Here is a 144,179-nt window from a genome sequence, read left to right as displayed (position 1 = left end):
TGTGGATTGTTTATTACCTATGTGATGGATGGTGATTTATGATACATATGTGATGGATTACATATTTATGATGACACATATGTGATGCTAATTGTGTTGCCCAATTACATATATGATGACACATCATGTGATGCTTATGATGCTTATGATACGTATGTATTTATTGTTTATCAACTTACAAATGTAGTAATGCTTATGATGCTCAATTGATGGTGTTGATTTTAGGTATAGTCCCTATGTGATGTTGTCACCCTTGGTCAGAATAGGTCATTGACTACAGACATCATCAACCATTTAGTTGAGGATCCTGCATAGTCTACATAAAGTAAAGGTAAGGAATTAAAAAATTTACAATGATTTTGATGACAACATCTTTTTATTATTTAATACTCTTTTTGTCTACAAAGTTCATGTTGTTCATGTTGTGTACTATGCAATTTTTAGCTAACATAAGATAATTGAATTACATTGTACAGGACCCTGAACCCCTTTGATGAGATCCTGCACAGTCTCAAGGATAAATAGGTACAACTAGTCAATACACCTTATAGAAACAATTTTTTTTTTTAAATTACTTGGAAAACAAACTTCCTTAGTTTTTCAAACCTTGACATTAACAACAAATCTAATACAGTTATCAACACTTGAGGCCCCGGTTGGACTTATTCCAATTTTAATCCCAAAATCAACTTTAGGGCTGACTTCTTCATCAACATTACCCTCATTTGAAAAATTTCTCTCTCATTACTAATTAACTCTCTCACTTCATGGAGTGCAGGTACCCCCAAATAGGTATTTGTCAGATCTGTTTTCGTCGAGTGAGGAAAATGCAGGAATAGAAAATGAAAGTGACACATGTAGTAGGTCTAAAATAGGGAGATCAACAAGAGGTCAAAAGATTAGAAGAAAACTCAATAAATGCATGAAATTTTTCCTTGCTCAAGTGGGGTCATGTTCTTATGACGATGAGACCAAAGACAACATTGAGGTGCCACTGAGGTATAGACATCTATAGAAACAATGGATGCCCAAGGAACTTCCTCCAATAAACACCAATTTTTGTGTTAATGATAGGATATATCACATAGCACCTTCATCGTTACATGGTTTAGGCTTATTTTCCATGGACGACATAAAGGTCTGCTACAATAGAGTTGCTGAATTGATGGAGTTTGTTGGACCTTGTTACAATTACAATAATTGGATGCAAATTATTAAATATAAAAAAAGTATGCGTAGGTATGCACTGTCAACAAATTATATACAACATAAAGATAATGATCAAAGTAAATGAGTGGTTGTATACATTGATGGTCAGCCAAAAGCAACAAGGAATATTACAGGTTTTATAAATAGTACGCGACCTGGGTCAACTAATAAACAACCCAATTGCATACTTGAGGTGCATGAGGGAAATCGTGTATTTGTATGTGCAATAAAATCAATAAGTGCAGGTGAAGAGCTTCTAATCGATTACAGTTTGAATTGTATAGATACAAGAAAAGTTGATATCATGGGGGTGGTACGTTCTATATACCATTTGTTGGCATTTTGATGATTAGGTTGTGATTGTCATTAATGGACACACACTTGCTATGAGATCACTTTGAGAATGTATGAATTATGCTCAACCGGTAATTGTTCCAAACCGGTATCATGTTGTAGTCTTTATACTACTGTTGTTATGCAAAAAGTGTTTACCAATCTCAAGCGGTATAAAGACCCAAGCGACATAGAGAGATCAAGTGGTTTAAGGATCTCAAGTGGAGGGATGTAAAGGAGTGACAAGCGGCAGTTATCTTTTTCTAGTCTCAAGTTTTGTCAATCGGAAATCTATTTGAACCGGTATTACTCCGAGTCACCAACCGGTAACCAAAAAGTTGGACAAACTGGTAATACTCTGTGATGAGTTACCAACCATATATTGTTGTGATGAGTTACCATCCACCGACACTTTGTCGGTGATTTTGTGCCATGTTATCAAATGTGTCTAGATACAATGAACCTAGGAACTTGTAATGAAATCCTATTGGATCGACATGAAATCAGATTCCTTTTAAGGACATCATGTCTAGGGTTTTGAAAAAGAGAGAGTATGCGAGCATAGCTGTTAGGTTTTGTGAAACCTCTTGAACGTGCGATCTTAACTAAGAAGATCAAGTCTGTGATTTGTAATAGTGTAAGGAGTTACTGAAGACTGAAGTAATGCTGAAATGCATTAGCTATGAGCTACAATGGATCTAATCAAGAAGACTATGCTATTTGCTAGATCATTCACTTGTTGATTACTCACATCTTTGACAAGTTAGAAACCTTTAACCGGGTAGGCCCAGAAAAGCCTTTGTAAATCCTCTAACAAGGTGGTTCACATCTATGGATCTGAAATCCTCTCACAAGGTAGTCTTTAATTGGACTTATCTCGTAATAGAGATTGAGATTCCTAACAGGATTTTCTCTAGTGAAGAACATTGTATGGCCTTAACTGGCCTGATTACTATTCTGCAGATAGTTACTTACGAGTTTCATCTCACCGTGGTTTTTCCCATTTGGGTTTCCACATCAAAATCTCTTGTGTTATGGTGGTTGGGCTTCTGTGGGTGAATGCATTATTTTCTATTTGGTTTGGATGTGTGTTAACCGGTTTGTTTGCTAAACTATTTTACTGGTTTACTGCTAGACTATTAAAGTGTTTAAGTACAGTATTTTTTGGTATACTAATTCACCCCCCTCTTAGTATTCATCAATTGGTATAGGAGCCAACCTTTGTACAAGTATAAACACTTGGAAAGAGATATGGGGGAATACACTATGAGGGAACTTACTCATCGACTCACTTAGTCTGAGCAAGCCTATGATGAACTTATGGTGAAATATAAGGCCTCTCAGGCAAAAAGGAGAAAACATGCTGAAAAATAGATGGAGCTAACTGAAAACAGTTCTTTTGATGAAGCGGACATGGAAGCCCTAATTCAAGAAGCAGAAAAAATGAATGAATCCAATTACAACCTGAGAAAGGAGTTGGAAGGACTAACTATCCAAATGTGTCATGAGCTTGAGAACTGGAGGAAAGTTGAAGATCTGGTATAAGACAAAGACTATGAGATCTCAAAGCTGAAGCAAGAGACCAGTGCACTTACTGCTCGTCTTCATGAAAGAAAAATGGAAAAAGAAGAAGTACAAGGTGAACTAAACATGGCTATCTCTGAGAAAGCAACCTTGAAGGAATCCAATGCTGCTATTTCCAAAGAACTCACCGAGTCAAAGGAAATACTTGCCAAATTCAATAAGAGCTCTGTCAAGCTAGAGCATAAGCTTGAATCAGCTAAATTGGTAAAGAATACCAATGGACTTGGTTTCTTTGATTATGAGGAAGGTGAGACCTCTGGAACAAAAGATGGAGCATCAAAGAAACAACCGGCATCAAAGGATAAAGGTAAGCAAAATTTCAAACCTGTTTGCTTTAACTGTCTCAAGAAAGGACACACTGCAATGTATGTAGAAATAAGGCTTACAATAATTTTCCTTATTTTCTAAATGATAAGCATAGATCCAATAGATTCAATGGTAATTGTTATGCATGTAACAAGTTTGGGCATAGAGAATTTGAATGCAGGGCTATCTTGCACAATACGGAAAGGTATCCTCAAAGGAATCAAGGAGTTTTTCCTGAACCCTCTGGGAACTGTAACCCAAATCGGTTTAATACCTATAGTCATCAGTTAGGTAGCAGTGGCTATCAAGTGGCAACTAGATGAAGAGTAATCTGTTGGATTTTCCATGGTCATGGTCACACTGCTGCAACATGCAGAAGGAATAATGGACCTTGGACAGCACCTGTAATGGTTTGATATCACTGCAACAAACCGGGTCATTCTGCAAGATTCTGCAGAAGTAGAAAGAGTATATCAGATGATATACTGGTCACTCCGGAAGGAAAAATTGATGTTGAAATCGTTCAAGAAGATATGAAGAAAACCTGGAAGAAGAAGCCAGAAGAAGTGATTCAAGAAGAACCGGTTTTCTGCACCTAGTGTGGAAGTCGCTGAACCGACAAACTAAGCATCAAAAAAGCTTAGGGGGAGCAAAACAGTGAAATATCTCGAACCCCTGATTGACACTAGTAAAAGACCTTAACTGGTATGAGATACTTGTCAGATTGGCAGAAGACCAGAAATGGTATAAGGCAAAATTATGGTTTACGCCCTAATAGTGGAGCATTTATTATGGTAGGTGGAGAATCTGTTTAAAAGGAATTTTCAAATCATTTCTCACTATCATTTTTCGAGTAAAGAAGTTTTCAAGTGCAGAGCGAAGGAAAGCAATTTACATTGTGACTCAAAGAATTTATCAAAATCCTGAAGAAGAATCTGAAGCAAACATCTATTGGAGAAGTGTAGAATGCAAAGAGGTACTTCAGTAACCGAAGGAGTGTGTAGCAAAGTTCAAATTGTGAAGCCCTAAATTTTGATCTACGAAGGTATTTTTCAAAATTCCCTATTTATCATGGCTTCAACATCACATGATAGCTCTACTACACATATTGATTATGTAGACTTCATTCAACGAAAGGCAAAATAAAATGCCCTATCTCAAATACCCGCTGGTGTCATAGTGGAAGAAAGCATTTTAAATTTCATTGACTAGAAGATTGAAGACCTAGGATCTTTGATGATCCATTCCTAGTTGAGTCTGTTATGTGGAAAGGATAAGAAGATTAAACTAGAATTCAACATTTTGGAAAAGAAGAGACTTCACAATGCAACCTATTTTCTTGAAGAATTTTCGGATGATCACATTTAAATTATTCTGAGCAGAGTACATGGTGATAAGATGTACTTAGAGAGGATGCATGATATCACATTAGAAGCGATTCATGTCATCATCGGTTTTTGCAACGTCGGTGAAGTACTAGCCCTAAGAAAGATTAGCATGATAGTAATGACTAAGCTCACTAGTTCTGTGAGCAATTCACGGGGAATGACTGTCAATTCCATCAAGGACAATCTGGTCAAATATGCATGTATGGTGATAGGATATCGGATGTTCCATGCCAACAGAACCAACTCTGTAAATGCCACCTATAGGATGATCAAGGAAGATGCATCATTTGATCTGTGCACTTGTATGCAAAGACAACTTCTATTGAATCTCAAGTCAATCAAATAGGACAATGCACTGAGATTTAAGTTTAGACAACTACTGGTTGGGTTGTTCTTTTACTTCCAAGGCTGCTTTCTAGGAGTAGGTGATATTCAATGGTTTGCTGACCAACCAGTGACAAAGCAAATCAAGGAAAGCCTACAAGTGGTTGGAACTGGCTATCTGGAAGTGCTGAACAAATATTTTGATGAGTTCAGATGCAAAATGAACCAAAGGGTAAGAATATCTGGTGATATAGTCAAAGAGTATGAGGAAGACATCTATTTCACCATCAAAGTTGATGAGTGCATAATGGAGGTGGTTGAGCCTAGATAGGAAGAAGTGGAAGCAATGGGATATGAGGTAATGTATGACATGTTAGATGGGTATGCCTCTACCCTAATCGCCTCACCCCTTGATCCAAAGGAAAAGAGAACCAACACCTATCTAGAAAGGGTTACACCAGTTGAAGAACCCTCAGCAAAGAAGGGAAAGGTAGTGCCTTCAACATCGACACCGGTTACTCCAGCAAGTCCCAAAGTGACCAAGCGGTCACCAGTAAAGAAGAAACTGGAAGCGGCACCTACCAAAGTCTTTGAGAGGAAGCGAAAGACAAAAAGAAATTCACTAGACTCAGAGGACACTGTCTTTGAAGAATAGCCTAAAAAGACTAGGCAAACGAGGAAAAAGACAAAGAATTTACCGGCAACATCTGCACCGGTAAATATTGATATTTCCTCTTACAAACCTTTGACACATTGTTAAAGAACAATTAAGAATATTAGAAGGAAAGTACTTGGTGATTTGAAAGAGTGCTTTGATGATTTTAATGATGATGAAAAGAAAGAAGTTGAACATGAAGTTGTCAATTATTTATGTATTAATGACCAGTGGCCATCAAAATTAAGTCTGAGACAAATGGCGCATTGCCATATAAAAAGAGCAGGAAATAAGAGAGGAAGTATTTGCACAATACTTTCCTGATGTGCCTAAAACAAAATTGTATGAAGTGGTGGAGAGATATAAGGGCCTCTTCTTCATGAGAAGAAGAATACTCCTATTATTGGAAGGAAAAGTTCTGGAAGTGGTCAAAGATACCCACTCCCTTGCTAAATCAGCTTTAAGACTGCATGAAGTGGCTAAAGCCAACAGGAAAGCTGAGCAAGAACCGGAAATCACTCAACCAGATTAAGTATATGACAATGAAGGAGAACGGGTCACTACTCAAATGGAACCGATTGATGTTGATGCCTTAAAGGGTGACAATGTTACTCCAGATGCACCAGTAGAAATAGAAGGTCAGGAGAAACATGAGGAAGACAAGAGAAAATAGGCAAAGGAAGAGAAGAAGAAACAAGAGATAGAAAAGACAAATCAGGCAGAACAGGAAAAGAAGAAAGAGGACGAGAAGAAAAAGAAAGAGGAAAAGAAAAGAAAGGAAGAGGAGAAGAAGAAACAAGAGGAAGAAAAGAAGAAGAAGGAAGAGGAGAAGAGAAAGGAAGAGGAGAAGAGAAGGAAGAGGAGAAGAGAAAGGAGCAAGAGAAGAAAAAGTAGGAAGAAGAGAAGAAGAAGAAGTATGAAGAGGAAGAGAAGCAGAAAGAAGTAGAGAAAAAGAAGGCAAAAGAGGACAAGAAAAGAGCTAAAGAAAAAGAAGAAGCAACACAGAGCACTCAGATGGAGACTCCAAAGGCAACTGGTAGTAAAGTCAAACCGGCTGACATTACTAGTCCTATTGACCTCAAGTCTGCAAACAAATCGGAGCTGTTGTAGAGCATTAATCTTGCTCAAGAGTGATTTGATGCTCTAAGGAGGAAAAAGGAGGAAGATGTTACCCAAATTGTGGTGGAAACACTCACCAATTTGATACCCGGTACAAACCTCCCCAGTACTGATTCCTCACTTGCCCAATTAAAGCTTCTATGTACAGTTGTGGAAGACCAGGTCCAAAGCCTAGAAGAAGTTGCAGAAATAAATGCCAAAAAGGAGCATGAAAAGGCTCTGAATATTGCCTTGGTGAAGAAGTTGAATGAGCTTTGGTCAAAACTTTAGAAGGCACAAAAGGACATTAGAGATGCACTGGATGAGGGCAATCTACTACTCAGCAAGATTTGTCAACCTCATTTATTTTATGATGACGTGCTCACTCAGAAGGACAAACTGCTATCTGATATGCAGTCATTTATTAGCACCTTCAAGATGCCATATGATTCCTTCTCCACATATGGACAAACTGCTCACCGGTTTCAACTTCAGTCTGCAAGAATAGAGGCAGAGATAAGCAACCAGACACATAATTTACAAGAGCTTCAACTAATCCTATTGCCAAGACTGCAAATTTTCCAGAAATGCTACCTCAATATAGATGCCCTAACGGTTACTCAAGAGATAAGTACTATGGATGCCATGGAGGAGTAGGTTTATCATATGCAAATAGAGAATGAGGTTGCTACCTCATTGCTTGAATCATGGTCTTTATCCATGAAGACATTTATGTAAGACTTTAAATCCATTTTTGACAAATTTCACTCTCTATTGTCATAAAATCTTATTTTGTTAATGCTAATAGAACATGGGTTATTCAGTTGTACTTTGTCATTGTTGGCAAAGGGGGAGTAGTATGAATTAAAATTTTGATGGGGAGTAGTATCTCTATTTAAATTTTGATACATGCTATGCATACTTTCATGTTTATCTCAGTAAGGAAGTAGTATACATTGTATTGTCTGCAAAAGGGATAGTGTATATGCTTAGGGGGAGTAATTTTACTTATGGCATAATTTTGTTGTAAAACACTTAGATGTCAAAATTTTTCCTAAGTGTTGCCATCAATGACAAAGGGGGAGATTGTTGGCATTTTGATGATTATGTTGTGATTGTCATTGATGGACACACACTTGCTATGAGATCACTTTGAGAATGTATGAATTATGCTCAACCGGTAATTGTTCCAAACCGGTATCATGTTGTAGTCTTTAGACTACTGTTGTTATGCAGAAAGTGTTTACCAATCTCAAGCGATATAAAGACCCAAGTGGCATAGAGAGATCAAGTGGTTTAAGGATCTCAAGTGGAGCGATGCAAAGGAGCCACAAGCAACAGTTATCTTTTTCTAGTCTTCAAGTTTTGTCAACCAGAAATCTGTTTGAACCAGTATTACTCTAAGTCACCAACCGGTAATCGGAAAGTTGGACAAACCGGTAATACTCTGTGATGAGTTACCAACTGGTATATTTTTGTGATGAGATACCATCCATCGACACTTTGATGGTGGTTTTGTGTCATGTTATCGAATGTGTCTAGATACAATGAACCTAGGAACTTGTAATGAAATTCTATTGGACCGACATGAAATCAGATTCCTTTTCAGGACATCATGTCTAGGGTTTTGAAAAAAAGAGAGTATGCGAGCATAGCTGTTAGGTTTTGTGAAACCTCTTGAATGTGTGATCTTAACTGAGAAGATCAAGTCTGTGATTTGTAATAGTGTAAGGAGTTACTTAAGACTGAAGTAATGCTAAAATGCATTAGCTATGAGCTATAATGGATCTAATCAAGAAGATTGTGCCATTTGCTAGATCATTCACTTATTGATTACTCACATCTTTGACAAGTTAGAAACCCTTAATCGGGTAGGCCCAGAAAAGCCTTTGTAAATCCTCTAACAAGGTGGTTCACATCTGTGGATTTGAAATCCTCTCACAAGGCAGTCTTTAATCAGACTTATCTCCTAATAGAGATTGAGATTCCTAATAGGATCTGTTCTGGTAAAGAACATTGTATGACCTTAACCGGTCTGACCTTAACTAGTCTGGTTACTATTCTGTAGATAGTTACTTGTGAGTTTCATCTCACCGTGGTTTTTCCCATTTGGGTTTCCACGTCAAAATCTCTTGTGTTATGGTGGTTGTGCTTCTATGGGTGAATGCATTATTTTCTATTTGGTTTGGATGTGTGTTAACCAGTTTGTTTGCTAAACTGTTTTATCGGTTTACTGCTAGACTATTAAAGTGTTTAAGTACAATATTTTTTGGTACACCCCCCTCTTAATATTCATCAACATTTAAATTAACCAACCTCCAATTAATGAATCCAACATACCATTTTATTATGAAGTTTTTTTGCTAAGTCTATTGGTTTAATTTCGCAAATGTTTTTTATATTTTTTCTTTGTCACAGGGTGACATGGATCCATCACATATTGTAGACAGGGATTTAGCTTGTGACACTTCTACCAAGCAGGTAAACCTCATTGTAATTGTACAAATTAGATAGAAGCAAACTATTACATTATTATGTTCTTTTTTTAGTGATTCATACTAAGTTTGTAATTGTTAATGATATTCTTGACATAGACAGATGTTCGGGGAAAGGGAAAGGGAGTTGTGATTGTTGGCATTATGACAGACAATAAGAGATTGTTGGCATTTCAATTAGGATATTGAGAAGGTTGTTGATAATTATGGATATAACTGATTAAGGATGTTTACTGTCTTCACAATATTATTTTGTCATTGATGTCAAGAATTGATTTTCTGATTTAGTAGGATGTTGCCATATCTTAAGAAGTATGTTTGTGATGAATAAGGGGAGGAATAAGTTATTCAATGGGAAACTATTACCAAGTTAGACAATGATGAGATCATGTTGTTTAGATTGTTTTGATATCCTACATATGCTATTGTTTGTAAGGTTAATAATATAATATGTTATCGAGCAAGGAACCTAGTCAGTAAAACCTAAGGAACCTAGTCGGTAAAACCTAAGGAACCTAGTCGGTAAACCCTAAGGTTATCACTATTGGTTAATGAAGGCAGAATGTCTACCGAGTGAAGTTTAGTATTTACCAAGTTGCAACCGAGTAATAACAAAATGCATTGGATGTATACATGCGTTATTTAATGATGGAAACTAATGAGTTGGTTATGATTAAATGATTGATAGAACGTGTATGAAGTTTGTTAAGGATCTATGGCAATGGAAGATCGGCAGGAAGATCTACAACTCAGATTAAAGCGCAATACCCTAGCACAATTTTCAAGAAATATATGCAAGTTCCAGGTGAGGTAAAACGTTTTCCGATAGAAGGATACATTGAACCTGATCAAGATTGAAGATTTGATGGCTATGATTGATCATGGGAAATGTGATCAAAGAGATTAAGTGGTTAGCAAATTGTTTATAAATAAGGAACTGTTGATAAACAATGTATGCAGACAAGTGTAAGCACAGGGATGCTACATAGTGATTACCGAGCACAGAAGCTTGAAGACCTATTTGAATAACATAGTAAGGAGCCCAGCAGAGGGACAAGATAAGTCCTATGACTAGATTGTATTGAGCAAATAAGAATCTGCTTTAGTATTTTAGATGTAAAGTTGCAGACATACTCATTACTGTTGTTTATCTGTAAGTGACATAAAATCTCTTAACCGAGTGGACTTAACAATCTTATTTGTAAATCCTCTAGCGAGGTGACATTCTAATTGAGTGTTTGAAACCCTTTAACAAGGTGAAGATCCTAACAGATCTGAGGGAAATCCCTTAACTGGGTCACATCTAACAATGTGTTTGTAATCTTTAATGGGATTTGCTTTTAACCGAGCATAATCTAGAAGAGTATATTTCTTAGTGGGTCCGAAATCCCACAACGGTTTTTCCTTATTTAGGTTTCCACGTTAAATCTAGTGTTATTAGTGTTGTTATGATTATGTGTTCTTAAGGTTGCATGTTTTACAGTTTTGATTACATATAATTGTTTAAGCTACCAAGGTTGAATCTGTTGAATATATTGAAGATTAAGTTTGTATGATTCACCCCCCCTCTCATCTTGTTAGCTTGGCATCTATACTTAACAATTAGTATCAGAACTATCAATTGGTATCAGAGCTTTGGAATCCAGAAGAAAAACTTTAAAGGTAATTGAGGAAAAGATCCAAAGATGTATAAGAGGGATGTACCAAAGCTGAACAAGTCAAGCTTCTCTAAATGGAAGAAAAGGATGAAGCTGCACCTATCAGGAGTTGGAGAATATGTTGTATATTATTTGGAGAATGATTTCATTACACCTAGCACCTATCCATTGACAATGGAAGAGATAAAGGCAAAGAAAGAACATATTCAAGCAATGATTGAAATAACATCTACATTGGCTGACTCAGACTTTAATGATCTAGAAGGCTGCAATGATGCCAAGGCAATGTGGGACAAGATCATATCTGTGTATGGTGGTGATGAACACGTTCAAAGAGCAAAAGTGGATAGTCTAAGAGGACAACTTGAATCCATGAGAATGAATGAAGGTGAGAACATAACCCAGTATAGTACAAGGTTAAAGGAGATTGTCAATCCAATCAAAGGAGCAGGAGGAACCATTAAAGAGAAGGATGTCACAAGTAAGTTATTAAGAACCCTTCTACCAGCTTATGCAATCCGAGTTTCTGCAATCAATGAATTGAGGTTTGTACCCAATATGCCAGTTTCTTTGGATGCTACTATTGGTAAGCTACATGCATTTGAGTTAAGTAACTTTGATAACAGTGGGTCTTTGGTAAACAAAATTGAGTCTGCATTTAGTTCTTTTCATCTTGATGAATTTGATGATTACAATGATAGAAAGTATAAGTACTTTGAAGGGAATCACAGTGGAGCAAGTGAAAGATTTTGCAAAAACATGGAGGAGGTACACAAACTTTATGAAGAAATTAGAAAGCAAGAAGAGTTTGAAGCACTATTAGCAAGAAGGCTACTAAGAGGAAAAGGTAAGTACAAAGGAAAGTTGCCTTTGAAATGTTTTAACTGTGATAGAATAGGACATATGGCTTCTAATTGCCCTGACAAAGAATCCAGTGAAAAGGGAGATTACCGAGATGACAGACAGAAAGATAATCATTACAGAGGACACCGAGACTTCAGAAGAAGAGATAAAAGGACATGTCTAATAGTTGATGAGGAATCTAATGATGATAAACTAGATGAAACTGATACATAGGAAGTTGTTTATGTGGCTATCAAATATGGATTAGATGAAGAAAGGTACGAAGAAAAAGCTTTAATATCTCACATAAATACTAATGATTCTTGGATCATAGATAGTGGATGCTCACATCACATGACAGGTGATAAACACAAGTTTGTTATGTTAGAAGATTATGATGGAGGTTATGTAAGATTTGGTAATGATGCACCATGTCTAGTGAGAGGTAAAGGATCTATAACACTTCTTGACAATGCTAAATGTAATGATGTTTATTGGGTTGAAGGTTTGAAATATAATTTGTTGAGTGTAGCACAACTAAACAATACAGGATACCGAATATAGTTTTAGAAAGGAATCATCAAAGTTCATGACAAGCATGGGAAGTTAGCAACTACCGGGACACAAACAAAAGGTAACACATTTCACCTTGACTCAAATCGGAATAAGTGTCTATATGCAAAGATAGATGATACCTGGTTATGGCATAAAATATTTTGTCATGTAAATTTTGATAATCCAATCAAAATAAGAAAGAAGCACTGAGTAAGAGGTCTACCGAGTCTTGAGAAACCTGAGAATGCTATATGCCAAGGATGCTAGATGGGCAAGATGACAAGATCAAGCTTTACAAGTAAGTCCTACACTTCTAAGGGTATTTTAGATCTTGTGCACACTGATCTTTGTGGTCCTATGAAAGTTCAGAGTTATTATGGTGATAAGTATTTCATATTATTTGTGGATGATTACTCAAGGATGATGTCAGCAATGTTTTTAAAAAAAAATCAGAAGCTTTTCAAATGTTTAAATGGTACAAGGCAAGAGTTGAAAATGAAACAGCAAGACAACTGAAATGTCTTCGATCTAATAGAGGAGGAGAGTTCACCTTTGATGAATTTAACTTATACTACAATGATCATGGTATAAAGAGGCAAGTATCTGCACCGAGAACACCCTAGAAAAATGGGATAGCCGAGAGAAGAAACAGATCAATTATGGATTGTGCAAGAACCTTGATGATAGAAAAGAAGGTACCTCAAACATTTTGGAGAGAAGTAATCAGCACTACAGTTTACACCTTGAACCAAGTACAACTGAAGAAAGGAACCTTGAAGACACCATATGAAATCTGGTATGACAAGAAACCTAATGTAAGTTATTTTAAAATCTTTGGAAGTAGATGCTATGTTCAAAAAGATGATAGAAATGGTAAGTTTGATCAGAAAAGTGAAGAAGGAACATTTATTGGTTATTCTTCTAGAAGCAAAGCATTTAAATGTCTAATCAAATCATCTAACAAAATAGTAGAAAGTGCAAATGTGAAAATTGATGAATTTGCAGAAAGAAATGATGAAGGAAACTCCAAAGAACCAGAAGATTATGAAGGATTTGTATATGTTCAATCGAGAAGTCCTACCGAGAAAACTGTTGAAGGAAATGAAGAGAATGTCCAGTTATCGAGTGATGAAGAAGATCATACAGAGCCTACTGAGCTTGTATTAGCTAAGTATGTTAGAAGGAATCATGCATCAAGTCAGATTATAGGAGATAAGGATGATCCAGTGATGACAAGAAACAAACTGAGATAGATCACATGTCTGATATCTGAATTTGAACCAAGGATAGTGAAAGAGGCATTTAAGAGTGAAGATTGGATAAATGCTATGATAGAAGAGATTGATCAAATCAAGAAGATTGACACATGGACACTAGTCCCAAGACTGAAGGACAAAAATGTAATCGGTACAAAGTGGATTTTCAGAAACAAGCTGAATGAAAAAGGTGAGGTCATTCGAAATAAAGCAAGACTTGTTTGCAAAGGTTATGCTCAAGAAGAGGGAATTGATTATGGTGAGACTTTTGTACCTATGGCAAGACTTGAAGGAGTAAGAACATTGTTGGCATACACTTCTTACAAGAATTTCAAAGTATATCAAATGGATGTCAAATCTGCATTTTTGAATGGTATATTAGAAGAAGAAGTTTTTATTGAATAACCTGAAGGATTTGTTGAAGGAGAGAATAAATATCAGGTATGTAAATTGAACAAAGCTTTATATGGTCTGAAACAGCACCTAGAGCATGGTATGAAATATTGCACTCTTATTTAATCAAGATTGGTTTTATAAGGACAAGTGAAAACAACAATATGTACATGAAGAATGATGAAAATGGAATACTGATCTCAACCATATTTGTTGATGATATTATCTTTTGTGGAAATGACTCTTTATGCAAGAACTTTGGAAATGAAATGAGCAAAGAATTTGAGATGTCATTAATCGGTGAGATAAAGTATTTTATAGGTCTACAGATACTACAAATGAAAGATGAGATTTTCATTACTCAATCCAAGTACATAAAGGAAATCTTGAAGAAATTTGGAATGGAGGATTCAAAACCAGTAAGTACTCCTATGACTACCAATTGTAAACTATCAAAGAATGATGAATCTACATCTGTTGATGAGACACTTTACCTATCTATGATTGGAAAGTTGCAATATATTGTTCACAATAGGCCAGACATAGCACATGCAGTAGGTATAGTTGCAAGATTTTTTGTAGATCCCAAGGAAACACACATGACAACAATCAAGAGAATTTTTAGATACTTGAAAGGTACCGAGGATTATGGCTTTGTATATCAGAAAGGAAATGACTTTGATTTAAAAGTTTATACTGATGTTGATTGGGCAGACAACATAGATGATAGGAAAAGCACAAGTGATGGAGCTTTCTTTTTAGGAGAAAGACTAGTGAGTTGGCTTAGCAAGAAACAAGGATGTATTTCAGAGTCTACAACAGAAGCTGAATATGTTGTTACAGCATTAAATTGTACCAATATAGCATGGATCAAACAACTGTTGGAAGGCATAAATGAAATAGTTACCGAACCAGTAACTATATTATGTGATAATACTAGTGCCATTAACATTTAAAAGAATCCTGTTATGCACTCTGAGACAAAGCACATCTCTATCAAATATCATTATCTTAGAGAAGAAGCTCAAGAGAAGAAAGTGGTGTTGGAGTATGTTAGTTCAAAGGAACAAATAGTAGATATTTTCACCAAGCCACTGCCAAGGGACACTTTTGAGTATCTCAGAAGTAAGTTAGGGGTCCTACCCCTATCTTCTACTCACTGACCGAGTTCGGTGAAAGCATCAATTTGATGACTCTAAAGAACATCTTTTAGGAGTTGATGCCGATTTACACACTTTAGGATGTTTTCTAAAGGTGTGCAGGAAAAAAAAACAAGGAACAGGAATTGAAGATAAAATGCTCTAACCGAGACTGAGTTGATACTGAACAACAAAGGAATTACTTCACACAGGAAGAAATTATGTATTAGTTTTATTTTGGCATTGTTGTCAAAGGGGGAGAAGACTAATGTATGGGGGAGAAGACTAATGACAGGGGGAGAGAATTTCAACAATCTAAGCAATCACAATCACAACAATCTGAATTCAATTTTTTTAGGTCAAATCAATTGGTTTTGCCATCAATGCCAAAGGGGGAGATTGTTGGCATTATGACAGACAATAAGAGATTGTTGGCATTTCAATTAGGATATTGAGAAGGTTGTTGATAATTATGGATATAACTGATTAAGGATGTTTACTGTCCTCACAATATTATTTTGTCATTGATGTCAAGAAATTGATTTTCTGATTTAGTAGGATGTTGCCATATCTTAAGAAGTATGTTTGTGATGAATAAGGGGAGGAATAAGTTATTCAATGGGAAACTATTACCAAGTTAGAAAATGATGAGATCATGTTGTTTAGATTGTTTTGATATCCTACATATGCTATTGTTTGTAAGGTTAATACTATACTATGTTACTGAGAAAGGAACCTAGTCGGTAAAACCTAAGGAACCTAGTCAGTAAACCCTAAGGTTATCACTATCGGTTAATGAAGGCGGAATGTCTACCGAGTGAAGTTTAGTATTTATCGAGTTGCAACCAAGTAATAATAGAATGCATTGGATGTATACATGTGTTATTTAATGATGGAAGTTGATGAGCTGGTTATGATTAAATGATTGATACAACGTGTATGAAGTTTGTTAAGGATCTATGGCAATGGAAGATCGGCAGGAAGATCTACAACTTAGATTAAACCGCAATACCCTAGCATAGTTCCAAGAAATATATGCAATTTCTAAGGCGAGGTAAAACATTTTCGGATCGAAGGATACGTTGAACCTGGTCAAGATTGAAGATCTGATGGCTATGATTGATCATGGGAAATGTGATCAAAAAGATTAAGTGGTTAGCAAATTATTTATAAATAAGGAACTATTGATAAACAATGTATGCGGGCAAGTGTAAGCACATAGATGCTACATAGTGATTACCGAGCACAAAAGCTTGAAGACCTGTTTGAATAATAGAGTAAGGAGCCTAGCAGAGGGACAAGATAAGTCCTATGACTAGATTGTATTGAGCAAATAAGAATCTGCTTTAGCATTTTAGATGCAAAGTCCCAGACATACTCATTACTGTTGTTTATCTGTAAGTGACAGGAAATCTCTTAACCAGGTGGACTTAATAGTCTTATTTGTAAATCCTCTAGCAAGGTGACATTGTGATTGAGTGTTTGAAACCCTTTAACAAGTTCACCTCTAACAAGGTGATGATCCTAACAGATCTGAGGGAAATCCCTTAACCGGGTCACATCTAGCAATGTGTTTGTAATCTTTAATAGGATTTTATTTTAACCGAGCATACTCTAGAAGAGTATATTTCTTAGTGGGTCCGAAATCCCATAGTGGTTTTTCCCTATTTGGGTTTCCACGTTAAATCTAGTGTTATGAGTGTTGTTATGATTATGTGTTCTTAAGGTTGCATGTTTTACAATTTTTATTACATATATCTATTTAAGCTATCGAGGTTGAATCTGGTGAATATATTCGAGATTAAGTTTGTATGATTCACCCCCCCCTCTCATCTTGTTAGCTTGGCATCTGTACTTAACAATTAGTATCATAACTATCAGCAGTACCTGAGCACTTTTCTAGGGAAGTGGAATCATTAGGGTTAAGTGATGATGACCCTGAAGATTCCACACACCTTATGAATTTCTTTAAAATGCCTCTTATAAAAATTAGAAAAGAGATTGTTGCTTTGGTAGCCGTGAATCCTATTACTAATGAGATACAAGAGAGGGTGGAATTATTGCTTCAGACAACAAAAAACTTGCAAGTAAGCAGTAATGAAAGCTTTAATTATAAAAAAAGTTCAATAATGGTTTATATTTTATTCTCTTTTATGTCATTAACTAAAATATGTATGTATTGTTTTTACAACAATTTATCCGCCCTCATGAAAGTTGTTCCCACGATCAAGGTGTTGTAGGATCTTCAGGTGATGATGACTTTGTTGTATTATTACTTGCTTGGCTTATCATTCTGAGTATCCAAAACACATCATACTTGATACTATGAATTTTCAAAATAAAGGTTCATCCTTGTTTACAATTCTTGCACTTTTCATATTGTTAATGTTTGATATATTTAATGTATTATTCTCTAGGTGCTGTCAATGTTCCTGTGCAAATGTCACTGCCGCCTCATCAGAGGTTACCCTCACCTGTATTTTCAACTGCAATGTCGGCAACACGTAGCATGCATACATTCTCTACTGCATGTCATATTGGCCCGCCCACTATTGGTAGATCCCTCTTTTGCTCTATCTTCTATCATGTGTTTATTTTCCTTCAAGTGTTCTTTCTTGAATTATAATGTCAATACATAGTGGATTCATTTTTTGCAGGAGGAGATGCACATGAAGATGTGCCAGAGGCGACTACTGCTGATAACATACCATTATTTCCTGGATCTTCTTGTATTGCTAGTACGGGAATGTTGCAGGCCACATTGGTGGTGAGCGACGAAGAAATGATTCCCTTAAAGATAGAAAAGGTTCCAGGTACTTTAAAATTATTATTATATATACTCTAATTGTAATTTACTTTAAGATCACTCATTTTGGACTACCGATCCCATGAATTTTTTGCAGGCAATGATATTTTCTATAAACATCTTAGTGACATTGCATTGTAGATATTTGGGCCCACCATACGTAAAAGGCGTTACATCATATGTGAACTAACCCTAATCCACTATTTTGATTTCATATCATTGCTAGAATAGTTTTCCTTTGATCCATTTCTTGAAGTGTAATAAATGTAGCTTTAGTTCATTTCTGAATCTAACAGGTTTGTTCTTGCTTTAAAAGGTGGAATGAGCAAGAAAAAAGGTTAAAAGATGAATTGACAAACCAAATGGTTGACCAGTTTGGAAATGACGACTTTGACAAAACCAAGCTCCTTGAAAAAGCTGGAACATATCTAAAGTATGTGAGGGACCAATACAGGACCCATTTAGAGAGGAACCTAAAGTACGAGCGTCCCCCATGATTCCAAAGAGGGAGTGGAAGGACTTGATTTTGGATGCCAAGGAGAGAATTGAAAGGAAAAAAGGAAATACACCACCAGATGCCAGAAGAAGGTATGGGATACTATTAAGAATGTAATTATGTACTAATTAATTACTCTTTATATTTATATAATCTAACATATTTCACACTGTTTATAGACTGAGTGACACGTCAAAGGCAACCAAGGCAAGACAAGAAAAGCACAGGCAAAACAAACTCGGCTTTGGTGGTTACATGAAACTTGCTGCGTGAATTGTAAGTATCTCATGTAAACAAAATATTGTATCAAAATATTAATAAATTGCAAATGTTTTTTTTTTATCAAACAATGCAAGAAAAATTCACGGTACCAAGTAAAAATGCAGGGCTCTGAATTCAATAGAGTGCCCATAGAACATGACAAGAGAATTGCCTACCAGCAAGGCTATTCAACTGTGGTTGATCGGCTATGAGAATTGAGTGGGCATACACAACATTCAAGTGCATCCATCACATAGGTAAATATGCTAAATGGAAATTGTTTCAAATTGAATACTTTACCAATAATCTAATTGATGTTGAGTTCCAACATAAAGTGACTATATTTGTCTTAAATAAGCAAGCAATGATAACAATGTGCATGACAATGGAATGCAACCTGCTAATCGTGAAACACCACCTGCACATGAAGGTCTGGATGTGCATCCCAGTAGTGGAGGTATTCATTTGCTATTCAAATTTATTTATTTAGCTATTAATACAATTAAACATTTGAATTTGTAATTAGAGTAGTAATTAATGTAACCTTTTTTGTTAATATTTTAGAGCATGTAGTTGGTGGTGACCAAGTGGAGCATGATCTAGGTACACAACATTAGGAACATGATGTTCCCCACTTAGGTAAAGAGGACCACTGTTATTCCTTTAAACAAATATAATTGTAATTGGTGTTCAACATTAATGTAACCTTTAGTATTTCAACTCCAGATGATCTAGAGGGTGTTCAACATTTTGAGGTTGAGGCTACACAAAATGATGTGGCTCCATTAGGTAAAGAGCGCAACAATTATGTTCTCTAAATTAATGAAATACTTGTAACAATAATAATTTTTTTTTTGAATTTAACCCATTTCTTTGTTATTGCAGAGGACCCCCCTTCACTTTAGTGTCCTTGTCCTCAGTATAGGACTAGGCATACATCAAGATCACAAGCAGTTGGTGGAACATCTGCAGAGGGGGGAAATGATGAAGAAACCAATGTTCCACTTAGTCTATTCATAGCTTTAAAGAAAAAACAAAAAAACAAATGATTGTAATCTAACTTATTTGATAATGACTGTTTTTTATGTGTTAGTGAATGCAATTATGTGCTAATTAATGGTTATGGATGATATGTGTTAATTAATATTGCGTGTTAATTAATGTTAATCAATGTTATGTGTTAATGAACGTTATGTGATATTAATGAATGAATGCTATATTTTATTAATGGTAGAAAGAAAGAAAGAAAGAATGAATGAATGTTATAAGATGTTAACGGGGAATTTAGAGTGATGTTAGGGGGGGGTGGAGGGGCCAAATGAGCTTCCACCTTCATGTGGTTGGCCATGTTAAGTAGAGAATATTAAACTATTCTCGAAACCAAGTGAAGCTCAACAAGATAACACACTTTTCAATATTTCATTATGTTGCACAGTTAATCTTATTGAATAATGTATATTGAATCTTAAATGCAGGGTCCAATAGAGCCAACACGAACAACAACACCACAAGTTGCTGGGTATAATGAACTCCCATATTGTCTTGTTTGTACATGAACAATATGAGTTTCTTCTAGTGTTGATATCCAAGGCGAGACTGCAAAAGTTATGAATATGCCTCGTCCTTGTAAGTTTTTTTATTACTTGTAAGTCATGAATATGCTTCATCCTTGTAAGGTTTTTTATTACTTGTAAGTCATGAATATTTCTCTTTAGTAGATTAAAATAATTTCAGTGAATGCAAATCTTGATTATTATAAAGTGATATCTGCACTCTCAATATCAATTCCAAATTGAAACCCTTTCAGTGCATGCATGCTGTTTGCCAAAATGCCATCTCAAAAGTATTAGCAAACAAACATTGGCATTCACAAAATCAAGAAAGACAAACTAAAAATTAGTAGTAGAGCATTCAAGTAAACTGTTTGTCAAGAAGCATAGTTGAAAATGTGCAAAAGAAATTGGTTTCAAAACAGGGGTAGACCATTATAAATTGTCAACTTGGCATCACTTCTCTTCTTACTTCTCCTCAACCCTCTTGCTCTGCACTTTCACTTTTTCACCTGGCACCTACAACTCTCACTCTCACATTCGCAGTTGTCAGCTTCTTGCTCTTTGTTTTGTGAGTTGAAAAAAAATAGGAGGTAGTTTTATAAAGTTGGTGGGGTTTGGGTGGGGCCCATAGGCTGTGAGGGTTTGACCTTGGGCATGGAGTTTGAAAAAAAGTTCTAATTTTTTTAAAATCACTTATGGGCAGTTTGGCCATGGGAGATGCTTGGATGCCCCTGAGATGGTCAGGAGGCTTTTGGGAGTCCCTCAAACCTCTCAAGGATGTCCTAGAGATGTCTCAAAGATGATGGAATTGGATTGAACTAGGGCGGCAAGGGGACGTCCCATCCAAGTCCCTGTATTTTGAAGGTGTCCCCATTTCAAAAGCAAATATTTTTGGGGGAGGAAATGTCCTTGTGGAACACTGGCTCCAATACATACGTCTTGGTATGATTTTTTAAATAAGACACCAGAATTCATAAAAGAATATCTTTAGAATATATATTAATCAATAAAAGATGTTTCTAATTCAATGTAAGTACCAAACCCTATTACCAACAATATAATAGCCCTAGCCTACAAAATGGACTGGTTAATTTCTCCAATCAAACAAACATGTAATCACTCCATAAACTAGGTACATTAAGAACACATCAAATTATAAAAGAACTAACTATGATACATCAATATGTGAAAGTTTAATGATCTAGATATTAGGACTGTAAAATACTATATCATATCCTAATTCCTAAAATAACCCTTTTTGTGTGATGTGTGAAGTACAATACACGACTAGGAATTATGTTGAGTCAAATGCAAAATCGGTACTAACCATGGAAGCTGAGGATAAATCATGAACAACATATCTGAAGCAACACAGGAGTGACTCAAGTGCAGATGAATGCTAGGAAATAAAGTAGAAAACAATGCAAAATTAGGTAAGATACTAGGTGACAATAAACCATGAACAACTTGAAATAATCTATAATTAATGATCTATGTGATCCATCAACCTGTGACTATGAAACGTAATTTGCAAATAGTAAACTTGTGGACCATTAAGAATAAGAAGAAACTTGTTAGTAGATTTGCTATTTCTTGTCAATCAATCATCAAAGAACTTGTGATCTGCCATGCACCATGTATGTCATATACCATATCTATATACAAACATTTTGTATCGAGTAAACTACATTTATTGATTCATTGAACTTGTTTTGCTTGGATCCAAACACCATGGAAACATAACCATTAATCCTAATAACTCGTGAACCATGGAGTGCAAACTAAATGGATTCATGTCCAAAATTTTGGTTAAAACAATCTAGGGAAAATAGTGGGATTCCAATTATCCATCTCAAAACACCATCATTGAAACTTCCATGTTCAATATACAGAGAAAACTCTATTTTTTTAACCATTTTACTCATCAATATATTTTTTTGCTAAATAAAACTTGGATTTATATTAAAAGAGATAAATATTACAAAACCATTTCAGCACAGTTTATATCCCTATCATTTATCACTATTTCTTTTTGATAGGTTGTTGCCTTTTTCCAGTGGCAATGTTGTAGTATTGATTAATGTGATACATCATAATGTGATCAACTTAAAAGAAGTACTAAATTTTACCTGATATTTCTTTTAAATTGAGGGGTGAATTAGCTATATCCTCTAAACCAAGCATTATTTTATCATATTTATTGTCAGTATTCCTTCAATACTTGTTTGTGAATATTTAGGGTTACATGATTAGCATCCTCCCCTTTGTACAAAATTATTGATTACATGAAATTGATTTTTTATGTCATTTTGCAATATACCATGGTTGTATATATTTATATGTAAAGTTATGAAACCAAAATTGTCAAATAGATGTTACATAGATAACAATCTTTCCTTCTTGCTATCTATTACAGACAATGGAAAAGTCCTTTAATTCTCGTATACATTAATTGAACCCAGTCTATGTGTCTTTATGGTCGAAGTCATGGAATTTCAGTAGTTTAATTCTTTGTATATAGCGATAGCCTATTAGCAAGCTCACTCTAGCGAAGTCAAATTTGAAAGAATTCATAAAAAAGGAGTTGTCAATGACATATACTGACACTTGAGTTTTATGTTTCTTTTGTTATAGGCTAATTTGATGTAAGGGATAAAGAGGATTGATGGATACGAAGATGGGTTAAGAAGGGGGATATGATTATCCTCCCAGGAGGAATCTATCATCAATTTACCCTTGACACAAACAACTACATTAATGTAAATGCTCTTTTATCTCAAGGACACTTACTATAAATCATTTCTTATATGAACTAGAGGATATTATTATTATTTCTTTGACTTTTATCATAGATCCCGAGGCTTTTCCAGGGTGAGCCAGTCTGGACAACATACAATTGTCCTTGTACATATTTTTGTGATGGCATGTTCCAATATGTATTTTCTTTTGATAGATTGATTGTAGGTTCTAGAGAGGACCCACTTCCAAACAGATAAAGTTGTTATAAATAGGCTATTGGTGAAGAATAACTGAAGAAAATCAATGAAAAACCACATCAACAATAACCAACACAGTCAGAAACATTAATCTAAAGTTTCTTTTTAGCCCTCACCTTTCTTGACAACTTATTTATCTTTTGACAACACCAAACTGCTTGAGAAGGATCTTCTTACTCAAAGAAAAAATGTGACAGAAAAAAATTGTCCAATCACTCGCATCAACATCAACCATGCCAGAATTTGATGTTGCAAGATCCAAGATGGATATTGCGTAACATAGAGAAGCCATCATTTGAAGGAAACAAGAACCCAGTGAAGACATTAAGAGGGCATGAAGGCACAACCAAGGGCCATTGAGTAGAAGGCAAAGGAAAAATCTTGGAAACAAGAGGAGCACTTGGAGAAGAAGGTAGGGAAAATAGAAGTCTGACCAATAGAGAAGCTAAACTCTGAGGGTAAACTACCATAGATAGCAAGAAACTCTCTTGCCAAAGCAGGGGAGACAAAACCAATAATCTTTGCTTAGGGAGGAGCTCTAGACCCCAAATATGAAGAAAGAAATAGAGCTAAAGTAAGTGAATTGGATAACAACAAGAATGTAAAGTGCACCCCTGATTTGCTAACCAATTTTTTTTTCACTTTTTCGCGATTTAGGTTTCAGACATTATAAAAAACACTTGACATGTAAATTACTCAAATAGTATGCTTTGCAAAATTTTGCAGCCAACCCTTTTTTCCAAAATACAAACAAAAGGCATTACATTAAATAGTTTGCTTGCAATTCAGATCACAGTGTTTCTGATTTGAAACAAGTTTATTGATGTCTGAGTTCTAATGATATTGCATGTACTGAATTTGAGACTGTAAACCCAAATATCATTCATGGATAAAAATTGTTAGGAAATATATTATTAGTGTGCATTTTGTTACAATGGTTATGAGTTGTTTTAAACAATTGACTAATTCTAGAGTCAGGTAAAACTACATGGAGAAATTTGTCAACCTTTCCTTCATTTAAACCAAGCAGTAAACCTTTCTGTATATGTATATGCATATGCATATGGATATGTATTTTGAAAAGTACTCGCTTAATTTAAAAATTATTAACAATCAAATGGTTGTACTTAAATCAGTTGAGCATAATTGGTGAGGGTGATGATATGTTTCTTGATTATACCATCCACAAAATGCTCAAAATTAAATGAAAATCTTTAATGAATACACAAAACTATATACATATGCAGGCGCACCATGGTTGAGATGGTCCAACTCCCTAGTCTCACTCTAGGACTAAGCTCATGCCATATCTAAATGAAAGACATCTCAAATACATCGTCGGTGGAAAGTTGCAAAATGCCATTTTCATACATAAGCAAGACATACACAATTGGGCACAATCACCAAGAGAATGGTAAAAAGTGTGTTTGAGATCATTGTCCTAATTGTGGTGTGGTCACGAAGAGATCACCATAAATTTGTCAACCTTTCCTTCATTTGAACCAAGTCATGGGTATAAAAGGCTAATGAATTAATTAATTAAATAAATATTTATTTAATTAATAAAGAAAGTGGGATCAATTAAATAAAATGAAATATTTATTTAATTTAGGAGAAGGATAATTTAAATAAATAAAAGCATTTATTTAAATGAGAAAAAAGGCTAGAAGAGGACAAATGAATTAATTAAATAAATAATAGTAGAATTAGGCTTAAATAATTAAATAAATAAAAATATTTATATAATTAGATAGGACAATTTTAGGTGTCTACACTAGGTACAAGTTCCCATGTCTTATTCTTTTCAATCTGATCTAATTCCTCTTCCATTGTTTTTATCCATTTTTCATCCTCACTTGCTTCAATAAAAGATTCTAGTTCAATTTGAGAAATTAAACACACCTCTTCAACAACTAACCTTCTCCTAGTCATCACACCTTTCCTTTTATCTCTAATAATTTGATCTTCAGAATGATTTATCTTTACATACCTGGGAGTCTTTGAATTTTCTTGATTTGATGACTCATTGTACTGTTCCTTTGTTAGTGTTGAATTTTTTGATGCTACTGATGTCACAGGTTCACTGTTCTGAACTGATTCTTGCATTACCGATTCAACTTTGATAAATTCATCTTCTGGTCCATAATCATATACTCTGATCTAGTTACAGTCATGCTCATCCACCTTGACATTTATGCTTTCCAATATCCTATTCAATCTTTTGTAATAACATCTCTATTGCTTTTCTCTTAGTAGAATAGCTCAAAAATATTCCTTCATCACTTCTAGGATCAAACTTTCCTAATGCAACATCTCTTCTAATGTAACATTTGCTTCCAAATTTTTTGAAATATCTGATAGTAGGAGTATGACCAAACCAAAATTCATAAGGAGTTTTACTGGTATCACCTTTTATGTATATTTTGTTTAAAGTGTATACATTGGTATTGACAGCCTCTCTCCAATAGATATTAGGTAATTTAGCTTCAGTCATCATAGTCCTTGTAGCATCCAAAATTGTTCTGTTCTTTCTTTCCACTAATTTATTCCGTTGTGGGGTCCTAAGTGCAAAAAGTTGTCTCCTAATACCATTTGTTTCACAAAAGTTGTTGAATTCATCGGTTGTAAACTCACCGCCATGATCTGATCTTGAGCACTTTATCTTCAATCCCATCTCAGTCTCAACCATAGCCTTAAATATTTTGAATTTCTTAAAAGCTTCAGATTTCTCTTTCAAAATTCCACCCACATCATTCAAGAATAGTCATCAATAAATAACATAAAATATCTATCACCTTGAAAAAATTTAGTCCTTATCGATCCACACAAAGATTTATCATGTATACTTCTGAAAGAAGTTTTAACTTGCTTACCCATTTGACATTCTCTACATATCAGATTATGAGGTATAACAATCTTGGGTAAATCTCTGATAGCCGGTATTGAATTGATCTTTACTATGCAATCAAAATTTACATGACACATCCTCTTATGCCATAGCCAACTTTCATCAATCTGAGCAATCAAGCAATCCTTCTCACCAGAGTTCAAATGAAAGATATTACCATTGGTCTGAGTTCTGGAAGCAATCTCCAATCCATATTTATTAATGATGCATTTTCCATCCTTGAATTGCAAATGAAATCCTCTATCCACCATTTGACCTACACTTAAAAGATTATGCTTTAAGTCCTGAACATAATAAACATTATTAGTATTAGTCTTACCATCCAATGATATTTTTTTTTGCCTTTGATCCTACATGCCTTGTTGTCTCCAAATCTAATCAATCCACCATCAAATTCTTGCATTGATAAGAACTTTCTATTGTCGCCAATCATGTGATGTGAACATCCACTATCTATAACACATTCATCCTTCTCTTCAATTTTAGCAGCCAAGGCCTTTTCCTCAGTATGTGTTGTTTCAATGACAAATTATGGAGAATCATCCTTGATAGCAATAAAGACCCAATCTTTGCTAGATGAAGCACCATTACCAGATCCACTCACAGGTTCATCGTCATCATTAGAAATACCATCATCATCATCAACATAATAACATGATTTATCCTTATTTCTTCTAAATCTAGGTCTTCTCTGATACTCAGGATTAGGCTTATAATTCCTCACAAATCTTTCATGATTCCTAGCAGCTCTTTTAGGACATCTAGATGCAAAATTACCAATCTTATTGCATGAAAAACATTTAAAAGGGACTTTTCCTTCATACTTACTTCCAACTAGTCGTTTAGGAATTCCTCTAGCATCAGAGCTTCCAACTCTTCAAGCTCTCTTTCTTATTTCTCAATTTCTTCCATATCCTTAGCATACATCTCTTTCCAATCTATCTTCTGTTTACTGGAGGCAAATGCTTTAAATGCAGTCTCAATTTTAGAACCACTCTGATCTCCAAGTTCTTCAAGTTCAAAAACATCAATTTCCAAAGCACTGTATCTCTGGTCATAGGGGTACTTGACATTGTTTGGAGTTCATTGCTAGCAATAGCCTTCATCTTGTAAGCCAAAGGTAGAAATCTTAGAACTTTTGACTCTATCTCATCTTCATTGACAGATCCAGCACAACATTTGATACCCATGATAATCTCATTGACTCTATCCATAAAATAACTTATCTTCTCATCTTCTTCCATCTTCAAAGTTTCATACCTTACCCAAAAACCTTCAAGTTTAGCAATCTTCACAACCTGGTCACCTTCATAAAGAGTTTCAAGCTTTGTCCAGATTGGTTTAGCATTCTCCAACTCTATGACATTCAATATTTTTTCATCAATTAAGGCGCTCAACAATGCTTCTTTTTCTCTCACATCATTTTCAGCTCTCTTTTGTTCATCAATAGGTACCGGTGTTCTAGAATTAGGATCATGAGGTATATACCCTTTCTCCACTATCTCCCAAACTTTAGCTCCAAGACATCTAAGATGAATCTTCATTCGCTCCTTCCATATCTTGTAATTTGTACCATCAAATCTAGGACTCTCATTCCGGTAAGGATTGAATGTAGAACTATATACAATTGCCATAAGATATCCTCAAGCAGTTAAGCTTATGTAGAGAGGACCTCATTCTGATACCAATTGTTAGAATGCACTGATACCAATAGTAAACTGAGAGGGGGGGTGAATCAATTTACTAACAACAACAACAATCAATTCAATTATAAACCTTATATTGGATCACAACACAATGAAAGATATATCATGAAAGAACAACAAACATAACACCAATATTTTGACGTGGAAAACCCAGAAAGGGAAAAACCACGGTGGGAAACCCTACCCACAATCAGATGAATACTTTGTTGTAGTATTATGAATAATTACAATGGGGTTTGCACATGCAAAAAGGCCAACATCCTAGAGCGCATTGCTCATCATAAATGGAAGTCTCACTGACTTACATAAACATCGGACTACAATCCAAAAAGAAATGAACTATGAAAGTAGCACCTACTAATGCCTAATACAGTTCTAGTTAAGCACTAATGTCTTGTTTGCAGTACAAAACCTTTCCAACCTTCACCTGAATGATATGAATTTATTCACACATAATCCTTTCTCTAATAATGTAAACTTAACCATCCATCACCATCACATACCAAATTATATGAACAAGTCACCTATAAATAGAGATCATCAACCTTATTGACAAGGTCAGCTAAACCGTAAACCCATAAACCCATAATTACAAAAATTACATCACATGATACCACTAGACCAATATTATGATTATATTACATAGCATGGACCTAAATCAAGTAACCAAATAATTATATCCGTCAGGGATTCCGTTAAGACCAAAATCCAACATGCTTCACTTGCTGGTAGAAACCCTTGGTGAAAGTTTAATTGGATCCAAATAGGACCACCATAATAGCACACCATCCAATGCAAATTCACCAAACACTTCAGATATGATCAAGAAGCACCAACACCATGATAGAAACTGATTCCATAAGCCAGACCCAAAATCCACGGACCAAGTCACCAAAACAGCATACCAGGAATGCTAGAAGCTGGTAAAGCCAAAAGCTAGCTAGTATAGGCATAAACCAACTGGTAATTGGAAATACCACAATTGATAACCAAATCATGAAACCACTAGAATATAGCGAGCATATAATCATCAGAATAAACATCCAAAACTAATTCCATAGATGTGATCATACCGGATCAGAATCACAACCAAAACCAAAATGATCACCAAGAGTAACCGGGATAGATCCAACTGGGATAGTCTCCAACTGGGATACAGTGTTAACATCAATGAAAACACTTAACCAAATCCAACATATTGCCAATAGATATAACCATTAAAGTTTTAAAAATTGTCATGATTTTGTTCCGTTCATTGCAAATCATTTGATTCTGTATCACATTTGTAGAACAATGACATGGTTGAGTTGGGCATGTCTTCAATACATTTTGGCATGGTCAGATGAGATAGTTATAATAATCTTGGCCCTATAATCAATTTCTTAATCACTCTAGTCTAATTAGGGTTTCCATATTTACATGACTCTTAAACCATAATTTGTTGGTGTGGGCACATGCACTTTTCTTATATTTGTTCATTGACTTGGTATTATACATTACTAGTTGCTTAAGTTGTCACTTAAGCCTTTCAAATCATGTAATTCATTGACTCCTTTTCTTAAAAATTATCAGCCCAATCAAAAGAACAAAGAAATTAATATTTCCTTAAGTATGAGGATTAATTTTTGCTTAGAAAAAATAAACAACTTTGATTTAATCTTGGTGATCAAACCACTTTCATACATTTGCAAGGTCTACATGGGATCCATCTCTTAAGGCTATGAAGATGTCGAATGAAGCCATGCCATCTCTATGTTAGTGGATTGAACAATTATATACATATGCAAGATGTTCATGAGACCCATCTCTCAAGGCCGTGGAAACACAAAATGAAGGGACATCAACAAGAAAGTATATTTTGATGAGGATTAGTGGTATCTCTATCAACCATAATTCTGCATGATCATGCCTACTTGGGAAGAATAATTGTTTTAATTGTGATTTTGCATCGTTATTATTCATTCTACCACAAAAAGGAGAGATCAAAACTCAACATTCAAACATGCACAATGACTAGTCTTTAATTTAAATTGAATCTTTTGAAGTTGACCATGTAGTGATGGGTTTGATCTGTTACAAGCCGACATGGGAGATTGTTTTTGATGCTTTTATTACACCTTGGAGTGTTAATTTTAAGATCAAATTGATAACAGTAAGCAGAAAATAACAAAGGAAACACACATAATACAACAGTACCCTGGGAAAACCTCCCCCTTGGAGGTGAAAAACCTAGCAACAAAGTCTAAATTTGTATTAACTCAGACATCATTATAAGTCTTACAACTTCACTTCACACATGAAGTGGTATAATCAGTAGATAATCTAAATTAGGGCACACAACAAAATGAAAAACACTTATTTGAGAAATTCACAATCTGATGTAGAATATTCACTAGGTCTAAAGGTGACACACAACCCTTAGAACAAGTTTACAGCCCTGTGTGTGGATTCACCAGCCCTAGTAGCAGTTCACTGATCTCAGAGATGTATTCGCTAGCCCTAGATGAAACCTTGAATGAGCTCACTGATTAGAAGAACAAATTCATTGTGGATGAGCAGAAGTAATTTGCCAATCATGAGAGGATGATTTAATGACTATGTGTTTGATTTTTGTAAATGACTTTGTATATATATGTGACAAACTGACCTAGAAGCCTTAGGTCGGCCTTGCTAATTGAATTCATAATAATCTAAGGTTGGCACCCAATATAGGGTCAAACCAATAATAATTTACAAGTTACATTTATATATAGGGCCTTTCCTATCCACCAGTTACATTATATATAGGTCTTGTCCAATATTCATAGCAAGATATAAGTACAAGTTACATGTATTTGATTTGCAAGGTAATCCAAACTAGCTATTATTTCAACATGGGTGACATTTAAAGTGCATATAATCATGCAAATAAATATATATAAAAGATAATTTCATGGAAGTTGGGTTTTTATTCACACACAAGGAATACACCACCAAATGTACATCATTATTTGGTCTAGAGGTGGAGTCTCTAGGTTTAATCGATGCAATCGATGGTTCTTTCAATGTTCGTTGCATTGTGCATTATTTCAATGCTATAATCTAAGATTACATTTTTGACACTTTCCCAAAACTTACCTCTTTGTCTTAATTAAATGTCCAATTTCCACTTCTATTGGATTACATAAAAAGAAATCTTGAAAGCATAGGAGCTCATGTCTATTTTGGAAAATTTAGAAGAAGAGTCAAGTGTTGCAAAGGAGGAGATAAGATAGTCAATAAATTTTTCTGTGACTTTATATCCTAGTTCTATTTTAGTACCTTCTATAATCTTACAACAAATAAAATTTATGGCTTCTCATTAGCAATTTTATCTATTACCATGATCCTACATGTACTTATTCCTTGACTGTCTAGTATTTGTTTATCTATTAGTCTTGAACCATGATTGTGCTTCACAATGCTCACTTGTTTTTCCTTTCATTGATTTGTAACAAATTATCAAACAACTTCAAAACAAAGTATAAATATTTGAATCCACGTTGCAAATAGGGAATAACAAATTCACATCTAGGAGACATGGCAATCCCTTTCCATTTTAGAATCCTTCTATGCCAATCATAACCACTCAAAGATTGTTTACAATATTTACAAATCATATTAATAAAAAACTCTTGTGTTCTTCCATTTCCTTACTTTGCTCATAATTTCAAGATTTTCATTTTTTTAACACTATTACAAGTTGCATTCTCATCAAGGTCTTTCATGCTACTCTTGAGCACTAAGTAATTTCAATACAGATATCCTCCTCATCCCTTGCCCAATTTTATGTATTCCTTGCCGCTGGCTATTAACAATCACTTCAATTCATTTTATAAGTAGCCCTTAATCCTTGTTTGGGATTGTTGCATATTTTCTTTGACTATGTTCTTTCATGTCATAATATTTCAGAATATTCTCATTGTAAATATATAATTTCTTCTATTTTCTTATGCTAAATTTGACACCATTGTTTGACACCAAATCAATAGTATAAATATTATTTTATTGCAACTCAAATAATTAGATGATTAAATTTATTCAAAGAAGCCATTTCAAACATGTGAATAGAGCTCAAGCTCATCTTTGTTTATTTCATAGGCAATTACCATTAGGTTATCACATCTTGGCGACATCAAATGTGGCAAGATATAACACAAATTATTAATTTGATTCAATTTTAAAATCAATTCAAGGACATGTCTCATTGATGTTAGTAAAATCTCCAATACCAAATATCCATGCATACCTTTGAATTTTTGTACTAATTTATTTCTTATATTTAGTGATCTTTTAGAATGTAGAATGAGATTGTTTTTATATCCATGTTAATCTCCCTTCTTCTTATATTTCCTCTATCTTACTTGAAAGGACTTATGCTTCTTATTGTTGAATGCAAATTGAATTGAAGGTGAATTTATTTCCTTGTATCTAAATTTAAGGCTATGAGGCACTTGATAAAAACTTGCATTGATAATATTAAACTTAGCTTCCCTGACCCACTCTCCTAAGGAAACGACCGCCCCTATAAGAGAACCCAAGAAAAATTGCAAAAATTATGATCATAAAACCAAAATAGCACAATTTTTTAATGACTTAATTATTGAATTATAGCTTACATTTACGCTTCAATGTGTGAATCTATCACACAATGTTTTCAAACATAATTATTTAATTTTGAGATTCTGTCTCAAATTAACAATCCAAATTCCAAATCTTTTTCTAAGACCTTCAACAAAATTATAGAGTTCTACATAGACCCAATACTAATTTAAAAGACATTTAATATAAATTTCAATAAATGTAACCATTTCACATCCATTGGAGTAGTCACTTCTCTTCCTTCCAATACAAGTGCTATCACAAAAATGCACCAATATACTCCCCAATAGTTATGTATTTGACATCTGGATACAACTTACTGGCCTCCACCCCATCATGTCCAATTTCAAAATTGGTTTTATCACCCTTCACATAAATGAGATGGTAAATTGACACCATATAGTTTCCTGGAAAAGGTGTATCTAGATCACCAAATGTAGTTTTAAAAGTGTTAATATCACCATACCTGATAAGATTATAAGGACAAGGTTCAAAATCCTTCAAAATAAGATAACTTTTATGCTTTGGGTCTATCTCTGCTTCTGATGGATCTAAGATTTAACAGCCTTTATTTCTAATCTTGGTGTGATCCACAAATTATGTTGTTGTGAAACAATCTGAACAAAATGCTAATGAAAAGTTGGTCTTTCTAAAGCATTCCCCTATATAATGTGTTTTACTAAGTTCTTAAATTCCGAAATAAGCAATACCCATATTTCTTGCTGCTATTTTGCATTTTATTGTGTTTTTATTTTTTTATCAATGTTTTGAATCTGTGATTCATCATGATGATGATAGAAAGCACAAGGAATAACATCATTCTACTCCTTGAGCTCTCTGTCATCCTGATGATGGATCAGAGAGTGTGATATATAAAAATACAAACACAATCAAATCCAGAAATAACAACAAGAAACATAATAGATTGTGAAAAACTAATATCATTAATAAATGGTATATTCCCTAGCGTAATGTTCCCTCCACTACTTTTAACAATAAACCATTTAATTGGGGTTGCAAATCCTTACCTTGGACTAGTTTAGGAACCCGCTCCTCAGATAGATAGACCTTCTCTAAAGTCTTCCCCATCTTTGCCTCCCAAAGCGCTACAAGATCATTAGTGGAGATAATACTGGCAGGAGGCCTCAAGTAAAGAATCTTGTTCAAGTCCTTGTATCATCTACTGCCTTGATTGTGAATGTCCCAACATCTTCTTGCTTTGAATATACAGTTGCATTCCCATTTAAATATATTTTAGACAAAAGATCAAGTAAAATTCCAGTAACGGGGACCCTTGATCTGTTGTTGCTTTCTTTGAAACTCATGTCAAACATTATGATTGAAATAATAAATCTAATAATATAGATCATGAAATAACTCTAATAACATAGATCATGAATCAACAAGAGATCTTAATTGTAGTATAGTAATGTAACAAAGACCAGAGTTTGCGAAAGGGAATCCTATAAAACCCTAAGAAATGCATATCTAAAACAACATTGTCAGCTCATACATTTGATATTCATTAATCAACAATAAAAATGAAAATGACACATACATTTGGCAGTTCCATCTCCATAAATAACTATTTTGTCTCTTGGAGGAGCTGACAGGCCATGCTGGGCAAAATTAACAAGAAATTAGCTTGCAAAACTATTGGCAAAAATATATGTGTACGTGTTGATGTGTGTTTTATGCACATAACATTCATAATAAAATACCAAAGTAATTTACCCTCTCTTGAACAAAATCACCTCAGATGCTAAGGTTAAGATCAACTAAAATGATTCCAAGGTTTCTATAGTCAGGTCTTACGAGTGGGTAACTCAATGGTTGATGTGAATTGTTGTTTTCACTTGGGGACTTACACAATTGTTCAAATCAATTTCTCTTATCATGATATGGAATGGGTGTGCTAATAACTTAGGATATGGCAATGTAGTTCTGGACTCAAGACTTACTAAAAAAATGGCAAAAGGGAATAGGGTTCAGGAAATCTATTCTAAGCCTTGGAATGTAGAAAATGTCTTATGTCAAACCTCCAATAAATCCACATTCCCGTCTCATCTCTAGCTATGTGTGACAAAATCTTAGCTCTCTTAGGCTCTTTCTCCTTATTGATTCTAGCTAAGTAGTCATCAATGTCATCAATAGGCCACACCTCTATCATTTTCTTACTTTTTTAAATACTCCTCATCAACCAATCAGGAATAGTGACCATCTCCATACCATCATCGAGACACATCTCTCGATCAAGCCCTCTCAATGCCAAGATAACATCATAATCATCATCAGGATTATCCTTGGTCAAATCATATACATTCTGTTGGCATTTTTTATGTTTATGATGTGATTGTCACTGATTGACACACACTTGCATTGAGATCTTCTTTATATGTATGAGCCTAATCTCAACTAGAATATGTTGTAACTGGTATGTTGTATTATAGTTGTTAGACTATTGGTGTTTTGCAGAATGTGTTTACCGGTCTAAAGCGACATGTTAACCCCAAGCAGTTTGAGGATCTCAAGCGGTACGAAGGATCAAAGTGACAGAACACATACTTCCCACTCTTCATTTTGTCAAACCGGCAACCGACATTTTGCTTGAATCGGCATTTTGTATGAACCGGTAATACTCTGTGATGAGTTACCATCCACCGATTGTTTGATGGTGCTGACACTTTAATGGTGCTTTTTGTGTCATGTTACCAAGTATGTCCAGGTTCATTGAACCTAGGGAATTGGATTGTAATCCTATTGGACCGACATGAAATCAGATTCCTTTATAAGGACATCATGTCTAGGGTTTTAGGTTGTTATTGTAAAAAGTTAATGTTGTTGCTAGGGTTTAAGGTGGTTGAGGAGTTGAAGAGAATATGAATGTGTAGAAGACTGAAGTAATGCTCGAATGCATTAGGAATGAGCTATCAAGGATCTAATCAAGCAATCTGTGCTATCAGCTAGATCAATCACTTGTTGATTACTCACATCTTTGACAAGTCTGTAGCCCTTAACTGGGTAGGCCCAAAAGCCTTTTGTAAATCCTCTAACAAGGTGGTTCACATCTATGGATCTAAAATCCTCTAGCAAGGTAGTCTTTAATCGGACTTATCTCCTAACAGAGATTGAGATTCCTAACAGGATCCATTCTGGTAAAGAACATTGTAAGACCTTAACCGGTCTGGTTCCTATTCTGCAGATAGTTACTTGTGAGTTCCATCTCACTGTGGTTTTTTTTTCCCATTTGGGTTTCCACATCAAAATCTCTTGTGTTATGGTGTTTATGCTTCTGTGGGTGAATGCATTATTATCTATTTGGTTTGCATGTGTGTTAACTGGTTTGGCTGCCAAACTGTTTTGCTGGTTTACTGTTAGTCTTGCAAAGTGTTTAAGTGCAAAGATTTTTGGCATACTAATTCACCCCCCCTCTTAGTATTCATCACATTCTTTCCCAAATTAACCTCCAAAAGTACACTAGGGGATCCCGTCTGATCATCATCCTCATTCAGTGGAGCAAATGTCATTGTGGAATGTATATCTTGAATATTCTTTGGTAGTATCATAGTATTGGAATGTTGCTTAGTCCCCTTGTTTTGTTCCAGGGCACTTCAACTTCCTTGATTGATGATACACTAAGGAGTGGTGAAGGAATGATAGTCTTTTGCTTCTTCTTCTTAAACCTCCTCAATCTTCTTCCCTCTATCCTTGCCTTCTCTTGGTGTGGTCTTCCTTCTCCTAGGAGCTTGACTCTCCTCATCCGCATGAATCCTAATATCACTGATAGTCCTCTCATCATCTTCAGAAGAGGATTCCTCCAGTTTCATCTTTTCATAAGTGAAGGTAACACCCATATTAACTAATCTATTCATTTGAATATCCACCCATGCTTGGGAGAAACTTCAAGACCTCTCTCATCAATATATTCAAATCTATTTCTTCTAGCTCTGACCAATTAGGCAATAAAATTGCCTCCTTTATTTCATTTTCATATTGTGGATGCGTATGATCCCTATCATCTAACACTTGGTTATGAATGAGGAAAAGTCCACACTTCCTCATGAAATCCACTGACATTCTAGACCATATTCTTCTCTTTACTGCCCGCTCTTCCATCAGGTTGGCCCAATAAAATTCTATATCTACCTTATGGATGAACTTTTCTCCCTCGATCCTTCCAAATTTCTTATCTAGATCTAACCTTTCTCTTCTCTTGTATGTTGTAATCAATAGAATGCAAATTCTTCGCTTGATGTGTTGGCTGCTAAGGCGGATTGGCAAACCTCCAATGTCTTCCCAACTAAAATAGGAAATGGCATGCATGTTCTGTGCTTTCCCTTCTAGATTAAATCAAACTCTGGAAGTTGTCTCACCACTTCCAACAAGATCACTCTATCAAAAGGATACCTAGGAAGCCTGTAGGGTTTGGATTGAAATCCATGAGTCCTAAGGTATGTGAAAGTGGTAAACTATATGTACTACGATCCATATTTCTCTATCAGCTCCGTTGCCTCCTTTGACAACCTTTGGTGGACTCCACCTTGCAACATGCACGTTAAGTACATTGTGAATACATCATTCACTCTCTTATAATCTTCAATTCAATACATGTTTAGTTGTAGATATCAATCATAGCTCTTGAATTGTCCTTGTCCATTCATGACTTCACCTTTGCTTATCAATCCCTTGTATGTAATAAATCATGCAAGTAGGTACACCAAATAGGAAGTCATAGTGAATGATCTAGACCATTCCACATTCCTCAGCTGAAAATCCAGATTGTCACTTATGATTTTCGACCAATTTATCAATGTTCCTTTTAGAAAATACTAGATGAAGTAGAACATCCATCCATCGTATATGTGCCTTACGGCATCCCCATTAATCGTTTAAGTAGGAATACTAAATCACTATATTCCTCTTTGAAGTCTGTGCACATGAGTATCTTGGGAGCCTTGGAATGATGAGTCCTAGGCTTGATCATCCACTCCTTGTTTACTACAATCTTGCACGCATCTTCTTCTTATATCGGTTTTCATATTCATCCTTAGTTATATCTTTCATATCCACTCCTTGTGGAATTCCAAACACCTCAACAATCACATTGTCAACAAGGAAGACAATGATGGCACCCTTAGGAGTCTTGATCATTTGGGAGCAAGGATGATAACATCATGCACACTCCAGGATAAGATCACTACACTGTATGGATTTTGGAAATCCAGCAACTTGATAAATGCCACTCTTCATAATGTTCACATAAGCTGGTGAAAGAATTTGGTTCCCAATTCTGAACATCCGCTGTCGCATTTGGCTCATGTTTAGGAAATGCATGTTCATGTCTATAATCTCCTTCCATCTAGATGACATCTTGGATTTTGGATAGAATCAAGTCTCAACTATCTTATGTTGTTCTCTCCTTTCCTTGAGTCTGAACTTCGACATCGTACCTGTACGAAGCTATAAGTTAGAACTTCGAAAAAATATTCCTGACAAAATTTCTGATTTCCTAATGATTTAGATAATTTTGAGTATGTAAATCATTAAAATAATCCACATTATCAATAGATTTCGACAATTGAATGCAAAAATGTGACAAAGTTAGGGTATAAAACCCTCATTAATTTCATTGAAATTAACAATTTTCAAACCAAATTCTGAAAACACCTCCTTATACTTAGAAATTATATTCAAATAAGAGTACGAAGGAGTATACCAGATCAAACAATGACTAAGGAAAGGTGTGAAAGGTTATGTTTTGACACAAAACTATGTCCGAAGACACCTTCCGAAGTCAACAATGGCTGCCAGCAAATCCGAAGACAACCTGCAACTTCACAAATTAATCTCTAAAAACATGTTGCAATCACCCAAATGTGCACAAACTTGATTAAAATCAATTTCAATGATGAAAAAAATCATATTCGGGAATGTAAGTATGGCTGGTAAAAATAGTTTTTTTTAAGGACAAGTCTGAAAATGAATTGTTTGAGACTTACCAGCACCTTGGAAAGTAGTAAAAACCCCTGAAAATGATAAAAAATGACGAAGGAATGAGTTCCAAGCAAAATCGCCAAAGTGGGTAGGTGGCTGGAGATGAAGATTTTCAAAAGACAGCCCCCCAACAATGGAGTTTCAGACCTACAACAACATTCAAATGTTCTGAAAATGCACTAAAACTCCACAAAACACCTCCAAATGCAAATTGCCTAAGTTGGAATTGGCTGGGCAATGAAAATTGAAGTTTAAAAATTAATTACCAACCAACAATGGAGGTCACACAAACTCAACCATGGCGATATATCAGGCCTAAAAAACTATTATTAGCAGTCCTCCAATAATTGCACCACAAATGGTGAAGAGAATCACCAAAAATGGAGGTGAAAATTGTCCAAAACAAAAATCGCCTTCCTCTAAAAATCACAAAGTCAGAAAATGAAGCTTTAATGGCACTCAACTAGTAGCCAAAACAAATCGCCTTGGTTGGGAATGGAGGAAAAATAACAATAAAATCAACTTGCAGCTCAATGGTGTCAACTTGACACTTCACCAAAAAACTCGCCGACTAGAGGAAAAATTGCGCTTTGCAATCACACACTTGGCAAATATAATAATATAATAATGCTGGGATCTCTGCTTTTAAACTTGCTTTCACCATCAACTTTCACTGCACAAGCAATGTGGGATAAAGAACTTATACTTATACTTGCCTGACAAAAATCGATTAGCTTCTAGAAGGTAAAATTCATTTAATGTTTATTGTAAATCATTTATTAATTGTTTTTATATATATATTTTTTAAATAATCATTGCACTTCATAAAAACAATTCAATTTGGGGCTCATTTAATTGAAAGATCTTAAAATTTAGATAAAAAAATGACCAATGAGGAAAATCGATTTAACTTGGGATAAAAATCACAACAAAATTCATTAAAAATCATTAAACATCCCCTTTGGGGAAAAATCAATCCAAGTAGGGATAAAAATCCCTATAAAAAATTCACCAACTTGTACAAAAATGGGTCCAGGATAAAATCAATTTGGGTCTGGAATCAAAATTCCAACTAAAACTTCATCACTTAGCACAAAAATCCTCCTAGGGGAAAATCGATCCTAGTATGGATTTTCACTGGACACAAAATCATCAAAATCACTCTCAGTGGAAATTCGCTTAGGGTCCAGAATGAATATCTACATAAAAATCCACAAAATCTCATCACAAAAGGTCTTGGTGGAAAATCAATCCATGTCAGGAATCATCACAAAAGTCATCTGTAACCTTATCCATACTCCCAATGGACAAACAAAGGCAGTCAGGAAAAAAACCCAACACTTAGTCAAAATTAATCATCCTGGTGGAAAATTGATCCTAGTATGGATTCTGAATGGGGAAAAACAAGGCGTATCTCGATTCTAGGGGAAATCCATGTCTAGTCTAGATTTTGAGTGAGGGAAAATCATGGGTAGTCAGGAATATGAGGGAAAAGTAAATCTAATGTGGAATTTTAACCTTTTAACCCTTAGAATATGGATTTTCATTCAAAAAATGATGATTTTTTCACTCAAAATCACTAGGAAACTTCAAAACTCAATTAAACTCATATGGACTTAGGCAAATTCATCAAAACATTGAGCGACAAAATCAACTTGAATAACTTCCTAGGAGTGACAAAACAACTCCAAAAGGTCCAGAAACACCTTAGCACTTTAAAATTTACCGACGTGGACATTCAAAAACATGTTAATGCTCAAAAGGTCTACACTTAGACAAAATTAGGATCATTTAAAATCTCAACTTTACACGCTTGATCCTATAACTTCAAAAAACCTAAACGACAATAGGCATGATCAAAATTCCAAGACTCGAGCATGGGAAACTCAAAATTACCCACTATGCTTCCAAAACTCTAAACTAACCAATGTGAAAAGAAGGAAAAGAGGGGTTCCCCATTTGCAATGGGGTGATGTGTGAAAAGGTCACAACATCTGGCGACTCCATAGAGGAATAGTTCCTGAACATTTCAAGAACAAAGCTCAATCTGACTCTTAGAATCTTCAATTAATCCTTGCATATAACATAGCAAAAAGTTTTTAGACACAATGCACCACTGAGAGGGGAGTGAATAAGTGGTTCTCAATCTTTTCCCATTAACTACCCTATGTGAGAATATCGGTTCACAAATCTAACTCAATGCAGACTTACCAGTTAGTGGGGAGACCAGCACAAATGCAATCACACACTAAGGGACATCTCATAACACTGTCATGTATGAGGAAAACCCAGGATGGGAAAAACCTCGATGAGAAATGTTGCTGGAGACTACTGCTCCAATACAGCCTCACAATCAATCTCTGATTACAATGTTTAGGGAACCAACCCAAGGAGCACCAACCCCTGATTTAGGGCATCGACCCAAGGAGCTACAACCCTTGCACCAAGCTCCAACTTAGTGAATACAAAACATATTCATTTACAAGTTAGTAGCCTTGTTACAAATGGATTTTGTAACTCTTCCTCAAATCTCTTTGTTGGATCTCTTGTCCAATTACTTGTTGGTTCTCTCTCTCTTTCACCTTCTCACTACTGCAACCTAATCTTCTGTTGCAACCTTATCGGTTCAACCTCTTTTTATTCTCTACTGGTTCCTTATTTCCTACTCTGCACTCTTCTACAACTCTTCTCTACCGGTTTGGTCACCACCGGTATACTTCTCTCATAGACTCACTTGCAGACTACTAGTTCCTCATCATTGTCGATTGATCCTCTCAACTTGATTCTCACTCTCACACACTCAGTCTCTTTTGAAAGACTCATTGAGTACTTGACTAATTTGCTCTTATTTTTAGAAGCAACACTCTCCCCTTCAACAACCACCTTCAATTATTTTGGCTTAATTATTTATAACCTGGTTTTCTCGCCAAAAGCCAATTCAAATCTCAAGTGGCTAGGGTTTCCTCATCAATCTCGAGGCAAACCAAATCCAATCAGATCTTGTCTGATGTGATCTTATAGAAAACTATCTGCACATCACCGCCATTAACGTGCCTGCAAAAAAAATGTTTTCTATGTTTAGCAAACACGGACAGTCAGTTGGCAAGACACAAGATCAATCACCATTAATGGTTCTACAGATTTCATCACCAACCTCATTCTACACTTGGACACTCTGCATTGATCGATGCATCCCATCGAACACCTTTGTTCGACCTTTCTCGAGCTGTACACCACTACAACACCTCCCATGATTTTTGGGATCTATAATAAATGTTGACCAACACTGCAACAACCTCATCAGTGCACACTCCATCTACCGCTGCAAGCAAGTCCGCCAGCTTGGACCTTTGTGTCGGTTCAGACATGATCATCGACCAAATACTCAATCGGTTCTTCTTTTGTTTCGGTTCACTAACCCTACCGGTATCTCACACTTTACCGGTTATCCTTCATGTTCTCTCTTTGTTGAACTACCGGTGGAGCACAACTGGTCACCAGACATGTCTATCCATAGAATGCTCATTCTCATCAGCTAGAAGCACATCTCTTAGCCTCTTGGATTCTTCACCAATTCTCATGCTTACTGATATCCATCCTGATGATACCATGTCATCAACCTTCAACGGTTTCCGTCTAAGGCATCTGTTTGTCGGTTTCATTCTCTTTTTTCAGCTGCTCCAGTTTACCTTCTTCATCATCAAACTAAATATCATCTCACTCAGTTTTTCAAGTTGAGAAACCCATCACTCTTCATTTGTTTCGGCATCTCAACATGCCTTCTTTGTTGGTTCAGTGCATACCCCTGATTTCATGCACTTGAGGCATTCCTTTGATTCACTGGTAGATTCGGTGTTAGCCTTCAAGCACCTTTCTTTATCTCTTCTTCCTTATCTCACAGAACTACGATGCACACTATGCACAATAGGAGATAAGTTCCACTTACCAGTGGTAGTGATTTCTTGTCATCTGCATCTTGCAATGCACTCATGTGGCTTCCCTATTTGTGCAACATATCTTCAAATAAGCACATGTGATCTAGTGTGGGCACATTCATTGTCAGTCATCTCTTCACATGGTGACTACATCTCTTATCCGGTGGGAGTCTTATTATTCTGCAACCACATAGCATACCGGTAACCTGTACATCCCACATCTCCCATGTTGATGTGATTTAGGTAGCATTTCGCCTCTTCATTACAAACAACAGCTCAAGCACCTGCTCATTGCCAGCATGTCACTTACTAGTTGACATACTCTCCATACCGGTAACTTTTCCATTTCATCCACACAAGTCAGACACTAACTTGTGTACTTGTGACCTCAGTGATCATTCCTCTGAATGCCATTCTCTTCCTTTCCGGTGTTCTACAACACAAGGTGATATCATAGATAAATATATCTCATCCTGTACTCCTTCATGATAGTGTTGCACAAACAACTCTTATACCGGTAGTCATCCTATGCCGGTTGATATGAATGACAACACAATGCCAACAATCTCCCCCTTTGGAATTGATGTCAACTCATGTAGTATCCAACATACTACATAATCTTCTCCCCCTTTCTATTATCCAATAGATTCTCACACATGTAGTATGCGGTATACTATAGAATCCTTCTCCCCTTTGACAACAATGGCAAAGGGCACTATCAGGATATCATTCCTCCTTGTATTTAGCGATCACTAACATAATTATTTCTCCCTTTTTTCTTTACCGGATGTATCTCCTCCTTTGATACCAACTTTCTTTATAATTAAATGTGATTGTACTATGAATACAACCAACCAAATGACAAGTAGATACCCTTAACCATGAAATTATCTTGGGTATTCCTACTACAATTTCCAACATCTGCAGTTTGGGCAGTTAGTATCCTTACAAGTTCAATCATGTCAGCTCTACATCATAAGCACTTGAACTCCCCCTGAGTTATACATCTCAGGTCCTCAATGCCTGTCAGGTCCAATATCGGGCACCAATCATCTCCATATATTGGTTGAGCTGTGCAACTGTGATCATCTGATGATCTTTCAGCTCCATTATTTTACCACAACCTATGATATGATCTTGGATGTACACAATGCCATACAATGTCATCATCAAGTCATAGATCAAACCAGTTAGCCCAAAAACATGCGAGCATGCATAACCAACCACCGGGCTAACATATGTCATTCAAGTCTTTTCCAATACCACCTGAGATATAAACGCCACATTCCATGCTATCAAGGCTATTTTAATAATCTCCAACCTCATTGTCTTACATAACCTGCAAGTACCTATTAGCATTCATACCGGTAACATCCTGCACATACCGGTTTCTTGTACTGGTCCATCATCACTACTGGAGCACCTTCTCATGACTCCTAACATTTTGTGTCACTTTGCATCTGATTACAATTATTGTTAATCTCCATCCATTGACACATGCAGTAGTGATCCAAATTTCATCTGTAGGTGTGTATTCAAGGAAGCTTCTACACGCACTTATCATCTCATTTCCTTGCTTCATTTTAACAACAACTTGTTCTTCCATGTGTCCTCTTCCACTGAGGGGATGAATGATAAGTTCAGTGTATTACTCCCCCTAAGATCCTGCATCTCCTCTAAGCCTTAGGAGATATCACCTATGCAATGAATACACAATGCTGATCCATGGTCTTCTTCCTCCATACCTGCTTGGTCTCATTCTTCTTCCCATTTTCAGGCTTAGAAGTAGCTCTTACCATCTTCTACTGATGGGTCCTTTCATTTTTGGATTCTGCATCACAACCGGAGGTAGTGCTATAGTATCACACAACATTCATCCCAACTTCATGATTGGGTAATCTCGTGACATACTAGTTTGACCATCTTCTTTTGGTCATGTTGTTGTGACTGGCAGCCAAAATCAGTGAACCTTTTGCTCCTATAGGGACATTTTTCCTTTGGTTCCATGCAAGTCTCTGACTTCCATATGCTTTGTACCCACTTTTCTGCAAAGCATAGTTGCTATACTAGCCTCCATATGACTGCAAGTTCCTCTTCCTGCATTCAAACTCTCTATGGCCAAATCCATTGCAGTTATAACAAACATTATTTGTGTAACCGAGAGAGGAGATATGCATGTATCTACTCCGGGATAAATTTTTCTCATATGCATGATATCTATTAGATCCTACATTATTTCTTCTAGATCTATTTCTACATTCTTCTACCCTATGACCATAACTATTACATGCAAAGCAATAACTAGAGAAGGATGACATATGCGTTGCAAATTTATTCTACCATGCATGGGGAGATCTTACCAATTTAGAATCTCCATTTCTCTTTCTTTGAGGATGGATCCTGGGTTGTCCATTCTTTAAATTTCCTCCATCTGATCCTTTCTTCTCCCACACTTGTCTTGTCCTATGGGTTGTAGCATTCCTTTGTCCTCTTCCAGTAGGAGTTGTTCTTTTCCATCTTCTCATGTTCTTTCTTCTAGTGAAGCTGTCTTCTCCCATTTTCCCTTTTCCTTTGGGATCTGCATTGTTCCTCCTTCTTGTAGCACTAGTCTTCATTCTTGTCTGCAAGTCTTCACCGGTTATGGTTAGGTCAACCTTCTTTTAGGGAGCATTTCTAACAATGAAGGTCAGTCTCTTGTTCTCTCCATTTGAGGAAACAAACAAAATTTCATTGTGGGGGACTTTCTTGCTGGTGGAGAATTCACTGACACAACTTCCTAATCCACCAGTATCCTTGGCATGCTTTTGCTTCTTCAATATCTTGTCCAAGGCATCACTGCTGCCATCAAACTAGATTCTTACCTTGAGCTCATCCTGACATTTCTCAAGGTCCTTTCAGAGCGTCTCCATTTCTCCAAGCAACTTCTGATATTCTTTATGTTTTACTTCTATCTTAGAGGCTAGATCATTGCATCGATGCTCTTTGGTATCTTCCTTGTGGGACATCAACTCTTAGATGCTTTTCTCAGATTCTTTGAGGCATTTAATCAACCGGTTCTACTCCACTATAGCAGCATTCTTGACTAACTTGTATTGATTTTTCACTCTTCTGAGTTCTTCAAGTGCATTCACAAGCTCACCTTCAAGATCAACTTTTCTATATCTTCTTCTTCACCTTCACTATCACTGTCAAAGACATCTCACTGGTAGGAGTGATTTGCATGAACATTCTCAGATGTGTGCCTCTCATTATCTATCTCATGGGACATGAAGAGATGAGTCTCCTCATCACCATTGTTGTTGCAACAATCTGATCTACCTCTATCATCTGTACATGTGTCTGCTGCATTTCTCTTCTCACTCTCACAAAATGATCCAGTGGTGCAAGGTTCATTTCCATAAAGCTTCTTTAGTATATCCCATAGACTCTTTGTCGATCTACATTTATCCACTTGTGAGGGAACATCACTGGTTAGTCCACTGAAAATAGCTTTCATGGCTTCATCATTGCACAAGGATCTTCTTTTTTCTCCAAGACTGGTGGGAGGACTGACATTATTAGGGAGACCATTAACAACCACCATCTAGACATCATAACCTAGGGAGGACAAGTAGACTTCCATTCTGCAACTCCAAATCGCATAGTTTGATCCATTAAACACAACAGTAGGTATTGACTAACACTTAACCATTGTGTCCTAGACAGGATCTACCCAAGCAAGAGAAAGCTTGAAGAATAGGGTACCTAGGCTTTGATACCAATTGTTAGACACAATGCACCACTGAGAGGGGGTGAATCAGTGGTTCTCAATCTTTTCCATTTAACTATCCTATGTGAGTATATTGGTCCACAAATCTAACTCAATGCAAACTTACTGGTTAGTGGGGAGATCAACACAAATGCAATCACACACAAAGGACATCTCATAACACCAACATGTACGAGGAAAACCCAAGATGGGAAAAACCTCAGTGAGAAATACTACTGGAGACTACTGCTCCAATCCAGCCTCACAATCAATCTCTGATTACAATGTCTATGGCACCAACCCAAGGAGCACCAACCCCTGATTTAGGGCACCAACCCAAGGAGCACCAACCCCTAATTTAGGGCACGAACCCAAGGAGCTACAACCCCTGCACCAAGCTCCAACTTAGTGAATATAAAACATATTCATTTACAAGTTAATAGCCTTGTTACAAATGGATTTTGTAACTCTTCCTCAAATCTCTCTACTAGATCTCTTGTCCAGTTCACCGCTGGTTCTCTCTGTCACCTTCTCACTGCTGCAACCTAATCTTTCATTGCAACATTATCGGTTCAACCTCTTTTCCTTCTCTACCGGTTCCTTCTTGCCTAGTCTGCACTCTTATGCAACTCTTCTCTACCGGTTTGGTCACCACCAGTATACTTCTCTCACAGACTCACTTGCATACTATCGGCTCCTCATGGTTGCCGGTTGATCCTCTCAACCTAATTCTCACTCTCACACAATATCTTTTCAGATACTCATTGAGTACTTAACTGATTTTCTCTTATTTGTAGAAGCAACGGTCTCCCCTTCAGCAGCCACCTTCAATGATTTTGGCTTACTTATTTATAACTTGGTTTTCTTGCCAAAAGCTAATTAAAATATCAGGCAGTTAGGGTTTCCTCATCAACCTCAAGGAAAACCAAATCCAATTAGATCTTATCTGATCTGATCTTCTAGACAGCTATGTGCACATCACCACCATTAACATGCCTTCAAAAAATGCGTTTGCTATGTTTATAAAACACGAGTAGTCTATCACCGAGACAAAAGATGAATCACCATTAATGGTTCTGCAGATTTCATCACCAAACTCATTCTACACCTGGACACTCTACATTGATCGATGCATCCAATTGAACACCTCTGTTTGACCTTCCTCAAGCTGTACACCTCTACAACACCTCCCATGATTTTTGGGATCTATAATAAATGTCGACCAACTCTGCAACAACCTCATCGGTGCACACACCATCTACCGATGAAAGCAAGTCCACCACCTTGAATCCACATGGAACCTTTATCGACAAGCCACTAGCTTGTACCTTTGTGTCAGTTCAGACAGGATCACTGACCAAACACTCAACCAATTCTTCTTTTTTTCTGATTCACTAACCCTACAAGTATCTCACACTTTACCGGTAATCCTTCATGTCTGCTCTTTGCTAAATTGCCAGTGGAACACAATTGGTCGCCAAACATGTCTATGCATAGCATGCTCATTCTCATCAGGTAGAAGCACATTTCTTAGCCTCTTGGCTTCCTCACTGGTTCTCATGCTTATCGGTGGCCATCCTAATGACACCATGTCATCAACCTTCAACATTTTCATTCTAAGGCATCTGTTTGCTGGTTTCATTCTCTATTTTTCAGTTGCTCCACTTTGCCTTCTTCATCATCAGATTGAATATCATCTCAGCCAGTTTTTCAAGTTGACAAACGCATCACCCTTCATTTGTTCTAGTATCTCAACATGTCTTCTCTACCAGTCCAGTGCATATCCCTGATTTCATGCACTTGAGGCATTCCTTTGATTCATCGGTAGATCCGGTGTGAGCCTTCAAACATTTGCCTTTATCTCTTCTTCCTTATGTCACAAAAATATGATGCACACTATGCATAATAGGAGATAAGTTCCACTTACCAGTGCACTCATGTAGCTTCCCTATTTGTGCAACATATCTTCAAACAGGCACATATAATCTGGTGTGGGAACATTCATTGTCAGTCATCTCTTCACATGGTGACTGCATCTCTTATCTGATGGGAGTCCTATTGTTATTAACCACACAACATATTGGTGACCTATACATCCTACTCCTCCTGTGTTGATGTGATTTAGGTAGCATCCCACCTCTTCATCAAAAACAATAGCTCAAGCACCTTCTCATTGTCAACACATCGCTTACCAGTTGACATACTCTCCTTACTGGTAACTTGTCTATTTAATCCACACAAGTTAGACACTAACTTGTGTACCGGTGACCTCAGTGATCATTCCTCTGAATGACATTCTCTTCCTTACCGGTGTTTTGTAACACAAGGTGATATCATAGATAAAGATATCTCATCCTGTACTCCTTCATGATAGTTTTGCACAAACAACTCTTATACTAGTAGTCATCCTATGTCGGTTGACATCAATGACAACACAATGTGAACAAAAGTTAGAAAACACATTTGAAAGGATGGAATCCAAGAACTATATCAAATTACTTAGTCATTGATTATCCAAGTGTGTGCAATTGCATTCATTACCTTCACGATATTATTGTAAAGTCAAAGGATCCAGTGGGACTAGCTACGTGAGTTGTCCATACTCCAAAAGCAACTTGGATAGAGCCTCACTGCCTGTCAGACCTCTATAGCCCCGATGAGGTTATTGTTTTAGTCTCATGAATATTGCTCCACTATCAGCCAGGCATCTATAGCTTCGGTGGAGTTACTTGCATGTTCCCATTAGCCAATTTAGATATTTCATTTCTTTGCATTTTTTTTTTCTCTTTTCTAGATGATATCTTCCTTTCAAGTAATTTCATATTCTGTCAATTCCTTTGGCTCGTAAGCAATAGAGCTTACTAGGGTTCGAGAATTACAGTGGTATTGAAGTAGGATATAAGATTTTTCACTAGTCACAACTTCACCTGAAAAACCTAAAATAACCCAGACAAAATTAATGTGTAAAATATAATAATCAAATAATGTCAACGTTGAGATACAATTAATTTTTTCCAATCCCATCAGATACGGGTTCAACCTATGATATACTATAAAATAACAATTTCCAATTCAAAAGAACTTCATGAGGTATCATTCAAGAAATAGACCGAACAAATCCTAGTGAAATGTAGAGTGTGTCTTAAGAACAACTCCCACATCACAAGCGGATATTCCTCAGAACTAACACCTAAGAAAAGATGACCTAAACCTAAAGAAAAACCCAAAAGTGGACCTAAACTATGGAAAACCAAAAGCAGACCTATTCTAATTATGATAAAAGGAGTAGGCTTTAGATGAAACCTAAGGTTGGAAGTAATGCTTGAGCAATTTTCCATTGATGGGAAACAAAACATCCTCACCAGTTAAATGTTTTAGCTTGAATACATTCTCTCCTAGTATCTCAGCAGTCAAATAGGGGCCTTTCCATAATTTGTCAAATTTGACATGATATCCCCTTCTCTTGTTGGCTTTGTCCCAATACAACACTAGGCCATAAATTCTAAAGTCTTTTACCCATTCTTTTCTGGCCAACCATCTCTTAACTACACCTTAGTGTTTGGTGAAATTATCTAATTCCATGTCTCTCTTTTCTTCTAGATTCATCAATTGTGTTAATCTTGTTTGCACTTTGTCTTCGCCCTCCATGTAATCTTGGATAAATTTCAATGTAGGAATTCTCAATTGTATGGGGAAGCCACACTCTTGCCCATATACCAGAAAATATGGGGAAGTCCCCAATGAATTCTTCACTCTTGTTCTATCTGCCCAAAGGGCGAATCTCAATTGAGTGTGTCAGTCTTTTGGATTTCTATCTAGCAACTTCTTGATCACACTTAGTAGCTTGTTTGTTGATTCAGCTAACCCAATACCATGAAGATAATAATTCGATTAAAACTTAAGGGTTATACCATATTGAAAAGCACAATTTGAAAATTTTAATGATGTAAAACTAGAACCATTATCATAAACAATAGCATGTGGAAATCCAAACCTAGTAATGATGTTCTCCTCTTAAAATTTAATCACAATGTCAGTTGTACATAACTTAAAAGCTTGAGATTTTGACCACCAAGTACAATAATCAATCATGGTTAGAATGTACCTATGTTGCATAGAGGAAGGTGGATTGATCATACCAATGAAGTCGATATCCCACATAGCGAAAGGTCTGGACTCGATCATGGGCAGTAGTGACATGGCTGGATTCTTTTCTCGCAAAGAAGTCAGCTAGCATGTGTGACATGTCTTCACATGTTCATGAGTATCTCGAAACAAAGTAGGCTAGTAATAGTCTTCTCTCAAAATTTGGTGTGTAGTAGCCAAGCTTGCACCATGACTTGTCCCAAATTTGTTGTGAAAATGCACCATAATTTGTTTATCTTCATCTCTACCAACACATCTCAAATATATTCCTTCATGATTTCTTTGGTATAAAACTAATCCTTGTAACATAAAATGTTGATGCTTCAATCTTAATGCTCTCTTTAAAGCGAGGCTCATACGAGCGAGACACTTCTAGTTTAGTAAATAGAAAACAATTTCTCTATACCATTCATCTAGAGTGACATCCTCAATTGCATAGACTTGTTGGACTAATAGGGGTTCATCCATTGCTAAAGTCTGCACTAAGGCTTGACCTCTAACAAGTCTCATAGGTTGGATCTCGATGTCGTACTCTTAGATAGTGGTGACCCACTTTCCTCTCCTTTCTCCTAATTCATTCTACATAAGGAGCATCTTAATTGCTGCATCTGGGACTATGACATAAAATTTAATCCTCAAAATGTAATGTCTAAATTTCTTTATCACTTTCACCAAAGCATAAGCTTGTTTCTCTACATTCAGATATCTTAGTTCTGCATCTTTCAATAGTGTGCTCATAAATGCTATGGGATATTCATCTTTATCTTCATTCTTATGTATAAGGATTACAACACTGGTATGTTTAGATGCAAAATAATACAAGTGAAAAGGTCTTGTATAATCAGGTCTGAGAAAAATAGGAGCATCGACGATGGTGGACTTGATCTCTTCAAACACTTTCTTTTCTTTTGTCATGCACTCCATCTTTGCATCTTTCTTCAACATTTCATTCAATGGTCATATTATCTCAGCAAATCTAGAGATAAATTTCCTCACAAAATTAATCTTACCGAAGAAGGGGTTCAGTTCTTTCTTACTGCATGGGAGGTTTATCTTTGATATAGCTTCAACTCTTTTTGGATCAATAGAAATTCCTCTCACTGAGATAACATGTCCTAACAATTTACTTTTTGTAACCCCGAATATGCATTTCTTGGGATTAAGAGATTTCCTACATTTTCTGCTTCTTTGAAATAACTTTCTCAAATCTTCAATGTGATCTTCTCTTTTTCTTGAGAAAACTCTAATGTCATCCATGTACATAATGATGTATTTTCCAATTAAATCTTGAAATGCAATATCCATAGCTCTCTAGAACATGGCTTCAACATTGATCAAGCCAAATGGAATCCTTTTGTATGCAAATATAACTCACTTTGTGGTGAAGATTATTTTCAATCTATCTTCATATTCTACCATTACCTAGTTGTATCCTGAATATCCATCCAAAAATGACATCATCTGTGATTTATTCACAATCTGTAAAACCTCATCCAATGACGAAAGTGGGTAGTTATCCTTTTTTGATGCTCTATTCAAATTTATGAAATCAACACAGAGTCTTATCTCTCTATTCTTCATTCTAACTGGAACCAAATTGGTAAACCATGTCGAGTGTCGTATGAGAAAGATAATCCTAGCTGACAACAATTTTTTCACTTCTTGATATGAGAGGCTCCAGCAAAGGGTTCATTGGCCTTTGTCTCTGTCTAAATGACTTAATGTCTGGCTTCAAGGGAATAGTGTGTGTAATTATTGATGTATCATATGTCTTCAAATCATCATATCCCCATAAAAACACATTGGGAAAGTCTATCATGTTCTTCAATATGCCTTCCCTTTCGCTGGGCGATCATGCTTTCCCTATGAATATATTTTTAACTTCTTCATTATTTCCCAAATTTACCATTTCATAGGCACCTCCACTTGAATCATGCGATCTTTCTACTTTCATATTATCTTGATCAAATATCCTTTCTAGCTCTATCATCCCCTTAGGAATGATGTTTGTCTTCAAATCTAAGATACCATCAGAATTATATTCTATTTCCTTGGCTTCCTCTTCATCAATAATATAACTCAAGAAAATATTTGTATTTGTCAAAAAATCCAATATATGCTTATCATCTTCAAAAACTTGGAAATTAGTGAAATTATTTGGTATGGATGGAACTAATGGGAGCTCCACTTTAAAATTCTTCAATCCTTCCATGGCAATTGGTTCCAAGGAACTAGCAGCCTGTGCAAGTACATTTGCCACTTGATTCAGTGATCTATATACTGACTTGATATTAAAAGAACCAAATTTTCGATGAGATCCCATACTCTATTATGATATCTTTTTAATCTTTTGTCATGGCAGACATATTGCTTTCACACTCGTCTCACTACAATCTCTAAATCTCCAAACACATGTAAAATATTTACTTTCTTTTGAATGGCTAACAACAACCCATGAATAAGGATTCATACTCAACAACATTGTTCATACATGGAAACTGTAATCTATGAGAGGCCAAATAAGCTTCCCCTGAGGGACTGATCAGTTCAAATCCGGCTTCTGATCCTCTCTTTGACTTTGTGTCATCAAATATTAATGTCCAAACTTGATTTTTGTCATGTATTTCCTCTTCTTTAGTTTTATCTTCAATTTTATCTGCAATTTCCTCATCTGGCTTAGGAGAAGCCTCTTTAATCTCTTCAAGTATCAAAATTTCAGGATTTCTCTTGTGTATTTGATTCAAATCTATCTTGCACATTGCGCAAGAGAATTCAGAATGAGCAGCATTGTGAATTCGGTACCAATTGGGCAACAATAAATATTGAATGCGAGCATGGTTGCCTAACTCAACTCCCTACTGAATATTCTTGAATACAAATCATCTAAAACTTTCAAACATATCAATTTCTTCATTTGTGTCATGATCACTTTCCACTACAGCATCTGTGGAACTCACAATGTCATGATTTTCTTCTATCTCTTTTACTGGGATTTGAAGCATCAAAACCTCTACAGCTTTAGGTCTGTAATTTCCCAGATTGGTTTCTAGGAAAATAATCTCATTGTTTTCCCCATATTCTGTTATCATTAATCTTAATCTTGGGGTACTATCAATCTTAATCTGGTTGAGTACACCTCTCCATGGAAACCACACGTAAGAGAAATCAGTCAAAAAGTAACCATTCAATCTCCTTGACCAATCTCGACTCAGAAGCATGCCATATCGATCTAGAATGTCTACAATTGATATATCTATGAAGTGTTAGACTATTGGATCTACATACAACTACATATGAATATTATTTAACTCTCCAATCATAGGTACCTCTATAGCTAGGAATTCGGAAATCATCAAAGCAAATCAATATTAGCCTAGTTCAATCACGAAAACTCAATTGCAATGACCAATCCTAATTACATTCAATGAAAACATGAAGACAAGCCATTCAAAATGAAATCTAAGCAAACCAAATGCAGATGTCTCCTTCATGTGGCTCCATTGTCCTTCTTTCTCCTTCAAATTGCTTTGTTTTGTGGATCTCACCTACTAGTGCATGAGCATGATGTGAAATCAAGTAGACAAGATGATAGCGCAAGAATACTCGAAGTGTGATTGATTCGACCAGGGATCAGGGGCCTTGATTGAAGAAATTCATCCAATTTATAGACAAATTGGAGAAAAGATCAGATTAGCATGAAAGTGATTCAAATGGAAATTCAAATCAAGAATAGCAAAATTATGACGTGTATGAAAAATTGCTATGCAAGGATTTATGACAATTTATGACAATTTATGACAATTTATGACAGTTTATGACAAATTACTATGCAAGGATTTATGACAAGAATTTGAAATAGAAATAGACATTAGAAGCAATTAGAAAATTAGATTAGAAATGATGACTTGGAATTTAGGAAATTGATAAAAATTATGTAAATTAATTAATAATTTCTCATTCATTAATTAATTTACAAAAATAGGAGGAATTAATTAGCCAATTAAATAAACATTTAATTGTGACAAGAAGACTTAGGATAAATAAATAAATCATTTATCCTAAAGAGAAAATGGAGAGAAAATGACTAACAAGGTTAAATGAATAAATCATGAAAACCTAGAAGATAAATTAGAAATGCAAGGATGACAATTAGGTCTTGATGTAAGATTGATTTGATGTCAATTCGATCATGATTTTGAATTGATAAATGATTCATACTGATAAGTGATTTGATTGATAAATGCGCCAATTGACAAGGAACAATGACTAATTGATCCAAATTGACATGATTGAGAAGGACGACGATCGATGTCAAATCGATCGCAAAATGACAAAAATGATAACAATCGATGATAAAATAGATTGCAAAATGACAAGATTGGAAATGACCACGATCAATGACAAATCAATCTTAAGATGACAAGATTGAAAATGACAACGATCAATGACAAATCAATCGCAAAATGACAAGATTGATAAGAGGACAATGATCGATGACAAATCGATCGCAAAATGATAAGATTGATAAGAGGACAACGATCGATGACAAATCGATCACAAAATGACAAGATTGATAAGAGGACAAAACCCTAATTAGGATTGACAATGTCCAAAATGATGACAAATGAGCTTGCTCATTGATACGACAAGATAAGATTAACCAAAATCATGACTGAAGATTGTTGTCGACAAGACCAAATTCGAGAGCGAGATAAATGAAGAATGTAGAAGAAGGACTCAATGCTCACAAATGATAAAGACCAAGTATGCAACATAGAAGAAATGTTAATGCGATGCAAAAACCTAAAATAAGGCAATGCGCCAATGTTAAAATACGACTCCGCAAGCGTTGACCAGTTTTAGATGTCTACATTTTGTCCCTCTTTGAGACAATGCGATATTAAGCATTGTTTCAAAGAACAATAATGAAAATGCCCTAGACAATGACAATGACATATGCATGCCCCCTCGAGGAATTGGCCGGAAACATCCAGAAAAGAGGCCAATTGATCGATAATAATGATAGAACACGATAGGAGCAAACAAACTAACAATCAGAGACCGGATGCACAAAGGACAAGCAATTGAAGGTGCAAAAGACCGTGACCAGCATGAGATGGAGAGGGTGCATGTCCATCTATGCACTAACAAAGATCTATAAATGAGACAAAGAGAGTGAAAATTGCTCATTTGCACTAGCCCAAGAAGAGGATTTGTTGCTCTGGAAACGGACACTTGCAGAGAGATGGCGAACATTCCAATGGTAGATCACCTCAAAGAACGTGTACACACTTATAGATGACTAGACGACGCAGGAGCAGCGATATGTATCTCAAAAACCCATATTGTCAATTGTATGAATTTTGATCACTGGCGGGACATTGCAGGGCCCACAAGGAATGCAGAAACTAACTTCTACGCCTATGTGAGCGCATCCTGCGCTTGTGTAGGGTATCCTGTGCTTGTGTAGGGTACACAGGCGCAGGTTGTTGCTATACAGGAGCAGGACTTAGCACACAGGCGCAATTGTGCATTGGGAACCCTAATTTAGCCAAAAACAGCATGCGAATGATCCGAAAAGGGGGGATAAGAATAGGATAGGTCAAAATAGATGAAAAACACCCTGATTTGGACATGAAACAAGGAAATGCAGCCCGTAGGAGCAAACCCTAAAACTGACAAAATGTGCCCCAATTGTGATTCAGAGTCGACAGTATCCATTGATCATGCGGGAGAATCGACCTGAATGCTTCATGTTACGACATAGACTCAGGAGCATGGATAGATATACATTAGCAAGACTTGGAATATACTATATCACATTCATGCCCGAGATTAGGGCAAACACAGGACTACTGACCGCATTGGCATTCAGAGACCTCCTCATTCCATCTGGTGACTGGAGAGGCGACTGTGACACTAGAGGATGTATGGCGTATCCTCCACATTCTGATTCATGGGGAGATGATAGAGTATGACCCAGTGACAGGGAGAGATGCTCTGTGTAGATTATTTGAGTGTGACGCAGATGATCTGGATATTATAGAGAGGGAGATTGGCTGGGAGACAATGGCATCAGAGTATGATCGGCGATATGTGGTGATAGCAGTGGTTATAGCATGCCTACTAGCAGGAGACAGATGAGGACATGGATTCCTTATTGGATGGGGAAGAGTGCTAGAGTGGATGGCAACAGAGGGTATGGTGTATGCATGGGGACCATGTGTACTAGCTATGCTATATTTTCAGCTGCATCAGATAGCATATCAGGGAGTGCAGACTTTGAGCTGTGGAGTCACACTATTACAGGTATGGGCATTTGAGCACATAGCCATATGTTGACCGATTGCAGAGAGACAGGTATTACCACATTGACCATATGTGTACTGCTATGGGGGAGCATTGAGACAGGGTCCTTTTGGATACATATTGTATTGGCGACATGAGCTAGACAGATTGAGAGAGTTCACATGGAGGCCATATCTTGATTGCCCTGGATGGTCAGATGATAGTGATGAGCTATCGTATTGTAGATAGGAGAGGTACCTAATTGGATGACCAATGAATCACCAGAGAGTGATTGAGATGCACCTTCCGGAGAGAGTCAGACGACAGTTTGGAGAGAGGCAGGATATACCTAGAGGGACTGCACACTTTGCTTGATCTCATAGAGAGATGAGTCAGTGGGGGAGAATGATTTAGCCACACATTGCATATACTGACTTCACATAGCTACAACAAAGATAGTGGGATTGGAGATTTGATGTGGTGGACGTCGGGACGACAGAGGACTATGAGTGATGGTTTGCATGACAACGACCAGTGCCATTGACAGATCCTGATATTCCAGTACCGAGGAGACAAGAGGACTTCCCACTCACAGGAGAGGAGGGAGATGATGAGGACACGGAGGACAAGGGAAGGGATGAGGATGAGGGGGATGACAAGGAAAGAGATGATGAGAGGGATGATGATTATGAGCCAGACTCAGCCGATCAGGAGTCATTGTAGGATATACCCATAGAGCCGGAGACAGCTAGGATAGAGGAGATGGAGATGTGCAGGGCTACCATAGTGAGTCAACATGATCATATTGTGACATTAGAGAGATAGAATGCCATCTTGAGGATAGAGCAGGATCAGTTCAGAGCAGAGATAGCCAGACTTACAGCGGCTCGAGATACAACAATAGCTTAGGCACAGCGAGAAGAACAGAGAGTCAAAGAGTATTGGGTCGATTAGGGATGCCAGTGCATGGGAGATGGCATAGATGTTGGTAGAGACTGGAGAGGAGATACGCCATTGGAGGACACTATATGAGAGTGTAGTTCCACTAGAGCAGAGAGCAGTGTCATATCAAGCACAATCGAGGACAGAGAGCAGGGCACGCTCTCAGAGGTCAGTGAGCAGCATGGGGGTGAGTGGACCTATGAGACCACCACAGCCAGGACTAGGAGGGACATCATCCGTGAGACATGGCAGGGATGAGGAGGACAGAGGGAGCACCCAGTGATAGAGGTACGTGCTCCTTAGGACAGAGACAGATGTAGTTTGACATTATGTAGTCAGCCTGCGGGCCATACTTAGGACAGACAGTCCAATTTTGTACTCCGATATTATGTGGATATATGATTTATGTTATTTTCCATGTATGGATGACTTATGCACTATTGATGTATTATTGTGGAACATGTACGGATATATTTTTTTATGTGTTTTTGATGCATTTATAATATGAAATGGATAAAATGCTTGATATAATGCAAATGCACTAACTGAATGGATGCAGGATGCAACATATGTGTGTGGAGATCGGAGAATGAGATTGAACTGACTATCCGAACTGACGGAAGAAATGTTAGTAAGAAGAAATGAAACAAAGGACAGTTAGAGACGAAGAAAAACTTGCTTTCAGTAATGCACTTTATAGGTGAGAACCTTATTTTAATGTAGCAAAATGGATGCGTAGCATCATGGCATTGAAGGCCAGAGCTGAAATGCAACCCTTTTTGCAAAAGACAGACACATCACAGACAAACAACAATCACAACAACAAAAAAGAAAGGGACCATGAATGATCCCGATCACTCTAAATCACTCAGTGACATCATCGAGCAACATAGGAACATGATCGAAGATAAATCAATAAATGATAAGACTCGCTAATTCCAACAAGTCAAACAAACATCTTGATCTTCATTGTCAAAAGTTGAAAGTGTTGATAGGACGATCATGCTGTCTAGTTTCAGGATATGCGGTACCCCATCTAAGACAGGACACAGTTTGGTTTCAAGTATACCACACCCGGTATAAGACCCATGATAGTAGTGACAAAGTCAAATGATATTGATGTTGACGTTCAAGTGATATGACAATTGTGATCAGTTTGAATGTCTGGTTTGATTGAAAAAGTTCATCTATTAAGGTGTGATTTGCAGTAAAGCGTAGTGTGTGATTGCGTGTCATCAGAGGGATGCTCAGTGATCTATCTTATGTACAAAGGGGATACTTTTTTGTTTTTTTCAACTTTTATAATGTTTTTGTTCATTTTTTCAGGACTTTTTATGACTTTTTAGGGACTTATTCAGGACATTTTTCAATTTTTATGATTTTTTCAGGACATTTTTCAATTTTTATGATTTTTTTTCAGGACATTTTTCAATTTTTTAAATTTTTTCAGGACATTTTTCAATTTTTATGATTTTTTCAGGACATTTTTCAATTTTTATGATTTTTTTAGGACATTTTTCAATTTTTTTGATTTTTTCAGGATATTTTTCAATTTTTATGATTTTTTCAGGACATTTTTCAATTTTTTTGATTTTGTTCAGGACATTTTAAATTCAAAAGTTCCAGTGATTGATCAGGACAAGGGGAACACACCCAATGCACATCTGAAAGACATATATAGAGGCCAGGATTGAAACATATGCACAAGAAATGAAGTATGCAAGACAATGATGTTGACCAATCACAGGCCTGAAACAGAACATTGGGTCAAGACGAGGATAGACATGATAAACCTGCAGAGAGAAAGCATAGCTAGAGGTCATGATAGATGACAGAGTAATGATCGTTTTACACATGGCGCTTGTTTGCCAGGTTTTCACCATGGTACTTGCCCAAAGCACCTATTTGCCAGGTTTTCACTAAAGGGCGAATCATTTTTCTTTACTATTTTTTTTTTTGTTCTTTTTCTTTATTTTTTCACATTTTTTGTATTTTTTTGCTTTTTTGATTTTTTTGTATTTTTTCAGGATCATACTTGAAAAACTGCTGATAGAAAATCATGCCCAGTACTTGCGAAGGTGCATGCTATTTACAGGATCAGATAAAGGTTCACCTTCTGGAGTGGCAAGCTGATATGCCCCCAAGCCATAGGCTGCAGTCACTATAAAAGGCCCAACCCAATTAGGTTCAAACTTGCCTTTGATGATGTCAGTAGATTATGCATTCTTGGGGTTTACCTTTAAAACTAGATCTCCCACTTCGAAGTGTCACCCTTTGACTTTCTTATTATAAGAGCAACAGAGACGGTTTTGATATGCTTGCAAATGTGTCAGAGCTATCTGACATTTCTCATCTAACATCTCAAGCTGATGCAACCAAGAGACTCTGTGCATCTCATCATCAATCAGATGTTGTAAGGAAACACGCAAAGAAGGAATCTCCACTTCCAAGGGTAAAATGGCTTCCGCACCATACACCAAGGAATAAGGTGTTGCACCAGTGGGTGTGCGGATAGAAGTGCGATAAACCCATAGTGCTGGATTCAACTATACATGCCAATCTCGACCAGCATCATTGACAACCTTTTTCAGGATCTTGATAATGGTTTTATTTGATGCTTTGGCTTGACCATTACCCTGTGGATAGTATGGACTGGAGAAACGGTGTTGAAACTTTTCACAAAGTTCCTTGACATCTTTATTCTTGAAGGGACGACCATTATCTGTGACTATGGCAAGGGGAACCCCATATTGGCATATGATATAATTCAATAGGAATTTTGAAATTTGCACACCAGTGATATAGGTCATGGGGATAGCTTCGATCCATTTTGTAAAATACTCTGTGGCTATAATGATAAACTTGTGTCCATTTGCAGATGTCGGGTGAATCTTGCCGATAAGATCTAATCCCCATTGAGAAAAGGGCCATGGAGATATGACAAAATGAAGCTCTTGGGCTAGTGCATGAATGTAATTTCCATGGATCTGGCATTTGTAGCACTTTCTAACAAAATCATGAACATCTTTTTCCAGAGTGGGCCAATAATACCCAGCACGAATCAACTTTTTGGCTAAGCTGAGACCATTGAAATGGCCCCCACATATACCATCGTGAACCTTGTGTAAAGCTGTTTGTGCTTTGTCAGAATCCAAACATCTGAGGAGGGTATGCTCAAAGGAACGATGGTAAAGGGTGTCAGCAATGATGACATATTTGGCTGTCTGTCAGATGAAAGCTCGGCGTTGGCTAGCGGAAAGGTTAGGTGGTAAGGTTTGGGATTTTAAATATTGATAGACCTCATTGTACCAAGGGGAGTTAGGGCCAACAAGAACACGCATCACATCTGCTATCAGAATTTCAAAAGAAGGGACAAGTAACTGTTCGACCAAAAATTCACATTTGTCCATATTGTGGGGCATATTCAACATGGAAGCAATTGTAGCCATCGCATCTGCCGACTTGTTTTGAATTCTTGGAACTTGACTGAAATAGATAGCCGTGAATTTTGTCTTGAAGAAATCTACCATATGCTTGTAGGGAATAAGCTTTTCATCTTTTGTTTCATAGTCATCATTCACTTGTTGGATGACTAATTAAGAATCTCCATAGACTTGTAAATGTGTGATGTTCCAGTGGACCACTACTCGGAGTCCTGTGACCAGTGCTTCATACTCTGCAATGTTATTGGTACAATGAAAAGTTATCCTATAGGACTTGGGAATAGCATCACCTTGAGGGGTGACAAACAATATGCCTGCTCTGGATCCAAACTTGGTATGGGACCCATCAAAGTATAACTTCCATTCATTAGAAGATGTAAAAGCAAAGATTGATTCATCCAAAAAATCTGTCAACATGGGATGATCATCATAAATAGGAGCCTCTGCAAGTTGATCCACTATGACTTGCCCTTTTATTGCCTTTCACTCCATATACTCAATATCAAATTCACTAAGGATCATAACCCATTTTGCTAGGCGACCCGTCAAAGTTGCTCTGCTAAGCAAATATTTCAAGGGATCAATTTTTGCAACCAGCAATGTGTGGCGATTTAACATATAGTGTCGGAGTTTCTGTGTTGCAAATACCACTACTAAGCATGCCTGTTCAATAATTGAATAATTCAGCTCATAGCCTACTAGTGTCCGGTTGATATAATAAATAGCTCGCTCTTTGCCGTTCTCATCCTATTGAGCCAAGAGAACTCCTAGTGCCATTTCAGTTGCAGAAATATACAATATAAATGGCTTTCTTTCTATAGGAGGCATTAGAATAGGTGGCGAGAACAAATAGTCCTTAAGAGCTTGAAATGCTGATTGGCATTGCTCAGTCCATTTAAAAGTGACTCCTTTATGCAATAAATGCTAGAATGGATGACATTTGTCTGCCAATTGAGCTATAAAGTGACGGATTGACTATAGCTTTCCTTGCAGACTTCTTAATTGCCGGATATTGGAAGGATGAGGCATATCCATTATTGCTTTAACCTTGGCAGGGTCGACTTCAATGCCTCTGTGAGAAACAATGTACCCTAGTAATTTGCCGGCTGTGACACCAAAGACACACTTCTTTGGATTGAGTCTGAGCTTGTAGGTTGCCATTCGATCAAAGATTGGGCCTAGGATGGCTAGATGACTATCTCTAGTGACAGATTTGCATAATAAGTCATCAACATAGTCCTCCATCAAAGTATGCATGAAATCATGGAAAATTGTCATCATTGCTCTTTGATATGTGGCGCCAACATTTTTAAGACAAAAGGGCATCACATTCCAACAATAGGTACCCCAAGCACAGGTGAATGCAGTCTTATGTTGATCTTCAGGAGCAATACGAATTTGGTTATAGCTGGAGAATCCATCCATCAATGAGAGCATCTCATATCCAACAGTCATGTCAACTATGATGTCGATATTTGGCAATGGAAAATCATCTTTAGGGCATGCTTTATTAAGATCCCTAAAATTCGTATAGATTCTGATGCCCCCAGTTACCTTGCTAACTGGTACTAAATTTGAAATCTAGTCTGCATAATCAATGGGTCTAATAAAGCCCACATCTAGTAATTTTTTCAGTTCTACCTTGACAAAAAGAGCCACCTGGGGATGCATCTTTCTGAGTTTTTGTTTGACAGGCTTGGCATCTACTTTTAATGGCAAGTGATGAAGGACTAATTCTAGATCAAGGCCAGGCATATCTGCATAGGACCATGCAAAGCTAATCTTCTTCTCAAGAAAGAAATTGACAAAATCTATCTTTTCCTGTTTTGATAAAGAAGCAGCGAAATGAATGACCCTAGGGTTGTCAGGTGTACCCAAATTGATTTCTTCGGTCATTTCCACAAGCAATGTTGATTTATCCTGACTTGATAGGGGTATGTCCACTCTTCCACCTTTGGGTGCCTCAGAGAGGTTTTCACCCATAGGTACGTCATTTAATTTTACTTGTTCATGATCAGAGAGTGCCTTACAGTTTTCACTCAAAGACCTATTCTTTTGATTTTGTATTTTTTTTTTTCTTTTTTCATTTTGATGATTGGAAGATGGAGTTGACTCCCCAAAATATGCTGTGGAATCCAGATCAATAGCAAATCCTGCCTTATGATCACCTTGTGGTTTTCCTTCCCGTAGTCCAAGGAATTCTGCAATTGCTTCATCATTTTGAAAACAATCCAATGTGAGTGGTTCTTGTTGGTCATGTTGGATAAGCTGGGGATAGACGAGGGGCATATCATCATCGGTTTTAAGGAGAGAGAGGGCCGAAATGGTAAAAATGTGAACATCTGTGGTATCACTATCTGAACTATTCACGTCTGATTCAGAGCTTGGGTCCCAGAATGACTCTATCCAAGCATTAGGGCATGTCTTTGGAGGGGGAGTTATTTCATGTTTGTCTTCCATAGGCAAATCATCAGGGTCAAGGAAAACATTGTCAAGGGCATAGGAACTAGAGGAAAAAGAACTCCACTCCCATTCATTGTAATCAGTTTCGGGTCGGGTATCCTCAGGTGTTGTTTCATCATCAGAGTCACGCCCCTTTCTACACATGGCCACTTTGGTAGATGAGGGTCCAATTCGCAATGGTACAAAACCTAACCCTAAATTTGGAGGTCACATCTTGGGTATAATAGGTTCTAGCCTTCCTTTCTTGTAAGGACCTAAGCCACTACAACCATCATATCCTCTCTTCTGTAGCATAGTAAATCCTTTTCCGTATCGCTCCACCGGCAACTTGATAGGTGGGGTCTTAGTTGGATCCTTATAAAGCCAATCTATGACATCATCATCTAAAGTTTCTTTGTCAAGTTCACCCCATCTTGTAAATGTAGTGGGGGGCTGATACTGAATGACCATTTTAGGTTCCTTTTGCAACAAATGTGGCTTGCCATGTGATTTTGGAGATATCGGTAAATTCCCAATAAGGAATGTTTGAGCCATTGAATACTCTCCACATCCTTGGTCCTGTATCTTCAATTTTCCTTTGACAACATCTAACAATTCATTAGGATCCACATAACTATGTGATTTGGCCTCTCTATTGACTGGGACTTGCTGCTGCAGAGAATCCTTTAGGGCAGCACAAAATTGAAATGGATTAGGATCTCCTGGAATTGTTATCTCAGTTCCATTGTAAGGATATTTTAAACATTGATGATAAGTGGATGGAACTGCTTTCATTGCGTGGATCCACGGACGGCCAAGAATCATATTGTTAGGGAGATCAAGGTTTAAGACCTACAAGAAAGTGTTTTCTGTCACTGGACCGACTCTGATAGGCAATGTAATTATCCCTTTAGATGGGCGCTCAGCATCATCATATGCTTTGATTGTTATTCTTCTGGAAGAATCAATATCCTTTTCTGTATAACCAAGACCAATGACCACTCTCAAGGTACAGATGTTAAGACCAGCTCCGCCATCTATCAAGACTCGTCAGATTTTGCAATTATGGACAAATACTTCAAGATGTAAAGGATCATTATGAGGGAGCTTATCAGGTGAGATATCATTATTAGAAAATGCAACATTTTGGGAAATAGCTAGATGTCCAATTCGGGCTTGAAACTGGTCAACATCAATGTCTGTCGGGACAGTGGACTCAATTAAAGCTTTATCTAGGTCTGCGCGATGCATGGGGGACATTTTCAACAACTCAAGGATTGATATTTGTGCAGGTGTCTTTCCTAGATGATCTAGGAGATTATATTGACTTGCAGGAGTTGGTTTGGGAGGAACTGCAGGAGGTCCTTTTAGGACTATTTTGGATCTATGAGTGGTGACCGTGCAAGAAGGATCTTGTTCCTTTATTCTTATGGTGGAAACATACTCATTTGACGCTCAGAAATAATTGATGACATTTTTATAACCAGTATTTGCATAATTTTCTATTTGGGTAGAGTTTGAAGAAGATGCTTTACCCTTGTCATGATCAAGCAAAGGAGTTTTAAAAATTGTATGATCAGTGTTAGAGGTTGCGTTGGGCGGATCAACCTCAATTACTCCTTGCTCTAACAAGTCTTGAGTCATATGTTTCAATTGAAAACATGATGCGGTTTTATGTCCTTTTGACTGATGGTACTCACAATATGCATTATCATTCCACCAATGCGGCTTTACCACTGGTTCTGCCTTGATATCTGGTAACTTGATAAATTTTGCTTGTATTAATTGTTTCATTACTGACTCAATAGGCTCTCCCAATGGCATAAATTGTTGAGGAGGCCCATCCCTTGATCAGAAAGGTCTTCGTTGCTGGTTTTGTTGCTGACCTTGTTGTTGATTATATTGTTGAGTATATTGTTGAGGATGCTATTGGTATTGCGGCTGTTGAGTAACATTGCTCGCTGGTGTTTGATTTTGTTTCCATAGTTGACATATTAGGAGCACTCAATTTCTTTATTGTGAATGGGGGTTGATTTGCATTCACCACTCTTGCGTCAACAACTCCATCATTAGTGACATTCTTGTTTTTGTACCAAAATCTATTTCGGTCCCCAGAATTGTTTGTGTTGTCACTGTCTTTGTTGAGCTTAATGATTCCTTTAGCTACAAGAGTAGTTTCAATGTTCATCCCTTTCTCAATGAGTTTCTCAATAGTACTGGGACTTTTCAATTTGAGTTCATACATCATTTCTGGGACCAAATTTTTGATAAACAAGATCACTTGTTGTTCTTCAAGTATATCTAGGGAAGAACGACTATACAAGCTTCGCCATCATTGCAAGAAAGTCACTAATGGTTCACCTTGCTTTTGCTTGGTGTTGCATAAATCGGACATGGTCACGTCACTGTCAATGTTGAATGCAAAGTGAGATATAAACTTTTGAGCCAATTCCAACCAAGTCTTTATATTTCCTGGGAGATGCGAATACCAATCCAGGGCTTGTCCCGTGAGACTTCGTGCAAATAAGCGCATTAAATATGTTTCCGCATAACTCACTTTGGTACACACCATGAAAAATGCTCGAATGTGATCTTTTGGATTGCCATTCCCTTTATATTTCTCAAAATTAGGTGCCTCAAAATGCTTAGGGAAGGGAGGCATATATAAACTCTTATCAAATGGATTAGGACATAAATCTTGATATGTGTACAACTTCTTTGTTCCTTTGGTTTCTAATGCGTCGACTTGTCGTTGTAACTTCTCAAGTTGTTGCGCAATTGTGTCAGATTTTGGAGGTCCATCATTAATCTTGGTGGGTATTCTTTGTTGATACATCGTGTTTCCAATCGGTTGTTAATGCTCTGAAATTGCCATCTTTGGTGTCTCTGGCATATAATGTTCTTGGTACACCTCTTGTTGTTGTGGTTGTGCCATGCCTTGATATTGACCTTTTTGTTGTGCTTCTTGTGGTTGAATCATCGTTTGTAGCCTAGGTTGATATTGCAATTGAGGGTGTTGTTGATATTGCACAGACGTCAATTGCGGTTGTGAAGTATGATATCTTGTTTGTCTTGGCACATATTGGGGCACATGTTGTTGTTGATGTTGATGAATCAGAATTTGCTGACTTTGTGCCAATTGTTGTCGTGGTGTGAATCCCATCATTTGCAAAATACTTTGTTTGGGTGGTTTTTGTTGTTTCTCCTTAAGATGGGGTATGGCACTTGCATTAATTTGCTATGTTGTTTGTCCAATCCATTGTGGTGGTTGCAAGTTTGCATTAACTTGTAATGAGGTAGAAGGCACTGCAATTTGTTGTCGAATGCGATATTGTTGTTGTTGTACATTGTTTGTTTGCACATTCGATTGTACCTTTTGTGTATTACTCAATTGTTGCAACATTTGTTGTTGGTGCAAACCACTATCTGTAGCTCTTTGTGTCACCATTATCGAAGGATCTATCACAATAGTCTGCATAATAGGTACGTGAGTGTTTGGCAAATATATTGAGCTTAATGGGACATAGGAACTTTGTTGCATTGTGGAATTTTTTTGGACATTGGTGAGATTAGGCATTCCAGTCGTGAAGCTTTCTTGCATCTTAGATTTTGATCCAATTTTTTGCATGTGAGGAACCACTTCTTGTTGAGGGACAGCTGTCAATATTTGTGTGGTCCTTGTTTGATCTTGTGTTATAGGTGTTGTATTAAATAATGGATTGTTTATTGTCTCAAATGGTGAATTTTGAGGAATAGTCACTGTCAATGCCTTTGAAGCACGTTTACTCATCAAGGTAGGTTGAGTTTCTTGTTGCACATGTTCTTCATTTGGATGCGGAGAGAAACTTAACAGCTCACCGCCTTGTTGTTTTTGCACATTGATTTGCTCACTTGAGGAGGTCACATTACTCATCATGTCAAGATATTTTTGTGGGAACATCTTAAAGACCTTGTTCAAGAATTTATCCATCTTTTTTGTCAACTTTGGATCTTGAAGGAACATATCAATATCATCAGAGGCATCAGAATCTGATGAAGAATCTAGTAAAATATTTGGATTTGTTTCTTGTTGAATGCCTTGATCTGAACCAAATCCTTGTGAAAGAGTTTGTTCTTCATATAATGTTTGAGTTTGAATATCATGTTGCAGGTTCAGTTGATTCCAATCAAAAGGTGCATTTCCCCTTGGTGTTGGTGGAACACTCCCATGTCCTGGTTTCATGGGTACAAACATTGGTTCATATAATGGAGGTGGTCCAAGTCAAACCATTCCATATGGTGGTAATGATGTGCTTGATGAACCTTCAATCTGTACTATTTGACTAGTTTGAAATTGTGAACTTGATATGTTGTCAATGGGTTGATACATTGGTTCGCCCATCTTCTTAGATTTTGACCTTGTCTCAACAGGCATGTCACAATGTGAATGCAATATTCTTTTGGAATTTTTCAAGGATGATATATGATATGTAACTAAATGCAATCTAAATAGATGAAAATGCAATCTATGGCAAGAATGCAATTTATGTTTTTGGTTGTTTTTCAAGATTTTGACAAACTTTTGAAATGCAAATCTAAAAAGAGGCCCTTAGGAAATTGAAATGATGTCTAGACCTCAAAGGACAAAAGGACCAAGTGACAAAAGGACAAAATGACAATGTCTCCCCTATATGCTTGGATACTAAGCTAGGTTTGACCAAATGACAATATTGACATAAAGAGAAAAGGTTTGATAAGGTCTAGACTTCCTAACAATGACTTAGGGTTTATCAAAGATTTGGATTACTCAAGTATAACAAAACCTAGTTTTGACACTATATGCAAATGACCCTAATATGATATGATAATGACCTAAGCTTGATGAAGAGACCTAGGTTATGCAAATGCAAATGTATGACAATGGTATTACTCTAATGCAAGAGGACATATGCAAAATGGATGACCCTTATTGATATGCAAAAGAGTATGACCTAGGTGAAACCTAATCTTGGTAATTGACAATAACTTTGCCAAATGCAAACCTAGGATGAACCCAAATCTAAGTGACATGAATGTTGAGACAAGATTTTGAACAATGTTTGACAACCATGTTTGAAGGTGCTTTGAACTTTGTTGGATGAAATACTCTTGTGTTTAACCTTGTTTTGAATCAATTTATCTTGTTTTTGAAATGAGACACAATTCAACTTTTGACAAGCAAAGAAGACAAGATATTTCAAGTTACACTCAAGACAATCATGCTCATTCACATATTTCTTATGGATGGCAAGGATAGTAGGTACTTGAGAGGTAGACTCGTTATGAGATTCAAGGAGAATACATAGATGCTTGACCCCATGGGCTCCCCTCCACGACACTCACTTCTCAGGGCAGCCAAGCATCAGTCCCCATGGAAATCTCCCCATGGCAAACTTAGTATCTCTTCCAAGTATCCGAACTTGTCCTTCTCAAGAAACTAGAAGGATTTTTGGCCTCTAAATACAAGGTGTTTAGTAAGGATTTATGTTAAGCGTTACTCCTTGGTGTCACACAAGCGTGATTGAGACACATGGCCCACCAAGATACCAAACAAATGTAGTCGCGCAAGCATGATTTAGACCGTGAGGCCCTACTTAGATGTTGATATGAGAAAGAGTCCAAGGGTCATCACTTCCCAAGTAACTACAATTCCCATGTAACCCTTCCTTCAAAGCTTTCACCCATCAGGTATTTATTTATAGTGAGTTAGAATGCCAAGGTATTCTAGCCGTACTCACTTTGGGTCGTTCCCTTCTCACGATTGTCACTTGCTTGCAAAAGCAAATGGTTGGGAAGGCAGGCCCTCTAAAGGTAACACACAATCAAAACATGAGAATGATATCGAAGATCTAGATTTCTGATCACCCTAAGAAGGATGAGAGCATACTCTCCTACTCCAATGTCAAACTCAACAATCAAAGAAAACATACGTTCATTCCATCCTATTTAGAAATCATACTAGGTGCCTAAATATGAATTACAAACACAAAGTTTAGTTGTAATCCAAGGCAACTTGCAAAACCACCAAGTTAGAATCTTGATATGTGTGATCTTTGACTATTGAATCTGCATAAAATTCATTAGTAGTTTCATCTTTGTCTTTGCCATGTGTAATGCCAAGGTGCTGCACAAAGAATCAGTACCATAAAACCAAAAAGCAGAAACAAAATGCGAAACAAATCAATTTGCAAGTAAAACACTGCTTTTTTACCTCTATTTCTGGCCTTACACAGGTGCAAAAGTCTTGACACTGGCGTAGAATGATGCAACACAGGTGCAGATCCCTTTGACATAGGCACAAAAGTCTTTGACATAGGCACAAAATGCTTAACATAGGCGCAGATTGCTCCTACACAGGCGCATAAGTGCCCAGAAAGGCCTGCATTACCCTGTTTCTTGGGTTTTTCACCTGCAAATCATCTCAAAAGCACTCAAAAGCATGGTTAGGGGGTTATTTCACGTTGGGTTCACCAATTAATTTAGCTAGGAATTTGGAAATCATCAAAGCAAATCAATATTAGCCTAGTTCAATCATGAAAACTCAATTGCAATGACCAATCCTAATTACATTCAATGAAAACATGAAGACAAGACATTCAAAATGAAATCTAAGAAAACCAAATGTACATGTCTCCTTCATGTGGCTCCATTGTCCTTCTTTCTCCTTCAAATTGCTTTGTTTTGTGGATCTCACCTACTAGTGCATGAGCATGATGTGAAAGCAAGTAGACAAGATGATAGCACAAGAATACTCGAAGCGTGATTGATTCGACCAGGGATCAGGGGCCTTGATTGAATAAATTCATCCAATTTATAGACAAATTGGAGAAAAGATCAGATTAGCATGAAAGTGATTCAAATGGAAATTCAATCAAGAATAGCAAAATTATGACATGTGTATGACAAATTGCTATGCAAGGATTTATGACAATTTATGACAAATTGCTATGCAAGGATTTATGAAAAGAATTTGAAATAGAAATAGACATTAGAAGCAATTAGAAAATTAGATTAGAAATGATGACTTGGAATTTAGGAAATTGATAAAAATTAGGCAAATTAATTAATAATTTCTCATTCATTAATTAATTTACAAAAATAGGAGGAATTAATTAGCCAATTAAATAAACATTTAATCGTGACAAGAAGACTTAGGATAAATAAATAAATCATTTATCCTAAAGAGAAAATGACAAACAAGGTTAAATGAATAAATCATGAAACCCTAGAAGATAAATTAGAAATGCAAGGACGACAATTAGGTCTTGATGTAAGATTGATTTGATGTCGATTCGATCATGATTTTGAATTGATAAATGATTCATACTAATAAGTGATTTGATTGATAAATGTGCCAATTGATGAGGAACAATGACTAATTGATCCAAATTGACATGATTGAGAAGGACGACGATCGATGTCAAATCGATCGCAAAATGACAAAAACAACAACAATCGATGATAAAATAGATTGCAAAATGACAAGATTGGAAATGACCACAATCGATGACAAATCGATCGCAAGATGACAAGATTGAAAATGACAACGATCAATGACAAATTGATTGCAAAATGACAAGATTGAAAACGACAACGATCCATGACAAATCGATTGCAAAATGACAAGATTGATAAGAGGACAATGATCGATGACAAATCGATCGCAAAATGATAAGATTGATAAGAGGACAACGATCGATGACAAATTGATCGCAAAATGACAAGATTGATAAGAGGACAAAACCCTAATTAGGATTGACGATGTCCAAAATGATGACAAATGAGCTTGCTCATTGATACGACCGGATAAGATTAACCAAAATCATGACTGAAGATTGTTGTCGACAAGACCAAATTCAAGAGTGAGATAAATGAAGAATTTAGAAGAAGGACTCAATGCTTGCAAATGATAAAGACCAAGTACGCAACATAGAAGAAATGTTAATGTGACGCAAAAACGTAAAATAAAGCAATGTGCCAATGTTAAAATATGACTCCACAAGCGTTGACCAGTTTTAGATGTCTACAACCTCTATCTTATCTAACTGTGTAACTCTCTTACTAGTCTGTATGGGAATGAGACCCAATTTTTTGCATATAGCCTTTGGCATTACATTACTTGAAAACTCCTGAGTCCACTAGACAATTGTGTAAAATATTTCCGAAAATTCTTACTTAAAGAAAGAATGGCGCCGACTCATCTTGATAGTTTACCACTGGCTTTTCCCTATGAACTTGCAAGTTCTCTTCTTTCTTCAAACTTTCTTTGGAAACTTCATCATTTTTTATTTCACCCTTAGTGGAATTTTTAGTTATAACTAGTAAATCCTTAATTCTCTTTACATTATCTCTTGTGAGCAAAGCTTTTCTTTCTAACATATATTCTTTCTTTGTTGGGCATATTAGATGAATCTTGAACTACACATACCTCTTCCAATAGTTGTTGAACACTTGGTTCATCTTGAACCACATTTATACTTTCTTGATGAGCATTTGTAGTACCTTTTTGAATTTTGGAACTAGTAGTACTTTCTCTTAAACCATTTATCAATGCATCTCTAATCTCAAGTACCTTCATTAGTTCAAATATTGGTGAGCTCACCTTGACTTTCTTGAATTCTTCTAACACACACAGTCTCAACCTCTTCAACTCTTCTTTTGGAGGAGGAACATTCTTCTCTCTATACTCAAGCGAATCTTGTGGATAGCTTGATGTATTGCTAACATTCAGATTTGGTGGAGAAGCAAAATTGTTTGGAGGAATGGAAGTAGTTAAAGGCTCTTGATTTCTTTGATAAACTCTGGGCCCAGCGTTTCCTGATGGCTGATGAAACACTTATTTTATTCCTTCAACTTAAACACTATTATTCAATGGTGGAAAATAGTAATCTAAATGTTCAATAGGCCCATTGGCTAAAGCAGGTAGGAATTGAGAACCAGGCGGGACCATAGGTCCATTGGATGATTATGGAGGAAATCTCCCACTTTGTTCACACATTAAAATTTCTTCATAAACTAGAGGGAATTTCAAATCCTCAATGATTAATGCTTGATCATATCTTGTAGTAGGAACAATTTCATATCTCATTGTTGGAGTTCTCTTTGATGCTTCATTATTTCACACCTCCTATTGGAAAATATCAGCAACAACCTTGAATTTGGGATAATGCAACTCTGAGTGCTGACTAGTGTTGTGTAATATGCACCAATTTGATAAGGCAACCTCCACAAGGAAAATTCTATCAGTCGGTCGACTCTCTGAAGCTGGTGGATTTTCAAGAGGTGATGGCACATTTCCATTGTTGGGTGCAGTGTTCCACGTTCTCTTCTGATAGTTCTGATTATTGCCACAACATACTTGGTTGTTACCACTCTGATTATTCTAATTGTTGCTTTGGTAAGCCTGATTGTTGTTTTGATAATTATGATTATTGCTTTGATAGTTTTGGTTACTACCTTGGTAATTTCTATGCATATTGTAGAGTTGATTGTTCTGATTCCTCAAATGAGTAACCTTTGTAGATAATTTTTTGACTTGGTCTATCAACTCTTTCATTTCTTCCTTCTCCTCCTGTGTCCTTATGGATGTCATAGTGTTTTGTAGGTACACTGGATGCATATGCGGAGTTTGAGAAATGGGTTCTCCAAGAATGGATTACTAATTGATTTGATGACTAAACTACTAGATACATTGATTGTGGAACTTGATTCATTATTGGTGTATGATGCACAAAAGATTGAGTTAAATTTTTAATTTGATTTGCAGCCGTTGGTGACCCCAAATTGAGCAAAGGTCCACTAAGGTTCTGACACAATACTTTACTAACTTCTATTGCCTTTGCATTGTCTTCATTCAAATTTGCTAGAGAGGTATTAGTTCACACAAACATTGTTGTAAGTGGATCCAGAGCATGATAGTATATCTCTTGAGCATTTGGAATAAGATAAGGAGTCTACAACCTTGTATAGGCCTTCTGAAATCAGTTGTTGAATGAAGTAATAATAGGTTCATTCTCTTGTCTTTTACATTCAACAAGCTGTCTATGCAACTCCGATGGGGAAATCGGGATACCAAACTTTCCAATGAAGGCATCCTTCAATGCTTCCTATGAGGTGATGGATCCCGCACGTAAATGGATGAACCAATGATATGCTTCTTCTCCTAAGGAATAAGAAAAAAGTATGCAAGGCACATCACCATACTCAATTGGTCTGTTTTTCAAATGGTCTTCAAATATCTTGATATGATCTTCTGTCGTCTGGTTTGAATCTCCAACATTGTACTTGAAACAAAAATTCTTTGGATTCTTTGGCATATCGTGTATGTCATCAAAAGAAAGTGGTGATGAGTTGGTGACAAACTAGGTAGCACTGTTTGGAGGTGGACCTTGATTCTGAGCCATCTCTTGGTCTTCTTCTGGAAACTGTTGATCTTCCTCTTGATTCAAATCTTGAAATGAAAGATTTTGAAAAATATTATCTCCTCCTTGCACATTCTCTTGATTGAACAATCTATCTCTATTTGCTACGTCTAAACTTGGTGAAGCCTCCCACTTTCCAAATCTAGATCTACGAGGAGTCCCCAACTCACAATGTCTTTGTTCTCCATGAGTTGATCTTAGAATTCTTTGAAGTCTTTCAAGTGAAAAGGAATTGATGTGATCCAGTGTAATATATCTAGGATTAATCCAGACTTGTGATTCTTGAGAAAGTAGATCCCTTTCAATTTATGCATCTATTCATTTAGCTATGTCTTCTTCTTCATCTAGCACAAAGGAAACTCCAATGTATTGTGATGCACTTGTTTTCACTTCCCAAGCAAGATTGTTCAAATTGGATAGGATCTTTCTTCCATCTCCCAGTTTTGGCTGCTCGAATTCAAGTTCATCTAGATCAAGCTCGTTACTTCGATCAGGATCAAGAAACACCATTGTGACTCATACTAGACTTGGAAATCTTCAAATAGTTCAATTTCTTCTTTCCAGATTGGTGGAATGGTTCTCGTGATCAAATGCTCTAGGGACAATGATAACCGAAGGCAAGTTTCCTAACCGCTCTTCTTTATTTATTACTGCTCTTACTTGTCTAAATTCAACATGTCTACTTTGGTTTCTCCAAGCAAGAGTGTTTAACTATGAAATGATATCTCTTTGTTCACCTTGAAAATTTTCTTCTTCAAGAAACACCATTCCAGAACATGATCTTCAAAAGATGATTGCAAAAGGCCCTCCTTCTCTCTAGCACCAAAATATGTTGTGTGATTTATGCACATAACATTCAGAATAAAATAGAAAAGTAATTTAACTTCTCTTGAACAAAATCACCTCAGATGCTAAGGGTAAGATCAACTAAAATGATTCCAAGGTTTCTATAGTCAGGTTTTGACGAGTGGGTAACTCAATGGTCGATGTGAATTATTGTTTTCACTTGGGGACTTACACAATTTGTTTGAATCAATTCTCTTATCATGATATGGAATGGGCATGCTGATAATTGAGGATATGACAATGTAGTTCTGGACTCAAGACTTACTAAAAAAAATGGCAAAAGGGAATAGGGTTCAAGAAATATATTCTAAGCCTAGGAATGTAGGAAATGATGAACAAATTTAGTGGAATCAAACTAGGCAAGGTCTCACCATCAAATCAAATAGACCTTGACACAAGCTTAGTGCAATCATCTAAGGTATACTTCATAGATTTTAAAACTATTAACATCAAGCATTGAGACCATTCAAGTTGACGCATAACAATGGATATGTAATAATCAAAGTTAAGTTTGCATAAATTTCCAGTTGACCACGCAAGAAACACTTACAATCAGCAATAGGCTAGTGGTATGGATTAATAGATTCCACACAAATATACTCAACAATTGTTTCATTCAATCTAAAAAACCGAAAGAAAATTCTAATCTAACTTGGAGGATTTGAGAACCTTGAATTCAAAACAATACTTGAAAGACAAAATCACCATCAAGTCAAACAATGATTTATATTCAAAAGTTGCAACATATACCAACAATTATACAAAAACTCTCCCTTATAAATGAGAGGCAATGCAGTATATATAGAGTCTCATACAAAATGGATGGCCAAGATCATGCAAACAAAACCCTGGGGTTTCCCTAATTATGGTTTACATAAAAAATGGAGCCACCAACATATGGCCCAATATAAAGATACCTAGTCATCAAATAGGGAATGTTCTAGAAGATTTTGTCTTGTATCTCTCTCTCTCCTAACATAGTCCAAGAATCTAGCTAATACAGAATCTAACTCCTCCATGGAAATGCTGGGTAAGGTATCCTGCTATAAATAAATAATCTCCAATGCATCCAAGCAAGCATCCAAAGTGTTCTCCCAATCTGGCATAAGCTTCTATGAATTATAAACATGAATCAACAAAGAGACCAAATCATCTATCTGACTCTTCTTCAAAGAGTCCAATTGATTGAAATACATGAATTTCATTTTGTCTCTTAATTCTGTTGTGTAAACCACTGGCCTCACTGACATCAACCCCCAATAAATCCTCAATTGAAGCAAGGATTTTCAACTAAATATCGTGAATTGATCCTTCTATCTCTGCACAACTCATTTGTGTGCTCTCATTAGTTGATTTCTTCATGGCCAATGAACAATAACAGCCATGAAAATTGTATCTATCTTCATTGTGCACTACATTCTCCCTAACCAATGTGGACTTAGGAATCTTCTTCAAAGCTCTAAGGCATGGAATAGTCTTCTCCTAAATAGGTCTGAATTCTTCCCAAACTCCCTCTAAATACTATATTCTAAATATGAGCCCTGTCATACTGTCAAATGCCTGGACAAACTGAGTAAGGAAATCATCCACCAGTCTCTTTGTATTTTCAATCCATTTCTCCACCTCTGAGAGTGTATCTCTCACTTCTTCATAATGTGAATGTAGTCCATAGTCAATTGCAATAGGAGAAATAAGGGTGGGATTCTCACACCTTATACCTACAATGTACTCTCTAAGTCTGGTATTTGCTTCTTTGTACTTCTCTTTTTCTTAAATTTCTTTATCCAATCTCGCACTGATAGCCTTGAGCTTATCACCAACCTCTTGAAATTCCTACTCTCTTGTAGTATAGCCAAGGGCAACTAAAGTAATCTCAAAATCCATGGGAGTAGCAATGTCTTATGTTATACCTCCAATAGGAATAGCCACCTACACAATCCATATTCCTGTCTCATCTCTAGCTATTTATAAAAAAATCTCATCTTCCTTAGGCTCTTTCTCTTTATTTCTTCTAGCTAAGTAGTCATCAATGTAATCAATAGGTTGTGCCTCTATTATTTTCTTACATTTTTCCATACTCCTCATTAGTCAATCAAGAATAGCAGCCATCTCCATACCATCATCAAGACGCATATCTTGATCAAGCCCTCTCAATGTCTAGATAACATCATCATCATCAGGGTTATCCTTGGTCAAATCATATATATTCTTTCCCAAACTAACCCCCAAAAGGATAGTAGGGGATCCTGGCTGATCATCATCCTCATTAGGTGGATAGGATGTCATTGTGGCATGTAAATCCTGAAAAAAATATCGTAGTGTCATTCTGTTGGAACATTACTCAGTCCCCTTATTTCATTTTGGAACTTCAACTTCCTTGATTGATGAGACATTGGGGGGTAGTGAAGGAATTATAGGTGAAGGAATGATAGTCTTTTGCTTCTTCTTCTTAACCTCCTCAATCTTCTTCCCTCTAGCATTGACTTATCCTGGTGTGTTCTTCCTTCTCTTGGGAGCTTGACTCTCCTCATCCCATGAATCCTGATATCACTAATAGTCCTCTGATCATCTTTGGAAAAGGATTTCTCTGGTTTTATCTTTTCATAAGTGAAGGTAACACCCATATCAACTAATCTATTTATCTAAATATCCATCCATGCTTGGGAGAAACTTCAAGACCTCTCTCATAAATACATTCAAATATATTTCTTTTGGTTATGACTGTATATGGTGAAAATGAATAACAACAATATTGAAAGACTAAACGAATTCAACCACAAAACCCTAGCCTAACAACAACAAAGATCCACCATAACATATGAAGATTACCTAAGACAATGCAAATCAAATGAAATCACAAATATTATACCATCACATGTCCAATAGGGTTTGAATCTCCATTCTTCCTATCTCCATTATTCTTCCTAGGTCAACAGAGGGATAAGATTAAGAGGTGTAAAAGATAAATGGTCGGCTATGATTAGAGGGTAGGTAAAAGAAATAATAAAATAATGAGAGGGTAGGTAGTGTATGAATTAAGAGATGAATGGCATGTGTCATGGGTGAAAAAGGCTAATGAATTAATTAAATAAATAAATATTTATTTAATTAATAGAAGAAGTGGGATCAATTAAATAAATAAGATATTTATTTAATTTAGGAAAATGACAATTTAAATAAATAAAGGTATTTATTTAAATGAGAAATAAAGCTAGAAGAGGATAAATGAATTAATTAAATAAATAAAGATTTATTTAATTAATAGAAGAATTAGGCTAAAATAATAAAATAAATAAAGATATTTATTTAATTAGATTGGACAATTTTAGGTGTCTACATTTTGCCCCTCTTTGAAACAATGCAGCTTGTTGCCTTGTTTCAAAGAAGATAATATGAACTGATACAAAGTTGCCCCAAGATGGGAATGATATGCCCCCTCGAGGGATTGGATGAAAATATATGGAAAGATCATAGACAATCTCTCGATAAGAAAGAAAGGATAGAATGGACTGGCTAGATAGGATAGAGTGACAGAGTCACAGGATAATGAAGACTGACTCGGGAGACTAGGGCTAGGGCTAGGGCTAGGGCAATCTATAAAATAGACCATGAGGGGAAAACATCCTCATTGTCATCCACACATCTAAGAGATCATAGTGTAGAGAGAGAATAGAGTAGCAACAGTCAGCAGCAATGGCATTGGTGCATAGATTTGATCGCATTCGCCGATTTCAGAGGCCATCAAATGCAGGAGAGTCGGTGAGTACCACAAAACCTCCTTGTACTTTGTCGCAATAAATGTTGTCATTAATGAATGTTAGGTAGAGAAATAAATGCGCATTTAGGTATTTCAAACAAGGTCAAGAAATGCCAAGGCACATCTGTGTTGGTGCCAGACACATCTGGGTTAGCTAGGTGCATCTGTGTTTGTGCCAAGTGCGTTTGTGCAGGAAAAGGCGTCTATGTCAAATGCGAGCGTGTCTATGTTGTGTAGGCACATTTGTGCTATATGGGTGCGTCTGTGCAGAGCAGAGGCACATCTATGTATTTAAGGTGTGTCTGTGTAGAGTAGGCACATTTATGCAATATGTAAGCGTGTTTATGTCATGAAGGCGCATTTGTGTCTTCTAGGCCAAATTGGCAGTTTTGTGATGAACATACGCTGTTGATTGGATAAGCTGCTAAGAGGATACACTCAAGTAGGTCCTCTAGGGAAGACTAGAATAGTAGATAGGGCTAGGATTGACAATTCTGTGATAGAACATATGTTGCCAATTAGGAAACTACTCAAGAGGATACACTCAAGTATAGCCCTAGGATAGGACATATCGAGGCACTTTGTGATGAATAGTGAGTACCAAGACATAGTACTTTGTGATGAATAGGGAGTACTAATATGAGCAACACTTTGTGATGAACAAGGAGTGCAAATATGAGCAACACTTTGTGATGAACAGGGAGTGCAAAAACACGTAGTACTTTGTGATGAACAGGGAGTACCACTAGGATAAACATCAACACTTTGTGATGAATAGTGAGTGTCACTAGGATAGAGCACCATATGATAGATATAAGCACTAGGATAATAAGCAGCATTTTGTGATGAACAGTGAATGCCACTTTAACTTACATAGTTGATTTGCTTGACTACAAGAGTACCTACCTATGTTGGAGTCATAGGAGAGATTCCCATTGACTCAGAATTTATGATCGAAGCTAACATTTGAGGATAGAGCAGCTATTGAGGTTATGGGCTGCGACATATTCTGTATGTTCCTAAGTTTCAAGTGAACATGGGATTACTGACTACTTTAGCTAAGAGATGGCGCTCAGAGACTTGTAGTTTCCATTTGCCAATGGATGAGATGACAGTCACCTTAGAGGATGTTTATAGGATTCTGAGGATACCGATCGATGGGGAGTTGATTCCCTATGATCAAGATAGAGATATGGATGCCCTGAGATGAGTGTTTCAGGATCCAAGATTGGAGATGAGAGCAAGACACTTGGCATAGGATACCATGACATAGATAGGATTGGCACTACCATCAGTACTGGCAGGAGTGATCAGTGGGTTCCTGTGTCCGGATAGGGCGACACAAGGGTTGGCTATGGGCTAGGGGAGCACCTTGTAGACACTAGTGACATAGCATACCAGATATGCCTGGGGACTATGTGTGCTGACGCATTTATACTATGAGCTTCATTAGTTTGTATACCATGGATCCATAAGATTGTTCTACAAAGTGAGATTATTGCAGGTATGGGCTTATGAGCATCTGCCGGTTACCTGACCGATTCATTTCAGAGGTAGGGGCCATGGGAACAGTTTTGTGCATTTATATGATATGATTACATTTCATTCGTGGATCGGGAGATTGGAGTACTGGTGTCAGGTCATCGATGAGATTGACACTATGGTATGGAGACCATACCGAGAGTGTGAGGAGTGGGAGAATGACACAATGGAGCTACCATATACATTTAGGAGCAGGTATCTGATTGGGTAGATGCCCTATGTGTTGGAGAGGTAGTTGGTAGATAGAGTGGGCAAGTAGTTCAACAGGATTCAGGGGATGCCACGGGGTTCAGGGATGTATGCTTGGACAGCTCGGATAGTGAGGGATCAGGCACACTTTGGGCCATTATTGTCATATGATCAGGTAGTGATGCAGTTGGTAGAGATGATTCCCTTGCCTTGGGATATGTGGCTAGAGATAGAGGATGCAGGGATGGATGCAAAGTATACTACATATTGGGTTGAGCATCCATTTCCACAACTGACATACCCAGGGGAACATATAAATGGAGACGGTGGAGGTGATGAGGATGATGATGGAGATGGCAGAGGTAGAGGCCAACAGAGGAGGTGGGGTGTGATAGGAGAGAGGAGAGTGGCTCTATTGAGAGAGGATGGAGAGGAGACATAGGCTCATGTGGTGAGAGATAGAGGTGAATTGCCTTACAGGTGCCAGCAACACAGGGTTCCAGACAAGTACAGGGATGAGGATAGGGGCAGGGGAAGCCATAGGAGAAGGCATAGGTATAGGGGGAGAGGAGGAGGATGAGCTATTGGAGTTGAGGGAGATCTTCCAGGGATAGGTAGATCAGATCTAGGATCTCCAGTGAGAGAGGGATAGGCTTAGGAGACAGCTAAGGGACACTGAGCGAGAGAGGGATCAGGCTGAGATAGCACCGAGGGCAAGGAGGTAGGCGATAGAGGACACAGGAGCTAGATAAGCTTATGTTTTGCAAGCTGGGGAGGAGATAGGCTACTGGAGAGACCTATACTATGGAGCCATGCAACTAGAGCAGTGAGCTAGGAGCTTCTGCAGACTATCACGGACAATGATGACCACTGGAGGGAGGGACAAGAGACAAGCATCCAGCGGTAGGGTCATGGGTCCTCCACCACCACCAGACAAAGGGGACAAGAGAGATGATCCTAGGGAGGGTCCTTCTAGGGCTCAGACTCTGTCGAGGCCAGGTGGCTCCGAGGGAGGGAGTTCATCATAGCCTAGAGGGCTCCCTATGTATCAGTTTTATACCATTTTGTATGATGACACCTCTGGGTGATTGTAGCCATATGTATTTTAACATCATTGTATCATGACACTTATGATTATATGTATATAAATGAGATGATTCATCTTTGTGGCAGCTATATGCATGTGTATCTATGTGATGAGATGTTCCTATGTCATGCTTATGATATGGATGCAAATATGTACATAATGAAATGCAATATTTTTGTTCTTTTATGTTTTTAAATGTTATGCATATGCAATTGTGAATGTATGAAATGAAAATGAATATGATAATGCAAAGAACTATTTACATGATGAGACTGTAAAATGTGCTAACATGTGTTGTGTGTAGGATGTGATGCAATTGTGATATCTATATGTATGTATGAAATGCTTATATGTGGTAATGCAGGTGCAACTACATGAGATGCAAATATTTTTGGCATGTCATTATACTTAGTCATGTGATAGCAGGCTACACGGACTCAAGAAGGATGATGGAAGTCAATCAAGAAAGGGGGATGGAAGATAGAAGATATGAAAGTGAAAGAGCTTCTTGTGCGTTATCATCATTTAGCTTTATTATGGTAAGTAGGTTATGACAATCGAGGCATATGTTTGACCCAGAAAGTCATTGTACCTATTTGCATGGAGATAAGACATTCACAAACAAGGAATGCCCTAGTTCATATTAGACTCACAATGTCCTCATATCCTTGGACAAGTCATAGCATTACTAAGAGACAATCCACAGACAACAAAGAAAAATAGGTGATGATACCCCATCCTCGCCTTTCTAGTCAAAGACATCCTGGAGATGGAATCTCTAGTCAGAGACATCCTGGAAAAGCTAAAAGACATGTCACTAGAAAATTAAAATCAAAAGAAAACCAATAATCGACACCAACATCCACTGTAGTCCTCAAGTTTAGTGTCTCTTGTCACTTGTATAAGTCTATTTGATTGTGGTCACAATGTTTACTTTCACAAAAGGATAGATAGCACTAAACCATAATGTTGTCTGAGTCTGTTGAAATATTTGATTTGCTAAAGTCCATTGTTGTTGTGTCTCATCTGAAATTGACTAAATCCATGAAACTGCTAGTTTATTGTGGAGAAGACAAAACTTTATTACAAATTGGTGATGCAAATGCTGCTTTATTGCGGATTGTGTGTAGATAGACTGAAGAAAAGTGGAAGAAACTATACTCCTCAAAACATGTGATGCTCTCAGTTCCACCCCCATTACTAGACGTAGGATTTTCCTTAGCCACAGATAGGAGCTGATTTATTATGGATGGAAAGGGGTGAAAAGGGAGGTTTTATTATGAATGGATAACCAATCTTAGGTAGATCAATAACAAGCCATGATGGGAATGGGTAAGTTATTATGAATGAATAGGTTGTGAGTGTGTGCAAAGTGAAAGGATGAGATTGAATCCTGAAGGAGGGAGGAGCAATGTCTCTATACATGGCACCGGTGACCCAATTTTCACCATGGTACTTGCCCAAGGCCACCGAAGTGGTTTTCACCGTTGGACGAAATGTTTTTCTTTACTTTTTTGATTTTTTAATTTTTTTGTGTCACAAGGCTCCTGTTTGCTAGGTTTTCACCAAGTAACGATTTTTTATGTTTATGAATTTTTTGTATTTTTGATATTTTTTTTTATGTTTTTGAATTGTTTTGATTTTTTTGTATTTTTGAATTAGGATACTCTGAAGAATGATGTGTAAAACTTGTGAAGGTACACGTTGTTGATAGGATCTTCCAAAGGTTTTCCATCTGAAGTTGGGAGCTGATATGCACCTGATCCATAGGTTGCTGTGATGATGTAAGGACCAAGCCAATTTGGTTCGAACTTGCCCTTCTTCTCTTTGTCTTGCTGATTTTTAGGATTTTCTTTGAGAACTAAGTCACCCACCTCAAATGTGCGAGGATTTATCTTATGATTATAATTGTATTGTTCCTTGACTGAATGATGTGTAGCTCGAGTGACTGTCTTCCTTGATAAAGGAACTGAGGTAGAATTACTAGAGTGTGGACAACACAGGCCCATATGTGTGTCACCTAAAATTTTTGGGCATCCCTGATAACAAAGTCCTTTGAGGAAGCTCCATTAAAGGTCCATGATGTATCACTAGAAGGGAAAGGATGTGTAGAACAAGTGGATGAGTTATGAAGGCTTATGATTGTGAAAAGAAGTGAAAGTATCATGACATGATGGAGACTTAGGATCAACAAGTATTCTTTTTGACTTAAAATTATACAACTTTTGCCCCTAGTTATTTTGATATTAGGGGAGATCATCTTTTGCTCTTTTTTATTCATAGGATTTTTATCCTTGACCTTGATTTTTGCAGAGTCCAATAGCTTTTGATTTTGATTTGGACTAAAGGACTTCTCTTTATTTTTGACTTTTAGATTTTTCTTTTCATAGCTTGATTTTTTATCCCCAATGAGTAAGGGCTTTTGTAATTCTTGTTGATCCAAGTCTAGGAGAGAAGTGGAAATGGAATGAGTGGATGATATGGTAAAGCTATGTGAGTTCTCAAGAGGGCTGGCGATTTGCATTCTGACTTAGTAGCCACAACACTAGGTGCTTTGCACCCAATTCCTTGGCATTGCAAATTGTTTATAGATTGTTCTTGTTGACTAAATACCTTAGGAGAAAGTGGGAGTTGATCAACATGAAATATATACTCACCACATCCCATGTATTTAACCTTGAATTTTTCTTTGAGCTCTATTTGTTTTGATGTAGAAGCTTTCAATGATTCTAGATCCACATATGCTGAAGATGAAACAACTTCTCAATTGACTGGTATTGTTATTTTTGATCTAGGTCATAGATTGTTGCAATATATGAATGGATTTGGGTCAGCTTTGACAGTGACTTCAACTCCAGTGTGTGGGAACTTTATACATTGATGATATGTAGATGGTACTGCACTCATCTCATGAATCCATGGACGTCCTAACAATATGTTGTATGTGAGATCGAGGTCTAGGAATTGACAAACCATATCTTTTGTAACTGGCCCAACTCTAAGAGGCAAGGTGATTGTGCCTTTGGATGAATGTTCCTCATCATCATATGCTTTTATGGTAATTTTGTTTTTAGAATTCACATCTTTATTAGAATATCCCAATTGTTTAATAGTGCTCAAAGTACAAATGTTTAGACCTACTCCTCCATCTATCAGGACTCGTTTTATTCAATGTTTGTGTAGGAAGGCTTCAAAGTGTAAAGGTGCATTATGTGGCTGACTTACGGAGGCGTCATATCAGCTTTTGTGAATGTAAGGGAGTGTGGAAAAAAAAGGTATCCCATCATGGCTTGAAAATGGTCCACGTTCAGATTAGTGGGGATAGAAGTGTCACTCAAAATTTTGTCAAGAATGGCTTGTGTGAGGGGGATATGCATAAAAGCTTGAGAATGGAGATAAGCATGGGTGTCTTCCCTAACTATTTTACAAGGTCATACTCAAGCTTGGTTGATGAGGAAGCAGTGTTTTTAGCTGGAGCACCTTGCAAAGTGAATTTACCTTGACGAGTTGTAACATTACATTTAGAGGTAGGTTCGGAAGAAGATCCAATTCCTTTCAGGATGATCTTGGGTCTTTGGGTAGAATTTTCAGGCATTTTGTCCTTGATGATAATGGTAGATACATAATTGTCCATCAAAATGTGATTGATAGTTGAATCATAGTTATAGGATGCTCTGGTATAGTTGGTTTAGTCATCTATGGCTTTATCTTTTCCCTTGTCATGCTTTGGGAATGGTTCCTTAAACATTTCATGTTCTTGGTTGGATGAGTGTCCTTCAATCTCAATGTCACCTCTATCAATAAGATCTTGTATGATGTTCTTCGGCTGATGACAATTTCCTATTTTATGGCCCTTTCTCTTATGAAATTCACAATACTCATCGTCATTCCACCAATTTGGTTTAACCTTTGGCTCATATGGAGGTAGATCTAGAATTGTTATTATCTTGTTTGCCACTAGCTTTTTGAAAACTGACTCTAGTGGTTCTCCCAATGGGGTGTACTTCATGATTTGGAAGTTGTTTGAGTATTTACCTGATTGTTTGTAGAGCTTGATCTAGAAAAAATGATTTTGGGTCATACAGTATTGGCATCCACAACACCATCATTGAATGTGTCCTTGATTTTGTTCCCAAATCATGGCTTGTCTTTTCCTTTAAAGTCCTCTTTGTTTTCTTTGAATATTTTGATAATGCCTTGCTCAATTAGGACTCTTTTTGTTGCTAAGCCTTTTGCAATGATGTCTTTGAAGGTGGACAAGCAAGCTTTTCTTAAGTCATAACCAATATCTTTGTTAACATTTTGAGTGAAAATTTCTACCATTTGTTTTTGTGGAATTTCACAAGAGCTTCTGCTGTCTAGATTTCTCCATCATTGTAAAAAAAAGGAAAAAGATTCTCCATCCTTTTGCTTGGTTCTACACAAGGTAGTGACTGATATGTCTGTCTCTATTTTGTATGAGAAATGTTGGATAAATGCCTCTGCTAAGTCACCCCATGACTTAATTCCAGGTGGAAGTTGGGAGAACCATTCCATAGCTTGATCTCCTAAGCTTTGTGGGAATAATCTCATCAAATATGTCTCTTATGCTACTACCTAAATACAAGCTATGAAAAACGGTCTTATATGTACCTTAGGATCTCCTTTGCCTCTGTACTTATAAAACTTAGGTGTCACAAAGTGTGTAGGAAATGGAGGCATTGGAATGCTTTTGTCAAATGGATAGGGACATATGTCTCTCATTATGTAAGTTGGCTTCGGTGTATTTATGTCCTCCATTTTCTTTTGTAAGTCCTTAATTTGCTGCTCCAAATTGTTCTTAGGTGGAGATCAACTTCTTGGACCATACCCCATGCCTGAACCACCGGGTGGAGGAGGAGCATGTTGCATATATGGATGATATTGATCATACACATGTTCATATGGAGGAGGTCTATAATGATGCTGCGTATATGGACCACTTGTTATAGAGTCATGATGAGAAGCAGAATATCTTCTTTGTCCTTGTATTCCATACTCTATAGGAATGCCATGAGTTTGTTCTAGTGTGTTGCCCCCAAATTTGACATGGGGTTTCCTTGTGTCCAAATTTTGAACATGCATTTGGCTATCCAATTGATTTGGTGGTAGGTCTTTAGCATTAGCATGTGATTGAGTATATTTTTCTACATAAGACTTCCATAATGGTCTACGAAGGTGAGTATCATATGCTTGACCATGTGTGTATGGGACCTCTGGTTTTTGAAACAAAGATGATGGTGATTCAGGAACATGATGTGGTCCTCTATTGCCTCCACTAGTAGGCCTCCTTTGATCCATGTTGAGGTGAGGTTGTTGCAAAGGTCAATTTTCCATTATTTGAGACATGTCAAAATCATGAGGGATCTTGGCTCCACTTTGTGCCATCACTTGTAAGAAATATTGTCTATCTCTCCTCATTATTTCCTCAACCAATCTATTGAAATGAGGATCCATAATGGAGTCTTCCACTTCTGCTGAATGTACTAAAATGTTGTCCATATTGTGATTGTGTGTATTATTGTTGTTTGTAGTGTCCATGTTTTCAACATTTGGAATGTTTCTATAAGCATCCATGTCAGGTAATGTAGTATGATCAGAATTGAAAAAGATATCATTGTCATACTCATAGGAACTCATGTTTGTGGACTCTTGAGCCTCTTTAGTTTCTCTCCTAGATTTTTGGGAATAGGTTTCAACCATGAACTAGGTATTGACCAAGATGTGTGAGACTAGATGAAAATGGAAAGAGTATCGAAGACCAAGAGTTGGATGGAATGTAAATGAATCTGAGGTTCACTTGCAATGTCCAAAGTGTAAGACCAAGTATGTATGTAGTAGAGTAGGTGTGACTTCCAAAGAGATGATAGTTTCTCTTTATGAGGTAAGTTGACCTTGACTCTAAGTAAGACCAAATGAGACCCAAAGGTGATAGAACTTGATGAGGGACCACTTAGCAAAATGTTGTTTTATGTAATGTGTTGACAAAGTATGATGAGGACAAGAAAGTGACCTTTTGACTCAAGTTTAGAAAAATGTGAATGTAATGCAAGGTGTAAAGCAATGATGGACTTTGTGAGACCCAAAGATAGGTTGAATTCTAGATGAAAACCTGGAGAGATAACCTAGGAAGCTCAATAAGTCTGAAACTGACTGGTCTTGTTTACTGGATTGTAAAAACAAGTTTCAAATCTAAACATAGACGTTTCTGTATAATTCACAAACGAGCTTAAATGACACAGACGTGGTTCTGTCAGACACAAATGTGTTTCTGAGATGTTGTAAGTGCAATGTTGCTCAAGAGAACATAGACACATTTATGCCCTTCACAGACTTGGTAATATGATACAGATGCGGTTCTGTCAGACATAGACACGTTTCTGAAAACTTTGTGCAATTTTTCTAATCTGTGAAGTGACTTGTTGTGACCAAATTTGAATGTTTGACTATCTTCCATGACAAGAGGACCCAATGTTGATGAGGATTCAATGTTTGTAAGTGTTTAGACTCAAAATGACTCAAAGAAAGTGTGTTGTTTGATGTAAAACTATTTTTACATACACTTGAAGACACAAAAGACACAATGTTTTGATGTTTGGTCTTGAATGTTTGATTGTTCCAAATAAGACAAGCACAATTCTTATGGTTGGCCAGGACAATAGTTGTTGATCCCACATGAGGCTACACTATTCAGAGCGGATGCTTAGATGCTTGACCCCACTGGTTCCACCCTCGACACTCACTTCTTGGGGCAGCCAAGCATCAGTCCCCATGAAAACTCCTTGTGGCAAACTTTGTATCTCTACTAAGAACTGTATGTGTGTGGGTCACTCCAGAGGTCTGACCTCTTGCCCCAACTACTAGAAGGATTTTGGCTTCTAAAACAAAAAGGTGCTAGTAAGGGCATCCGCTCGTGTGGCCATACATGCGACACTTTTAGCTCTGTAAATATAGAAGGTTGCCAGCTGCTAGAGGTTACGCCCTACAACTGATCAAATAAATTTGATCAAATGGGTTTATGGGGAGACATAGTGTCGGTATGAACTAATCAACACACATTATCCATAGTTTTCACCATGAATACAGTTGTTTATAGTGATTCAAAAGAGGTGGGTTTTCCTCGCTACCACTTGGGTTGTTCTCTCCTCACTAGTAGTCCTAATGACCACACGGGGAGATAGGACCTCTAAAGATGAAACAAAAAGAGCCTATTGCCTAAGACACAAAAGACACTGGTTCAATTTTAGTGCACCAATTGAAGTGTTTGCTAGTTTATGAAAACAAGACACACAATAAAGATAAAAAACCCTTGCCAAGGTCCTACAACAAAGATCTATTAGTAGTTTGGATTGTTTCAAATGATCACCCCTTCCTGCAAGCACACAAGTTAGGTAAATTTTAGATCCAAAAGACTTTGTGAACTAGGGGCCTTCGACAAAATGATTTTCCTTTCAAGACAAGCTGCACCAATTCTGTTAGCTAGATCTGAAGATGTTAGCTCAATATAAACCAGATCTAAAATCCAAATGATGAAAAACTGAATCAAAGAAACCAACATGCAAAAACTGAACATAGACGCAGTTATCAATAAAACAAATGCTAGATAAATACACAAACATGGTTAGATCTGACATAGACGTGGTTCCTGAACATAGATGCATTTGGAGGCCTCACAAACATGAATAGGGAACACATACGTGTTTCCTGGAATCTACAAAAAAATAAAATAATGCCGAAGGCGCAAATGCAATTCCAAATGTCACAAACATGACAGAAAATCAAAAATGCATTCTGAAGGTATGCAGACGCGAAAATGTCAAAATGTTGTTGGAAATGTCAGATTTGCCACTTCAAAAACACAAAATCTGCAACAAAAGATGTTAAATGCAAAAGGGACAAGAGTCCCACCGGGCGTGCCAAAATGTATATGATAAAAATAGATAACAACAATATTGAAATACTAAATGAATTCAACCACAAAACCCCAGCCTAACAACAACAAAGATCCACCATAACATATGAAGATTACCTAAGACAATGCAAATCAAGTGAAATCACAAAGATTATACCATCATATGTCCAATAGGGTTTGAATCTACATTCTTCCTATCTCCATTGATCTTGCTTGATATATTTGCTCAGATTTTATGTGTGCACAAGAGCTCAACAAAGAACGAAAATGTGGTTGCAAGTAGGCTTGATCGCATATGAAAGTTTGAAAGCATAGTTGAGTAGTCAGCGGGGGTTGATAATGAAGAAAGCATCTCCTTATATAGAAGACACCATAAGAAATGGAGGGATAAGATTGAGAGGTGTAAAAGATAAATGGTCGGCTATGATTAAAGGATAGGTAGAGGAAATAAGAAAATAATGAAAGGGTAGGTAGTGTAAGAATTAAGAGATGAATGACTTGTGTCATGGGTGGAAAAGGCTAATGAATTAATTAAATAAATAAAGATTTATTTAATTAATAGAAGAAGTGGGATCAATTAAATAAATAAATGTATTTATTTAAATGAGAAATAAGGCTAGAAGAGGATAAATGAATTAATTAAATAAATAAAGATATTTATTTAATTAGATTGGACAATTTTAGGTGTCTACAATGACCAATCAACTAATAGAATCACCTTCTTCATTTCATTTTCATATTAGGGATTCTTATGATCCCCATCATCTAACACTTGGTTAGGAATGAGGAAAATTCCACACTTCCTCATGAAATCCACTGACATTTGGGACCACATTCTTCTCTTTACTTCCTACTCGTCCATCAGGGTGGCCCAATAATCTTCTATGTCTACCTTGTAGATGAACTTTTCTCCCTTGATCCTTCCAACTTTCTTATCTGGATCTAACCTTTCTCTACTCTTGTATGTTGCAAATCGATAGAATGCAAGTTCTTTGCCTACTGTGCTAGCTGCTAAGGTGGATTAGAAAACCTCCAATGTCTTCCCAACTGAAATAGGAAATGACATGCCCATTATGTGCTTTTCCTTCTAGATGGAAGCAAACTCCAGAAGCTATGAATCCTAAGGTATGTGAAAGTGGGAAACAGTATATAATACGATCCATATTTCTCTATCAGCTTTGTTGCATCCTTGGGCAACCTCCTGTTGACTCCACCTTGCAATATTCATGTTATGTACATTGTGAATACACCATTCACTCTCTTATATTCTTCAATTCGGTACATGTTCAACTGTGGATAGCACTCATAACTCTTGAATTGTCCTTGTCCATTCTCGACTTCACCTCTCTATATCAATTCCTTGTATGTAATAAATTGTGCAAGCAGGTAAAACAAATAGGAAGTCATGGTGAATGATTTGGACCGCTCCACATTCCTCAACTGAAAATCCAGATTGTCACTTATGATTCTATACCAATTTAGCAATGTTCCTTTTAGATAATCCTGGATAAAATAAAACATCCATCCATCGTATATTGCACCTTGTGGCATCCCCATTACTCGGTTAAGTAGGAATACTAAATTACTATATTCCTCTTTGAAGTCTATGCACATGATTGTCTTGAGAGCCTTGGAATGATGATTCCTAGGCTCGACCATCTACTCCTTGTTTACTACAGTCTTGTACACATCCATTTTATTCTTATATAGGTCTTCATATTCATCCTTAGTTATATCTTTCATGTCCGCTCCTCGTGGAATTCCAAACACCTCAACAATCACATCCTCAACAAGGTAGGCAATGATGGCACCCTTAGGAGTTTTGATCATTCGGGAGCGAGGATGATAACATCGTGCATACTTCAGGATAAGCTCACTTCACTATATGGATTGTGTAAATCCAATAGCTAGATAAATGCCACTCTTCATAATGTTCACATAAGCTGGGGAAGGAATCTGGTTCCCAATTCTGAACATCCACTATTGCATCTGGCTCATGTATAGAAAATGCATGTTCGTGTATATAATATCCTTCCATCTAGATGACATCTTGGATTCTAGATAGAATCTAGTCTCAACTATCTTCTGTTGTTCTCTCCTTTCCTTGAGTTCGGACTTTGACATCATATCTGTATGAAGCTAGAAGTTAGAACTTCGGAAAAATATTCCTGACAAAATTTCTGATTTCCTAATGATTTAGACAATTTTGAGTATGGAAATTAGGAAAATAATCCACATTATCAATAGATTTCAACAATTGAATGCAAAAATGTGACAAGGTTAGGGTATAAAACCCTCATTAATTTCACTGAAATTAACAATTTTCAAACCAAAGTCTGAAATCACCTCCTTATACTTAGACATTATATTCAAATTAGAGTGCAAAGGAGTATACTGGATCAAACAATGACTAAGGAAAGGTGTGAAAGGTTATATTTTCATGCCAAACTATGTCTAAAGACACCTTCCAAAGTCAATAATGGCTGCCAGCAAATATGAAGACAACCTGCAACTTCACAGATTAATCTCTAAAAACATGTTGCAATCACCCAAATGTGCACAACCTTGATGAAAATCAATTTCAATGATAAAAATAGTTATATCCGAGAATGCAAGTATGGTCGGTAAAAAGAATATTTTCTGAGGACAAGTTTGGAAATGAATTGTTTCTGACTTACCAACACCTTGCAAAGTAGTAAAAATCCCTGAAAATGATGAAAAATTACAAAGGACTGAGTTCCAAGAAAAATCGCAAAAGTGGGCAGGTGGTTGGAGATGAATATTTTCTGAAGACAACCCCCCTACAATGGAGTTTCAAACCTGCAACAACATTCAAATGGTCTGAAAATGCACTAAAACTCCACAAAACACCTCCAAATGCAAATTGCCTAAGTTTGAATTGGCGGGGCAATGAAAATTGAAGTCTAAAATTTAATTACCAACCAACAATGAAGGTCACACAAGCTCAACAATGGCGATATATCAGGCCTAAAAATAATTATCTACAGTCCTCCAATAATGGCGCCACAAATGGTGAAGAGAATCACCAAAAATGGAGGTGAAAATCCTCCAAAATAAAAATCACAAAGTCTGAAAATTAATCTTTAATGGCACTCAAATGGCAGCCAAAACAAATCGCCTTGGCTGGGAATGGAGGAAAAATAACAATAAAATCAACTTGTAGATCAATGGTGTCAACTTGACACTTTACCAAAAAAAAATCGCTAGCTGGAGGAAAAATAGCCCTTTGCAATCACACACTTGGAAAATATAATAATATAATAATGGTGGGATCTCTCCTTTTAAACTTTCTTTCACCATCAACTTTCACCACACAAGCAATGTGGGATAAAGAACTTATACTTCTACTTGCCTGGCAAAAATCGATTTGCTTCTAGAAGGTAAAATTCATTTAACATTTATTGCAAATCATTTATTAATTGTTTATATATATATATATTTTAAATAATTGTTGCACTTCATAAAAACAATTAAATTTGGGGCTCATTGTATTGAAATATTTTAAAATTTAGATTAAAAAATGACCAATGGGGAAAATCGATTTAACTTGGAATAAAAATCCCAACAAAATTCATTAAAAATCATTAAACATCCCCTTTGGGGAAAAATTGATCCAAGTGGGGATAAAAATCTGTATAAAAATTTTACCAACTTGCACAAAAATGGGTCCAAGAAAATTGATTTGAGTTTGGAATCAAATTCCAACTAAAACTTCATCACTTAGTACAAAAATCCTCCTGGGGGAAAATCAATCCTAGTATGGATTTTCATCTAGAAACAAAATCATCAAAATCACTCTCAGTTGAAATTCGCCTAAGGTCTGGAATGAATATCTGCATAAAAATCCACAAAATCTCATCACAAAAGGTCCTGGTGGAAATCAATCCATGTTAGGAATCATCACAAAAGTCATCCACAACCTTGTCCATACTCTCAGTGGAAAAACGAAGGCAGTTAGGAAGAAATCCCAACACTTAGTCAAAATTAATCATCCTCATAGAAAATCGATCCTAGTATGGATTTTGAATGGGGAAAAATAGGGCATGTCTAGATTCCAGGGGAAATCCACATCCAGTCTGGATTTTGAGTGGGGGAAAATCATGGATAGTCAAGAATATGAGGGGAAAAGTACCTCTAGTGTGGAATTTTGACCTTTTAACCCTTAGAGTATGGATTTTCATCTAGAAAATAATGATTTTTCTATTGGAGTTGAGGAAATACAACACCACAGGAGCCCAAATGATCTCTGCAAGGTAAAAAACCTATTACAAGGAGAAGCAAGGAAGCAAATAAAGAAAAACAAATACATAGAGAATATGCTCAAAAAGAGAGAGCTCAATATTCACAAAAATATGTATTGTGATTTTTACAATGAAAAGAATGAACTCAACCTTTAATAGGTCAAGAAACCCTAAAAGGGAAAACCTAGGTTTGTGCATAATAATTAATAAAAGAATTAATTATTATGCACCTAAAGTTAGCTTAAGTGTAAAAGAGATAAAGGGAACTTAAATAATTAAACAAATATTGTTTAATTAATCAAGTAAATACCCGAATACTCTAACATTTTCTACTCAAAATCACTAGGAAACTTCAAAACTCAATAAAACTCATCTAGACTTAGGCAAATTCATCAAAAATTTGAGCAAAACAAAAAGAAACCTATCGGGATAAAGTACAAAATCAACTTGAACAACTTCCTAGGAGTGAGAAAACAACTCCAAAAGGTCCTGAGACACCTTATCACTTTAAAATTTACCGACTTGGATGTTAAAAAACATGTTAACACTCAAAAGGTCTACACTTTTTCAAAATTAGGATCATTTAAAATATCAACTTTATGTGCTTGATCCTATAACTTCAAAAAACCCTAAACGACAATAGGCATGATCAAAAGTCTGAGACTCAGGTAGGGCAAACTCAAAATTGCCCACTATGCTACCAAAACCCTAAACTAACCAATGCAGAAAGTAGGAAAAGAGGGGGCCCCCGTTTGCAATGGGGAGATGTGTGAAAAGGTAACAATAGTATGGAATGCCCTTTGCTTCAATAGTCCTGCAGAGTTTAAATTTCAAGTCAAACATACTCTTCATAGGCTCCTCTACATGATATTTGTCAACATCAATGCCAAACTCTGATGGGAAAAACCTCTGCAAAATATGCACATAAACTCAATCCAGTACTCACAAAATTGCATTAAGACCACTAACATTAATTTTTGTTAAACCCTAGACATGAATTGTACCTTGACTATCCCAATAGCCTTGATGAGAGTGAACTGATCTGCTATCTATTGAGAACCCAAAGTGGAAATCACCACATCAACTTTCTTGACAGTCTCCACAAGGCTTGCATAATCATCTATGGATCCCTACATTTGGGTATTGCCAAAATAGCATTATGGGAATAAAAAACATTGTGTGCTAATGAATAATGATTGAAAAAACATTGTATGAGTAACTTACATAGACCAAAGTTTCTCTTTTGGATGTGAAGGACTCCAACAACTAGGCCTTCTAAGGGTTAGAGGATGTGGATTCCCTAACAAGAAGAAAATTAGGATGGCCTTGAGAAAGGGTTGCATTGGCCACATGACGACCAATGTAACCAGTTTCTCCAATTATCAAAATGTTGCTTCCTCCCATTTTCAACTTAGTGGGTTGATTGGTCTTTCCTCATGAAGGTCCTTTTGGCTTTTGGATTCTCTAACAAATGTGTGGACTTCTTCAAGCAACTCATCTCCTCTTCCTCCTTTGATGTTCTTGTTAACGGATCTCCCTCCTCCTTCTTTCAAGCCTCCAGAGGACTGAGGCAAGGGGACCCCATTTCCCCTATCCTCTTCATTATTATGGCTGAATTTTTTGGTAGGTCCACGGAAAGTATGGTGACTAGAGGTATTTTTAAAGGTCTCCAACCTTCCTCAGCTGATCATACTTTCTCCCACCAACAGTTTGGGGTTGACACCATTGTTATGGGGGATTCAAGGATTTTGGAAGCCAGAATCCTGAAGGACACCCTTTGTAAGTTTTCTTCTTCTTCTGGCCAGCTTATCAACTAGGTTAAATGTGAAGTGTTTTTCATCAACACTCCTGAGAGAAGACAACATAGAATCAACATAATTTTGGAATGTCGGACTATTGATCTTCTTGCTACTTTTCTCGATCTCCCCCTGGGCATTGCTCCACCTGATTCCTTTTGGAGTTCTCTGGTGGATAAATTTCAAAGAAAGCTTGCTGGTTGGAAAGGAGCTCTCTTAAGTCAGGCTGGCAAGCTTGAACTTCTCAAAGCATTCCTATTTATGCCCTTAGCCCCTTTAGAATTCCAGTTAAATATGCTGATGCTATTGAGAAAATTCAAAAAATATTTCTTTGGTCAGGGGTTGAGGAAAAGAAAAGAATGGCATTAGTGGCTTGGGACAAGGTTTGCAGATCGAAAAGTAAAGGTGGTCTAGGCCTGAGAAGAATCTGGACCCTCAATGAAGCTCTTTTGTCTAAACAGGTTTGGAGACTGTTCCACTCTGACAGTGAATGGTGTAAAATTTGGAGAAGTAAGTATCCTTTTTTGTCTTCTTCTCTTCTCTCTTTCATCAATTCTGATTTCAATATTAATGGGTCCCATATTTGGAATCATGCCTCTAAGTGTAAAGACAACATTGCTAAAGGGGTGAAATGGAGAGTTGGTAATGGTAGGAAAGTTAGATTTTGGGAGGACCCCTGGTTACTTGATAAGCCTTTGATTGAAATCCTCAATTGGGCCCCTTTTGCTGCCCCTTATATTAGAGTCTTTGGCTCCTTGGTTGAGGGGTATTGGATAGGTGATAAATGGAAGAACATTGAAATTATCCAACTTGACCTTATCAATCTTAAGAAACACTTGTCTTCTACCTGGTTGAACAATGAGGAAGATTCTCTTATTTGGAAATACGAACCTAAAGGAAACATTACTATCTCTTCAATGTATGGTGTTCTCTCCTCTACCCCCTTAGAGAATCCCTTTTGGTCTAAAGCCTGGATAAAGGGTCTTATCCCTAAGATCATTTTTTTCTATTGGACAATCCTTGAAAACAAAATTTTGACCTTAGATAATCTTAAGGTAAGAGGTTTTTCCTTCCCTAATTGGTGTGCTTTATGTCTTGAGGAGGAAGAGTCTGTGGACCATTTGGCTATCCACTTTTCCTTTACTATTTCAATTTGGGAAAGATTTATTAATAATTTTTGTATGGCATGGGTGTTTCCTAACTCTATCCGAGAATTGTTCCATTCATGGAGTTATCATTGGTCTAACCCCACTTTGAGATCTTTGGCAGCTATCTCTCCCTCACATCCTGTGGGGGATCTGGAAAGAAAGGAACAACTGCATCTTTAGGGACACTTCTCTCACCCAGGCTGTTGTTTTCCAAAAAATTCAAAGGGATGTTGTGGAGAACATTAGGACCTTTGAGGATCCTTGCAATTCTGCCAACCCCTTGGAAATTCATATTTTCAACTCCTGGAATCTGAAGAGTGCTGGTAGTACTGATCCCAAACAAAACAAGAGACTAGAAGCCATATGGCACTCTCCCCCTCATGGTTGGCTCAAAATCAACTTCAACAGAGCTGCCAAAGGCAATCCTGGCCCAATGGGATGTGGTGAAATTCTCAGAGATGAAAATGGCCATTGTAAGGAAATGATTGTTGTTCCTATAGGTTGCCAAACTAACCACATGGCAGAAGCTATGACTGCTCTCCAAGGCATTCTCCTAGATCAAATATGGAACTGTCCGATCTTTGGATTGAGGGGGACTCTAATAACATCATCAAGTGCCTAAAAGGAACTTCTAAGCCTTCATGGACTATCAACAACATAATAAAGGCTACTAGAGATCTCACCAACACCTTTGAGAAATGCTTTATTTCCCACATTTATCATGAAGCTAATGGTCCAGTTGACTGAGCAGCCAATGTGGCGGTCAATCATAACAATATGGTTACCTGGAAGGGTGAAGAGGGTCTCCCCAATGACATCAGATCAATCATTTTCATGGATCGATACAATAGTACCACAAAGATCATAAATGGACAAAATAATGATTAAACGGATTAATAGGAGGGCTATGAGTAATTATCATAATGTCAGTACCATTTATTACAAGACAAAAGCCATCTTTTCCCACACTTTCTGGGTATATGTGGTTGCTACAAGAAATTTCTTTCCTATAGCTCTCTACAACTCTCGGCCTTCTATTTTGAAAAGAAAAAAAATGGGAGAAAATAGACACCGCTATGAACCCAACAACTGTAAGGAGTGGAAACAAAAGGAGGTAATTTGGAACATCTTGTAGAAGGTCAGGTTTACAACGTTTATGGAGAGGCTCCATGTGAGGGACACCACAATCACTAACATTTTTTGCAAAAAATGAAAGAAGGGAACCCTAAAGATGGGAGATCAAACAATCTCCATTGATGAGGAACTCATCACTTAGGTCATGGGTCTTCCCATAAAAGTAAGCAATTACTATAGAGATAGAAAATTGAGCAAGGAGGCAATTGAGCAATACCCCGAAATGGCGAAGGAGAAGAAGCCCCTGGTAAAGATAAGTAAAACATACTACCCGCCTAGGTGTTAAGCCATGGAGGGAGCTTTTGTTTGCTATTATGTGTTACATTACCTTGGATGGCAGATTCAAAAAAGTGTATGGCTATCATTTTGTATTGCTTAATCATTTCTGGTATGATGAAAAAGTTAATATTCCATATTTCCTATTGTGTTCAATGAATGCTACCATTAAAGCCCATAGATAGAACCCTAAGGGTGATACAACCATGCATCAAGGTCTTATGGTGTTAATTTATGACCATCTAAAAGCTAACCAAATAGCTCGTCCCCAGCCTTCTATCTCTGAGTCTGAGGAGGAAGGGTCGGATTCTAGTTTTTCTATGGGTGAGGAGTCTGAAAGTGATTTGATGAGTGAGTTAGATGAGAGTCTGGATGACTCTGACGTTGAAATTGGTAAGAAAAGAAAACGGGTGAGTACCAAGCCCTCCTCCTCGAAGGGTAAGAAAAAAACTAAAGAAAAGGTTTTCCAAATCCGCTCCTCCTCCTCCTCCTCAGAGGTCTCTGAGGATTCTAAGAAGGATGAACCCCAGTCTCCTTGGAAAAAGAAAACTAAAACTTCCACTTAGATAAGGAACAAACAAAAGAGATAGGAAGATAATGATAAGGAGATGGAGGTTAAAGTGCAAAGAAAGGATCCTGACGTCAACTAGAAATTGGAGGAGGAGATCACAGGGGGAGGTTTTGATCAGAGGGTTGATGGAAATGTTGATAAGATCACTAGTGGTGACATCCCCAAAAATGAGTATGACAATCCTGGTGAGAAATCCCCCTTCAAATCCTCCCACTAAGGGTTTGAAAGGTTTTGTGGACACCATCGATTGGTTAATTAATAGTTACAAGAAATCTGTGGAGGATAATAAGAAGTTGAGCCATAGGGTCCAAATTCTGGAGACAATCAGTATTGGTGAAGGAAAATCTATGGCAGAATATGTTGAGGATTTGAGTAAAACTATTGCCAAATCTGAAGAGATCAGAGATTCCTTCAACCCTAGGTTTGAGCAAATTGAAAAGGCCTTGATAGAGATAAAAACCATTGACAATGCTACGAACCAGAGAATGGCGGAAATTGACAACAAATTCAACAAAATTGAAAAATGCCTCAAAAGTATTATTGAACAAAGCTATAGCATTCTGAAGGCCTCAGCCGACAATACCAAAATTCTCATCAGCAAACTGGAGAACAAGAAGGATTCCCTGGAGCTAGAAATTGACATTGAAGGTATGGGAGAAGTGCAAGGACCTAGAATAAGGACCAGAGGCAAAAAGAAGGAGAAGAAGCCAAACAAGGATATGAAAGAACGTAAAGTTGCTTTGGCAAACTATGACCAGCTGGTCAATAAGGTGGCTGATCTTCTTAAGTCTTTATAGTTGCTATTTGTCTTTTTGTCTTTTCTTTGGTTTTTCAGCTTTGTTGTTCCTTTCTATAGATGTCTGTTCGGTTTACTGGCCTTTTTGCCAGTCTTTTTGTAAGCTGTTTTAAAGATGGTCTGGATGCTTTTTGATGAACTATCTTATGCTCCCATGTTAATGGTTTCAGGTCCTTAAAACTTGTTTTTCATATTAATAAGAACTTAGTGGTTTGTAACCAAATGAATGTTGATATATCCCAATTCCTATCGAACAAGAAAACTCTCTATAAGTGGCACTGTGAAGAATAAATGTCACTTGTGAGAATTTATAGCAAGTAGAGGAGAGAAAAACAAGATGGGATCAGTCAAACTTTCCTGACTCCGATCTGAATGTCGGTAAAAGGAAGCTTCTAGATTAGGGGAAAAAACAAGGTCGAAATTTGACTTTTTCATGCGTGTTATTTGAGGACTTAGTTCAAACATGATTCACACTAGAAATTGGAGAGGTAGGTGCCATTGTTTCTTCTAGAAACTGAAGAGGTAGGTGACCATTCTTTCTTGTAGAAACTAGACAAGTTCCTCGAATGGGCATATATATATTATCCTAGATTAAGGAATTATTATTCTAGATTAAGGAATCAGTTAAGAATATTACACAAACATTCTTATAAATTATAATTTTAACTAGTAGCATATTTTAAAAACTAGTTGTATTGTATTTTCTTTGCTTTAGGTTATCATTAGAGCTCATCTATTTTTCAATTATATTCTTATAAGTTCAATGCTAGAAAATTAACTTCTATAATTTATATTCAAAATAAAAAATTTCCTTTTTTTCATATAAATTTAGTACTTTAAATTATTTTCCTTTAACAGATGTATTGATAAACAACTAAAAACCCAAATCATATGTCAATAACAAATTATAAATTAATACATTAAAAACTATTATTTAATATTATCATAACAAAATCCTCAACTACTACAATGACACAATGTTAACATAATACCTACTACATCAAAAACTATTATAACATTGAATCAAAAAGTTTGTTAAAGTATAAGTAGTACCACCAATTCCACTATAAACATAATATACCAAATTCAAATCCATACGACATCAATTAAGAAATATTTAAACATTATCATCTATTATAATAATTAAAATCTATTATAACACATTAGTTATATATATATTTTTTGAGTTCTATGTGTTATTATTTAATTATTTGGGTGGTAGTGATTGTTGTCTTTCTTATACTTTAAAACAAAAAATAGTCCAAATTACATACATAAACATTCTCATTGTAAATTTTGCTTTGATTCAATATAAGCTTTTTTGTCATTAAATGGTAGCTAAGGGGTTGCACCCTTTATATTAAAAGTAAAATGGTTTTTGGATCAGTTCCATAGAAAACCATCTAGATTTGAACCAAAGTGAAAGAAACCACTAAATACCCCGACACCTATAAAACTATCCCTGCTACCTATGATTACTAACAATTGACACACTCCTAATTGTGATTACAAACAAAATTTCTCTAGTGAAAAAATAGAGAAGACTTGGTGGTCAATATTGCATACTACATTTAATTAACATTCACAAAAACCTACATATTATGAAAGCATGCATAAACAAAAACCTATTTCAATTACCAGACCAATGAGCCTTTTGTGCCTCCAATCCATCAGTCAAGCCTTCACCACACATTCTAGGCCACACCATGAATGATCTTCCTCTATGCTAAACACCTTTGACGTGTTTGTAGAGTCAGATGCTTCCTATTTAACCTTTTCCCTAGATTCATCATCTTCTTTCTCATAGCCCATCAACCCTTCCTCCTTTAGGTAACTCTGTAACCAACCAACACCTCCTTCTGGCACTAAGCCCAAGATCTTTTTAGAAAAAAAACACTTCTCTCTTTTGTAACCTTCATCCTAGGTAGGAGGAAAGCTTAGGGGAACTAATGAGCGGATATTTTCTAACCTCTCATCCTCGACACAAATAACATAATAATCTGTTGAAAGAGATACCCTTTTTTAGAGTGAAAATTTTCTAGCACATCCTCAAGTTCTTCTAGATTAGTTGCTTGCACATCACCCTGTCTATCTCCTTTGTGTTTCAAGTATCCAACACAGTAGCCAAAAACATGGTCTCAACATTAGTATTCACTATGTACCAATGATCAACCTTCCCACCTTGAATACATGAATAATTAGGTTGTGGCTTGTTCTGAAAAATTCTTTTCAACCTCTTTCAATTCACCACTCTTAAGAAGGACATTTGGCATTTTTTTGCTAACCAACCTTAGAAAAGTGTCCATTGTAAAAACTTAGAGTTTTCCACCTACCTCACTTCACTATGTCAATATTTGTACACCACTACTACCTATCTAATGGTCCGTCACATATGTTATGCTAAATTATTACAAGCATGCATCTTGAAACTCCACAATTAGGATCTTCTTATTTAACTCTCCTCATCATATCAAATCTGCTACCTCCATCAAATATTTTTCTTTTGGGATTTGTGTATTACAGTTAATGATTTCATCATCATCTCCTGGTAGGTCATTATGGATGACTTAAATGAGTTGTTGAGTTGGCCAGAGAATAAACCAACTCATTACCTTCCCTATAGACATGGATCAATTTAAAATCTTTAGAGTGACTAACAGCTTCCCAAATTAGATTGAACCACTTCTAAGGTTTCCAATTAGGGACATTTCTCTATTGGATTGCATTAATAGTAACTAGTATATTTATATTTAAAAAAATATGTAAAATATGCCGAGAGATATCTTATAATAGTAATATAAGAGAAACATCTATAAAATATTTTTTTTTCTAAAATACTAAACATCAAGAATACAAATCAATTAAAGTCCTGCAAAAAGCTTTGAATCTAGCTGGAGATAAGTGGCGAGGGTTCTATTTTATTTGGAGTAATAAAATAACACCTCCCCAAAAGCTGGAACATGGCAAATTTCATGCATTTACATGTCATTTGCATGCCAAATTGTTTCAAAAATGGATTTTTGTTTACGAACATTTTGATGTCATTGTAGATGCCTCTCGGCATAATGAGAGAGTTTCCTTCAAGACATAGCCCTTTAGCTTCTAGTTAAATTTTGTGTTTAAACCAATTAAGGTTGTGCAAAATTTTTGCATCATTATTTGTTGTTACTCCTAAAATCTTAGATTTCACACAAAGCATCTTTCTACTATGATCGCGAGTCACACATTTGGCTGCACTCTCCATAGCGTTGCCCTTATAGACACCATCAAGATTGATTTTCACCTATCCATCTTTCAATATAGACCAAGTCACACCTTTTGTTGGGTTCAAAGGAGGATCAATGCTCCTAACCCCATTAATGAGGGATTCAATATATATATTTTTAGGTACATATGTTAGCTAGTTTATTAATTTAAAATATTGAAAACTAATACTTCTTTTATGTATTCATTTGTGAGGTTGTGACACACCAAATTTGATGATGTGCTAGTGTCATCTCTCACCGCTTAAAAGAATATTGGAGATTTTCTACCCTTCTTGACTAGCTATTTGAATATGAGAATGAATTTGGACATCTTATTGGATTAGGTGCAGAAATTTACTTTAAAGGGAAGTTTTCTCTAAGAAGTGAACATGACTTTCATAAGAAAAAAATTAGGATTATTTTCCCTAATTATATTTAATTCATTTCTAAACCTTTCAAAATGATAAACTTTAAAAAGTGATAACATGGTTAAATTTGATGGCAGTATGGAGTTTATCCCATAGTGTGTTGTTTAAGTGGCGGTGTTGTTGGTGTGACCACCATGGTTCAAATCTCCATTGAGCCATTGTGATCATAGGTTTGTACCTTCATTGATCTAATGTGTTCATGGATTTGAGCCTCAACATTGTTATTTTGGGATGAGGTCCCTCATTTCTAACCTCACTGGTTCATAGATCCAAGGAAAAAGTGTTTCATGTGGTACCAGAGGGCGTGTCATGCCAACATCGTTGTTCACATTAAAAAAATTACTGGACATTTTTAAAAAATAAAAAATTGATTGTGGTATGATTGCATCTATATTTTTTAGTATAAAATAAAATAAAAAATCTACAAGATTATATTATTTATGAAAAGACAAATTTTGCCTAGATGATCAAAAATTGGGATTATATGTTTGTACATATCTCTAGTTTATTATGCTTTCAAGTCTTTAATCATGGTACACATTCTTTGAAGAGAAACTTGATTAGATATTTGTCATTAAAAAACTATTGGACATGCAAGAATAGTCCTTAGAATTAGATCTTCATTAATGAACAATGCAAGTAAGTGGTGTCATTTATACTACATTCATAGTGATGTTTCAAAAATTTTAATACAATCTTTCAATAATGAATTAATTAGATGTCATTACTGATTCTCATACTTTGAAACCTCAAAGTAGTTTATGTGAAGGAACATAAAAACGTAAGAATTGATTTTATCTTTTGAAATTTATTTTTTATAATTTATCAACAAATTTATTGGGATTATGTGTAATTCGTTAGAAATCTTAATGTTTTGATTTATTATTATTTATATTCTCGCATAGAAAAGGGTGTTCCACTTGACATGTCACTCCATGCCACATGTTAATTATATTACGATGTCATCGAAAATATTTAATGTCGTGTAAGACATGCAAGAACATTTATGATATTGCAAGATGTAAGAGATTATATGGTGTACATTAGAGTACTTAATATAGAGCTGTGAGGTGGACTAGAAAAGTTGTGAATTTTTTTGACCAACTTAGGACCCATAATACTAACATATCATAGAGTATCTTTAAGGTACGTACTATCTATGCTTAGAGAAAACTGCACCTTGACAAGACTATTTTTGGCATTCATCAATTAAATTAAAAATAAAAATACAATTGTATTTTTATTTTCAATTTAATTGATAAATGCAAAAAACAATCTTGTCATGGTGCATTTTTCTCCTTTCATAGGTGTCTCCTATCTTTAAAAAGAGAGAATAAGTCCCAAGTAGAGTGCCCAAGTTTGGTGGGTGGTTATTGTAATACCCTAAAAATGGTCATCTAAACTATGAGCCCCTAATCTCAACAACATCACCAAGGTCCTAACCAAAGGCAATTAAATAAATCTTGAGCACACAATTAATTTTTTAATCATCAAATGTCACATGACAAAATGAATCACCCAATATTAATTAAATATTTATTTAATTAATTAAATCATTCCAAGTAAATCATTTCAAACAATTATCTTATTTATTTTATTAAATATCCTAGCATATTTAATTAAATAAATCAAATTGCCATCAAATCTTCAAGAAAGGAAATAAATCATCAAAAAATGAATTAATTGACTAAAAAAGAATTAAAAATTGAGAAAAGAAATCAATTGGAGATAATCTTGAAAAATAAATTAAAAATTGATAAATAATCTCAAAGAAAGCTATTAAAACAATTAAATATTAAAATTTGAATGAAATAGAGAATAAATCAGTTTTTTCTGATTTTATCTTAATTTTAGTTCAATTTCCTTTAAAACTGAGAAAAGAATCGAATCACATCAATTCACTTGGATTGTTCTTCCTCTTGGAAAATCTTGACCGCTCATCATCATTTGATCTCAGCCTTTGGTTTCTTTCTGAATTTTCTATAAATTCAAGCTCTCATCTCTCATTCAAGGATCCTGGAGAATATATTGTTATTATGTTGTTTTTGCTCTAGGTTCAATAATATTTGTGCATTGAGATATTGCATATTAGTTATTGCATACATATCTAGATCATTTATCTCATTTATTGCTTAAATCATGTTAGATTAATCTTGCATATCTATATTAAATCTTGCATTCATCTAGCTTAAATCCATGCTCATATAGATTAAATCCTTCATTTAGGTGTTGTCTAGTCACTAGATAGCTTAGCAACCTGAGAGCAATCTAAACTTGCATCTACTAGAAGGCAATGGGTCGATTTTCTATGGTTTTATTATTCATGTTTATATCTGTCTAACCATGCATGTAAAGACTTAATTGAAGTGTTGTGTATTCCAGATACAGATACAGGTCCACTTTTCACACACACATTTTTGGCGCCCACTGTGGGGCAGAAGACTACATTTTTTTGCCTCCAAAGACTGACTTTTTATTTTTGTTATTTTTCAGGTTTTTTGACTTTTTGAATTTTTGGCCGTACAGCCTCTACGTCATCTCATACAACATTTCTCACAGGCTAAAATGATAAATTACACGTGTCGTACGAGCAGAAATCCTCTGTCATGCGAGAAAAAATCCTCCGTCGTATGAGCAGAAATCCCCTGTCGTGCGAGAAGAAATCCTCTGTCGTACGAGTAACTGATTTGTCATTTTTTTTCTATTTTTACTCATTTGGTTTGGTGACAATTATTGTAAGTTGAAATGAGAATACTCGTACAAGTTACTATTTTGCCGTATGAAAAACAAAGAGTTTTTGTTTAGGATTTTGCTTGAAATAAGGCTTGTGGAAGGTCAATATATATGGAATATAACATTTATACTTTAAGTTATATTTCATATATATTGTTAGGATGTTTGAGAGGGGTTTCAAACCTCTAGGAGTTATAATGCAAAATCTAGTTTTTGGAGGATCTTCCAAATTTCAGACTTAGTAAATTTTAGGGCATTTCAGCATTAAGAGTGAAAAATTTGTAACCAAGATTTGAAATTAGGCTTGTATAAGCCCACCAAGAGATTTGATATTTCACTAAATTTTTCCTCTTCCGGGTTTCTAATAATTTCTTCCAGGTTGGAGGAGTTAGATTAGGATTTTTTGAAAAACAAATTACTTTCCAGGGTTTTTCTTGAATTAAATTTTGATGATACTGATGCTAACCTTGAATCATCTTCTGTCTGCCTTATATTTTCATAGCTTAACCAGTTTCTTGTAGGATGGTTGTCAAAGAATTTATCAATCAAACATACATCTGTCAAAGAATAAAAACAACATGACTATTGATGCATTGTTTTTGCAGGTTGCCTAAAGAGAATCGACCAAATGTCTTGTATTCTTTAAATTCATTTTTTTTAGGCACCTAACTCGCTATCTGGTTAATGAACAAATCTGTCTTTTGTGTTTTCAGAAAAATTTGAGAGGTAGGAGAGTAGGCTCTTGTCTTTTATAGACAATTATAAATCTAGACCCTCGAAGCTTTTTTCTAAGTTTTGAGATTTGTGTACCTTTAGCGGGCTTGTCATAGTGGGAAAAAGTAATCACCCTGTGAGAATGACTCAAGTGAGTATAGCTAGACCTGAGCATTCCAACTCACTATAATAAATAGGCCTCTGCTGATTAAAGTCTCAGAGGATGGGATTATTTGATTTTTCTCTTTGAGATCTCTCATATCGAGCATTTTGTAGGGCCTCACGGTCTCAATCACGTTTACATGACTACAACTTGTTTCGGTACCTTGTCGGGCTATAGGCCTCAATCATGCTTGTGTGACTTCAAGGGGTAATTTCAAATGGAATTCCTAACTAAGAACTATAAGATTAGAAGCTACCCATTTCACCTTCAAAAGGTTGGTAATCTTTGTGCAAGAGAGATAGTAACTCTCCCAAGACACTTGCCATATCGTGCCTCCATTAGCATTTGGAGTCGGCTAATACAGTGTTGAGAATCCATTATGTGAGACTCAGTGGCCATATTATGATTAGCTATTGGGTGTGTTCCTAAGTCAGCAAGCAAAGGCTTTCTTCTCTAAGCCAACTTCCATAGGGTTAGTGTGTTGTGATTGAATTATTATAGATCTTACGTGTTTTCTGTGTTTTCATTCCTCAAACTGAAACTGAGATATTAAAACTGGAGAAAACAACTCAACAACTTAGTGATAAAATTTATCCGTGTCAAAAAATAGTCTATCCCAGTCAAAAATCAGTCCACCTTAGAATTGGTCATACTCAGTTGTCATACTCAGCTATTGAAAAAAAACTTAGAATTTTTGTCTCTATCTTTTTAACAGTCATATAAGCCTAATCATTTGTCATCCTGCACCATATCCTGTGTCATACAAGTCTTCTAAATTGTTGTCTGAGCTCAATCCTGTGTTGTACGAGACCCAATAGACTATCATTTAAACTAAATCCTGTGTCATACGAGACAGAACTGCATTGAATCCTTTGTCGTTCAAGACCTGCCCATTTGTTGTACGGTACTAGGCAGCAACTCATATGAAATAAAACTGTTGTTGTCCTGAAGTTGTTATACTTTCGTATGGTCTCAGAAATCCCATCGTACGAGTCTCTGATTTTTCCATTCCAAGAATAGTCAAACCTATCTAAAATAGTCTACAGTAAGCCTAAAACTGGTTATCATCCTCCTGAGCATAAAACAACCTTGATAGTGTACCCTTTCCATTGTGTTGCATGATTTTTTCAATATTCTCTTAGCTAGTTCAAACAACATCTTATCAAACCTAAGTTAAGCTAGATAACATCTTACATAGGATAGATCATTCCTGAAACCAGACTAGATCTTAGTAATTTCTCTCAATCACTATGTTAAACGAATAACTAGCTACAATTTGATCTTGACTTCTGCAACACATCTAGCTCTCGGTCCCGTCGATTGTAAATGCATGTTCAAACCAGAAGCTTTTCCAAATTTTTTGACAAAAGTAAGAATCTCATGGCTACCTTAGCTCACATTCCCATCGCTACCTTGGCTCAAATGCTTCAAGATATCAAGAAAGACATATATGACATGGAAATCCAACAAAATAAATCAATGACTCCATTTGAAAAACAAATGCATGGTATCAAGAGTGAGAAACTTCAAGGAATGCTAAAACAATTATATGATTTGACAATCAAATACCAACAAATAATTGATGATCAAAAGCCAAATCTAAAAAAAGATCACAAAACACCTTCACCAAGACAAAATGACATCTATTCCCTAGATAGACAGTTTACACCTTTGGGGCAATCTATTGATTCAGCTTTGGAAGAGCTTATTAAGGACAATCTTATCATATTGCCTAAAAAGACCACATGGGGATGAGCAATAACCACTATCTTCCATGATATGATGCATAAAAACATGGAAGAATATGTTGATGACACCCTGGTAAAAACCATGAAGAGATCTACACATATTCAAGAACTAGGCCTCATACTAGATAGAATGGAAAGATTCAAGCTCCAGTTAAATCCTAAAAAGTGTGCATTTGGGGTAACATCAGGAAAATTGCTTGGTTACTATAAAGCGGAAAATCGCGATCGAACCCTAAGTGTTCCCCCCACCACTCCAAGGAGAGAGAAAGGAGGTCACTAGGGTTGATGGTTTTCACTTAGGGGAGACTTTACATTCAAAAGAGGGGTTGAAACCAACAAGATCCAATCCCACACAATGCAAGATTGGATTCTAAATGAGTTTCAAGGGTTAAGATAGCAAGGCTACCCTCTTTTGTAAAGAATGTAGATAGAAGGATCGAGCTAGGAATGCATGTAAAGTGAGAAATATTCGCTTATAAATAGAGATAGGAATATAGGATGAAGCTGCAGACCTGGAATTAGCAGTAAAATGTCAAGACGGCACTGCCCTGCAAATTTGAGCAAAAGTTGACGCGACGATGGCGCCTGGCGTGCACACGGTCCTCCGAAAAATCCACGAAACGAAGGGAGATCTGTTCGTCTCTGCACAAGGATTCCAGATCTTCAATTATAGCCACGTACCTGCAACCTACACATAGAAAAGAGAGGATGATTGGGGGGTTAGGGATTAGGGGTTTTCCCTTAGGTCAAACCCCGGTTTTGGAATTAACCAAGAAATGAGAAATGCTGTAAATGTAAATGATTGTAATGTAATAAAGTACCAATACCTTGTTGTAAGAATGTTTGTATTCTTACATGCGAAGGTGTAAATGTTGTTGTATGTTGTAAGTGATCTCCTCTTCAATGGTTGAATCCTTGTCTTGAATGCAACACTTAGCCTTGAATGGAGACTTAGAATGATCAATTGCTTGAAGGAATGCTTGGATGCTTGAATGCTTGAATGTTTGAATATCGTTTCCGCATCTTGTACACATATGTCCTCCTTTTTCTTGCCTTTTTCTACCTCCTCAAATGGGAGGGGAAATGTAGTTTATATACTTGCCAATTAGGGTTGAAAGACTGATTTTTCCGACCTTGGGCCGACATAGCAACCTTATTTTCTAATTTGCAAACTTAAAGACTCGAAGCCCCATAAGAGACTGAGCCCAAAATAGGGCCAGGGACCAGGGCACTGGGTGCCATGGTCCTGGGGGACTAGGGCACTGGGTGCCATGGTCCCACCTCCAGGGATAGCAGGGTGCAAGGAGGATAAGGCCAGGGTGCTGAAAAATGCAGTTTTTGGTGTCATGAACAAGTTTCAGGGTCTCCATTCAGGTTTCGTGTTGCGTCGCCATCGTGAAGACCCAAATGCAGTCGAAATTGTAAGTGTCACAATTTTAGGACACTACAGTTACATAATTTCAAGAAAAGGAATTGAGGTTGACCCTGAAAAGGTCCAATCTATAATGGAAATGCCTCCACCCAAGAATATCAATCAAATGAGAAGTTTACAGGGCCGTCTTCAATCAATAAGATATTTTATATCTCAGCTAGCAGACAAAGCTCAACCCTTCACGAAGGTATTGAGGAAAGGAATTCAATACAACTAGGATAAAGATTGTGAACAACATTTACAACAAATCAAATGATATCTTTCTAATCCACCCATATTAATGCCACAGATTCAAGGTAAGCCACTGATCCTATACATATCATCTATAGATACTTCACTGTGGGCACTTCTGGCACAATAAGATGACAATAAAAAGGAATGAGCTATCTATTACATTAGCAGAACATTGGTGTCATATGAAATGAACTACACTGTAATAGAGAAACCATGCTTAGCATTGGTCTTTGCATCACAAAAATTAAGGCACTATACTTTGGCACACTTTATTAAGCTGGTAGCTAATATTGATCCACTTAAATATCTTCTCAGTAAAGAAATGCTTACATGGAGACTGGCCAAATGGGTCATGGTTCTTACGAAATTTTATATTGAATATGTGGAACATAAAGCCATAAAAGGATAGGTTATTGCAGACCAACTTGTTGATGCTCCACTTGAAGATAGTCAACCTCTGCATATAGAATTCCCAGATGAATCAATCATGCACCTTACTGAACAATCATGGAAGATGTTCTTTGATGGGTCTTTCACTCAACATGGTTCTGGTGGCAGAATAATTTTTATTACTCCTCAAAAATATTCAATTCTAAAAGCTTACAAGATTCTCTTCCCTTGCACAAACAACATTGCAGAATATGAAGCTTTGGTAAACAGGATCAAGCTGGCCATTGAATGGAAGATTGTTGAATTACACATCTATGGGGATTCTCAACTCATTATCAACCAAATCAATGATCTATATCAAAATAGAGATGAGAAAATAATGCCTTATAAGAGAATGGTGGATGATCTCAAGAAATAGTTTGCCTTCGTATCATTTCAGTAGATCCCTAGAACAACAAATAGAGTAGCGGATGCAATGGCCACTTTGGCATCTATACCATAGCTACAGGAGTCTAATTTTTGCTTTGAATTCCTGGTGGAAGAGTTACATTATCCTTCCTATGATTCTCTTGAGTCCCAGATGGTCTGTTCTATTATTGGACATGACTCATCTCGTTATAGCCACATTTACTCTTACCTACGTGACCAAGTTGTCCCTACTAATCTTTCCCGAAATGAAAAAAGGAACCTAATCCAAAATGTGTCATGGTACGTCATCATTGCTAATGACCTATTCAGGCAATGTTTAGATAATACTTTGCTTAGATGTCTAGAAACTGAGGAGTCCCAACACGCATTATTGGAGGTTCATGAAGGTGTTTGTGGATCCCATTTGAACGGTCTAACTTTAGCATGAAAACTACTAAGGGCTAGCTACTATTGGCCAGACATGGAGAAAGAAGCTATAAAATTTGCTAAAACTTGTGAAAAGTGTTAGTTGCATGGGCACCTTATACACACTCTAGCAAGGGATCTTATACCCTTTGTGACACACTGGTCCTTCCAACAATGGGCATTTGATCTAATTGGCCAAATATATCCCACATCATCTAACGGACACAAATTTATTATCACTGCCACTGAGTACTTCACTAAGTGGGTATAAGAGGTTCTGCCCATCAAAGCAACCGACAAACAAGTAGCTCTCTTTATTCTTAATTATATCATCTACGGGTATGGTATACCTTCATCCATTATAACAGACAATGGAGGACAATTCAAGAACAAAGATCTAGATGAACTCTATGAGAAATTAAAAATAAAACAACACTGGTCATCAGTATATTTCCCTCAAGGTAATGGACAAGCAGAGGCATTTAACAAAAACCTACTGCCTATGTTGCACAAAATAGTGAACACATCTGGGAAGGATTGGCATCTGTAGCTCAATCCTGCATTGTGGGCTTATAGAACAAGTATCAGAACACCTACTAGGGCTACACCTTTTTCTTTGGTGTATGGGTCCGAAGTAGTATTACCTATTGAGGTGGAAATACCATCTCTAAGAGTTTCTTTGCGAGGTCTTGTTACTGATGAAGAATATAGAATATCTAGATTGCAAGAGCTCGAATTGCTGGATGAGCATCAGCAAGTGGTGTTTGATCATATCAGAGTGTACCAGAAGATAATGTCCAGAGGATATAAAAAAAGGTTTGACATCAGGAATTTTAGGTTGGTGACCTAGTTCTAAGAGAAAATCCTAAAAATCAACAGTTTCAAGGCAACAAAGGGAAGTTTGAACCCAATTGGCTGGGTCCCTATATCGATACTGCAACTTTTGGCTCTAGTGCCTATCATCTCTCAACATCGAAAGGAGAACAGCTCCGCGAACCGATCAACACTATCCATTTGAAGAAATTCTTCACTTAAATATTCTTTGCTCCAGCAGCCTCTACAACTAAAAAGTCATGAAGAAATCATGAAAATCAGAAAAAGTCCTGAAGAAAAAAAAAAAAAAGGGAAAAAGAGAGAAAATGCCTTGGTGAAAACCTGGTAAATAGGCACCTTGGTAAAAAAAAAAGAAATGAATCTCTGCCAAGTAGGTGAAAACCTGGGAAACAGGTGCCTCTTTTACTCACAGGCTCCATCTATCAACGCAACGTTGGTATTCCTGCTTTCATACATCTTTGCTTTTGCTTGTACATATTTCAGTCACTTTTGTGACATCCTAGTTCATTGGAACCCTCATGGCTTGAAACCAATCAATGTCCTAGTCTTAGGTAATCAACAAGAGCAGATCACATGTCCTAGGGAGTATCAACCAAGTCAACTTTATGTCAATGAAACCTGGTTGTCCACTCCAAGTCAGTTACCTATCTCCTGACTACTGACGATTTTTATCACTGATTACACAAGCAAAACCACAAAACTGAAAACAATCACTAAATAGTTTGAGCTATGCATGAAAATTTTCTTTGTGTGTTGTCTTTTATATTGGTTTTCGATTATTATTCTCTCTGAGTAACTCGAGGAAGTCTATCTTGACTAAGAGGAGGAAGGATTGAGGGCATAAGATTTTCTTGTTTTCTACTTGTAGGAATGATCCCAATGATCTGGAAACATATAAATTAGCTGGGTGTCTATGATAAAATCCTTCACATCAAGGTGAAATCGCCTCACATACCTCGACTCCACTTATTTGAATTCTATAGGGAGGTCCATATCATTTCTTTGTTTGTTTTGAGGAAATTTCTTTATTGTGCAATCCAGGTCCCTACAAAATCTATCCAAGGATATGAACGAAAAAAGGGGTCATTGTGGACAAGATAATTACTATTGCACATGAAAAGCAAGGAACTCTAATCTACCTGTTGTGGTTCTAAAACGCTCAATGATGAAAATTAAGCATTCCAAATCCAATGACTAGGTTTAGGTCATATTTTGCATCTCATCTTGCATTTCATTCTACATCTCATGAATTTAGAGTGATTTCAATATGGTAACAATGATCTCCTTATTTTTTGAATAAGAGTTAGAAGCTTCATCATTTCTTAGCTAAGTGATCTCTTTTCATCATTTCTTCGATCGAGTACTTGTGTTTTGAGATGTTAGCTGCATACATAAGCATCTTATATAGCTTCATACATTTCACAATCATTCATTTGCATTCATCTTATTGCATAGAAAAATGAAAAATTTGCATTACTCATTACTCATTCACATTCATTTATTTGCATATGAAAAGAAAGAAAAATAGACATCCATGATCATTTGCATTGCATACATTCATGCTAGAAAGAAATGTATACATGTAGAATAAAGCATATAGAAGACATTTCATAAACGAATCAACACAAGTATGATGAAGTCAAATCAGATCTTGTATATATATCATATCAAGTCTAAGAGTACAAAATGATGTCCAATGACATGTACAAACTCCCATCGGAGCAAGAATCGTATCGGCTACAAAAAATGGGTGTGTCTATAAAAAAAAAATATATCCAAGCTATAAAAAGCATATCTAGCTCTGAGCCTCTCCCTCATCGTCTGGTGGAGGAGGAGGAGCCTGATGACTGGGATCCAGTCGAGGTGCCCAAGCTCCCTCTGAACGTGTCATTTACTATGAATAGGGGATCACCTACTGCGCTATTGGAACTGCCATGTTATATGCTGCAACATAGTAGGCTACCCTACTGTTCTAATGCAAAACCTCCTGCTGGAGGGTGTCTCACTCTACTCTCATCACTGCACCTTGCCGATCGCGCTTTGCTCTCATCGCTGCACCTTGTTGATCGTGCTCTGAACTTAGCTCAACCAGCTATCAATCGTGTTCTACTCTCAGCTCTGTAAGATGACGGTCTCATTTAGTCCTCACCTCTGCAAGCTGCCAGTCTCACTCCGCCAGCTTAGTCTAAGCCACTATCAACTGTGATTGCAGCTCTGCAAGACATGCTCTCATTGATCGCCCTGTGTCCATCCCCTGCTCTCTTGCAAGCTCTCCCCCCCATCTCCACCTCCAATACCACCCTGTTCATCCCTCTGCTGTCGAACCTATCTTAGAGCTACTTGCTCCTCCTCAGTCCCACCCAATCTCACTCCTACACACCCTAGGGATCCACCCTCACCCCTCTGTTGTCCACCCTCAACTGGAACCCTATTACTGCTAGCACTAGGATCACCACCTGTCTGCCTCAAAGCCTTGACTCTCTATCACTGTCCTTGCCTCTAGCTTTGCCTTTGGCCCTGTCCCTATGCCAGTGTGCGGGCATCATCCTCAACATCCTCAATATGAGGAGCCTGCTCTGTTGGATCTATGAATTGAGGTAATGGATGTTGCTAAAACCAATCCCTGAACTGGGGCAATACCCCCACATTCGCCACATTGTCCAAATAGTCCCATCTCAGGCCCTATAGACCAGTTAGCTCCTACATAGCCAAGGCATAGGATAATCATGGAGACCATCCCTATCTCTCCTCATCTGCATAACACGCATAAGCTGTATACTCCTGGGATATCTTGTGATCTCTTGATGAGGGGGTGCATAACAAAAAGGTTCCTGCGAATCAACTGCCACTCATCCCATGGCTCTAAGCCCCTATATGGTCTCCATACTATGACTATTAGGTCATCAAGCTACCGTCTCCAAAAATTTGTCTTGCCCAGATGGGGCTGTGTAATATAACCGGCATACCTATATATAATTAGCTACCCAAGCTCTCTACTATCATCTACCACCGGCCAATAAACGGGACAGTGCTCGCAAGCCCAAACCTGTAAAATATATACACCCGTAGCCATGCTCCTACCATCTCTGTACACAATCTCATGCATCTCTTGATACATGTGAGCTATTATACAAGAACCCCAACCAAGTCTCTGAGGGGTCTCAACCAATCTCTCCAGCATCCAACCCCATCCGCACTGGAAACCTTGCTGCCCTCTATTTGGCATTAGAAAACAACCAATGAAACTTGCTAGAACACACGCCAGCGGAAACTCCTCGATGTATCTGCTCATCAATATGTCCCAACTGATGGAACATGTCATAACATCTAGATCCCTGAATACATGCCTAACCACCTATAATCCAAGTAACAGTGCGGTATCATAATCCACCTTATCCCCAATAAAAGGGATACAAAGGATCCTGTACACATCGTCGGGAGTGATAGTCAACTCCCCCATTGGCAAATGAAACGTGTTATGCTTTGAGTGAAAATGCTCAACCAATGCTGTGAGAATACCATGATTAACATGAATATTAGGTAATCTCAAAAGATGAGTTAAACCACATAAATCAACCTCAGCCTTCTCAACCTCAAATAAATATCATACTAATGCCATGGTGGGAGGATATACGCATCTGAAGAGCACAGGAGGTAATCAAATCTACAAAAACTCAACAATGAACATTAGAAAACATTCCAAATAAGCCAAGATGAGAAATAAAACATCACACAAATCCAACTAAGTCAAATGCAAAATTAAATTTTTAAGTTTAGACCTTAAAAAACGCTCACTATTCCCTGAATGACAAAACACAGAAGGGTAGCATCCCGTACGAGTCAGGAATGGCTCTCGTACGATAAAACATTCCCAAATGACAAACTATAAGACCCCACATGACAAAATGGTCTTTTTAAAGACATGTCGTATGATATGAGGGTAGGATCCGAACTACAATTCTAGTGGTCCCAAAAGACAAAAGAAAATTTACCAGTTACTCGTATGAGACAGGATCCTGTCTTGCATGATAAAACATAAGACCCAACCCCAAACATGCGAAAAACTTGAAAAATTAACAAAAAAATTCAAAATTGAAAACATAAAGAGGCTTAAGATCGATCACTTACCGCGGGCTCATAGTTTCGGGGTCGATTATGACGTCTCTGGCGCTCAAATAGATGCTGACGAGTAGGGACCACCATTTTCTTCGCAGAAGGCTTTTTGAATTTTCAAACTTTGGAAGGTTAAAATGATTTGAAAATGACACTTTTGCCCCATATATAGCCAAAAACCTAATTTTTCAACTTGCTCCGATGGTCATGAAAATTGTACCCTTAGCTAATTTGAGCATCCTGATTCCATTTTTGGGATCAAAATCGAAATTAGAGATCATCTTGCTAGTCAATTTCACAAAGTTTGGACCACTTAGCACTTTTCCTCAAAGGCTCATTCTCTCTTCTCTTTGCACTCAATTTCTCATTAATCAAACGCTGAATCTCAATTTAATTTCTACAAATCAACTTTGCGCTCAATTTCTTATCAATAAACGCAAAATTTTCAAAAATTCCTCTGAATCAATTTGTGCTCAAAATAACTTATCATCGCTAAAATTGCCTATAATCATCATGTACCCTTGCTATTTTTTGATTTCGCTCCCGAAGGGGCATACTCGTGACCTTATGACCTCACATCTTCAATGTCGAGAAAATTTTCAAATCTTCATCGAAAGTCGAGCAAAACGTCTTTTTCAACTAAAGAAAATCAAATAAGACCTCATCACTAGGGGCATCTCAACTTCATCACTTTATATCAAGTTGAGATTTCTCGATCATCTGAATCAAATCAATCACTAGGGGCATATCAGTTTCATCACTTCAAATCAAGTTGATATTTGTCTTCGTTTGAATCAATCTCTTAATTTTAATCAGTTTCATCACTTTTCATCAAGCTGATTATTCATTTAAACTCAATCAAGGGTTTAAGGAGTTTCTTTGATCACATTCAATCTAAGCAAGTGTTTATTATTCATCACTTTGGATCAAGCTGGACAGTTATCTTCACTCATCATATCTTGATCAATCAAGTTCAAGATCGATTTTTATCATCACTCATTGTGTCTAGATCAATCAAGTTCTAGATCAGTAAGATCCGCTTCTTGATCAATCAAGTTCAAGTTTGATATCTTTTGTTTTCTGATGTTCCTAAGTTCAATGAAGTTTGGGAATGGTATCTCTTTAATCAGACTTCATTCAACTTCGTCGCTTCGAAACAAGCTAAACACCTCGCTTTCATGTAGTTCGTGATCAATCAAGTTCAGAATTGGTATCTCCTAGACATCAAATTTTCTTTGAACTAACGTGCTGCTCGCACATTAATTAAAAGAGGGGCAAATGTAATACCCTAAAAATGGTCATCTAAACCATGAGCCCCTAATCTCGACAACATCACCAAGGTTCTAACCAAAGGCAATTAAATAAATCTTGAGCAAACAATTAATTCTTCAATCATCAAATGTCACATGGCAAAATGAATCACCCAATATTAATTAAATATTTATTTAATTAATTAAATCATTCCAAGTAAATCATTTCAAACAATTATCTTATTTATTTTATTAAATATCCTAGCATATTTAATTAAATAAATCAATTTGCCATCAAATCTTCAAAAAAGGAAACAAATCATCAAAAAAGGAATTAATTGACAAAAAAAGAATTAAAAATTGAGAAAAGAAATCAGTTGGAGATAATCTTGAAAAAAAAATTAAAAATTGATAAATAATCTCAAAGAAAGCAATTAAAACAATTGATTATTAAAATTGAATGAAATAGAGAATAAATCAATTTTTTCTGATTTTATCTTAATTTTAGTTCATTTTCCTTTAAAATTGAGAAAAGCATCCAATCACATCAATTCGCCTGGATTGTGCTTCCTCTTGGAAAATCTTGACCGCTCATCATCATTTGTTCTCAGTCTTTGGTTTCTTTCTGAATTTTCTATAAATTCAGGCTCTCATCTCTCGTTCAAGGATCCTGGAGAATATATTGTTATTATGTTGTTTTTGCTCTAGGTTCAATAATATTTGTGCATTGAGATATTGCATATTAATTATTGCATACATATTTAGATCATTTATCTCATTTATTTCTTAAATGATGTTAGATTAATCTTGCATATCTAGCTTAAATCTTGTATTCATCTAGCTCAAATCCATGCTCATATAGATTAAATCCTTCGTTTAGGTGTTGTCTAGTCACTAGATAGCTTAGCAACCTAAGAACAATCTAAACTCGCATCTACTAGAAGGCAATGGGTTGATTTTATATGGTTTTAATATTCTTGTTTATATATGTCTAACCATGCATGTAAAGACTTAATTGAAGTGTTGTGTATTCAAGATACAGATACAGGTCCACTTTTCAGACACACAGTTATGAGATTGTTTTTTCATACAAGTTACCTTCAATTATTATTTTTTAACTCATCATGAGTTAATTGTTAGAATTTTTTATGGGTATTTGGGTGGTACATTTAGTTTTGTTAGAATTTTTTATGGGTATTTGGGTGGTACATTTAGTCCATGGTATTCATCACATGGTTTGGCGAAACCATTTATTACATTTGTTTGTGTTTGGTGAGTTGTTAGTGATGGTAGTTGTTGTTGTCATTGATGTCAAGAATGCATTGATAGCAATATTGCAAATATAAGGATGATACTTATCAAAGGGGGAGACCATTGATAATTATTATTTTCATTATATAACCTTTAAAGTTTCAATATTTTTCATGATTTATTCTGTTCATTGCAAAGAATTTGATTATGTATCACATTTGTAGAACAATGACATGGTTGAGTTGGGCATGTCATCAAGACGTTTTGGTATGGTTAGATGAGCTAGTTTTAACAATCTTGTCTCTATAATGAATTTATTAATCACTCTGGTCTAATTAGAATTTCCATATTTTAATCTCTTAAACCATAATTTGATGTTGTGGGCGCATGCACTTTTTTTATATTTGTTCATTGACTTGATATTAGCAATTACTAGCTGCTTAACTTTTCACTTAAGCCTTTCAAATCATGTAGTTCACCAGCCCCTTTTCCTAACAATTATCAACCAAATCAAAAGACCAAAGAAAATAATATTTCCTATGCCAGAGGATTCATTTATGCTTATAAAAAATCAGCAACTTTGATTTAATCTTGGTGACCAAATCTGTTCTGCACATTTGCAAGGTCTACATGGGACCCATCTCTCAAGACTATGAAGATGTGGAATGGAGACATGTTAGCTTTGAGTTAGTGAATCTAAAAATTCCACACATCTATAAGGTGTTTGTAGGACCCATCTCTCAAGGATATGGAAACACAAAATCATGGCACATCAATGGGAAAGCATATTTTGATGAGGATTAGTGGTATCTTCGTTAGCCACAATTTTGCACAATCATGTCATGTGTCTATGGCGAGCCCATGTGGAAAGAATAATTGCTTTATTTGTTATTTTTCATCATGATTATTTATTCTACCGTAGAAAGGAGAGATCAATGCTCAACATTCAAACATGCTCAATGGCTACTCTTTAATTTAAATTCGAATCTTTTGAAGCCAACTATGCAGTGATAGGTCTGATCTATTATAGGTCAACATGGGAGATTGTTTTGTAGTGTCCTAAATTGTACTCTCTTACAATTTTTTCCTTATTTGGGCCCTCACCTTGGCATTCCTGTCTTGAGGCCTAATTAGAGCCCTGATTCTACTCACACCATGCAAATAATCTATTTTTTTGTAGATTGCACACTTTCTTACCCCATTTCTTGTGTCCTTGATTGGTTAGGACCAAAGCACTAGTGCTCTTGTCCTCCCAATCAAGACCTATTTTGGGGCCCCTCAACGGTAATATTATTTGGGCAGGAATCCTGATCCCATGTCGGCTCATGTTGGAAAATTAAATTATTTTTCGATAAGCATGTATAAAAGGAGGTATAACTCTCTCATTTTGACAACCACATAAGATATTCATGCAATCAATTCAAGAAATCAAGCATTAAAATTTAAGTGAGCAAGCAATCAATATTCTTTCAAGCACTGGAGAAAAAGTAAGGTCAGGGTTCAAGCATGGGAATTGACATTCATGGTCTATGTTTATGAAGACTTCATGAAACCCTAATTCCTTTATGAGACAAACAAAACTCTATTAAAAGGTACAACATTAGCATTTCAAATATTATTCAACATTTCCCTCAAAAGGAGATTATTTCCATTACCAAAATTTAATTACATTTCATTTCTATTTCATGGTCAATTCCAAAACCAGGGTTTGACCTAAGGCAAACCCCTATTCCTAACCTATTTCCCTTCTCTAGTGTGCGTAGGAAAAAGTTCAGAGATGCAATCTTCAGAATTGGTTTTATTTATAGAGATGAATAGGTTCTCCTCTGGACATTGAAAAGTGCGGAGGACCAAATTGATGGGCATTCTAGTCCCAAAATTTTAGGAGTTCCTTCTGGGAATACTCCAAACACTCTTACATTGCTCAGATATAGGTTTTTGGTTTGATCTGATGACTGTAGCTCACTGTTTATGTGTTTTTACTTCAATTCCAACACATCTACCCTAATTTTAGCATTTTCACAATTCAACTTAAAAGAGGAGCCACCCCCCCACCTCGCCCTCCCTTAAGTGAATCTAATAAGAATTATCATCCCCATCCTTTCTTATTTGTGGCTAGATCTATTAGGTTCACACTTCTGTTAATGTAATGGTCCCTAAGTCTAAATATTAGTGGTTTTCATACATTTAATGGCGGGAACCCTAATATTTTCACTATTACATTTTTGGTGATACTGACATCTTACACTTTAGTTTTTTGGTTTATGTTCTCAAATCTAAGTGTTTGTGCATTTCAAATTCAAATTTATATTTACAAGTTTAATTTTCAATTGAATTTAAAAAATTTAGAGGTTAAATTCACAAAAAACCCTATTTAAAAAAAAAAAATCTAAAATCAAGCTTGTGGATCGTCTACTTAGGAATTATAATTTCAGACCTGATCATTCAATCAATTTAAAATTCAAAATTTCCCTCCTAGATCTCATTTTTAAATTAAATTACATAAATTTAGTTGTTGAAATTACAAAAACACTAATTCATAATTCTAAAATGTGGGTTGTATAATTTTTCAAATCATTTTTGTTGGAATCAAGGAACACTAAGAGGGGGGGGGGGGTGAATTAGTGTTTTGCAGTCTTTAACTTTATTAAATTGTTCATTCAACCATTTAATGCATATGAGAAAAAGAAAGATGCAAGAACAAAAAGTAAATAACTGCAACACCATAACACCAAGATTTTTGTATGTGGAAACCTGGTTAAGGGAAAAAACTATAGTGGGGATGAATGAACAATATAGGTATCCTCAACAAAAGTATAGAAATATTACAATCGCAAATGTACATGCATTTAGACACACTACTTAGAGCTCACTACTCAAAAAGTTAAGCTCACTACCTTTACAATAATTACAAAAGATTACAGAAGTACTTGAACTAAAGAGTAGCATCTACAAATGCCTAATAATAGTTCCAGTTAAGCTCAATAATCACACTTTTCACACTTATCTCATTCTACTTTGTTTCACTGCTCTTTCACAAATATGAAGCATAGATCTCTACCCTACGCACATGAAACTATGCACAATCGATCACTAACACTTTTTCCATACTCAAAATGATCAATTAAATTGATCTTATATATCTGCAACATGAAATCATATCCATTGCTAGTTGGCTCATGAAGACTTAACACATTTTCCAAACATGTACACCCTGTCGGCAAAATCTGATCTCAAATACTAATGCAGACCAAAACTAATTGCCCACACGCTTCCCAAATGTAAGCTAAACATCCTCGACAAAAAAAAATAATAATCACCAAAACTCCTCCATCAAATTCACACAACAATCAACTACACAAGTCAGCCATACTTCACTGATCAACCCAAAAATGGTACATCGCATCTTCTAACTTGTACAAAAATTATCATCAGATACCAAAAATGTGGAAATAAGATGTTCCAAACATCCAACTACCTTCCCTTAGATCTACAACACAAAATATTAACCTAAAAAGTAATTCAGACCAAAATACCAAACTCTGCCAGATGCTCTGTTCTAGCTTGTTGAACTTAACCAAATCCTCACTCAGACTTCCTGTATAAGAAAATCATGTACTATGGATAGGATCATCAACTTGGTTTTCCATCAATGACAACACTAGATGACATGTGCAATGTCTCTTGCCAACAATGCCCCCCTTTGACATTGATGGCAACACTTAGTGAAAACTGACTGTGTCAGAATCAGTACCAAAATATATACACATTGTAAAACTTTAAAATTCAAAGATTCCAGAACTCCTGAACTCCCCTTGAGATGAACATTACATTTTCACTTCCCTACACTCCCCCTTTGACATAAATGGCAAAGGTAGGGATCCACAAGCCAAAAATTTACACAAAACTATACAGTAGCATATGTACACACAAACCTTAGTAACTTACATAAGCTTGAAGATATTTGCAAAAATGTTTTTCAATGAGCTCAAATGGCTGTCCCAATCTTTCTTGAGACACTCTAAGACTAAGATGAGACCACTGAAAAGGAATGCCTACATCTCTACCGATAGTGTTAGGTCCCGAAGACAACTAAGGGGTAGGCGGGGGGGCTGAATCAGTTGTCAACTAATTCCCAACCAAAAACAACTTAACCAACTTAATGCTTAATACCGGTAAACTAGTTAAGTATGCCGGTAAACAGTTTTAATAGTTAATTGCTAAACTGGTAAAGATTAATACATGAAACATAAACACAAAGTCATCCACAACACATGACACCAATATTTGTATGTGGAAACCTTGTAAGGGGAAAAACCAAGATGGGAAACCTTACCCACAATCAGATGATACTACTACAGATAGTAAGTGTACATAAATGAGGTCGGCACATGAAGAATGGCCAATAGCCTAGAGCTCACTGCTCAATCACAAAATGGGAGTCACACTGACTACAGCTGGATGGTTAAATCCAATAAGAATGTACTGCACAAAATAGAATCTTCATATGTTGGATTCAGTACTGGTGTAATGCCGATATGCTTTCACAAAAACCTAGCTTCACCTTCAAATGATGTCTTCATGTATAGTTCTACTTAATCTCATATATACCTTCACACAATTTTTTTTCGCATTCCACATTCGATCTTACAAATAAGATCTTACATTTATACCATAACCTAAGACCAATTTTAGTAGGTTGACTCTATGAGATATTACAATAAAAACATTTTACAAACAATATAAGATGCAATAACCGATTGAACATGTTGGCTTAATGCATTTACAACAATAATTAATCATTTCCTTAGCGTGCCATGCTGATCTGGAAAGATAAACCTATCGGTGTAAACCTAGGTAACCCTGGACCTATTTGTCGATAAAAGAAAATATGCAAATATGAATATACCAATGAACAAAACTCTAGGAAAAGATGTCCAAATGATGTCTTTGACATTACCAAGTGTCTTCCACATAATTCTGAGTGCTAATGATCATTATATCCTGCTGGTGAACCATATACTAGTAACTGTGCAATAGTTGCTTGCCGGTGAATGCTACTAGATCATCAAAGTGCTAGTGTTTTAGTAGGTGTTGACATCAATGACAAAACCATACCAAAATACCAACAATCTCCCCCTTTCACATTCATGGCAACACAAGATGGAAAAACCATCAAAGTCCCAAAATAGAAATGCCAAAAATGAACAATCTCTAAAAAAGATCATAACCAGAATACAGAGAGTAATAGACTCTCCCAAACAACAATCTCTCCCCTTGGGAGCAACATGTATTATCCAAAGTTTCCATACCAATCTCTCCAAAAGATAATGTGTTTTTCCATAGATATCTCCCCCCCTTGGACATCAAATGCCAAAGTTACAATAATACCAAGTTCATATGCAAAATACCAACTACTCCCCATGAGAAGTAGCTTCCTCATCAAGGACCGAAGTAAAAGTTTTGTCTTTTAATTCTGTCGATTGATGACAATCATCAACTGTCTAAGTCTCTACCAGTGGTGGTATGAGTCCAAGCTAATCTCTGAGATATTCAAAAGTCTCCTTAGGCAAAGGTTTTGTGAAAATATCTGCAAGCTGTTCTTTAGTGTTCACATAAACTAGTTTTATCTCCTTTTCTTCAACTTTTTCCCTTAGAAAATTTAGTTTGATAGAAACATGTTTTGTTTTAGAATGTAGTACTGGATTCTTAGAATGTATTAAAGTCCTTAGATGTGAATTCTCCTCCTTGATCTGATCTTAAACATTCAATTTTCTTACCAGTTTCATTTTCAACCATTGCTTTGAATAGTTTGATCTTTCCAAGTGCTTTTGATTTTTCTCTGAGAAAAGTAACCCAACACATTCTAGAATAGTCATCAATGATTAGCATGAAATATCTATCACCTTGTAAGCTTTTAGTTCTAGCTGGACCACATAAATCAGTGTGAATCAAATCAAGAGCATTATTGGATTTTTCTGGAATACTTTTGAAACTAGCTCTAACTTGTTCTCCAAATTGACATTCCTTACATATTGTATTCTGAAGTTTGACAATTTTAGGTAGATCTCTAACTGCCTTAGAAGTACTGATATTTACCATGCAATCAAAGTTTACATGATAGAGTCTCTTATGCCATAACCAACTTTCATCTATATGTGCAATCAAGCATGTCTTTTCGCTATTATTCAAATGAAAGATATTACCTCAAGTCTGATTACCGGTTGCAACTTCCAATTGGACCTTTAGGCATTTTCATTGCAAATAGTGCTTCAAGTTCTTCAAGTTCTTCATTTTCTTTCCTGCTTTCTTCAAGTTCTCTTGCATAAAAGGCTTTCCAATTAGATTGGTCAAATGATGGAGTAGATGATGTTGATGCTTTAAAGGCTAAATCTGTCTTTATAGTAGCAACAGGACCAAATTCTTCAATTTCAAAAGCTGAAAGTTTCCCAATCAATGTATCCCTAGTTACTGATGTATTAGGCATTGTTCTTAACTCATTTATAGCAGTAACCTTCATTTTCTATGTCGGTGGCAATCCTCTTAAGATTTTTGAAACAATTTCATCCTCACTTAAGGTTCCTCCACAACATTTAATACCCAAAATAATTTCATTTACTCTTTCCATAAAAGTAGAAATCCTTTCTTCTTCTTCCATTTTTAGATGTTCATACCTAACCTGGAAGCTTTCAAGTTTTGCAATTTTGACTGTGGAATCTTCTTCATTAAGTGTTTCCAAATGATCCCAAATAGCTTTAGTAGTAGACCTATATGACAATCCCATGATTTGTTGATCTGATAATGTACTCAAAAGTGCTTCTCTTGCTTTGCAATCATTTTCCTCATCTTTAGCCAAGGTAGTTGGACTGGGCTGACCAGGTACAACAACAGTGTAACCTTTCTTTGTAACTTCCCAGATGTCTTTGCAAATGCAATTTAGATGTGTCTCCATTCTAATCTTCCATATGCCATAGTTGGTTCCATCAAGTTTAGGACTGTCCTTCCTGAAATAATTACTAAACATTGGATCTCCTCAAGTTGTTAAACTTCTGCAAAAGAGGACTAGGCTCTGATACCAATTGTTAGGTCCTAGAGACAACTGAGAGGGGGGGGGAGTAAATCAATTGTCAACTAATTCCCAACCAAAAATAACTTAACCAACTTAATGCTTAATACTGATAAACCAGTTAAGTATGCCAGTAAAAAGTTTTAACAATTAATTGCTAAACTGGTAAAGATTAATGCATGAAACATAAACACAAAGTCATCCAAAACACATGACACCAATATCTGTACGTGGAAACCTTGTAAGGGGAAAAACCACGGTGGGAAACCTTACCCACAATCAGATGATACTACTGTAGATAGTAAATGTACATAAATGGGGTCTGCAGATGCAGAAAGGCCAACAGCCTAGAGCTCACTGCTCAATCACAAAATGGGAGTCAAACTGACTACAATTGGATGGTTAAATCCAATAAGAATGTACTGCACAAAATAACATCTTCATATGCTAGATTCAGTACCGATGTAATGCTGATATGCTTTCACAAAAACCTAGCTTCACCTTCAAATGATGTCTTCGTGTATAGTTCTGCTTAATCTTGCATATACCTTCACACAAGTCTTTTTCGCATTCCACATTCAATCTTACAAATAAGATCTTACATTTATACCATTACCTAAGACCAATTTTAGTAGGTCAGCTCTATAAGATATTACAATAAAAACATTTTACAAACAATATAAGATGCAATAACTAATTGAACATGTGGTCTTAATGCATTTACAACAATAATTAATCATTTCCTTAGCATTCCATGCTGATTTGGAAAAGATAAACCTGCTGGTGTAACCCTAGGTAGCCCTGGACCTATTTGCCGGTAAAAGTAAATATGCAAATATGAATATACCAATGAACAAAACTCTAGGACAAGATGTCCAAATGATGTCTTTGACATTACCAAGTGTCTTCCACATAATTTCGAGTGCCGGTGATCATTATATCCTGCCGATGAACCATATACCAGTAACTGTGCAATAGTTACTTGCTTGCCGGTGAATGCTGCTGGATCTTCAAAGTGCTAGTGTTTTAGTAGGTGTTGACATCAATGACAAAACCATACCAAAATACCAATAGATAGAAGATTTGAAGGTTCATTTGTGGCTATGGCATCCTCAGCTTCATTTAAAGAACTAAGCATTGTGTCCATCTTGGGAGCCATTAGACTCCTACGTTCACTAACTATTCCAACAACCTTATCCCTATCATGTCTCAAGTTTTTAATTTTGTCTAGAAATGATATGACATGAGCTTCCTAGCTAGCCACAGAGGTAGACAATGGATCAAAATAGTAAGAAATCCCTACCAATTGCTTCTCACTTTCCTTTATTTGCTTCTCAATATCTTCAACGAAGTTATAATATGACAAACAAGACTTGTAGACACTTCCTCCCTCAGACAAGGCATCTTGAATGCTTTTCACACAAGTGTCTAACAAACATCTGTCAGGAGCAATCATTTTATTCAATTTACCAAATCTCTTGTCATTGAATTCATTTGGGACCTTGACTTCAACTGACTTCTCTAAAGATTCAAAATGAGTACTTACAGAGTTAATGAGGCTCTTTATCTTTTCAGGGGGAGAATCTGATGTGTCCTTTACAAATGTAGGAATTATCTTTTCTATAACATTGGAAGCAAGATTTAACAATTCACTATCCTCAATGTGAGACTTCAAGATCCCCTCTCTTTCCTTTGCCTGTGCAAAAGATGCTCGCTTTAATTTGTAAATGGGAGATATAGTATCCAAGATGATTGGCCCTTGGGCCAGTGTCAGATCATCAAAGATCAGTATATCATTTTCAAGAAATTCCTTTACATCCTCAGTAGTGTTTCTTGGCTCAGAGACAACACCAATCATTTCAACCTTTCTATCCTCTATGTCAGCTTCTGCCTTGACCTCTTTCGGACCTTCATTATCAATCATAGCTTGAGTCTCCAAGATGGAATGGTGTCCATTAGCTGATTCTGAGGATTCTGAGTATCCTCAACTAACTCTCCTTTTCTTGTCTTTTTTCCACCCTTATTCATTACATCTTCCTTATCTTTATCTACACCTTCCTCTTCGAAAACAAAGGATAAATTTATTTCAACTTGATCAACTTTTGATTATACTTTTTGCACTTCCAGAATAGATGAGACAACATCATATTGATTCTTTTCTAAAATTGGCTTCAAAATCTTTTCATTATCTTTAATTACTTCATCTATTTTCCCAATCATGAGCTCATTGATTCTGGTTTTGCTTCTAAAATGCTTTTGGGCTTCTTTAAGTATTTAATTTACTTTCTCTACTACTATTACTAGACATAGATTGACTATTACATATTCTTTCAACCTATCATCTTCTGCCTTGGCACTACCTCTTCTCATTTCTAAAAGGTTATACAAGCTTTTAGGAATCTTAGACATAACTTCTATAAGTGCCCTATTGAAAATGTTCAAATATTTTATTGTGGCTTCTTCTAGAGTCCTTTTACTAGTATCATCAAATTTGTCATATAATTCAAAAGTGGTTTTAAGTTACCTTGCACTCTTATTGCCTCTTCAACCTCTTTAACTAACATGCCAGGCTTGTCTACATCCAAAATCACTTTCTTGTTGGATTTCTCTTCACCGGAGGGCTTGACCTTAGAAAATTTTGATTCTTTAGTGCCCTTGATCTTTATTTCCTTTACTGCCTCATCAGACTAAGTTTCCTCATCATCCTTAACAATGGCATACACCTTAGATATTTTATCCTTCTTTCTCTTTTCACCTTTTCCTGATGGCTTGGCTTGTGATTTAACTATCTTGGTAGAACCAAAGGAGGGTGTAGTGCTTCTAGTATGTCTTCGCTTGGGAGTGGAGGCTTCCAGACCAGTAGATTCAACTTTCACTAGCTTCTCAGCTTGTTGAGTTCTTTTTCTGGCCTCACAGACCACTTCCTTCCCAATAATCTCTGCATAATCCTCTATGTGCTTCCTTACCTTCTTCACAATTTTTGGCTTCTTAAATTGAAAATGCAGTTGTAAGTCCTTCTTTGCAAATGTGCCAAATATTTCTTCAAAGTGCTCTATAGGCTTGCTAAAGAGATGTTGAGCATACAGTTCAAGAATTTGTCCATTAACTTCATACCCCATGGCATGATCCATATTGTCCTTGGCTCCATTGCTTCCATCAAAAATTGATCAATGTCAACCATGAATCATATTGTGTCCTTATATGGGTCAGTGCAAGAAGTTGAGTCCATTTTTTGGCCAAAAAGTGGAAGTGTTTTCCCTGATTTTCATATTTTGCCACATTTGACTTAAACATTTGAAGCACTTAGAGATTGAATCTTGAAAAAGATCAGTAATACAAAATGTAGCACTCAGAGTCTACTTTCCAAATATGTAATTTATTTTAATACCTAGATAATAAAAATTGAATTTCAAAAGGGATTTCTAAAAACCACCTTTTAAAAATGTGTGTTTTAGGACCATACCATGCACGTGTACAACAACCACTTTTTGACAGAAATAATTTTTTTTTTCAAACCCTTTTGGGAAAATATTTGTAACACATTCAATATTGATGAGGATAATTTTTGTATTTTTTTTTTAATATTTGATTTTTTATTAGTTTTCTATTGGTTGCATTTGTTGTTTTGGAAACCCCTCATGTACGACCACCATAATTTGACCAAAACTTAAATTTTTTGACATTTTTTTAAAATATTGAAAATAATTCTCTGCAGGTTGATGTCATATAATTTTATTTTCAATATACATAAAAACAAAAAAAAATTAAATAAATAAGGAAACTTAATATTTCAATTTTATGGACCAATTCTAGTACAAATTAATTGAAAAAGAGAAAAAATACTCAAATCTAAAAAAATATATATATTTCAAATCTCCATAACATAATATCTAATGGGTTTTAATTTTGTCTAATAATTTTGTAAAAATGGGCATCAAACATATGCCAAAAGTCAGTATTTTGTTACTCACATAGTCCAACCTTGTATTTGCAGGTCTAAGGCTTAGGTTTGGGCATTCCAAGACTTACCCAACCCAAATACCAAGGTAAATGGTGAGTTTGGTTTTGAAATTTTAAATTATGTGGCCTTGTACTATAACGGTCCCGGGTTGTCATTATATAAAGTGCAAAAATGAGTTTGTATGGATTTTTTTTTATTAAAAAAATACTTTTACAAAATGGGGCCCCGTTTTTTACATAACGGGCCTCATTTTTTAAATAATAGGCCCCATTTTTTAAATAACGGGGCGTCGTTTTATGAATTTTTGTCTTGGGAGCCCGAAGCATAACGGGTTCCCGTTTTCTAAAAAATGGGACCCTGTTTCTAGTGGAATTCTTCCCAACACATGCACTTCCCCTTAATTGGGACCTGACTTCTTGAACCCACCAATACTTCTCAACTATTGACTTAGGGATTCTCTCCCTATCCTGCATTGCACATTGAAAGTTCTTGAAGTATCCCTAGAGAGTAGCTTTCCGGGCCTTGTTGTCACTAATGTTGTATAACAGTTCTCTGTTCTAAATAGCTATCGGTCTGTCATATGCCCATGAACCTGAGCTATTCCCAAAACCTCATTCATGAAATAGAAGAACAAGCATAGGATCAAAGTATCATATTTGAATGTATTCTTCTTATCCTGCTTAATCTTTGTTAGATTCTTTATTAGCTCACTTTGGAGCAACTCACATAGATCATATTTCTTGTTTTCCTTGACCATCTCATATGCTGCATAAATTGCAGTACTAGATATTGAATTTTCCCTACTAGAGTGGTATATTTTGTAACCAATTACCATGGAATAAAATATCAGATCATGCTCTAGTATGCCATTGATGGTCATTGAGATCTTGTTGAATTTTGAATCGGTTGTATCTATGACTATCTAGATCTTTACAGACTTCAATGTGGGCAGATCACCGGATGAGCATAGACCAGTTACAACCCTAATGAAATTCTTGGTAATATTGAATGGCTTGTTCAACCACATAAATTCATCATGCATTTGACTAATAACATACCGTACCCACTCATTTTCATCGAACGCCAGAAATTTGACAAATTGAGCAAAACTCTTCTCTTCCAGCACTTGGTATTCAAGATTAATCCTAAAATTCTTATCTAACATCTACTTGGTGTAGAGATTTAATAGATGTGAGCTTCCAAGATCCTCAAGGTTAGCATGAATATAAACCCTAATATCTTCAACATGCAAAACACCATATGAAACTGATGAAAATGCACCTTGCGGGTCTACTTCAATAGATATAAATGGATGTTTCTTGAAATTCAGATGGGCTCTCTCAATGATATCAACAACTAGTGGAGTATCCATTTGCAGAAATTCCAACTTGAAAAGTTTTGCAGATAAATACCTTTTCACCAGATTAGGGTTTCACACGAGAATCTCCTTCATGCTTCGATCTCTTGAAAATTATTTTTGTAAAGCACTCTCCTTCTCTTTTCTTCGAATGCAAGGTATTAAATGAAGAGGCAAAGTTTCTTTAAATCACTTGCATATCTAAATTTTAGGGTGCAATAAATGCGTTTTTCCTTAAACCTTCCTAATACCCGACTTTTTCAAACTTCTCCACAAAATTCATTTGCGGATCTTCAATGTCGCCCAATATCTTTCAGAAACTAATCCCAATCATCTGAAGTTCCCTAATACATCATTTTCCAACATACTAGATTCAAGTATCATCTACTATAGGGGGGTATATGATTTTTATGAAAACTTGTACCTAGGCTAGAGGCCTTAAATCAATTTCTGAAGGAATTTACAACACAGATTTAGGTGCAAACCCATTTCCTGCATCAGTATCACTCTTCTTCACCCATGTCTTCTCCATTTGATTCTTGATTTCATCCACTTTCACTTTCCCTTTATCATTTGTCTGCACATTCTTGTTCTTGTTTGCAAAACCATTCCTATTCACATTCTTGCTTATGCAGAATCTTGCAATGTGACCAGATTTGTTGCAATTGTAGCACACAATATTTCCTTGTCCAAACATATGATTCCCTTGATTTCCTCTTGATCTACACTGATTATAAATGTGTCCAAACCTATTGCATGCATAAAATCTAACATTACTTCTATTGAAAGAGCTATTCATCATACTTATACACTCATTTGATTTATATTCATATTTATTGCATTTGAAACATTGACTGGAGAATGATGGACCATTATGATTCATTCTATTTCTGCATTGAATAGATTTGTGACCAAATTTATTTCAAACAAAGCAATTACCATTGAACGTTTGAGCATTAGGTTGTCTTATCAAAGACCTTCTAGGTTTGTACTTCTGATTTGCTGACTTAGGGTTGTTTTGACAAAATTCAGAGCTTTCACCTTTCTCAAATCTAAGACCTCATTTGTCATTTGCATCCTTCTGGTTTCCAAGCATGCATCAAGCTTAGTTTATCTAATCTTTAACTTCTCCTTATACTCATTTTCAATCACAAGTTCATCCCTAAGAATGACAATTTGCCTTTCAAGCTCTTCCTCATGATGTTTGGATTCTTGTAGGTGAAGCTTCAGTTGGCCAATCTCACAATCAAGTCTACAACATTCTTCAGATTTATCTTTTAATAACTAAGTAAGATTCTCTTCACTCTTCTTTTTTCCTTAAATTTCCTTGGTCAACCCCATCACAATAGATTCCATCTCATGTTTTAGGGCTGCATTTTCTTTTGCAAGCTTCCCATATTATTTTGTCATGTCCTTCAAGGATCGACTCTGGTGACCATCTTCCATGCTTTTTCTTTCCTTTTGTTTTATCTTCTCACAAATTTTCTTTCTCTTTTCCCTGGACTTGTTCAATTGCTCTTTCAATGGCTAAATGAAATTTTCAACATCCTTAAGACTTCCTTGCAATTCCTAGAGGTCAACTTTGGACTAATCGAGATCATCTAGTGCAACACCGAGCTGATGTTGAAGACCACCAGAATCCATTGAATCCCCTTCTTGGATCTTCCTCAAGTTATTAAACTTCCTCTGATGAACCAAGCTCTAATACCAATTGCTGGAATCAAGGAACGCTGAGAGGGGGGGTGAATTAGTGTTTTGCAATCTTTAACTTTATTAAATTATTCATTCAACCACTTAATGCATATGAGCAAAAGAAAGATGCAAGAACATAAAGTAAATAACCACAACATCATAGCACCAAGATTTTTTTATGTGGAAACCCAAATAAGGGAAAAAACCACTGTGGGGATGAACCCATACTATAGGTATACTCTGCAGAAGTATAGAAATATTACAATGGGAAATGCACATGCATTCATGCACACTTCCTAGAGCTTACTACTCAAAATTTTTGGCTCACTACCTTTAGAATAATTACAAAATATTACATAAGTACTTGAACTAAAGAGTAGCATCTACAAATGCTTGGTAATAGTTCTGGTTAAGCTCAATAATCACATGTTTCACACTTATCCCATTTTGCTCTATTTCACTATTTTTTCACAAATCCGAAGCATAGATCTTTTCCCTACACACATGGAAGTGCACACAATTGATCACTAACACTTTTTCCATTATCAAAATGATCAATTAAATTGATCTTATATATCCATAACATGAAATCATATCTATTGCTATTCGGCTCATCAACACTTAAACACATTTTCCAAATGTGTACACCCTGTCAGAAAAATCCAATCTCAAATACTAATGTAGACCAAAAATAATTTCCCACATGCTTTCCAAATGTTTACTAAACATCCTCGATCACACAGAAAAATAATCAGCAAAAATTGCTCCATCAAACTCACACAATGATCAACTACACAAGTCGGTCATACTTCACTGTTCAACCCAAAAACTAGTACACTAGATCTTCTAACTTGCACAAAAATTATCACCAGATACCAAAACTATAGAAATAAGATGTTCCAGACATCCAACTACCTTCCCTTAGATCTGCAACACAAAATATTAACCTAAAAATTAATCCGGACTAAAATTCTAAACTTTGCCAGATGCTTTGTTCTAGCTTGCTAGACTTAACTAAATCTTCACTCACACTTCTGGTATAAGAAAATAATATACTATGGATGGGTTCATTGACTTGGGTTGCCATCAATGAGAATATCGAATAACATGTGGAATAATCCTAATTTATCAGTTAACTCGTGCTTCAGGATAAGAGGAATCTTGACCACCAGATCGAATATCTAAGAAGAGTTTCCATCAATGACAACCCTAAGCCATAAATCAAGCATCAGGAATCACCAGATGAGTGTCAACTGCCAACAATCTCCCCCTTTGGCATTGATGGCTAAGTGTTGAAACCTGTGAAACCTAAACATTGGATCAAGAGTGAAATAATTCTAAGGCTCCCCCTTAGATCAACAACCCAAAAACCTACAAAAATCTGTATACTCCATTCACACTGTAAATTTTTCACCTTATCTCTCCCCTTTTGATATCAATGGAAAAGATAGGGTGTGAAGCAAAATTCCCTATACATATATATACACCAGATGAGTAGATATATACATACTTAAGTACATCTACATATGTAGACTTAAGAAATCCAAAATAGGTATTCCAACCTACACACAATTTCTCCAAAATTGAGACAAAACCATTTAAAACATAAGCATGGAATTCTATTGCATGCAACTTAGTTGGTGTCTCCTGAGTCATATTCTGAATATAGTCCATCTTATGGCACACCAGGGTGTCTAATTGAGGACCAATTAGGTTATGGAGTTCACCTTCCCTTCTCCATATCTTGTCCTTCTCCTTCTCCAGATTACTGATTTGTCCCATAATAGTCAAAATTTGACCTTCAACATTTCTAGTCAAGTTTACCATGGGATCATATGCCTGAGAAATTTGGGCCAACTAACCTTTGCAATTATATATCTTCTTTTCTATTTCAGTAGAAAAATTTGTCAAAATTAGACAAGACATAAATCTTACCACCTTCGTGTAAAGCCTCATCAATTAATTTCAGTTCTTTGTCTAGATGGGCCTTATCACTATCAATCATTTTTTTTAAAAATTGTATTTTGGCATCTTTGAATTTCTCCAAAGCCTGTCGGGTTGAAGCTTTGGTCAAAGAATCAAACTGAGTAGATATATGATCTACCAAGTGTTGGAGCTTACCAGATGATCCGATATCAACATCAAGTTGCAATTCCAATACCACATGTTCTAAAACTTTAACTATTCTATCAATAAGCTTCTTCTCTTTGAACTCAAATTGTCCTAACTCCTAACTAGCTTGAGCTTGAAGATCAACAACAACAATCATTATCTCAACTAGAGACATTTGATTAAAGGGCCTGTCAAAACTGATGTTAAATTGAGGAAAAGTCCCTTGGCTTTGAATTTTGGAAGTGTCAATTGCCATAAGGATTGGAGTTTCTGATACTTTTCTTTTTCCCTTGTCCTAAATTTCTTTCTTCTCCTCTTTCTTTTTCTTTACCTCATCCTATCTAGTTTGCCTTTATCCTCTATGGGTGCCTTATGTGCACCGGTGTCACCACTTGGTGCACCAACTTCTGTCTCAACTGATTTATCATTTGTCTTATCAGGATCAACCTCTACTAAATCCAAAACCTGTTGCTCTGCAACATCATGTGTATCCTTCATATTTTCTTCATTAGGTACTAGAGGGTTCTCTACCTGAGTGGCTCGATCATGTGAATCAGATTCTACTAGTTGGTTCTTAGTGAGAAATTTCTTCCATATCTCAATATTTTCTTTTCTTATTTCCTCCACTCTTCCCACCATAAGGCTGTTAAATCTGTGTTTTATTCTAAATTCCTTTTTGTTTGCTAGCAAAATCAACCTATCTATCTCTTCAGTAGTGATACTCATGCACTGATTGACCAGTTCATTTTCTTTCATTTCTTTGTCCACCTGACTTGCTGATTTTCTTCTAGCATCAAGAAGACTATAAAGATCTTTTGGAAGATATCATTCTAACTCAATTAAAGTTTTGCTAAATACATCCAAATGTAATACTACAACTTCCTCAATCTATCTTTTATCATCATCATCTAAATTCTCATAATATGCAAAAATATTCTTCAAGTTCCCATCCTTGATAATTTCATCAATTAATTCATGAGCAAATAAAGGAGGAATAATATGATACTTGGTTTGAGTGGTTTCCATCTTACCAGATTCAATCGCTTCATCCAAGCTAGATTTGACTCTCCATCCTCTCTTTGGTCTACTAGATGGAATAGGTTTAGATTTTTCTTACTTCTCTTTCTTCCCTTTCTCCTCTTCACCAGATTGAGGCTTTCGGATTACCCATGCAAATTCTCCTTTCTTGGGGGCCTTTTGGATCTTTGCATCTGAATCCATCTTAGATGCCACTAGAGATACTACTACATACTCTCCTTGTGGTTTTTGCTTCTTCCTCAGAACACCCTTTCCCTTAGCTGATGAGCTAGAGGGTTCAGTCTGAGCTAGAGGTGTCTTCACTGGAGTGGGAGAAGACCCTGTCACCCATCAATTATAGATCTCATCAATGGGTACTACAAGATTTGCATGAATTTTCCTCCCCCTAAGGCCAAAAGCCCTAGTTATTAGATGAGGGTTTTCCACTGGATTCAGGTACAGATCCACCATCTGCCTTAGATTCATCTTTTCTCACCCACATCTTCTCATGCTTGTCTTTGATCTCTTCCACTTTTTCTTTTCCCTTCTCATCTCATTTGTTCTTGTCTATCAGAGAATTGTTCTTTCTTCTATAGTACTTTGCAATGTGACCTATTTTGTTGCATGCACGAAAAACAACATTATTCTGCATAGGTCTGAAGTTCATCTAATTTGGTCTTATCTTGTACTGATTAGAGATATGTCCAAACATTCCACAAGCATAACATATTTTATTTTGGAATTTGTTCATTACTGTTGTACACATATTTGACTTATGTCTAAAATTATTGCATATGAAACACTGACTGATAAAGGTAGGAACATTATTCATGTTGTTCATTTCATTATTCATCCTACTTCTGCATTGATTTTCCATATGGAAAAACTTATTGCAAGTAAAGCATATACCATTGAATTTGTGAGCATTATGTTGTCTTACTAGAGGATTCTTGCTCTTCTTCTGATTAGGTTTTGCATTGCCTTGTCCAGATCCGAAGGATTCACCTTTCTGGAATCCTAGACCTCACATGTCCTTTCCATGTCTCTACCATTCTAGCATCTCATCAAGCCCTATTGAGATGGCTTTGAATTTGTCTTTGTATTCGTTGGTAGCAACAAGTTTATCCCTTAAGGTAGAAACCTATCTCTCAAGTTCTTGACCATTATTCCTTGGTTGTATCAACTCAAGCTTCAACGGATCATTCTCATAGGTAAGCCTGAAGCATTCATTGGCTCTTTCCTTCAAATATTGTGCTCGATTCTCTTCATTTTTCTTTCGGTCCTCAATCTCCTTAGTCAGCCTCATCACAATGGATTGCATCTCAAAGCAACATTCTCTCTCTCAAGCTTGTTAACTTCATCAGCTTTATCCCAATACTCCATGATCTGATCGTCTTTCTCCTTTAGCTTGTCCATCAGTTATTTCCTCTTCTCTCTATAGATGTTAGCTTGATCCTTCAGGTCATTAATGAAATCATTAGCAACATTCAGGTTCTTCTTCAAGCTACATATCTCATTTCTAGTTGCATCAAGATCCTCAAGTGCCACACTAAGTTGTCTCTGAAAACTAGAATCTATTGAATCAATCTCCCAGACCTTCCTCAAGTGGTTAAGATTCCTTAGAGTAACTAGGCTCTGATACTAATTGTTAGAATCGAGGATCACTAAGAGGAGGGGGGTGAATCAGTGATCTCCTAGAAATCAAATTCACAAACTTATTCTTTTCCCACCAGTTAGGAATATATAACAGTAAAGAACATAAGCAAGCAATAGATAAACCATAGATCCACAACACCAAATTTTTTATGTGGAAACCCAAAAAGGGAAAAACCAGGGTGGGGTTGGAACCCACAATATTCATATATTATGGCCAAGAGTACATAAATATTACATAGATGGGGAATGCACTTGCATTCAGGCTCACTTCCTAGAGCTCACTACTCAATTACAATGACTCGGAAAGCTACAACCTTTAGGGAAGTCTCAATGACTTACAATTTGATTACAATGAGAAAATAAAATTAAAGAACTCTAAAATAACATCTAACAATGCAAGAATGAGTTTTGGTTAAGCACAAGATCTCTGACTATACTTGCTCTGCAACATACTCTATTTCTATCTCAGTCAATTATCAGATCATGTGGGAATCAAATGTGCACGTGAAAATGCATTCAATCACACCAAAACGGATCACCATAATAGTAATACACCAAAAACCAATCACCAATTCAATCTTATATATCCAGTCATATAAAAAGTAATCTCCTCCAAGTCAGCTATCAAAAATGTAACGTGTAGCTTCAAGTCAGCTTCAATCTCTAACAAGACATAGCACCAGACCAAATTTTTTTTCCAAAATGCTTCACAAATGTTGGCCTCATCATTATCACCTCGAACTTAGTCACCGCAATCACCGCAATCACCAAAAAGATTACCAGACCAAAATTGCACTGGAATAATCCTGATTTACTGGTTAAGTGGCTACCAGTTAATAGTTGCTTCCAGATAAGAGGAATCATGAACACTAGATCAAATCTCCAAGAAGAGTTGCCATCAATGATAACCCTAAACCATAAATCAAGAATCAAAAATCACCGGATAAGTGTCAATTTCCAATAGTTACTCCTCCATCCCAATCTAACATGTCCAATTTCAATCCATCCACCAAAGCAACCATCAATAGCCTAGCTCAAACTGTCTCATCCTCACAACAACAAACAACTTCTATGAACCAATCCAAGTTTAATGTGCCCACATTTGATGTAGAGAGCCCATTATCTAATGATATTTTCCATGTTGTCCCTCCTAAACATATTGACGTCCCTCAATTGGATGTTTATAATGGAAAAGGTGATCCCTTGACTCATGTGAAAATATTTCAAACTTTGTGTAGTGATTTTGCTCATGATCAAAGACTTTTGGCTAAATTGTTTACTATAACATCTAGGAATAAATAATTGCAATGGTATTGTTCTTTGCCTCCTTATTCTATAATATCATTTCAACAATTGGCTAATTCTTTCATTAAAAAAATTCACAATAATATTGGTCCTAAGATTAATTTGACTGATTCAATTCATTGTAAGCAAGGTGCTAAGAAAAAGTGACTGATTTTATTGGTAAATATAAACATTTTTATTCTCAAATTTCTTATCCTATGCCTAATCAAGATGATCAAAGAATTTTTATTTCTAATTCACAAAAAGACATTAGGGATAAGATTCTCTTTTCTAAGTTTACTTCCTTTACGTAGTTGTGGGGAATACTTCATAATTATCAGCTTCAAGTGAGTCAATTTGAATCATCTTCTTCAATGGCTCTAGTTTATAAGAATGACGTGCTCAACAATATTTTGTGAATTTTAAACCGAACAAGGTGATTCATCAAGTTCAATGACAACAACAATAGCCAAGTAGCAGTTCCAACAACAAGTGTACCTCCTTTATTCAAGTATTTTAGAAAATAATTTACTCCTCTTTCTAAATATTTTCATAGTATCATGACACAATTGTTAAACAAAAATATGTTGAAACTTCCTCCCATCAAACCAATTGATACATCCAAACCTTTGCCACCCTATCACGATCCCAAATCTTTTTGCTAATATCATCATCAACCCTGTCATGACACTAACAAGTGTTATTCTTTAAGGAGTATAATTCAAGATTTTATTGATAACAATACCATATCTATAGCTAGTGTGAATGACAAAGGAAAAAATTCATAGCTCCTCCTAATCAAAATCTTCAAATCTTTATTAATCCTCTGCCTTCTTCCCATTCTCCTAATGTGGTTTAGTATGGGCATCTTGCATTTCTCCCAATGACCTTGGCCTTGAGTCTAACAATATGGTGAATCTTGTTGATAAACCTATACCTCCTAAGGACCTATGCGTTACTTTTTATCCTAGTGAGAATATTGAAGCACCTGATGGCCCACTATATATCCATGTGAAGATCAAAACCAAACTCTCACTAGGGGTGTTCATTGATTTAGCATGTATGGTGAATGTGATAACTGAAGAATATCCTCATACTTTACAATTGCATCAAGTTTCATATGATAAATTTGTTGGCATTTTTTATGATGATGTTGTGATTGTCATTGATGGACACACACTTGCTTTGAGATCACTTTTTGTATGTATGAGTTATGCTCAACTGGTATTATGTATTATAGTCTTTAGACTATCGATGTTTTGCAGAAAGTGTTTACTGATCTCAAGCGGTATGAAGACCTCAAGCGGTACGAAGGAACTAAAGCGACAGTTATCATTTTTCCTAGTCTTCATTTTGACAAACTGGTAATTGGTAAAATTTATCAACTGGTAATTGGTAAATGTATGAATTAGTATTACTTTGTGGTGAGTTACCAATCGGTATTTTTGTGATGAGTTATCATCCACTGACACTTTGGTGATGGTTTTGTGTTGTGTTACCAAATGTGTCCAGATGTACTGAACCTAGGAACTTGCAATGTAGTCCTATTGGACCAACATGAAATCAGATTCCTTTATAAGGACATCATGTCTAGGGTTTTAGAGGTTGTGAGGGTTTTTAGAAGTGTATGAGTTTTTTTTCGTATGTGCAATTATAGAAGGGAAGATTAGGTCTGTGTGAAGAAACAGAGTGTGGAGATACTGAAGACTAATGTAATGCTGAAATGCATTAACAATGAGCTATCAAGGATCTAACCAATCATACTGTGTTAGTATCTAGATCACTCACTTGTTGATTACTCACATCTTTGACAAGTCTAAAACCCTTAACCGGGTAGGCCTTGCAAAGCCTTTGTAAATCCTCTAACAAGGTGGTTCACAACTGTGGATCTGAAATCCTCTCACAAGGTAGTCTTTAATCGGACTTATCTCCTAACAGAGATCTGTTCTGGTGAAGAACATTGTATGACCTTAACCGGTCTGGTTACTATTTTGCAGATAGTTACTTGTGAGTTTCATCTAACCATGGTTTTTCCCATTTGGGTTTCCATGTCAAAACCTCTTGTGTTATGGTGATTGTGTTCTTGTGGGAGAATGCCTTATTTTTTGTTTGGTTTGCATTTGTCTTAACCAATTTGTTAGTAAATTTGTTACACCGGTTGACTGCTAAACTATTTAAGTGTTTGAGTTCAATAATTTTTGGTATACTAATTCACCCCCCCCTCTTAGTATTCATCAATTGGTATCAGGGCCAACCTTTCTATAAGTTTAAACACTTGAAAGGAGATATAGGGGTATACACTGTGAGGGAGCTTACTCATCATCTTACTCAGACTAAGAAAGCCTTTGATGAACTTAAAGTCAAATATAAAGCTTCTCTAGAAAAGAGAAGAGAGCATGTTGATTAACTAATGGAGCTTACTAAAAATAGTTCTTCTAATGAAGAAGACATGGAAGCCCTAGTTGAAGAAGTTGAAAAACTGAATGAGTCTAATGCCAATCTAAGAAGGGAACTAGAAGGACTGACTATCAGAATGTGTCAAGAGCTTGAGAACCAAAGGAAAGCTGAAGACCTGGTAAAAGACAAAGATCATGAGATCTCCAAGCTGAGGCAAGAAATCAGTGCACTTATCGCTCATCTCCAAGAGAGTAAAGTGGAAAAAGAAGAAATGCAAGGTGAACTAAACATGGCTATATCTGAGAATGCAACCTTGAAGGAATCCAATGCTGCTATTTCTAAGGAACTCACTGAGTCAAAGGAAATACTTGCCAAATTCAATAAGAGTACTGTTAAGCTAGAACAAAAGCTTAAATCAGCAAAACCAGTAAAGAATAACACTAGACTTGGTTTTTCTGGTTATGAGGAAGGTGAGAGCTCTGGAACAAAAGATGGAGCATCAAAGAAGCAACCAACATGAAAGGATAAAGGTAAGTAAAATTTTAAACCCGTTTGCTTTAATTGTCTCAAGGAAGGACATACTACTAATGTGTGTAGAAATAAGGCTTACAATAAGCCTAGATCCAATAGATTAAATGGAAACTGTTATGCATGCAACAAGTTTGGGCATAGAGCATTTGAATGTAGGTCTATTGTGCAAAACATTGGAAGATATCCTCAAAGGAGTCAAGGAGTTTTTCCTGAATCCTCTGTGAACCAGAATCCAAACCAGTATAATGCCAATGACCATCAGTTAGGTGGTGGTGGCTATCAAGTGGCAACTGGTTGGAGAGCAACCTATATGATCTGTCATGGTAGTGGTCACACTACTACAACATGCAGAAGGAAGAATATAAACATGAACAATGGACCATGGAGAGCACCTGGAATGGTATGCTATCAATGCAACAAATCGGGTCACACAGCTAGAATCTGCAGGATGAGAAAGAACATATCAGATGATATACCAATCACTCCGGAAGGAAAGATTAATGTTGAAACTGTTCAAGCGGATATGAAGACAACATGGAAGAAGAAACCTAAAGAAGTGTCACAGGAAGAACCGGTTTCTACACCTAGTGTAGAAGTCTCTGAACCAACAAACTGAGCTTCCAAAAAGCTTAGGGGGAACCAATTGGTGAAATGTCTTGAACCCTTGATTCACACCAGTAAAAGACCTTAACCAGTATGTGTTACCTGTCAATCGGTAGAAGACCGGAAATGGTAAAAGGCAAAATTAGGGTTTATAGCCTAATGGTAGCGAAGAATTTGTTTAAAAGGGATTTTCAAGTCATTTTCACTTATCAATTTGCGAGCGAAGAAATTTTCAAGTGCAGAGCGAGCAAAGGCAATTCAACTTGTGATTCAGAGTGAATTGAAATCTAGCAGAAGAATTTTGAGGTACTTGCAACCTATCAGTGAATAACACTAAGTGGTATTCAAACAAATGAAGTGGTGAAGTGTACGCTGTATTGACAAACCCTAATTTCAAAATTCTAAAGGTATTTATCAAAATTCTTGTTTATCAGTTAATCATGGCTTTTGCATCGCACTCCAGTCCTAATGCACCTATTGATTCAATGGATTTTATCCAACGAAAGATGAAATACAATGCCCTATCCCAGATACCCGCTGGAGTCATAGGGGAAGATGATATTTTAGGGTACATTGATTGTAAATTGGAAGACCTAAGATCTCTAGTGATCCATTCCCAGCTAGGTCTGTTCTGCGGGGATGACAAAAAGATCAAACCAGAATATAGCATCTTGGAGGAAGAAACTTCACAATGTGGTGTACTTTCTTGAAGAATTTATTGAAGATCACATCTGCATCATCTCGAGCAAAGTGCATGGCGACAAGATGTATCTCAAAAGGACACATGACATTATGCCTGAAGCCATTCATGCTATCACCGGTTTCTACAACACTGGTTAGGTGTCAGCCCTAAGAAAATTCATCAAGACTGAAATGACTAAGCTCACTGGTTCTGTGAACGACCAATGGGGAATGACCATCAACACCATCAAGGATGATTTGGTCAAGTATGCATGCATGGTGATCAGATACCAGACATTATGTGCTAGCAGAATAAACTCTGTGTCTACTGCTGCAGTGAATGCCACCTACAAAATGATCATGGAAGATGCCTCATTTGATCTATGCACCTGTATGCAGAGGCAACTTCTAGTAAATCTAAAGTCTATCAAACAAGACAATGCCTTAAGATTTAAATATGGATAACTGTTGGTAGGTTTTTTTTTCTACTTTCAAGGCTATTTTCCAAGAGTCGGTGATATTCAATGGTTTGCTGACCAACCGGTTACCAAACAAATCAGAGAAAGTCTTCAAGCGGTGGGAACCGGTTATCCTGAAGTCTTGAACAAATAATTTGATGAATTAAGATGGAAGATGAGCCAGAGGATGAGGATATCTGGCGATATTGTCAAGAAGTATGAAGAAGACATCTACTTTACCATCAGAGTAGATGAGTGCATAATGGAGGGAGTGGAGCCCAGAAAGGAAAAAGTTGAACCCATGGGATATGAGGTGATGTATGACATGCTAGATGGGTATGCCTCTACCCTACTTGCCTCACCTCTTGATCCAAAGAAGAAGAGAACCGAAACCTACTTGGAAAGGGTAACACTGGTTGAAGAACCTTCAGTGAAGAAGGGAAAGGTAGTGGCATCGGTATCGGTACCAGTTACCTCTGCAAGTCCTAAAGTGACCAAGAAGTCACCTACCAAGAAGAAACTGGAAGTTGCACCTGCTAAGGTTTTTGAAAGAAAGTGGAAGACTAAGAGCAACTCACCAGATTTTGAGGATACAAAACCTGAAGTGCAGCCTAAAAAGACTAGGCAAACAAGGAAGAAGGAAAAGACAACCAGAAATGAACCGGAATCATCAGCACCGGTAAATATAGATATCTCATCTTA

The 144,179-nt window shown here is 36.4% G+C and overlaps 1 pseudogene; it reads right to left on the bottom strand.

Annotated features, from left to right (window-relative positions):
* Window positions 1–32,840: 32,840 nt before the first annotated feature.
* LOC131034382 (phenylcoumaran benzylic ether reductase IRL1-like) lies at window positions 32,841–94,976 on the bottom strand (annotated as a pseudogene).
* Between the last annotated feature and the right edge of the window lie 49,203 nt (window positions 94,977–144,179).

Source organism: Cryptomeria japonica, chromosome 4, assembly GCF_030272615.1.
Source record: "Cryptomeria japonica chromosome 4, Sugi_1.0, whole genome shotgun sequence".
NCBI classification, from domain to species: domain Eukaryota; kingdom Viridiplantae; phylum Streptophyta; class Pinopsida; order Cupressales; family Cupressaceae; genus Cryptomeria; species Cryptomeria japonica.
The sequence above is the reverse complement of the archived record's forward strand: the minus strand, read 5'-3'. Positions and strand labels throughout refer to the sequence as shown.